Source organism: Chroicocephalus ridibundus, chromosome 1 (genome assembly GCF_963924245.1).
Source record: "Chroicocephalus ridibundus chromosome 1, bChrRid1.1, whole genome shotgun sequence".
NCBI lineage: Eukaryota > Metazoa > Chordata > Aves > Charadriiformes > Laridae > Chroicocephalus > Chroicocephalus ridibundus.
The window spans coordinates 58,767,405-58,909,415 of NC_086284.1; the positions used below are offsets into that span (position 1 = coordinate 58,767,405).

The 142,011-nt window shown below is 42.8% G+C and overlaps 4 protein-coding genes and 1 non-coding gene across 6 annotated transcripts in view; 2 read left to right on the forward strand and 3 right to left on the reverse strand.

Annotated features, from left to right (window-relative positions):
• GPC6 (glypican 6) overlaps positions 1-16,520 on the forward strand; it is a 777,821-nt gene extending 761,301 nt beyond the window's left edge. Inside the window, exons 8-10 of the mRNA XM_063336315.1 lie at positions 5,800-5,936; positions 14,509-14,684; positions 15,133-16,520. Coding sequence (XP_063192385.1) covers positions 5,800-5,936; positions 14,509-14,684; positions 15,133-15,335 — 516 coding nt within the window. The 3' untranslated portion in view covers positions 15,336-16,520. The remainder of the gene's footprint in view (positions 1-5,799; positions 5,937-14,508; positions 14,685-15,132) is intronic.
• Positions 16,521-39,951: 23,431 nt separating this feature from the next.
• Positions 39,952-59,222, reverse strand: DCT (dopachrome tautomerase). The gene is made up of 8 exons (XM_063345318.1): positions 58,922-59,222; positions 48,899-49,198; positions 47,328-47,428; positions 45,990-46,156; positions 44,078-44,257; positions 43,837-43,972; positions 42,343-42,544; positions 39,952-40,133 (listed from the first exon to the last, which is right to left on the reverse strand). The coding sequence occupies exons 1-8, from the start codon at positions 59,220-59,222 to the stop codon at positions 39,952-39,954; spliced, it is 1,569 nt and encodes a 522-aa protein (XP_063201388.1).
• Positions 59,223-72,500: 13,278 nt separating this feature from the next.
• Positions 72,501-72,573, reverse strand: TRNAF-GAA (transfer RNA phenylalanine (anticodon GAA)). Its single transcript has one exon. It is a non-coding gene; the product is annotated as a tRNA-Phe (tRNA).
• Positions 72,574-74,624: 2,051 nt separating this feature from the next.
• Positions 74,625-95,859, reverse strand: TGDS (TDP-glucose 4,6-dehydratase). 2 transcript variants are annotated; one of them, XM_063336331.1, is made up of 12 exons: positions 95,563-95,859; positions 93,475-93,541; positions 92,975-93,043; positions 90,255-90,345; positions 89,091-89,233; positions 87,395-87,493; positions 86,497-86,556; positions 82,903-82,946; positions 82,456-82,621; positions 81,839-81,897; positions 79,836-79,933; positions 74,625-79,428 (listed from the first exon to the last, which is right to left on the reverse strand). In XM_063336331.1, exons 1-12 carry the CDS (start codon positions 95,637-95,639, stop codon positions 79,328-79,330), a joined length of 1,074 nt encoding a protein of 357 aa, XP_063192401.1. In that variant the 5' UTR covers positions 95,640-95,859; the 3' UTR covers positions 74,625-79,327. The 2 variants fall into 2 exon arrangements, with proteins under 2 accessions (XP_063192401.1, XP_063192412.1); XM_063336342.1 differs by lacking the exon at positions 86,497-86,556.
• Positions 95,860-96,097: 238 nt separating this feature from the next.
• On the forward strand, positions 96,098-121,652 carry GPR180 (G protein-coupled receptor 180). Its single transcript, XM_063336354.1, has 9 exons — positions 96,098-96,273; positions 98,702-98,860; positions 103,268-103,462; positions 106,903-107,083; positions 107,289-107,338; positions 110,949-111,106; positions 117,554-117,745; positions 118,104-118,181; positions 119,873-121,652. The coding sequence occupies exons 1-9, from the start codon at positions 96,138-96,140 to the stop codon at positions 120,029-120,031; spliced, it is 1,308 nt and encodes a 435-aa protein (XP_063192424.1). The 5' UTR covers positions 96,098-96,137; the 3' UTR covers positions 120,032-121,652.
• The last annotated feature ends 20,359 nt before the right edge of the window (positions 121,653-142,011 follow it).

Consider the following 142,011-nt stretch of genomic DNA (forward strand, 5'->3'; position numbering starts at 1 on the left):
ATGTGCCTTAAAAAAACCTCTGAGAGAAAGAGCCTCTTTAGCTAAATTCAAACACCTGGCTGAGATAGAGGGAGCCCATTTCGGTTGCTTATACATAAGTACCTAGTGCCGTTGAGACATCTATATGAAGATGGCAGATGTAGTAAAGGACATACAGGAGACACATCATTCTCAAGGGGCAGCCCCTAAAGCTTAGGGGTCTGAGTTAACCACTTTTCATTAAACCCAGTTTACGAGGAAAACTGCGTGTCAATTAAAATACCCAGCTGTCCTATACTAACCTGCTTCTGACATGATTCTTGCCCGGACTGTGACCCCCATGTGTAGCAGAGAGATAAACACAACAACCGGTTAGAGACGGTTTATAATATGTGCTTGCTGACCCAGTCCTTTTAAACAAATTGTTGGCCATTAGTCTTAGAATGCTTTCAGATTAAATCCCTAATGGACAGAAATACTGATCGATGTATGAAAGTCCAGCGCAGTTTCCTGCTGGCACGGCATAACACAAATCAGGTCGCGATGACCTGTTCCTTCTTCCTACCTGGCCGTGCCCATGCCGAAGGACATGCTCTTCACCATCCCACACGCGGCTCAGGTGGTCAAGCGCCATATCCATAAATCTGTTACCAAGCTGCCTGTCATTACCCAAGCTCCGCATCATTTTTAATACAGACTGCAAGGGTGCTGGGCGCGTGTGGCTGGGTATGTTAGGCACGTCTAGGGGAAAGCAAGCAGCAGGCAGTGGAAAACTGTCTGGTTTTTCACCTGGAAATAACATGGCATGAAGAAGTGGCATTAGTTAAATGTTGCTTGTGAATTAAAGGGCAAAGGAGTACGTGACTAAAGAAACTACACAGACGTGAACATGGCTTGTGATGGCTACTTTCATGTCTGTTCTCTAAGACAAAACCCCAGGCCTCTTTCTACTCGCTGCCTATAGCTGTTCTGTTCGTGCAATGCATCAGGAGGATACGCTTTACATACCGTCCTTGAAATTACAGCACCTCATCACAAACATCCACTTGAAACACCTTCCACGAGGCTACGCCAGCCACGTACCGACCCCCCGTACGTCATCCAGAGTGGCATCCTGCTACACCAGAGAATCAACGTTCAGTGAGCAGCCAGAAACATGTGTACATTTTTCCAGGGCATAAAGGCTTAACTCCCAATGGGACTTTGCATTGAGGTGTTTCTGAGCGACCCCAGGGAGAAGGTATCGGCAGAAAGGCAAGCTGAGTATTCTGCTTGCATTTCAGAAGGAAAATCTTCCCAAATTGCAGAATAAACAAGAAAAAAAATGCAACGCAAAAACATCAGGAAAAAGAAAAGAAGGTTAATGAGAACCATTTCTTCTTAACACAAGCAAGATTCCACACTGTTATATTTAATTTATTGCCTTGAACCTGGGCCAATTTTGGATGCATTCCACCATCTTTGAACAGTATTTTAGCATCTTCTGATATTCCTCTATCTGCAGGAGCAGGGATTGTATTGGTGGGGGTGATAAATCTGGAAGAATTATGAGATGGACTTGGCAGGGGAGGAGGAGGAAAAAAGGGAATTTACTTTTTAAAAATTATTTTCGGGCCCCCACCTTTAAAATATGCTTTTTGGCCCCCGCTGCTTCTAAGTGCACATTATCCCCCTGCCAAAGGATTGCATTTCCATTGGAAATTAAACCAAAGTGGATTCCATGGGCAATTGGCTGCCCACTTCACAAGCAAGTGTCTTTCTGGGATCTTCCATGCCTCGTAAAATGCAGTCATCTCCCTTTTAGTTTTGCATGGCATTTTCAATGCTCTTTTGAGTTATCCTGGCGAGTCTTTCAATTTATCCAGATGTCCCGAATTAAAACAAGGAATGCTAAGGTCTGATTCCTGCTAAAATGATGGGCTTGCTTTTTAGCTCGCTTCATTACTTTGGAGTGCGAGGTGAGTAAAGACGACAGAAACATTGGTCAGCCTTATTTACCTGCTTATAACTGAGCCCATGCTGGTAGGATTGGAAATGAGCTCATGGATGCTGTTCCAAGTTCTGCTGAGGAATTGCATGACATACCTGACTGCCTCGGTCACATAGGAAATCAGTGGCAGAAGTAAGAAATGAACGGTATTTCTCAATGTAGGGCATGTCACTATACCATTTGCATAACCCTGGATGTGAATTTCTCCTTGGAAATGATGCAAATATTTAACTTTTCTCACCTACACAGTAATGCCTTTCTTCTGTTAGCAGTTATAGATGAAGGCCAGGCTATTTTAATATCCATTTCTATATGTCCCCCAATAAATTAAAAATGTAATGCTTTACGTGGCTCTTGCTATATCCTTTTCCTCATGAGAGAGAAAGTATTGCAATTCAAAACAAATTTAGTACCTTCAAAGCAACTGAAAAAAAAAGTAGTTCAATATAATATCAGGGCTACGTCAGGAAGATAGCTAGGGAAAGTCAGGCTCACTACAGCCACAGGGATCCATCTGTCTTAATCCGAATAAATCTCTGCTAGAGAAAGTGGAAAGGAAATATGTAAAATATCAGAATTGCATACGTCTCGTGTTTAAATGTTTCCACAGAAGTCTAACCGAGCTTGAAAGTTAATCTTTAATTCAAAGAATAGGAAATACCAAGGAATCATTTACAAGGCCACAGATCACTAGGGGGATACAGTAGTCTGACTTTGTAAATCACAAGCAAGCAATGTTAACTGAATCCTTAGTGGCTTTTATCTCATTTTCAAGGGACTGTACATCTGTTACATATTTTTTAAATGCTGGCAGTGATCAAAACGATGTAGAGAGGAACACACGTAACCATGGGGACTAATAAGAGGCTTTCTGCGGTCATGCTTGAAGAAATCCCAGAACTGAAGCCACCGAAACCCACAGGCAAAAGTTTTACATGCTATGGCAGGCGTTACATCAACTAATTCTATTCTCCATTTAAAGTTACATTAAAAGTACTCCAAAGTCGTTGCCTGCCTGAACGTTCGTCATGCAGAAGTGAACGTGCCCATCAGGCTACTCCCTGAAAGAGGAGGTGAATCAATGAGTGTTGGTAATTCCTCTTTCAAGGCCATCAGAAACCACGCTGAAGTTCCAGAAAGCCGGTTTCAGGCTGAGGTTCAAGGAACTTTTTAGGTAGAGGTGTGAACTCCACTGCCAAAACCTGAGAGGGTTAACAGAGGTCCAGTCACACAGCGGGAAAGAGCAAGACTTCTCAGGCTGAGTCCACAAGTTGTTTAAAGGTCGACGGTGAAATGATGTAATGGGGAGGGGGGGGATAGCTATGAAGGGAAATATCCGAGGGGAACAAAAAGTGTTAAAATGCACCTGAATTGGAGGCATCTAGAGAGGTCTGCAAATGGTAACCTTTCCCTAAGCTGTAGTCATTTTTGCTATTGCTGCTTTTCGTGAGTTATGTAAATGTCTCCCTCTCCCGCAGGCTCTAAAATGGGAATGACACCTCAGGGGGACGTCTGTGAGATTTAATTAGCTGTCATTTACCAACAATCTCTGGTGAAGTAAGACCATCTTACTTTACCAGGTGCACTTCTGAAATGCAAAAAAAAAAAAAAAAAACCTTTATTGTTAGGAAATTTAATGATCTTTTGTCTATTTACAGTACACACATAGAGTATGTAAACATCATTTAATATCTTCGGAAGTGATTGGGGAATGGGAGTTCTCATTTTGATATTCAGGGAGTATCTGGGGAGCGTGTGCCGCGTGAGAGCTGTGAGAACCTCTCTCCATTCTTTTGCTGACTTCTATGAAAATACAAGGTTTGTACTCCAAATTATAGCCCTTGCAAGGGCCAAGGGAGGAAATGCCTTTCTAATGGGTGTTGACCCATTTGTGGTTCAAAACAGAAGTCGGCAAGTCCTAGAGCAGCAGCTCTAATTTGATTACAGTGGAAATCTGAATATAATTCTAAACATCTGAGTTATGCATAGCTTAAAATAACTTCCAGATAACAATGAAGTTACTGCTCTGAAAACTAATTACTTGCCACTGATATCAATCAGATTGCTCGTGTAGTTATCCAGGCACAGGCAATAAATGAGAAAATCTGCCCCCTGGGCTCTCGTGTTCCCCAAGGTTATATGAACGGACCCTTCTCCCTACAAACTCTTTTTCCTATATTTTCTATGGGATTTCTCTATCTGATTTACTGCACTGTGGCCTAACAGGGGTTTACACACCTCTCATGAATGCTAGCCACTTTACCTGAGTTGCTCGTGGTGGTTCCCTGCACCAGTGGGGACCTTGGGATTTCTACTATGGTTCACCCAAAGACCCCGGTCCCATGGACCAAAGACATCATATAGGACAGGCATCCTGAGACCATCCCCACTGCTGCTGAAGGCTTGTCCATGGTCTGTAAACTGGAATTTAATTTTTGGCTTGACAGGGCTCCCCCGTTGAGACTTTAAAGGCTTGTGAATCCTGCTAGCATCTCACATGAAAACAGAGCAACCAGGGCTTGGCAAGGGGATGGGGAGGAGATTTATGAGGTGTCTGTCATGGCAAGAAACACCATCAACAACTCGTGCAGCCAAATACCATCCTACTTTTCTTTCTCACAGATGAAAATGCGGACGATGCTTCTGAAATAACATCCTTGGCTGTTTCTCTCTCCTGGCTTATAAAGTTACATTCCACAGAGTTTAAGCACTGCAAAGCAGCGTGGGCCATTTGCTCGGAGAGCTATCATGTCTTCAGAACAAAAGATAAAAGAGATAAATAGCCAAGTACAATATTGTACCTCAACAACCTAAAAGCCAATCTCAAAACTGAATGGAAGAGTGGAGAGCTTTTATTTCTTGGGTTTTAAAAGAATAAAGCTCAGCGATTTCCTCTGAAAGCTATTCAACAAGCTCCCCTAAATTCTATTACAACTTCAAGTGAAATGTATCTGTTTCCATAAGAACAACAGTGGCACCATTCATCCTTTGTAGTCCGTCCTTTGTTGTGTTTTCTATCTGTTCTTGTAGATTTTTCCACTTTAGTAAACCAAACGCAAAACAAGAACAGATAACATTTTAGCCAGAGCATTTATTTATTAAGCTGACGCTGGAAATTCAGTTTGTTCCTGCTTGCTGTCTGAATCATGCCAAATTAAGTTCTTCTTCAAGGAGTTTGTAACGTGAAGAAACTGCTTCGATGCTGTCCCAACATTTCTTGAACGTGAAGTCTGTATCCAGCTGCAGATATTTCTCTACACCTAGCAGCGAAGATGGATATAGTCTCTGCATGCGTGTGCATACACAGACTTCTCGCTGTTAGTGAGATCCAAATGTACTGCAATGTATTCAGCCTGTGTATCTTAAATCTGTTCAACATCAGCTCTGCGCTGCATGATTTTTTTAGAACCTGTGCATGTAGCTCTAAATATAATATTTATCCAAGGCATGACCAAGTTGGTGGGTGAGACATTTTATCTGGTGTTCACTGTTTAACTGAATTTACATTCAGCAGACTGTGAGGCACATTAATTCTTTGAAAGATGTATATTTAGAAAACCTTAGACAAATGGAGACTAGAAAGAGCAAGATGTAACATGCTTTTATTAATGTCTTGCCGGTGGAAAAAGGTGACTTTGATTATTTGTACTCTCCAAACCCAAATGCTGAGTGCCTTGCTCATAAATACAGGAATTTAAGTTTTAGCACCTTCAGCCCTTTTAACCTTCACCATCATCACCATTATGGAATTAAACAAGCTGTTATTTGACACGATAGTTGGCATGGCTGACATTTTTAACCTGTTTTCCCTCTCGCTGTCTCTTAATCAGGTAACAGACATTAAAGAAAAGCTAAAGCTCTCTAAAAAGTTCTGGTCAACATTACCCTACACAATCTGCAAGGATGAGCGAGTGACAGCCGGTCCGTCAATCGAGGAGGACTGCTGGAACGGCCACACCAAGGCCAGGTGAGGTGGACCCCTCTCCACCGCTCTCTGTCCAAATCCCCATCCCATCCCGAGGCAACCACAAAACAACCGTTCATACAAGTGAAACGGGAATGGGGACAACACATAATTTTCCACACGCAGCTTGCAGCCGAGGTTACGTGTTGTCAAGGTGCCATTAAAGCCGGAGCGTGAGCCAGGGTAAATGTGCACAGCGTGTCAGCGTGTGAACACAGAAAACGTTCGTTGGTTCAGCTCCAGAAGGGTAATTTATACCGAGATTTCAAAGAGCTCTTTAGCTCCATTTAGCATCCTTGTGTTGGGACTGACAGCTTGTGAAGCAATTGCACTCTCGGGATATCATACTGGGATGAAACAGAAATTGGAATTTCGGCTCTGTTTGCTATTGGCTGGCAAAGCTTAGGGCTATTTGCTGCGGGGAAAAAAAAAAAACAAAAAAAAACCAAAAAAAAAAACCCTGACAAATAGCCAGCAGAGAATAAATGTAACACTCCTACTTATCTTGTGTAGAAGGCTTGACCTTATGTTATTTCATCAGAGATACTGTGGTCATCTGCCCTTGTTTGTGATGAGTTTTCTGTGAGTTTTAATTTTGAAGTTTGCTTGGCTCTGGCTGTGGCAGGGCTGGAGCTGGCAGATGAGCAGGTGTCCCCAAAGGTCCCACTGTGGATTCATCAGCTGACAGAGGAGAGGATCTCATTATCCCTGCTGAGAAAGAGAGAGAGGGATTGGCTCAGGGTGCACACCTGGGGCAGTTGGGTTCCAGGTCTGTAGCAGTGGCTTGTGCTTTTTTGGGGACAGGAGGAGCTGAGAGGTTTGAGTGTCTGGTGAGTGCTGGAGAGCAGTGATACTCTCTGGTACTCAGGGATTGGAATCTTTATTTTCCTTTTACCTGATGATACAAATGAAGCCAGAATACAAAAATGAGCCAATAACACGTTAAAAAAAAGAAAAAAAAAAGGAAAAAAAAAAGAAAAAAAGGGAGGGGGGAAGTGAGACAAGCACATAAGATATAAAAACTCAGTGAAAATAAGACAACATAGGAAAAACCTGTTAAATGCCGTTTTGCATGGATGGATGGATGGATGGGCGGGCGGATGGACGGATGCATAGGTAGATTGCACCTACTCCAGCATCTAATAATTTTTATAAGAAGCACACTTTACAGGGGGAGGTTTTGCACTGAACCCACTCCCTTTTTCCTAGCCTTACTACATAATGCTCAAAAGAACTCATTTCACAGACGAGAGCAGAGGGCTGGTTGGGATGCTGCTAGTCCATTGAACCCAATTTGAGACACACGTGAACAAATCCGTCCAAAAGCGTAACTGCTCCGTTCCTAAACCCCAGATCCAGAGAAAGCCCCTGGGAACCCTGAGGAAGACAGCTAGGAGGAGTGTCTGGCTATTACAGGACTCATCACAGAGGAACAGTGCGAAGAGAGAAATAAAAATGTGTTTTTATCTTACCCTATTATATCTCTTCTTGTCGGTGGGCTTTCTAAGATATGACCCTGGGCCGGTGTGCTGCAGTGCTTAAATGGAGTTTCCAGGCCTCCCAGCTGGATGCTATACATCACATCAGGATGCATGCATTAATAAGAGATATATGCTACTCTTTCTACAAAAGAGCAGTCAAACCTGCTGATATCCCTCCTGGTTTCCATGACCAACGCGAATGTTTGTACCACGGCTGGCCAATACTCTTCAGCTCGCTTCTGCTCCTGTCCTGAAGGGTCTGGCACAACTTCCCCGTTTGTGGGGAGTTACGGAGATGCGTTTTACGCATGTAGTTTTTCACCCTCCTTTTGCAGTATTCATCTTATGAGAAGCCTGGTTATTTTCATGATGCCTTCTGAGATTAATGTTCAGGAGCCTTTGAGAAAAGCTATCATCTGCTGATAATCTCCTTGATTAATTTAACACAGGTATTTCACTGGATGTGGAATCACAGCTTCAAAGCGTCACCTGAAAATAATGGTTTCAGCCACTGCTCCTCTGTCCAGTTTCTATTTCATATCCATTCACAGAGGAAATGTACAGTCATAGTCTTAATAACAGAATGCAATAAATTCTTCAGGTGGAGAGAATAGTAATAAATCAGAAAGATACCATAGAATGCCATGGCCTGTATATGAAATAATATAGAAAATATTATTGAAAATAACTAGCTTTAGATGCAAGATCACCTCTTGGCTGGTGAACAAGGACGTTTACTGCAGCATAAAGAAAAAACATAAAAGTTTCCTTGGTCATACTGATTAGTATCTGATATCGAATGCTGGTTCAACAAGAACAAGGGTGGCAAAATCTGGCCAACATGCATATATCTATTTGTGTTCACTGTGTCACCCATCATAACACTCTTCACGGTGCTATATGAAGAGTTGCATTTTGAATTCCAGAGAACATGACAACAGTCCATTACAAAAAAAGGAAATTTAGCCACCTCCTGCTACCCTAGACATCAATACTAAAGACAATATGGTGTTGGCTACTGTTGGGAAAGGAGGTTGTTGCTGGTTTTTGATCAGATTTTGTGGTGGGATAAAGAATGAGAAACTTTGAATTGCCAGATAGATATTATGCCTCATGTTTCATTTTACACATCACTTTTCGATGCTGCTTTTACAGGGGAAAAAAAGTTACGAACCCGAGATCACAGAAAATGAGAGCTAGGCTTTCTCCTGAGAGAGGCATTACACCAAGGTCACTTGTGGCTATTACACTCCCCAGACATCACTTTGCTACCATGATTAATTTACAGCGACACCAGGTCGCCAAATGAAGGTCACCAATTCTCAAATAATCATGGGGTAATGGAGTCATCCATTTGGCGTTCTGGAAGGGTGCACTTGGCTTGCTGCTGATCCTGTACGAAGAATGGTTTTAATCAGGCCACATCAGGCAGAAACCAAGTGCTGCGGACATGGGAAAACATTTGTTAGGTGGATGAATCTCTTTTTTTGAAAAATCCACGTTAAAAAAGAAATAATAGCTACTTCAGACAAAGTGCCTTCTTTTAAGAGAGATGCCCAACAGAACTTCCCCATCATATCTGTATTCCCAAAAGAACGTGAACATAATTTTATGTTTAAAGAATTAATGCCTGCTGCCAGAGGCACAGAGACAGATTTTTTTAGAGATATTTAGGATCATTTATCCTATTTTAGGATCATTTATCCTATTTATCCTATTTTAGGAATACTTAGGAACATTAACACCACACTTTCAAAGTTTAGCTCCTTCCCTATATATGCAGATAAAGTGTTAAAAACAGCTTATAACCTCTTCACGAATAGATATTCTTCAGAAATTAAGGAATTTTCCCAAGAACGGTGGAATTCAGGCTTTAGGACTTAAACCAAACCCAAGTTATTAGCCCTTGAATAAGTGACCGTTACTGAAGTGAGAACAGTAACCAGCAAGGCTTGCAAGGAGAATGAGTTGAATGGCCTTTACCTGGAGGTAGGCAAAGATAACCGTTTAGCGCCACTAGCAAAATTGTGAATAAACCACTTCTCAGTAAGTGCAAAAACTGCCTATTCGTAATTGATGTCTCCAGTTTATTTTTTTCAGCTTCTTCCTTCCAACAAACTGTCAGGCGAGCCATTTTCTCCCTCTCCTTCTTGTCTCCTCAAGCTTTTCTCCAAGACGGAGAAAAAAAAAAAAAAAAAAAAAAACAACACCACACAACCTGAAAATATCCTGTGGGGATTACCTCCTGAGCAAACAGAATCAGACGAGGTGATCTGGTTAGCCAAACAAGCCAATTTTCCACTGCACTTATCTTTCTGGACCAGATGTGAGTGCCTACCCCCAGCCCAGCCGGAGAGAGCCTGTGCTGTATTTTGTACTCTGTTGCCTACAATTCTGTGCACCTGGAAAAACTCCGGTACTGCCTAGGTGGGATGCTCCGGCCGTACTGTAAGCAGCTGCTGCGGCAGCAAAATATGGAGGATGCTGCCCTTTAAGGCAGATGTCTTTTAAAAACCAGAAGATTCCTCCTTTCGTTTGTTGTTGCTTTTTTCATCACCACAGTCTTTATATAAATGACCTGAAAGCTTCATCGGTCATTTTTAAACTTGAAAAGGAAGTAGATACCCTGGAACATTAACTGAATATTAAAAAAAAAAAAAAAAAAACAGTGGTTTTAAATAGGCTTTGTGGCGCTTGGCTATGATGTGCCAAAACACAACTTTGTTGTGTCTGCTGAGACAAGCAAGAACTGTGGAAAGGCTAAGAGGAACAGAAAGCATTAATATTTTAGAAAACAATGTAAATTACACTAAAATCCTGACACAGCTGAGCAAGGAACAAACAGCAGAAAGCTAACAGTATTGTTCAGCTTCTCTATACTCAGAGGGCTAAGAAAGCTAATTTTTTTTTTTTATTTTTTTTTTTTTACCGGGAGAATGCAAAGAACAGACACTGATTCAGGTTGGCACCACTTCTTCTTTTCATTTATAATGGGCATACAGTTCTTGTAACGGCCAGGCGTACAAAGAGATCATTAACGTGAGCAGAAGCAGCAGCAAAGCCTAAAATTCGCAGGGGTGTCTCCACTTACAGCACTGCAGCGAAAGCAGCTGTGTTCAACAACTTTGCCTAGCCAGCAACAAATCTTCTGTCAAAAAGTGGTCCCAAGACATGGCTTCCTATTCGGTGTGATTTAACCCTATCCCTCGCCCTCCTTCCCCATCAAAATGCTTTTGTCAGAACATGTGCCGGGCTGCCTCTCAGAGGCTGTCACTCACGAAACACCTTGGGCTGCGTGTTCCCGTATCTGTACCAGTCCTTTCAAAAAGGGAAAACAATTCAAGGATATTTACATTCAGTATGGGCTTTTCTGCCTTTCTTTTCTCCCCCTGAGGAAGCAGGTGAACTGGTACAGTAATGAGGGCAGAATCCAGCTTCACATTCAGACATGTAAATTCATGCATTTAAACATAGATGCCTGCGGGTGAGACAACAAGGAGTCATTTGGGTTGCCCAAGCAAGAGTAGTGTCATTTGAGACTCTCCGGTACATCTGAGATGAGTATGACACAGGACAATACCTCCCACCTGAGGAGGACCAGACCCTGGGCAAGAACTGCTAGAGCATTTTAAAAATCACCAATGTCAAGGTGCCTGAAGAGAGCCCCAATATCTGGTCAGTGAGGCAGTTTTCAACTGCCTAAACGCTCTTATCTGCTGATACGTGAGATGGTCTGAATGGTCAAGGCATCTTCATGGAGCTGGCAAATAAGGCACTGGACCTATGGGATATTCAAACCTTACTGGAGGGGCAGCAGGACGCCAAGCAGCATATCCCTTGGTGGCTGAAGTGGCACTCAGGATTCAAGTCAGCTGCCTAAAGAAAGACACCTAATATAATTTTAGATGCCCCGGATGTACAAGATCTCCACCTCAAGCCTGTAGATATGATGCAGGACCTATGGGAAAGCCACACCTTTCAGGGCTAGTAACAAGAGGAGGAGGAATAACAGAGAGCATTCAAATGGCACCAGATGTCTATGTTTGTGCAACTAAATCCCAGCAGATGAAATCTAACAAACTAGTCATCTGGCCAGAGGCACGTGGGACTCCAACAGCTGTCCCTGCTCCATTGACGAATAAACTGGCTATTTTTGACTGGATCTTGTGTTGACTAGATCTGGCGAGAGCGGGACTCTGCTCATAGGCAGATACTCGCATTTAGACATACAAGTTTTGGCATCTGTATAAACCTAAAGATGAATCCTCAGCCTCTCTCATTCTTTTGCTTTTATGCCCTAACGCCAAGAGGCTCAGTCGCCTGGTTGGGTTATTCACCTAAACTTTAGGCAATCATAGGGTAATGAATTTCTTGTGACCCACATCCAGTCCGGCTCCCTTACACATCTAGGTGAGGTGCACTGGACTGTTCTCCTGAGAAGTTAACCCCTCCAGGCCAGGAGTGCTTTGGGGATCACCAGATCCTGAGGCAGGTACTGGGGGGGGGGGGTGGGGGTGGTGACAGATCGACTGAGTCACTTCCTATGACTGAATGGGCTGGCCCGTTTGCAGTTAGGTGGTCTTCAGAAGGACACCAGATCTATGCTGATCACAGCACAGAACATGAACCTCAATAAAAAGCACACACCAGAGCACTCTCTAACTGCTTTAAATCTCCAAACTAACTCATATTCTCTCCACATGAAAAGCTTACTAAGAAGTCAGTACATTCTTCTTTTATTATTGACGATAAGACAAGCTGAAATCAAACATAAATCAGTCAAAGAACGCCTGTGAACCGCCGTTCAGAGCTAGCCATAGCTTCTCATGGATGGCTTGCAATAAAGAGCAGCTAACCCTTCATAAACAAGGGAAGCAATCCACCACTCAGCGATTCCAAATCACTTCTAGCTGCTAACATCTATGGCCATTGTCATGGACAAGGTACCAGGCAAGATGGACATCCTCTCTGAGCCGGCAGGGCAATTCTTACAGTCTTACTTTTTTTAATCAACTGCACCTTGAAATCGCTGATTTACTTCTAGGCTGAGCAATTTATCTACAGCAGCCATTTCATTTGTAGAGACGTGTGACAGATGGAGGTGCTGTTCCTTTGCAGCCCAGAGCTTCCCTGCGTGCCAAGGTCTCCGTCCTGCTGCCTCCAGGCAGCTCTGCAGAATTATTTCCAACAGCTATCTTTGGTGATTCATAACGCTGCGGTCTGCGGTCCTCCGTACTAGGCGGGGTGGCTCTGAATTCTTACCGTAGTTAAGCCTGTACCACAGGAGTCTGGATGGGATCCCTACAGGATTGTTGTTTCTTGTTATGGCACTAGTGAAACAACAGGAGCCGCAGTTTGAGGCTGGGTATTTTGTGACAGTCATGTTTTGTTCTTATATGTTCACACTCCCCCAGGATTATTCTCATGTAAGCTTTCAAAGGCCACTGATGACAAATGAGTCTCTTCTTGCAAAGCGAGTACCTATTAGGATGAGACTAAACCCTTCCCTGGTGCAGCAAAGCAGTCATCATTTTGTGAACCTCCACAAGCAGTGCAAAACTTATTTTCCCTTAACCATAACTTCAGCAGAGAAAATCCTCTCTTCTCCCTTGCTTTTGAAGCAATTTTCACATTTATTTTGAAGGGATATATTTATTTCCCAGACCAATATGACCGTAACGCTGGCGCCAGCGCCAAATTTGAATATTGGTAGAGAATTGGGCTGTCACAAAGGAGAGTGAAGTGAAATACTCTTAAGCTGTATTTGGCACCAGGCATCACGAAAGTTTGCCGTTAGTAAGCTGGACGGTGCTGTCATTACTGGGTGAGCACTTACCCACGCGAGGAGTCCCACAAGCACCAGTAGGATAGCCTGGTACGCAAACTAATTGCAAAATAGATCATGCCGTGAATAAAGAACAGGAACGAAGGGTAGGTCTGCCCCAAATCCGTTGCAGCCTAAATGTGACACAAAGATAGTAGGTACATAAAGACAGATGAGGGAGAACGGGGAAGCGGTGATATGCTATTTTCTCAGGATACCATGCCAGCGCAGAGAAATAACGTCAGCCCTTTATCAGCCTAGCAGCTGTAAAATGCACAGATAATTTTTAACAGAGATTCAAAGCAGGAAAAAAGATAGCTTTGCAGATGCCTATCAGGAGAGTTTCATGAGGGCAAAGAGCAGGAGGGGACAAAGCGTGCATATTTAACAAAAGGTGATGAAGACTTGTACCGTGGGGTGATTGGAGGCACGGGCTGATTTTTGCAGGGGAGAGATACCTGCAAAAGCACGCTTGCTGCCTGTGAGCCGCCTAAGACTGCGTTTGCCAAGGTCAGAGAAGGAAATGCTGCAGTAATCAAGAAGTGATAAGCTAAGAGCCTGAATAAAAAATTCAGATGTGCGGATGGATAGGAAATGCCATACTTTGAACATGTTATGCGCAAAGCCAGTGGAAGATCTAAGTTGAGCCTGTTTGAAAGGAATCAAAGAGAATACCGGAGTCTGGTAAACTCACAATGCCGTTTATGGGCCTAGATGTCAGATAGGCTGGAGATGTTGTTCACGGTGGTCAAAAAAGGGATGCAAGGAAGAACTGGAGAAGAAAATTAATGAAGTGCTTCCTTTAAACAAGGAGAGCCATAATGCCCCAAGATAGCCACCTAAACTGTCTCAGAACAACAAATGTGCTATAAATAACAGAGGAGTTCATAACTTTTAAGGAAAAAGAAATAAAAACAGAAGAAGGCACTGTTAGATGCTTAATTTAGAGTGCAACCATTCAGTTGAGGATCTGACCATGCAGTGACTTACTGCTGACTGGTGAACCTCTTCACGTGCTGAGGAGTGTGTGGAGAGGGAGGAGGTTGCAGACCTTAAATCCTTTCTGCTCTCCATGCAGCTGAGCTACTAACAAAAAAGCCTTTATAGTCTGTAAAATTAAAAACCTTATTTTTAAAATCAGTTCACTGGTGCTGTTTAAGAACTGTGTAGTTGTTATCACTGTCAAATTACTTAACATGGCATTTACTGTCCAGTCTTTTATTTCTGAAATTCAGTGCATTTTAAACTAATCATTTATCCTGCTGTATAGATACTTGCCTGAGATAATGAACGATGGCTTGACCAACCAGATCAACAATCCAGAAGTAGACGTGGACATCACAAGGCCAGACACTTTCATTCGACAGCAAATCATGGCCTTACGTGTCATGACTAACAAGCTGAAGAATGCATATAACGGAAATGATGTCAACTTCCAGGATACAAGTAAGAAACCACTAACTGTCATTAAATAAGTATATTCTTGGAACACGTTTGTAAATTGGTTCCGTTGGAACGGCTCTCCTTGGGGTTTGTGCTCTGTGCTGCTGACAACATAAACAACAGTCTTTTTCTGTCCCATGAAATTCCTGTTATATATTTGTGTCTTTTGCTTCTCTTGCTTATCTTCATGTCATATGCATCAGGACACTGAGGGCTTTCCTTAATGCCAGCAGCCAGCACCTTTTTCAGAGAGGCATTTAAGCACCTAATTAAATCCATTGGAATGGCTTTCATTTGGATGCTGTACTGAATAAAAGTTAGCACCACCAACACCTTCCCATTCCCAAGGTGTTCATCCCCACCAGGGTGCCGGGTGGAACGGGAACAGAGAAAAGGGACGAGTGCTGTAACCCCTGGCTCTCATGTTGTTTCCTTCGCTCCCTTGTGCCAGGTGACGAAACCAGCGGCTCCGGCAGCGGAAGTGGCTGTACAGATGACATCTGTCCCACCGAGTTTGACTTCGTCACCACGGAAGCGCCACCGGTCGACTCTGACAGGAGGGAGGTGGAGGCTTCAGCCACGCAGCCTGGCCGGTCACTGCAGACGTTGCTCGTCGTCTTCATCAGTCTCGTACTGCAGAGACAGTGGAGATAATCCTGGATCTGGTCGGAGAAACTGTGTTTTAGCTACAGAAACAGCCAACTTGCTTCTTTTCTTATACTCTTGGACAATGGACCATGCCACAAACACTTGCAGTTTTCTATGAGAAGAGAGCAGTACTGCAACCTGCTTCCCTTTTTTGTTTTCCCAAAGAGTACCAGGTGCCAGACTGAACTGCTTTCTTTTTTCAGATATCTCTGAAGACGATATCCACTCTTGAGAGAATTCTTTCTCAAACCTTTATTACAGGAGACTTTCTGAGCTTCATTTCCTTTTATGCTGCAAAAGTAAAAGGATCTTACAGTGTGTGTTTTCCCTAACGAGAAAAAAAGAAAGGGGGGAGAAACGAAGAAAACAGTTTTCTTTCTGAATCAGGCCCGACTCGAGGCTGCTGCATTTCAACAGAATATCAACAAAACAAAAAAAAACACAAGAAAGGAACAACAAAAAAAAAACCTGCAACCGTTCTTCACTGACAGCCAGGTTTCCTTTAGGATGATTCAGGTCGTCAGAATGATCATTGCTATAGGGAGGAAGTCTGGATTTTTTTTTTTCCAACACAAAAGTATGTCTCAACGGTGAATGTCACGCACTCCATCTGCCAACCACATCAGATTGGTATGAACGTAGAGAAGCTGAAAAATAAGTTTATCTTTTAGTATGATAGTAACTCCACTAGCTTCAGAATATCATGTTACAATTGTTTAGGATTTAAATCTTAACGCCCAGTAAAAAATTGAGTAGTAGCACGATTTCACCTAGCTTCTTTTAGTATTTATCCATGTTTTACAATTGGCACAGATTTCCACTTAGCTCACCATCAGCCGTGGTGGTAGTGCTAAACAACGCTCCTGACAAATCTCCCCTCAAGGGTTCGGACAGAAAATAATCTCTTGTGATATAATCTCTTTCCTTTTGTCACTGTTCTGACATCTATTAGGACTTTCTGCTACTATGTTCATTATCCTACCAAGGCGGCAATTCTCTAACGGACTAACAGCGACCGGATCAATAGTATGTTTCACATATAACTACATCTTTCATATCAGTTAATTTCAGTATCACAAGGATTTCTTCTACAAAATTGCATAACAAACAAATATATAGTACTGACATGGAGATTTCTTTCACTTTTTTAGTCTTAGTATGATCATCTATTTTTATATATATAAATATATATAAATCACAGATTTTAACTTCTTAATTACAAGCTCAGGGTTGACACTTCTTTGTAAGAAAAAAAATGTTTGGTCAACCAGCTCTTCTTTTTTTGTGCTGCTCTGAAAAGTAACCCTTTAATGACTGGTGAGCACGAAAATCAAAGAAGAGAATTTTTTACATGTCCAGTTGTCCATTTCTTAACAGGTTCGCAGGGTGGGGGAGAAAACCTCTCTCATACGTGTGTATTTGTGGGGGGCATGTGAGTTTGTGTGACAGGCCTAGAGAAGGACACGGATGTTATTTGTGATGGCAGTTGTACTCTCAGATTCTTCAAGGATACATTGCTTTAATAATCATTGCCTAAATGACCATGGTCCTGGATAGACTTTCCCTAATTTGCATCTGGTCGTAAGACCCGAGGTGGAAGCTGTTTAAATCCTGGACAAAAGAGTGTCAACAATTAGACATCAAAACCTTCCCTCTTCCATCAGCCACAGACAAAGGGCTTCTGGGACAATTCTGCGTGGTGTTGAAATGATTGACCAGAAAATTATTTCCTGATTCTTTACGGTGACTCTGGAAATGGTACAGACAAATTGTGGAAGCACTGTAAAGCCAGCCAACTACATTACAATTTAACAGCAGAGCAGGTAGATCATACCCATTGCAATCCCTTTTTCTTGTCAAATTATAATTAGGTATCGATTTAGGCATGAAATTAAAGTAGAAAACACACAGCACGTTAGGATAAAGTATACTTAGGCACTTTTACCAAAAAGTACTTTCAAACTATCTATATAGTATGTCTAATAACAAAAGGCGTAGGTTTTGAGCCACTTGTATTCCATTCTTTTTTTTCCCATTTTTTTTGCGTACTTCGAAGGATAATGATCTATTCTGCTGGGCCCAGCCCAGTGTGCAGGAGTCGCTGGTCAGGTTTGCAGATCACGCGTCTTACACCAGCCGTGGCAGTGCTTCCTGCTGCTCTGATGGTTCACTCTAGAGAGGATCTCGCGATGTGGCATTTAATGCCTTCAGGAAATTAAACAGCACAGTTCGAGTCAATTCTCACAGGCTTTTTCGTTGGCCTCGGTACAGCAGCTACCAAGCAGAGGGCTTTTTATTTGAATTTTTTTCCCTGAATTTGCATATGCAAGAGCCCTTTAAAACCCTCCCCGGCCCACCTCTTTCTGCTGATATACACACCCTTTTTATGCTCCTCCTCCTCAGCAACCTTGTTTCAGAACAAGTTGAGTATCATTTTGATTTATCTCGTTATGCATTTATTCAGTGGTAACTGATACTATTTCCACCTAATTATTCTGGGTCTGAAAGCTTATTGGCAGTTAACAAAGTCCAAGCCCTCTGAGGCAGGTCCCCTCTTGTACCTGCTCCACAGTTCCAGTAAAGGAGCTGAGGGGCTCCTAGGGTCTTTGTGTTAGCCTCGGCCCACATTTAGATGATCTGATGACTGTTTTCAGCTGGTGCAGCCAAGCTGGGTGTCTGGGGTACTCTCAGCTATTCGTAGACCTCCGTGGACTCGTAGGCAAGGAGTAAGAGGGATGGCTAAGAACTAGGGGGTTTGCTGAAGGCTGTTCTCACTCGGGGAGCTTGCAGGAGGGACCCTGCTCTACTTGGACTGGGTCTTGCAAAATGATGGCGAAACAACGAACCAGACTAATCTTTGCCAAAGTATGATTGTCTTGCACGAGTTCTGCCAGAAATTTATGTCTTCCTTATTATTTCTCCCCTTATTTTCCTACTGTGCATGGTGATACCTTGTCAGGAGATGGAGATGCCTTTGCATGAGGTATTAGGCATACATTTCTTTAATAGTCCCTAAAGGTTGAATAGTCTCTTTATACACTGCATTTTTCTGAGATTAAGGGAGCTATTAAATCTACAGAGCAAATGAAATTGGGAATGAAGGAAAGGAAAGAAAGAGCATTTGTGTGCATAAATGCGAGAATCTACATAATTTACAATGCTTCTATTTGCACATCCTTTATGTCCAATAACTCTTCTTCTAAGGCAATTTTTTGGTGTGCCGCAATTTAAATATTTCTCTTTTGTTAGCAGCTGGTAAGGTAAGAAATTATAAAGAAGACAATTACCTGCTCAAGAAAGAGGACCTAAGTCCTAAGGAAAAAAATTCTTTGATTGTGTAAACCCTTTATGCTCAGCAATCCAGAAGTTCTTGCCATTTCATGTCCTTTTACAATGGAGGCTCTTAAAAAATTAGGTGCAATGAATAATATAACCAGTGCTGTAGACCCTTGTGAGGTTTTCCATTTTAATATTAATTAAATTCATTTTACTCTGTCCCCAAATTTTTAGCGTTCACTGTACTGCAGATTTTTCTAGTGATGACTCAGTGCATGCTACTGTAACTGCAGCGCAGATTACCTGAACCCTGGCTAAGTTTGGGCATTTAAAAAAAAAAAAGACAATCAGAAATAATTGAGAAGGGACGGTAGAGATTTCCTGCTGAAGAGGAAGAGCAGAGGAACATGTGCCTTGGGGTTCTGGTAAGGGCTGATCTATCCCAATTCCCTAAGGGGCATCGCAGAGCTCTGTCCACGGAAAGCTCCCAAAATGTGGGTCTCACTCATACAAATCACCCCAGTCCTGCATGATTTTTAGGAAGGACGACTGCGGCGGTGCATTCCCACAGCTGTGTGAACCAGTTTGAGCTGCTGCCTTGCAAAATGGCTGTGCGCTAGGGCCGTTCCTGGGAGGTGGACTGTCCGTGCAGTGTCTCGGCAGGCAGCAGTTGCCGTCAGTTTACTAACCAACCCTGAATCGTTATCAAATGTAACCGTACTTATTCAGCGAGACTTTTTTATTACTTCAATATGAAAAATAAATTACAGCACTGATGCAAGTTGTGGTTTTTGTTTTTAATTTCCTTCCAAAGATAATCCATTGAAATTGAATACAGAAAGGTATAGAATGATTCTACCAGGAAAATCAGGTTTCTGCAGATTTCATTATGGAAACAAATGGCTGGACAGACTTCAGTATTAAGAAGAAATCACCATTTCAAAGGCCACAAAGCTATATTTACTATATTTATTATAGTAAATATATTTACTGACTTTACCAATAAACCCGCTGGGTGGGAATGAATAGAGTTAACAGCAGTGGAACTTCACATAGAATTGCAAAAACCCTAATTTCAAAGGGAAATTCAACAGTCAAAGGCTAAGACTTATCTGTGAGGCTGAGAACATGTTGTCAAAACACAATAGACACAGCAATGCGTACTTCCAAGAAAATTAGGGCAGGTGATGACTGGACAGGGCAATGTTCCCATTATAGCTACTCACATGGACTGTGAGGATCACATTAATGTGTGCAATTATGACTCTCTTTTGATAAAACAATGATAAAGATCAGAGTACCATGGTAATAGGGTACATGAAAGATAAACAATCTGATAGTAACCATTTTCTCATCTGTTAAACAGCATAGGAGACATGATGGAGAACCAAGAACGTTGAAACTGATTTTAAAAGTACACTTCTATCACCTAGCAAGAGAGGCAGTCTCAAATTCATTCAGTCAGAACATTTTCCAGCAGCCTATTCTAATTAAGTCCTTTTTGCTAGAAGCTGTTCATATTGGATTTCTTTCTGACTCTCAATAAAACAGCAATGTTCTCCATAAAAGAGGTGACATTAGCATCCTCGCCTGTAAGTTTCCAAACTTTACTCTAAAGCAGTCGCAGTCTTTCTGCCTGGCTTCCCCACAGCCAAGGTCTCTGGACTATCCCAAAGTTGAAGAAAGTCGCATAGGTTTGTCCATAGTTTAAAAACTACACAGTTAAATCAAACCATTTCAAGAAAGCAGGTCAGTATTTCAATCAGCTCTCATTTCACCTTTATTTTTAATTATGTAGCATTGATACTTAACAACGTAACATGCATGAAAGGCTTTTGTCTCATGATGCACTGGAAAAAAAAATTTCTTCTTGCTTTTCTTCCTTTTTTCTGGCACCAGGAAACCTGTGAGGCTTAATAATTTAAGGACTAGGTAGCATCCAGTGGTGTAGTTTGCTTATTTAACTAATAACAGCTGTATAACCAAAAAAGAAGCTGTCTTTTTTCTTGAGAGGGATTAGGGAAAGAGGTACAGAATGGCAACTATTTATCTCACATATAATGGCATACCACCTGTCAGTATCTCTGAAGATATTTTAAAGCCAAACTTCCAGGGAAGACAAATCTACTTCCTCTAAAATAGAAATCAGTATGATTTTCTTCCTTGAAAAAAAGATACAAGGTGTGTGGCTTTCAGTGCCAGTTGTTGAGGAAGTTGGAAAGAAATTTACCTTCTGCAAAATAAGAGGCTAGCCGTTTAGACAGTTTTGCTGCTCTCGATTCCTGGGGCTGTTTTTTGTACCTCTCCAGGGCTCTGCCGAGCTCCCACGCAGATCACCTGAAACAAGGAGCATCCTGAACATGCAAGTTGTCCCTGCCGATGGTGGAGTTTGCTCTTCCAAGATGAGAGACAACTGAGGAATGAGGTGAGGGGAGCAGCCACTTCAGAGTGACTCTCGGCAGATATGTGAGCATGGGGGATTAACAGCAAACACACGTGGGGGACAGCCGCTGCTCTCACTGCTGCCCAGCTCTTCCTTTCAACCTACTGTCTGTGCATTTGCTGCATAATCCAATTATAACCACCCACTCGTGTACACAACAAAGACACAGACATTGTGTGTCAGTGGTGTTTCTGTGGTCCGCTGCAAGGTTTTTCTCTCACTTCTCAGATTCCAGGTACTCTGGCCAATTCTGTATCTTTCAGTGTGTGAGGAAGAACTCACTACCTAAAACAGACTTCTCTGTGTCAATAGTCCTTTTTCCTAAAAAATATACATTATTTAGGCATGAAAGTCCTCCACATCTCTCACAGAAATGACTTGATTCCACTATATATCTAGTGAGTTTTCTTCTCCAGCCTGAAGGGGTCACTCATGGGGACTTCGGAGAATGCCCAAACTCTAGTCATTCAGCCAAGGTTTCACAGAGGTCTCCCACATCCCACTAAATACCCCAAACACCAGGTTACAGGTGGGCTGTGCTCTTTCTCCACCGCTCCTTCTCACCCCAAAGTTTCATCCTGGGCCTGAAAAATCTTCCAAAATCAAAGTTTTGTCAAAGCTAGTGCATTCGGGGGGGGGGAATCATTTTTGGCAAATCCGTGTTTCCTGATCATACACTTTTCTAACTAAAGCTTTCTGTGTGGCTCTCCTCCTCCTGCACGCTACACATCCCATCTGTCTTTGAGTCTCCAGTGTCCCTCTGACCATTTTCTTCTCCAGGCTGAACTGCCTTTCCAGTCATTTTTAGCTCACCCGGTTTTCTGTCTCCCTTTCTCTGCGCATTTGATAGCACTCAATCCTTCTCTTTTCAGAGGATGTAGCAACAAAGAGATTTGGTCCACTTATTTTTTGTTTTTCTCCAGGTCTTATCAGACCCCACCTTCAGTTTTTATTCTCTATTCTAAACATGTTCTGATGGGTGTATGTTCTTGGTCACCTGAAAAAAAAATCCTGATGACTCTTTCTTTTAATCTAGGGCATTAATAGACCTCATTCTCATTATTGACTCATTCATTCAGTTGCAGAAAAATTCTGTTTCTTCCTTGTAAGTATAGTATACAGTTTGTGCTTTGTTATCATCTGCTGTGCTGATGAGCCAGCGAGGCCAATGGCAAAGAATTTGTGGATTTTCTATAGCAAGATTAACTGGACAGGTAACATCAGGAAACATTTCACACCAGTTCTATAATACACCATTTTAAGGTTTGGTGTTGGATTTTTTTTTTCCTTTTATTTTATTTTAACATTCTGGGCTTCGTTAGATTTACCTCCACATCGGCTATGTGTATATTACATTATATGCGTATAACATGATTACAGATGCACTCATTCAGTCTTTAGACAACACAGATTTATTTTGAGTAGTCCTTCAATCTTAATCTGCTTCTAAGAGCTATGGAGTGATGATCATCCTTAAAAATCTGCCCCAAGAGAAGTCAGAGGAGTTCAGATTTCAGCTTTATGCTATTAGTTGTGTTTGAGGCTGGAAGAATATTTTGTAAATAATTTGTGAATATGTGAGTGTACTCAAGGGGGGAGAAGGGAACACTCACATCTCCAAAATATTCTGAAGCTTCTTTTCAGCTTTTACCTAATCCAAACACAAATTTACAATTTGCGTTCAAGGACGTCAAACTACATAAATTGATGGACATTTATATACCGACTCCTCCTAGGTTACTTTGTTTCGTTGGTAAGCAACAACATTTAATTTCCAATAGCAATTTTATTACATTTAGCAAATTCAAAGAAAATGTGTTGTTTAAGTAGATCAGATGTCTTGATTTGGGTATCAATTGACATTTATACTTGCTTGTTAAACTTTTATGACTCCAGGCGTATGAACATTGCTTGAAAGCATGCAAATTGTTAGCTCTGGTTTTGATGCTGTAATTCTAGATTAGTATTTAACATAGCTAAATGTGAATTGATAGGGGCAATGTTTGAATGCAAGGCAAGTTTAGAATAAAATTGGTTTTAGACAGAGATAGGGTTGGGTTGAAAAAATCTCATTAAACCTGCCAGATCTGATTTTAATATTTCAGCCTAATCTGACACACAAAAAAAAAAAAAAACCCCTAGAGATCCTGTCCATAGATCATACTTGAAACTAAATGGTACAGCTTCATTTTGGGGAGAGTTCCCATCAAAATGAAAGTTAAAGAAAAATCCCAAATTCTCTGATCTCCAAATGCTACTTACAAAGACACAGTATTTAGTAGCATATAGCAGTGTGTGCGTATATATACGGCAGTGTAGCAAGGCAGAGTTTGAACTTTTAAGGAAAAGATTCTTTACGGCTTTGTAACTTCAGAGAAGTAATGTACCAAGGACAAATAGAAAAATGTATACAAACATTTTGATACGTTTGTGAAATAGGTTTCACAGAGCCCAATATTTTTTGTGTAAAATGCCTTAAATCACTTTCTGTAGGGCTAATGCAATTGAATTTGTTGCTGTATATAGCCTTTTATAATAATTACTTTGGATGCAACACTAGATTTTTCTTTCCACTACAATAATATACAGCCTTATGATTGCTAACTACAGTAGACAGACTATGAAAGCTCTGCTTTATTAGCTGTAAATGCACTTTTGGTCCACTTGTAGACTTAGAGCTTGGACGCAAGACGAGGTGACAGTGCCAAGAGCACTGAGGCCTTCTTGATGGGCAATCCCTACGTTCTCTCAGGCTTGAAATCCTTTCCCACCAACTTTTTTTGCCTCTCACCCCATCTGTCTTCATGAAAACCAGCTGTGTCTTAGGGCCTTGGGTCATCCCACCAAGCACTAGACGCTTCAGGGAGCACGTTGCTCAGCAGGGTTGTCTTTCTAGGTCTCTGCAGTTAGTCAAAAGAGACAGGCACCTCCATATGTGAGAAGGGGCTTACCCCTCTTCTCTGCACAGGCAGCCTGGGATGACAAGGCTTGTCATTTACGCACCTCGCTTAAGTGCCTGGAGGTAGATGCCACTGGTAAGACTTGGGGGATCCAGGCTTTGCCCAGACTCTCTCCTGTCCTTCTCCTTATCGGCACAGCGATGCCTCTTCTTCATGCCAGTGCTGGACTGAGGAGCCTGGAGAGGGATCCCACCTGGGGAAGCCATGGTATAAGGGCTTCGTTTCTGGGCCAAAACCAACCCTGATGTAACCAGACATACAACCAACGTGCATTCATTGTTCTGAATGCTGCCTAATGCTGTTATGTTTATGTCCTTCCTCATACAACATTTGAACCTGTCAACTCCCCTAGCTACAAACATGCAGCGTGACTGCCTTCAATGCACATATGCACAAAGGATGGAGCTCAAAGAGGTCTCTCCTGAAATCCCAGATGCCTTTGCAAGGCTGGTGAAAGCAGCGCAAAGGGCTCAAGCCCGCTCAGAGAGGTAGTGAGGAGCAAGGTGCACATCGCCAAAGGGCAGAAAGCAGATTAATACAGTGCCTCAAGAGTGAGAACTCCGGTAAAGATCCCCTTCATGTTTAATCATTAATGCACTTGGTTGATTGTCAGTCTCAGCACCTACCACATCAATGCAAGGAAAATACACGTTTTCTAAGAGCTCAGTAGAGAAAGCCGGGTTAATATACACAGGCTAAAGCTGACAAACCGCTAACACACCTCTTGCAAAACAGCCGGTTGTTGTGACAGAAATCAACTTTTTAAAAGCTGAAAACAATCAAGTGCAGCTTCTTCTGTATCCCCTGCCATCTCTTGGGAGTCCATAATGAGGAAATCCTTTTTTTCTCTCCCCAGATAACTTTTGCGGGGTTGGTACTCAAAACGTGGCAGAAACCAAAAGTCCTAGTTGTGAAGCACCCATTCAGTGCCCGATTTTCTAGGTCTCCTGCTCTTCTGCTTTGTTTTCCTTTTCACATTTCTGAGAATGGCACACTTAGATAGCGTATGTGAGCGTGCATCTCTCTCCTCGATACACATTTATTTAGACACATACACACATATATGTATCTATAAATACAGCCACAAGCCAGAAAATTTCAAGTGCATGTGCTATAAAAGAGTATTGGAAGGACTCCATTTACCACAATACTTGACACAGACCTTGAAAAGGAGAGTCCCAGACGTGGACTTCTGCTTTGGAGATGATTGTAGCTTGTGTCTCTACGAGTGTTGCTGCAATTTTCTGAAATGACTGTGGAAAAGAGTGAGTCTGCAGATATTATTTGGCAACATTTGCTGGCATTAGTAAGGAAAATGTCAAAGATGACAACTATCCAGATAAAAACAGCAACGTAGCTGGTATCTCGTTCACAGTATTTTGGGGCTTTACTGATAGGAATTTCATTATTTCTTGGTTTTTATTTGAACACAAAAAAAAACTTGCAAGAGCTCACTGAGCTTTTCAGAACCCCTACCTCCTTCCTTTCAGGCGACACTAATCTTTAAATGATGATTTTTCTATATTTATGAAAATGTGTTCTTCAAAAATGAATTGGGTAAAATACTGATGATCAAAACTGGGATCCTATTCGGTGTTTCTGTTAAAAATTAAATTCATAATCGGCAGAAAGTGGCTCTTACTTCCAATGGTATCATCTGACACCCCTCCCCCCTTAACTGAATTACGGATTTATAACCATACCGCCACTGTCCATCACCCAAGAATGACATGACACAACAATCCCCATTGGGTTACCCCCACAGCCACTGGGTCTTTTTCATCACATCTTTCCTTTCCACACACTTTACTCCACAAAGTTTTGATTAGTAGAAATGCATTCAGATTTCCCTGTGGATAAAAAGAAGGGAAGTGTTTGACATTTCCAAGGCAATCATCTCAGACGGTACTGTTTGGCCCATTGCTTTTTCCATTTCCCCTTGAGTCTTTACCAAGTCCAATGCACAACAGTTAATGTGGTTTTCACAAAGCAGTGATCAGTAATGTAAATACCATTTCTTCCCTCAAGACTTGTAACAAATTCTGTGTTTCTTAAGCTTGTTTCTTTCACAATTTGTCATGTCAAGGGTGTTAAAGATGATATTTGGAAATCACAGAACAGCTAAACCATAAACTGCTGTGTTCCTGTCCATTAGTAAGAAAAGTTTGACTGCAGGGATATTTTGTTGGAAGGGTTGCATTAACAGTCATTTACATATATATATATATATATATTCGTAGTGCTGCGCCTGCTTCTTTCACATACCTTAAAATTCCTGCCAGATAATGAATGACCTCCTATTAAACTCTTTTTTCGTAACGCATCTTCCTGAAATATAGGCATTAGAAGACCTTGCTGCTCAGCCAAGGCAATTTTGCCTGGTGCAATATTACGTTACTAGACAAAGGCATTTGAAGAAGGCTATACATTTTATTTTCTAAATCAATACTTTCTTTTGCTGCCTACTGAAAAATCCTTTTTTAGTGCTTACAACACACTTGAGAGTTAAGATAGGATTGTAATATTCAGTAACAGACTGAGACAATAACTAGCGTTCTTAAAGATTAATTTTATTTGCCCTGCCTTTTGCCTGCAAACGTTATCCACATAATGCTTTTCAGACAGATTGTACCTTGTTAGTTTCCCTGCTTCATAGTATACATATATTAATGAATACGTATTTTCATTGATGACAGTGTAAGGCAAGTTATTTCTCTCATAGTGTTATTCTACTGTTTATTCATGTGCATATTTTAAATTTGCCATGGCTTGTTGGAAAGTCTAATTGATTGTCACTGATTACTAGCCAAAGTTTTGCTTTTGTTAAGACACCATTACATAAAATTCTGATCATTACATGAAGGTTTAATTCTGATTATTAGATCTTAAGGATATTCTTTTCAAAATTGCAGCAAACTATTTATCGGTGAATCTCCACAAAAACACTGTGTTAAAAATGTTAGATAATACAATTTTGCCAGTTGTCTTTATAAAGAGAAATAAAGAGACTTTTCTCAGTTAAACAAGAAGATATATTGACCTTTATATTAATCTTGCCATGATTGGACTGGTAAAGCTTTAGAATATAGAATCCTCAATTAACTAATTCTGTGTGCAGAAAGAGCAATATCTCAGCTAACAAATATCAGAACACTTGTCAGGAAAGTCTTACTGATGCAACACACAGAGTCATATGCAGACCATCTACTATAGGTATCCAGTTGCAGCAGCTACTGTGGCATGCAATGTCAAGAAAGACAACGAGGGAGTCAAACTATCTGGCACCCAACGCCACAAGATCTTGACTGTCTACACTATCAACAGACAGAAATAGGGAAACATATTATTCTCTCCGCCTGCTGTAGATGCATATATTATATGTTGCTCCTACTTCTCTCCGTTGACAGTAGAGAGGGTCCTTAGTCTGGCATTACAGTATAATAAGCCATGTGAATGATTCATGACCATCTTCAGCTTAGAAACCATTATAGACATGCACAGTGCCATAGTAGGTGGCTCGCATACAGCCCGTTAATCCAAGTATTAAAGACAGGTGATCAGAAACAGTCATTTATGGTGAGGTAACCACTCCCAAGGTGTATGGATCAGGACTCCCCAATGTAACTTCTTTCAATCCAAAGTTGAAAAGTGTTAGAGCAGTCTGGACAATGTAATTTACGCTGTGCGAGGACTATGCAATGGAGGATCAGAAACGCCTTCCCCAGCCTCTCTGGTCTTCCTTCCACTGAAGCTAGTGAGAGTTTGCCATCGGCTCCAGTACCAGGAGAAGCATATCTAACAAGTTTGATACTAACCATTCAAATTTGCGTTTGTATCCTCGGTGTCTCTCTCTCAAACAACACTGACGACACTTACTTTACTAGTTCATAATTACAACAGTAATAAAGTGTGGGGCGATCTTTTACACTGTTGCTTAATATTCAGTACTGTATGTATATATATATACTTGACACCTCAGTGAAGACTTTGACATGCCTTATTCATTCTAGTTATTTTTATGGTATTGGTTTTGTTAGATTGCTTTACCATATAAAGAATAAAATTATAACTGCTCTGACTTAAAATTGTCCAATGCATTTTTATCCAAGATGTGTTAAAAAAATCTAAACCATGTTCATCAGTTCTTCTCATTCTCATCACCCTTCGCTCACACCATGAAGGCAATGTATATTGGTGGTTTGAAAACAGGGATTTGATATTCTCTGATGGACTACAATAAATATCTGAAGTAAGTACCTGCCTCGTGTCTTGTGGTTTCTTGGCTGTAAAATGAAAAGTGCTCTCTGCAGGCCAGCAATGTTAATCCCATGATTGTCAGCTACTGCAGAATCATGAGGTAAAATGAATCTTTAAAATAATTTATGAGGAGTTCATTCTACGGCATTCTTTTCCCAGCTATATTTATGTCAGGCACATTCCCCTAAAATCTGTCAGTGAAGCAAAGAACATTGTGGAAGTGTCAAAAGTCATGACATCTAAGGATGAAATTTCAGGCAGAAGTTATTTATTTATTCTCTTGCGAAAGATGAGAGCTTTCTCTGACTATATGTAAGACATTTTTTTTAAATTATACTCAATTGTTATTTTGACTTACTCGTTAGTTCTAAGTCAATCCGATTGGGAGCTAATTTAGAGTTAGCATTTTATTGCAATTGTAGAACGCCAAATTTTTTTACATAATACTGCCCATGATACAGGAGTCTTAACATGAAAATCAATCTTCTTTAAGAAATGTGGGATCTGGCAAATTAGAGGGATCTGTTTCTCCATCTTAATTTGACTTATTCTAATTCCTGCAGTGAAGTCTAAGATTTCATACTATGTTTTTAAACTGTCAATACAGCCTCCTTAAAATTCTTCTGTTGACTTGGTTCTAAGGTTAAGAGTTTTGTTCAGATGCCTACATATTGCTGTCTGGTGTCACTTGAAACATCTTAGGCTAACCAAGACATCTGCCCAGAGCCAGCAGACGTGACACAGGACCTGAAGAGGCCCTGCAGCCTTCCATATTGGCAGCTGGACATCCAGGTGGGATGGTCTCGAGAACCTCAAATGAAACTAAAGGCCTAAGTATAGGCAACAGACTCAATTTCCTAAATTTGGGTGAGCTGAATCCCACCCTAACCTGGTGCAAACCTAGATTTGGGCAAACTGAATCTCACTGTGAGGCAGGGTTTTGTTGTCTAAATAGAGGCATCATTGCCATTCTGGGTACTGCAGGGTTCGGTTCAGCTGTCCACTGGATCTCTTGGGTATCCTGTGTCCACATCTTCTAGTCCCACTCACTATGCCTTGGATTTTCTAGGATATCTCAAATGGCACTGCACACTTTTGTGGGGGTTGTTGAGTCATGGCTTGTGTTACAGAATCACAGAATCACAGAATGTTCGGGGTTGGAAGGGACCTCTGGAGATCATCCAGTCCAACCCCCCTGCCAGAGCAGGGTCACCTAGAGCAGGTTACACAGGAACACGTCCAGGTGGGTTTTGAATGTCTCCAGAGATGGAGACTCCACCACCTCTCTGGGCAGCCTGTTCCAGTGCTCTGCCACCCTCAGGGTAAAGAAGTTCCTCCTCATGTTTAGGTGGAACTTCCTATGCTCGAGTTTGTGCCTGTTACCTCTTGTCCTGTCACGGGGCACCACTGAAAAGAGCCTGGCCCCATCCTCCTGACACCCACCCTTTAAGTATTTATAAGTGTTGATAAGGTCCCCCCTGAGTCTTCTTTTTTTCCAGACTAAAAAGACCCAAGTCCCTCAGCCTTTCTTCATAAGAGAGGTGTTCCAGTCCCCTAATCATCTTGGTAGCCCTTTGCTGCACCCTCTCCAGCAGTTCCCTGTCCTATTGCATCTGAGATATCCGTGTGCAGCTGGCAAACACGCAGAGCAGCAAGCAGCCCATGCCTTTCTGGGGCAGGGGCTGGAGCCAACGCGTGGCACTGCAGAGCATCTCCAATGGCACTGTGTTACCCACCTCTGGGCACCCATGCTAGGTCTCTAAGACAGTTGAAGTCTGCTGCCTTCTGGGAGCGTCTGTCACTGAATTGAAAGAGAACAACTCATTTTAAAACAGTATTTGTGTTTCAAGCTACACAAGGGGGAAAAAACCAATTGCTTATCATAGAAGAACTTAGTGGAAGCATCAATTCAAAATTCTGCTACTTGCCCGAAGAGACGTTACCTGCAACGAGGCATAGAGTCTTCTGTGAATCATGGAAAATCTGACAATTAAGAACTCCTTTTAATTATTATGCTTTTCTCTGGCACCTACTACAAGGTTCTAGTAATTAATGGTGCCTTGCTTTAAATTCTGCTGGAACAGAATGAAAATGTGAATTGCTAGAGATTTGATTCAGTTAAGCGTCCAAAATCTAGCTGCCTATTCAAACACCGCTGAATCCCTTTAGTCTAGAAATACCATGATGACCATTTTCTCTGCCAGATTTCTGGTATTTGTTTCATGACTGCAGGAAACATTGCAAGCCTATTATGATTTTTTTGTCTCATCAGAATGCAAATAAAATTCAAGGAGAATGAAACGTGAGAAAGTATTTTAAAAAGTGAAAATACAACCAGCTAACTGTTTGAAAACAACAGATGCTTTTATTTGAATGACAAGTAAAGGTTCTGGTCTGTTCTTTTACATTTTAAAGATGTTATTTGAAAACCACCCTTACCACTGAAATTATATCGATATACTAAATTCTGGGGCTTTGCTAAATTTATTAGCACAGTCTTGTTTTAATACACTATCGAACGTTATATCATATTTGCATCTGTGAAATGCATATCCATTCACTTGAATGTTTGGGTAATATAGATGGCAAACATTAATAAATCCAATCGACTCTTGTCACTAATCCAGGAAAAGATGTGGCCCGAGAAAATGTTTTCCGATGCATTGCTAAGCTCAGACATACCAGAGAGTCATCAAATACAGATGCCAGGCCAATATAAAGAATGTGCAGGTGTCAAGTATTTGCGATATGATGTAAAAGCAAGAAAAAACTCCCCTGGGAATTGGGATCTGCATGAGGAATGATACTGTCTTATAAGCAGAGAGACGATGGCCCGTTTTTGTGCTGCTGCAGGTGATGGATGGTGCTCACTTGATCACCTTCGGTGAGATCAGCTTCAGCTGCCCAAGCCCAACCCACGGGAGGGAGCGCAGGGCTGGGCTCTGGGGACGGGGCGATGAGGGAGCATGAAAAATAGGAGGGGCTTGGAGAAGGGACTAGCCTACTGCAACAATCTAGCTTTGATGCTTGTAATTACCATAAATACATTATTTGATGAGACGGTGAGTAGGTGAGAGAGGGGAGAGGAAAACAGGAGAAGTCCAGGAGCCACAGGATAATAGAATTAAGAGGAGAAAATTGAGCCGAGTATTGGTAAAAATGTCCTTAAAGTGAAACAGATAAAGATGCCAAACATGACCTCCGATTCGGGCTTTTGGAATGAAGTTTCTCTTTCTTGGCTTTTTTTTTTTTTCTGGTTAATGGTTTTCTTCAGTTATGTATTTATTCAGTTTTAGCACAGACATTAATTAATGCAAATCAATCAATAAAATTTTGTAAATACAGAAACTTTTTACAAACTCTTCATTAGGCATTAAAAACATCCATCTGTAACCCTGGCTACACATAACCGAGTACATACAATACAAATAGTTAATAAATGTGAGACTTATTTGTGCTGCACATTTAATACCACTTCTTAAAAATACAGCTAGGTTTAAGCCTCATTCTACGTTCTCCCACTGTTACGAATATTAATAGGTAAGTTAGAGGAGGGTTAAATGGATACATTTGTAAAGCAAGGCAGAAAGAAAGAACCAAAAGGACAAGGCAAGCAATGTGGAAGAGAGGAGGGAGGCTGGAGAAGTCTCCAGAGGAAGCAGCAGAGATGAAATCTCTGGGCACCTCCCAGCAGAAAATACAGAGCTGGGTCAACCCTGCACTGCAATGGAAACACACTAGAAGTTCAAACAGGCTTTGCTTTTTTCTTTTTTTTTTTTTTCTTTTCACAAAACTGTTGTGAAGCTCGGAAAACTTTGTTTCCCAATGCAGTAATTTTCGCTGCATGTGCAGTTACAGCACCATGAAATATTGAAGTGCTTGGGGGACCCCTCCCTAAAACAATTTCAAAGATCCTTAACCATGCCAAAGCCACAACTGAACACTGAGGGCTTTCTATTCTAGAGCAAGCTGCTCCGCTACACGCTGCATGAAATAGGGAAGGAAAAAGTTCCACATTCCCCGGCTGCAAAATGAATTTACTGGAACTTGTCAGGCGAAGGCAATATTCCAAGCAGACATTTTTTTGTTCAATTGCTTTGCTCTGTAAAACCTGCTCTTACTTTACTTCTAAATTAAATAAATTGTGGCATATTAGAGAAAAACAGAGGGAGCAATTTTGTGCGGTGCTGCTAGAGATGTGCTTTCCAGGTAGTGACTACACTGCTATTGAATGACTGACGGCAACTAAGGCAAAAAGGAGCATGAGACAAGCTGTTGTGACGAGCTGACACAAATTCCTCTGCCTGAATAACACAATTAAGTATACATCAGAAAAACATGGCTAGGCAATCCCCAGACCAAGCTAAAAAATTCAGATACAGGCGAGACTGAACTGAAAAGTACCACTTTTTTTCCTCCCTTTCCAGTCTTAAGTAGAAATATACCTTTTTTTCTCTCTGTTTTTCCGTCCTAGCACAGCCACCGGGGTATACTTCTTTCTCACTAGCAGACAAACATAGTGTAAATGAACACTGCGCTCTGTCATCTCTCCGTATGTCATGTCCCCGATCAGATATAGAATCATAGAATCATAGAATCATAGAATATTTTTAGCTGGGGGGTTGCATTTAAAAACAACAAATTCTACAGTAGAAACAAATGCTTTCATTGTTTCTGCAAAATCACGAGACTTATCCTAAGATTATACATGGAAAGTGTTGGAGGGAAAAGAGAAGGAGGTAGGAAAGAGTGTACTTGGCCTGAATAAAAGGATGATTTTTCCTTCCGTTAAAAATCCAGCTTTTTCTTTTCTCAGGAAGGATTGTGCTTTGCCTTCACAAGTGGTATTTTTCAAAGCTCTGGGCTGAATTCTAAATCCATAGGGTTTGGCACACCGAGTAAGTTTGCACATCTGCAGAAGAAGAGGGCTTTCTACGTTTCATCGAAGCTCCCGTCTCCAGGCTCAGGGAGGAGATGCAGCCGCCGTGGGATGTGACACGAATCCGAACAGTCTTAGAGCTGCTCTAAATGAAGCCATTTGTTCGCATCCCTGCCAGACAGCTATCGCTAACGACGCAGCCAGTTGTTGACGCAGGTCCTAAGGACTGTCAGTAAACCAATGTGCACCTGCAAGGGCTGAGGGCAGCGGCTCTCCTCACCGCGCTCCGGCCGGGCACAGACAACCGGAGCAAGACAGAATGAAGCAGCTCTTTGGCAAGGTCTCCCCACCCTGAGCAGCTGCTGACCATGGTCAAGGGAGGTGATTCTTCCCCTCTACTCCACTCTGGTGAGACCCCACCTGGAGTACTGCGTCCAGTTCTGGAGTCCTCAGCACAAGGAGGACGTGGACCTCTTGGAGCGGGTCCAGAGGAGGGCCATGAAGATGATGAGAGGGCTGGAGCACGTCTCCTACGAGGACAGGCTGAGAGAGTTGGGGTTGTTCAGCCTGGAGAAGAGAAGGCTCCGGGGAGACCTTATAGCAGCCTTCCAGTACCTGAAGGGGGCCTACAGGAGAGATGGGGAGGGACTCTTTGTCAGGGAGTGGAGGGATAGGACGAGGACTAATGGTTTTAAACTGAAAGAGGGGAGATTCAGATTGGATATTAGGAAGAAATTCTTTACTGTGAGGGTGGTGAGGCACTGGAACAGGTTGCCCAGAGAAGAGAAGCTGTGGATGCCCCATCCCTGGAAGTGTTCAAGGCCAGGCTGGATGGGGCTTTGAGCAGCCTGGTCTAGTGGGAGGTGTCCCTGCCCATGGCAGGGAGTTGGAACTAGATGATCTTGAAGGTCCCTTCCAACCTGAACCATTCTATGATTCTGTGAGATGGTGCGATGTGGCAGCACGAAAGAAAAGTGGAAGAATTTGTTGATAAAAGCCAGGCTGGAGTTTGAAAGTCCCTGGTTAAAATAGAAAAGAAAAAACAGCGAAGGAGGTTTAGTAAGCACTTCAGGCAACCAGCCCAAAAGAAGCCAGTCATTAGCCTTACTCCTGACAGTAACAGCTTCTGAGCATTTAATGCATTTAGTAGCTTTTCATTTAACTCAAGCAGGGGAGGCAACTGTGAAACTGTTTCAGATATTTGAGCAATAACACCTCCACATAAAAATGAAACTGCTGAAAGATGTTTTCAACCAAAAGACACAAAAAAAAAAAAAAAAAGAATAAAGGCAAGTGAAACCTCAGGACACTTCCCTCTAAGGCAGAAATGAAAAAATCTGCTAAGAGACTGGTGGACCAAACCCTCAGAGATGGATGGCAGGGAAACAGGCCTGGAAGCAGCCTGGGACACAAGAGTGAAATCGCCAATTGCTGGAATCAGCAAGAGGGGACTTTGTGGCCACACCACTGAAAATTTAAGCACCTGTCTCCCAGGCATCAGTCCACATAATGCAATTCACCATATCCGAAACAGGTAGTTGAGCTCTCCGCTACATGGCCAAAGAAAATCAGGAACCACAGAAGGAGACCCACCAGAGGCAGAACCACAGTGCAGAAAAAGGAGCTTTTTAATCTAGTCTGTGAGAAAGCCTGGGGGCAGAGATAAGGATTGAAAAGACTTTATCTGAGCTGGAGAGCAAGTGACTGCCTCCTTTATTCAGGCACTTGGAAGTGCTGCGAAGGGCAATGGTTGGAGTCATCCCGTACTTTCTTTCCATCCTGCCTGTTGAAGTTGCTCCAGGGTTCGTGCGTTTATCAACAGGCCAGAGACAGCAAGGCAGTGAAGGGGGGAAAGGTGAGCAGAGAGGGTTCATCTGCTGTGGAAGAGACCTGACCGCTTATTCTCTCTCTACTGAATAGCTTGGTATGATCAGCGTTAGCTGTTCTGCAAGCTGACTCTCAAATCCAGGTCTCTCACTCTCATCATGACACTTACTAGCTTAGTTGCTGTCTGCAAATCCCATCTGTCTTTGCACATGGGCGCCCTCAGGACCCTTTGAAGGGGGAACACCTGGCAATGGTAACACCATCATGAGCGCAGACAGGATTGGTGAAGAAGATCAGGACAGGCAAAATGAACCTGACCTGCAGACTCTACAGTTAGGTGCATACCTGGAGCTTGCTTTTCATGTTTCATCCTCGGAGGGCACTCTGCTAGTATCAGAGGATCTACTGGATCTGTACAGTGCAATGGCTTATACATTGGCTTAATCGGAAACCCAGTGTAAAGGTAACTTTTGATGTCCATGGTCTTTCAGCCTTTAGGAGAGGAGGTGGATGCCCCCTCACAAGAAGAGAGAGCTGGTATGTAAAAAGATGGCCAGCACTGGTGCCATTTCTTCTGGCCACCCAGGTCATGGCAAGCCTACTTTTAGTGAAGAGCTCTGGATAATGAATCACAGAATCACAGAATGGTAGGGGTTGGACGGGACCTCTGGAGATCATCTAGTCCAACCCCCTGCCAGAGCAGGGTCACCTAGAGCAGGTTGCACAGGAACGCGTCCAGAAGGGTTTTGAATGTCTCCAGAGAAGGAGACTCCACCATATCTCCCCATAGCTGTGTCTTAGCTGCAGGATCATAGATGCAGCCTTGTTCATAACCTGACTTTCACCCGGCAGCTCTACGCAGGGCACTCAGCTGGCTGCATGCACTGCATAAAGGGCCAAAGCAGGTACTTGAGGAAACTAAGTTTTCTTCCTGGTTGCCATCAGCCTCCATACCAGGCTTTGCGAGTGTGCATCTTCACTACTAAATTTAGCTGATAGTCTTTGAATCTGCTTCTCTTCTTTCCCTTTTCTTCCCGTCACCAGCACAGGCACACAACATCTCTCCCAAAAGCAGTTAATAGAAGCAGAAGGTCAGTAATAGCGTTGCAACTTCCAATTTTACAATAATAGCCATGAAATGTAGTTGCTTTGCATTGCTTCTTTCCTAAATCAGGGGCAGAATCGGAACAGATTCTTTTTCAAGCATTCAGCCAAACAGCCAGCAATGAGTTTTAACGTAATTCAGAAAAGTGGTCCTGACTAATTCCTTCAGAGGATTTTCATGATAACCTTTTGCACAAAGGCATAGGCCGTGACTGACAGAGATGATGTGGCTGCCACCAGCTTACTACAGAGTCAAAAAATTAGGCACCTGACCCACTGGATGACTCAGAAAGAGGCGTTAGCTGCCCACGGATCCAGTACAGCCAATTGAGAGAGCAATTAGCTAGTGACTGGAGAGAATTAAACTCCTCAGAAAGATAATCCACACAAAAGCCCGCCGCACAGAGCTGGAAGCTGCATAGGTCTAGCTAACAAAAAGGCTGAGAAAGGGATGTTTTTGAACACTTCTCCCCCTCTGGAGCTTAAACATCTCATTTGCAGCTGCGTGTTACTTGCTCCTGTGTGATTCAGAGCTTTTCATGAGAAGAAAGCAGCAATTCAGCAGGAATTATTTTAAAGGGGAGGGATGGTGATGATTACACCCATCTCAGCTGGAAGTCATTCGGGAGTGCACCTCCCATCTGCCAGCAAAGTGTCTTGAGTAAAAAGCGACCACAAAGATGGATGTGCTGGTCCCTCAACCTTCCTCCCTGGGCTGGGTCACGGCTCAGTTATGAAAGTGAGAGGGAAAAAGTGATGGGCAGAGGTGGTCCGTGGGCATCCGCTGAGGTCACACTTTGCACTGATTTGTAGGACCAAAATCCCAGGGTGTCCTGGGCTCTGTGGAGATTGGGGATGGTGTGTTTTCAGCATTGTTTCCCTCAGTTTAGAAAGCTATGGAAGTCTTTCCTCCAGTCATGGGACAGAGAGTCCCCTTTCATCCCACCCCACCAGTAATCGCTTCAGTATAATTTATGCAACAAGACATGGCAGGTATTTACTAACACCTGTATAAACCAGCAACAAAAAAATGCCTTTTCTGTAGTATGGGGTGAATGGAACATTAAAACATGTAAAACCAACCTTTACACTCAGACTTGCTACAGGATTTCCTCCATCTGTTTTGTAATGTGCCGATGCTCAACCTTCTTTTTTTTTTAAGCATTTCATATAAAGTTTACCCGCACTTCTTCCTTTCACCGGGGATGCAACTTTCCTTGGTTGGCTAGACCGAGATTGTACTTTTTAAAAAGAGAAAACAGCTTTCTGGTGTCACCAGGTAATATTCCAGTAAGCCGCAAGAGGGCAGGTTGTGCTCTCTGTACAGCCAGATTTTTACAAGGAACTCTGAAGACCAGTCACAGTTTTAAAGCCGTAATTATTAAAGTAAGGCCAACGAGTGGAAAGAGTAAGGCACGGATCCTTGATCCTAGCACTTTTTATGTGCATAGGATCAACCTAATGCCCTCATTGCTTTTCTTCTGGAAAGGAAAATACCTCTGCACCCAATTTACAAGTGAGAACTGAGCAACTTTCTCATGTTTTACCCACCTGCTCTTAGGCAAAATCAGTTCTAACAGATTAGCTGCTGTGCTACATTTTTGATATTTCTCTCCTGTTTCTCTCCTTCCTCTCCCACTGCCACTGTCACTTGCCAATAACCAGGGCGGCTTGCAAAGCGAACACTTGGGACAGCAGGATCCAAAACTCCAAGGTGGTGAAGCTAGTTAGGCACAAACTATGACCCCAAGGAAAAATCTCACTCACCCTTGGAAATAGCAGCCCAGCCTGTCTCCTAAATTTTGGCATTCACATCACACCCAGGACAAAAAGGTGTCAATCGGCATCCAGCAGCATCTCTCTAAATCAGTATTTAGCACGAACTGGTACATGTTCTGGGTTGTTCAGCCTGAAGAAGAGAAGGCTCCAAGGAGACTTTATTGTGGCCTTTCAGCACTTAAAGGTCTTATAAGAAAGATGGGGATGAACTTTTTAGTAGGGCCTGTTGCAATAGGACAAGGGGTAACGGTTTTGAACTAAAACAGGGTAGATTTAGACTAGATATAAGGAAGAAATTTTTTACAATGAGGGTGGTGAAACACTGGCAAAGGTTGCCCAGAGGGGTGGTAGATGCCCCATCCCTGGAAACATTCACGGTCAGGTTGGACGGGGCTCTGAGCAACCTGGTCTAGTCGAAGATGTCCCTGCTCACTGCAGGAGGGGTTGGACTAGATGGCCTTTAAGCGTCCCTTCCAGCCCAAACCATTCTATGATTCTTTGTGAAGACTCAGTCTTGTAGTGCTAGAAAGTGGCTGACACCTCATCCCTGAGAAGGGCACGTGGATGCTTCAGACCTAGCTACAAATTGACACTGATCAGGATCCAACCGATGTGACACATGCCCGAGGCAGGTCTCCAGAGACCTCATTTGGTGTCCTCAGCACCAAGTAACACCACTCCCTACATGGTAAAATACCCCAAAAGGTATCCTGAATTGGGGGCTATGGTACTGGGCTGAGCAGATGCACAAAAAGTGCTCCAACCATTGACATCAGGAATGATGTCAGGCATGAACCAGGAATAAGCATGCTGGGATCCCCCAAAGGCACCACAGAACAGTAGAAAATGCAGCAGATTGTTGTCCACCTGATGCTATCTGAGCACGTGGTGAGAAAATCACAACTTTTCTTTGCCCCAAAAAGCCTGCATTTTTGAGGTTAGTTTTGTGAGTTACACATACTCAAAGCTAAGTATATGTGAAGACCTACTGAGATCATCTTTCTAGTCCACATGGCTAGTACTGAGCAGGCCTACAAGAAATACCATAAACCATTACTAACTGGAATTTTTTATTCAAGGCTACAAAAGCAGAGTTTTTCTAAGATTCAGGACCTTACAAAATGCAAAATCTGAACATTCCCCTAATGTAATATGTTAAGCACCAAAGCTGACACAATCTGTTCAGGACTTCATTTGTCATGTAAAAACCCTGTCTCAAGATAACATAGGAGAGACACCCAAATCTGGAGTCTAAGATGGGGTCTAGGGAGTGCCACATCCAAGCCTGATCCCCCACCTGCAGACCTGGGTAATGTGAGCTATCTTAGTCTTCTTACTTTGAGTCCTGGGTCACAGACTTTGGAAATTTAAATCTAGATCCATGAAACAGTGCGGCAGAGCCAAAACAGAAAAGGATGAGCACCATTTTCAACTACCGTCACAGGTCCCTAACACAGAGGTAAAACACAAGTGTATACCTAGCAGTCAGGGAACTCCTGCCCTTAAATTTTAGGAGACTTTGAGTTTGGAGGTTTACCTATTGCTAACATCAACTTGATTGGAAATAACGTATATGATGAAATAAACTATAACCATGGGGGTCCTACAGTATTTTGTCAAAGAGCATGAAACATTTTGAACCTTAAAAAAAAGACTATTTCATTCAGAATATTTATTGGTAATTGTAAAACAATATGTTATTCAAATATATATGTAAAGTTAATAACTTTCAGCACATCTTAGAGCTGCTAAATGAAATCAAAAGCACACTGGGGTGAAAAATTATCTCGGTTATTCAAGTTGTTTTTCTTCTACTTGGATTCTTAGCTGTCTTGATCTGAATCTACAGAGGATGTCTTACAAGTGTAACACACTCCAGATAACGTTTGGTAATGAGAAAAGGCTGGCCTGTCTTGGGCCTTGCACATACGTACCCAGAGACTTCATATATTACAATTCACAAGATAACGGGAAAACCTGAATGAGAACAATGTAGTTAGCTGCCGAAGGAGTGTGTGATAAACTCTCAGCTAAACTCTCAGTGAGGCAATCAAGGTCACTTCCTACAAGAATCAGCAAAGAAGCAAAGCAAGGGCACTAGGCCTCTTCCATGTACTTTTTGGGGCTGAAGCTCACATTCATCAGTGGTTCAAAACCTCTTCTCTGCCTTCGGTGCTGGAAAAGTACAAGCAGCAGAACGAGCATGGCCAGAGCTATAAGCGCCCCTCCGACTGTGGATCCAACCGTGACAGCCCACATTTGGGTTTCTTCAAGTGAACCTGGAAATACGGAATGCCTGAAGTGAGGACAGCACATACTTTAATTTCCCAAATCACATGGAAGAAAGAAAATATCCCACAGCCTGGTAATTATGATTACTTATGTGGCCTAGAGACCCACTGGCCACAGGGGCAGCTGGTAATGCACCGTGTAACCAACATGCATACCAGAGCCAGAGATGTTTCCTGCCACAGAAGCCTACAGCTGAATTTAACCTTCAACCTTTCATATAAATTTCAAGTGTTGAGAACAGGAAAGATTAACAGTTACAAGACAAAAAGATCATTCTCATATCTAATTCGGCCAAAATTTTGAATTATCTAAGCAATTCTTTCTATAATGACATTTCGGCATAGCTGTTTCAAACTATGTCGGTCAACAGAAAACCCTCAAATTCTCCAACAGACCACAAAGCAGCCCATTGTCAAACTTTTAACTGAAAACACTACTCAGTGTGGTTCTGCCGACCGGCTCCAGGTCTCATCTTCTGATTTTGAACTACTTTTGGGGAACCACTTCTGTCTTCTAAGATAATATTGCCCATTCTCATAATAACCCTGCTCCACTTGGCCGAATAACTTTATTTTCTGTTTTCATTATGCTTTCGGAAGCAAAAACCGCCTGCTGTCCTGTCCTGGAAAAGTGCTACATATACTGAGACGGCAATAACTACATTTGACTAAATATTCACAAAAAACCTCTCAAAAGGACTTCAAGTATTTAGAAGTTACTCAGACATATGGGCTTAATGAGACAGATGGCTCAAGGAGATGTCACACTGAATATAAAAGCGACTGAAAGTTGTGTGCCCCAATCCACAGTCGCCATCAACAAAAGAGTTGAGGGCAATCATGGCCAAGTTCAGTAAGGCCCCAAAATGAATTGTTTACTGCTTTACCATCTCTCAATAAGAGCCAGCAATATGTTACGTATGTTGATTTCTAATGCGGCTCCATGAAGTAGAATTAGCAACTTACATATTTAGATAAAAGGGAAGGGTTTGGATGTAAAAACTGTATTGTCTGAACACAGACCATGCAGACAGGGATAGATAGGCTGCTTCACAGTGAGCTAAATATTTAGGTGGGAGTTGAGAAGCAGCACAATCACAAGCTGCCTTTTTTCCTCCCTGGGTACCTCGTGCCCAAGGAGGAGCAGCATATCCAAAGCAGGAGTGGGGACGGTAGTCCAAGGGGAGGAAAAATTAAACTCCGTAAACGGGGAAGTTTAAATTCTCAGGGGAAATTCTGGGGACACCCCTGAGAAAAGCACCGCAGAGGCAGCTAGCGTGACTCCACAAGTCGGGGCTCCCCTGCACGACCGCAGCCTGAGGACAAGGGTTTCAATCTTTTGCAGTGTATAGACCTTTAAACAGTCTCCACAGATTAAAACCACCGATACATGGTAAGCATTTAAAACCACAGATACATGGTAAGCATTTAGAAGAAATTTCTGGCCACATAGGTTAGATAAGCACCTACTGCCTCTCAAAGGAATAGAGAGGGAGAGAAAGAAACTGCTTGGATTTAATCTTGGGGAAAGCATCTGAGGCCTGGTTTTCGTGCATTCCTTACACTTGTGCCTTTTACAAACATTTGTAACTCGTGTTGCAGATTTTGGATTTTGTACATTTTGCCTTCTTGTTTTTTGTCTTTGTCTGATTTGTGTCAAGGGTAATTTCAAACGAATATAGACAAACCTGTAGACAAACATATGGCACCTACGGGCACAGAAAATCTTCAAAATTGGGGTTTTATAATACAAAACACTCAGGTGCATCGCTCCAGTGTATCCAAAGATTAATGGAGTTCACCTCTAACGAGATTCACGGCACGGTACTATTCAGGGCTCTGTGCTCCCTGGCAGAGTGCCTGACCTCTGACAGGTTAAAGGATCCCGTAACAGGCACAAACAGCTCTGGGAGCAGGAGCCAAAATCAAAGACTCCTCAACCCCAAAGGAGCACGTCGTCGATGCCGGAGCCGCTCAAGTTGATGCATTTTGCAGCAGAGCAAACTAAGGGTGTGCACGCTTGTCATTACCACAGCTTACCCGGTGAGTTTTAACTACCTCCGCTACCGTATGGGATTGGTAGTCAGCAGGTGAATAGACCCAAGTGCTTTGTGAAAGGTGCCTTATTTTTCATGTCACTGAAAACATGAGCTCTCATCTCGTGGCCTGGAACAGCCTCTGCACCTCCGAGACGTACCTGGCAGGTCAATGGCGTAGGTGTAGCCGAGCTGCTCCGCGGTTTGGAAGAGCTCGTCGTTGGTCACAGGGGGGAAAAAAGGGACCATGTTATACAGTCTGTTGTGACCGATGGGGGCCAGCTCCTCTGGCCAGGCATTGTCAGGGGGGTTAAACCGCTTCATCCACTCGTCAAAGATGGCATCGGTAAAGGAGTGAAGAACCTGCAAATCCAGGCATAGGCACACACACCAACTAAAGCTCTTTCTGAAGTTTTCAAACACTTTTTAAAACACTTTAAAACACACTTAAAACAGTCTCGTCTAAGGTGGCAGCAGCTTTTGAGAGAGAAGAGGGTAATGTAATTTAGGTGGGATTTACACAATGGGAAACCAGGAAAGCTCATGAGAATGGAGTAAATTGATCTCCTGCATGGGATATTTTGCTGTATGTGTCCTTGTTGCCGCTTGTTCATAATAAGCTCTTTCTCCAGACAGTTTAATATCAGCTGGCAATGAATAGGGAGGTCCGTCCTCTCAGGTGAGGGCCCACTGAGCTCATTCAGGTGAATGTACCTCTCAAAAGTATTTTATTCTTCTCGTGTTTGAAGAGGTACAGAAAATTGTGGGAAATTTGATTCCTTCATGCTCATTTGATCCTCCACAGCTCTGGGGACCCATGAATTTGATCAGGTCTCGCCTAGTGAGGCTATAGGTCTATAAAGCACTAATACAGGAACATTGTTTCCCAGCTGAGTTCAGACAACTATTACAAATGTCTGGGGCAGTTCAAATTCGTTTCTGATGCCCCTATGTTTTTTAATTACCACCCTTGAAAAAAATTAGAAAATATTGCATGGAAAATAACCTTGCATTTAAAATTACAGCCTACTGAAATTAAGATTTCATTGTGTAAGAAAGGAATTCATGGAGGAATTCAAGAATTATTAAGAAAATAAGCTGGAGAACCACTATGTAAGTACTTGGGCTAACTTTTTCAACAAAAGATTGCAAACTTAAAATAAAGCTAAGAAATAAATTAATTGTGTTAGAATTCCTCTGTATAATCACTGTGGTTTACTCTAACAAAGGGGAAAAGAAATTGGCATGAATTTATTAGGAAAGATGTGTAAGCAGAGTCAATGGTTGGCTTTTTATTTGCACATTGCTTTTCGTGCTGCTCATTGCAATGCAGCATTCTACCAACGCACCAGTGAAATCACATTTCTGTTCCCCAAAAGACCGTGAAATTAGATGTGCTTCCTTTTAGCCTGTGAAGTTTTAAACAAAAGCAGCTCTTCTCCCTAGAAACTTATTTTATATTTCACAAATCACCCTGAGATTCCTTCCCTCTTTATTTGACCATTATGCAGGCGTGGCAATGTTCAAGAAAAGAGAAATCTCCTTTTCTATTTTAAGGACTTATTTTTAGGGAATTGACTTTACTTGTTTTGCCAGTCTCTGGTGAGCCAGCTTCTCTGAGCCACTGCCACCCAGACTGGGGGAAAAAGACATACCACAAAGATGGGATCATTGGCGGCTGCGTGAGGGAGAACGCTGGTCCCATTCAAGAAAGAGTGAGCCAGATTATGAAGGCTCAGCATCGGCGAGTTAAGGGCTCCGCCGGGTTTATCGAAGCCCTCCAGCGCATTCCTGTGGATGGGTAAAAGCAGCAACAAGTGAGCATATTGTGCCGACAAACACACGCGTAAAGAAAACCCATGACCCAGCGGGCTCTGGAGGAGCCAAAGGCCAAACCTGAAACTGAAACTGGAATTGCGGAAAAAGGGGGGGCTGTCGAACTCCTGCAGGGAAAGGCACCTCCTGACGTCCTCCGCAGTGGGCAGCTGCTCCCCGGAGCCCCCGGGCGGCCGCCGCCGCAGAGGCCCTTCGTCACTCCCATTGCACAAGGTGACCAGGCGGTTGTAGTCATCCAAGCTGAGTATGGAACAGAAAGAGGCACAAGTCAGAAGATGGCGATGACACCCCCGGCTTGTTGGCTTTTTCTCCCGTAGTATAAAAGAGGCCTCAGCTGGACATGGGAGAGAGCAGGGGTTAGGGACTGGCACCTCTTGGGGCATCTGGGTTCACCTCCCATGGCCTGGGAGCTGAAGTTATCGCAGGACTGCCTCTATGCCATGACATTCTGTGGCTCTGCGGCCTCTGTGGACCATCAGTCATTTGGACCAAGAGTCACCAGGCTCATCCTCCACAGAGAGAGGATGCTTTAGAAAAGGCAAACACAGCTTCCTTCACACCTATTCCCCTCCCGAGGGCTTTGCAAGAACAGTTTTTGCCAGACAATCTGAAAGAGTCTTTTGAATTTTGAATTGAAAAACTTTCAGTCCTGGGTAAGCACTAGGTTTTTAACTCTTAACAAAGAGGAAAATAAACAGGGAAGTCCCACTGCAGGGTGGGCTAAGAAAATGCAAGGAATGATGGAAAACAGGATTTCACTTCCTACCCCTCGTCCTCTATTGATTTCACTTTCCACTCCTCCAGGATGCACTACGTCCTCTTTTTCAGGGCCTGTAGGACATCCTGGTGTTGCAGGGTTTGCCTACTAGCTAAGGGAGAGCAAGTCGTTTATATCATGGAGAGAAAGAGCGAAGAAGGAGGAGAAAAACCGTGTAACACTTGTGGAAAAAATTCTGCGCTATTCAGTATAAAATGAGACTGCATTTTCAGAAACTCCTGAAGTAAACAAAAGCCCTTCTTTCTTTAACCTTGGCAAGGCAAAAGTTCAGTCACTTCAGTTTTCGAGAAAAAACAAAACCCTATTTATCTTGGAGAAAAAGTAGGGGCAAGATTTAAAGCCAACTGGTGCCTAAAGCTAGAATTTCAAGTAGTTCTTTAGGTAGCCAGAGAAAGAGACTCTTTTCAAAAACCCTGAGCGCTTGGTATCTCCATCTGACCGACTGCACACTACCTCGGAGCTGACAGAGGAATGTTTTATGAGAATTGTAACCATCAGCATCTTATGTCGTAGCGCCCCGATCCTGCACATCGGAGCCCTGCCCTCACCTCCATCAGTATATGCCTATAGAGAGCTGGCAGCAAGCTCCTGGCTGTCTCCGTGTTGCTTTCCATGTGAAATCTCAGTCACTTTGAAGTCAATCCCCAAACTGCACTAAATATATCAGGTATATAAAAATATATATTTATATAGAGATACATATATATTTTTTTATATTTATTTTATATATATATTTATACATATAAATTAAAGATATATATATATAAAGGTATATATATAAACTAAAGATCTCACCCAACACAAGGGAACAGATTTTTCAGCCTGTCTCTGGCTTTCTCTTTCTGCCACCAAAAACCAGTGTTCGTTACAGAGAACCAATACCAGGCATTTCTTCTTCAAAAAGATACTTGCCAATGTGCAAACTCTTCAGACTTTTGGCAGCCTCAAATTGGCTGAATCGACTAAAATCCTGTAGCAAAAGAATCATCTTAAAAAATACATTTCCCTAATACCAGGGGGGCAAGTTTACACAGCACCATCTACACACAAACCGATGGTGATTCCCAGTTTTAAAAAAGATGTCTTGGCTCTTTTCCTGCCGCTCACTCACACTGAGAGTGCAGCCCACGCTCTCAACACTGACTGAAAGCAAGGGTTGATCGGTAGGCGAGCTTGCCCTAGATATTCTCATACCTGTTGCAAACTATTTGCCACCGGGAGAATCTGGAGCTCGGGCTGATCATCCCCGGGTCATCTGGCCATGATGCTCCAAAGAGCTGGTCCGTGCAGACATCGCACTCGTTTCTACCCGTGGCGAAGTTCCAGTAGGGCAGCGCAAAGGAGTCGTTGCCCATCAGTCGCTGCAATGGACAGAAACGCGTTAGCAGGAGACCACCTTCAACGGCAAGAGAAAGAAAGGGACACCTGCAAGTTGTTTCACTGTGTATTCGCTGGATATTTCACTGGATATTCTGCTTTTCATTCTGCATTGCACCTACACGCTCTTCACAGAGCTGCTCCAACTCCTTTTTGGAAAAGATTGGGGGGTTAAGTCAGTCCTAGCAAAGACATTGTCACCAGTTACTCTACTGTTGGCTGTGCTGCTTCTGGCCATGTTAGGCTTTCTACCAACCCGGAGACCAGGCAGAGGCAGAGATGAATCGAGCCTTAAGCAACTAAGAATCTTTCTGAGTGATGTAAGTGGGTAACGGGTAAAATCGCGCATATTGTTTGTTTTGGCTCCAGAAAGGCTGGCCCTGGGGAAGGATCTGAACTTGCAGTAACAGAGGAATACAGCACATTTGCTCATGCTTGCTTGTAAGATACGATTTCATGCAAGCAAGATCCTGCAGCTATTTTGATAGCAACTGTTTTCATTGGAGATCTGCAAGGTTAAAATACAGTAACATTGCCAATGTAGCAGTAATGCAAATGGAAATGAGTCAATGCTTCGACAACTGACTGTCAGGCACATTAACATATATTTCGTTAAAAGATATATTGCTAAATATATGCATGTATTAAATGTATAGCATGGCACATTTAAAGGGGGTAATATTTAGAGTTGCTTTAATTAGCAGGGTACCTTCAATATCAGCAGACAACATCTATTACGAAGTTTTACGTGTAGGTGTTGCTTTGATTTTATTAATAAGTACTGTTAATTCACATCTTCTGTCCCCTGTTGGGGAGATGAAGAAAAAAGTCTCCATGATAACCTTCACATCATTGTTCACAGTGAGAAACTGTTCGGTCCTCGGTATCTTGAAAGCAGTAATTTCACTTTAAACAAAAAAAGATCAGTGAGCAAACGCTCCTGGGAGTTTGGGTAAGAATCTGTCCTACGAAATAGCTTACCCTCGGCTGGCTCAACAGAGTCAGGTAGCAAAAGAGAGAAGCTGCATGAGGAAAGGGAAAGGGAAAGGGAAAGGGAAAGGGAAAGGGAAAGGGAAAGGGAAAGGGAAAGGGAAAGGGAAAGGGAAAGGGAAAGGGAAAGGGAAAGGGAAAGGGAAAGGGAAAAAGCTCACCCACCTGCAGGTCTCTCTCCAGCAGCAGCAAATGGTACCTGTGCCAAGTAACAAAGGCAGGTCCTTGATGGGAGAAATCGATACCTGTGAAGGGGCGGCCGGGTCCTACAAAGAGAAGATAAAATAAGAGCTTAGGCACCAGATGAGGCTCAAGAGAAAGACAGCACCTTCTTCTATTGCCCAGAGGGGAGTTAAACAAAAACCTGCAGCTCTGCACCTTTGGAAAGAACGCACGCGTCAGAAGCTACAACACTCACATGGGGACAAGTGAAACTCCTCTGTGGATATTCACTTCAGTGCTTCTCAACACTTCACATTCCCCCAGAAGTTGGATATTGTGAAGATTTCCTATGCTTTTCGTGAATTTTGGTTTTAAGAAGCAGTCATCTTGTCTAAAATCTTAGCTCCTCGCTAATATGTATCAAATTATCTCATTCTTTTGCTCAGTGGCAGGACTTACACTGTGTATCTATCAAGATAACCTCAGTATTTTCCATAACTTGCCAACAGTAATTCAACATTTCCTTTGCCAATTTTCTTCAAATTGTGCTTGTTATTTCTTGTATTGTGCTCTTATTCTTACACATGAGAACACAGGCACTCAAAGGCTAGAGGCTTCAAACCACATATGGATATGTTTATCACTGAAGCAAGCTTTAACCCAGATAAGAATTTATTTATCACTGCAGCAGCGCTGAAGTTGCCTCTTTCCCTTTCCACGTGACCGCCCGGTCCCCTGAAGGACCTTTGCTCATGCTAGGACAGAGACTGCTTCCTTCAGCCCTGCAAAATGGAACCGTGTCAGAACACGAGACTGAAGAAAACCCACTGCAGGGTAGCAGACACCTTCTAGCAAGGAGGTAGATATGGGCTGTTCAGGTTGCACGTAGAATTGCTGGGTGGAAAAGCCATACTGCTGCCTCCTCCTGTGAGAGCTGGGCTTTGTGAAATGGGGCTGGCATGGGTACTTCCGTCTAGAAGAGCAAGAAGGACTAGGAATCCTGACTTGGGAGAAAGCATGGAGTTAGATACCCAAACTTCTAACATGGTCTGGTTTTAAAAGCCACCTGTGATTAGTCAGGCAAATCCCACCCTTAGTGACTTGCTGAAGGCCACAGAAAGTAGTAGCACCTGGTCCCCAACGTCTCTGCATGGTCGCTGCCTTCACCACTGCAGAGCCCCTTTCCCACTGCCGCTGCATCTACCTTGTCCTGTGGACTAGGAACATCTTTTTGAAGTCAGTCACTGCCTGACCACACTTCAGTTCACCCAACGGTGAAGCCTGTGACCCGTTCCCCTGTCAGACGGAAGGTGCACCAGAAGTGTGGTTGGTGTGCTCCAGCCACCACAGGGTGTTTGGTTGCAGGGACCAGACTGCAGCAAGTCTGACGGTCCTTTAACTGCGGGTGGCCACCGGCTTCTTACCACCATTTCACTCTACAGATCTGCTCCTACTGGGACTCGCTGCTCACTAAAGTAATGCAGCTGTGGTAAGCATACTTACCTTTGTTCAGCAATGACACTTTTCCCCCTTTCTTTTACCTGCAGAGCCCCTTGGATAAGAAAAGCACTAACCTAAGAGCGTGTCTCTGACCGAGTAGTAATGGAGCCAAACAAAGTAGTTATAAATACTGCAGTTGGCAATTTGCGGTTCCTCTCCAGTGGGACCAAGCAGACTCATCCAGTGCTGAGTTGCAATTACATAGTCTGGGTGAATGGTTGTCTTTGCACGGTCTAGAGCATCAAAGAACTGCGCTCTCTCCTCTGCCGTCAGGGAGTGGACATCCTTCCTGACAACTGGTGGCTTCTTCACGTTGCAGTCAGGGCCGGTCCAGCCAAACTTGCAGTCACCACAGTTATAGCCAGCAAAGTTTCCTGAATCAAGAGGGAAAGAGCAGTCATGACATTATGAATCAGGGAAAACTAACAATGAAATGCAAAAGATTCGTAGAATTGTCTAGGTTGGAAGGGACCTTTCAGCTCATGGAGTCTAACCATCAACCTAACACTGACAAAACCACCACTAAACCATGTCCCTCAGCACCACGTCTACCCATCTTTTAAATACCTCCAGGGATGATGATTCCACCACTTCCCTGGGCAGCCTGTTTCAATGCTTGATAACCCTTTTGGTGAATAATTTTTTCCTAATATCCAACCTAACCCCCCCGCCCCGGCGTAGCTTGAGGCCATTTCCTCTTGTCCTGTCACTTGCTATTTGGGAGAAGAGACCAATCCCCACCTCTCTACACCCTCCTTTCAGGTAGTTGTAGAGAGCGATAAGGTCTCCCCTCAGCCTCCTTTTCTCCAACCTAAACAACCCCAGCTCCTTCAGCCTCTCCTTATAAGACTTGTGCTCTAGACCCCTAACCAGTTTCAATGAATTAAGGATTAGCACTCTTTTTCCCCAGAGACACCAGTTCCTGGAAGGGACAGCATCTGAGCAGACTGGCAGCTTTGCCAGTTGCCTAACCAGAAGGTCGGATCACTTCCCACAGCCACAGAAGAGTCAAGAATCACACTCAGCCAGCTGGGGAGCTGAAGTGCTGGGTAATGGGTTTGGCACCGCAAGGTGCTCAGAGTTCTGCGGAGCCCTCAGGCACGTGAGGAGTCTCACCGAGGAGAGGGCCAAGCATTTCAGGTTAAGCACATGGTGAAGTGCTTTGCTCAATTGGCTCTCAAGTACTCCCAGACTTCCAGGATCAAACCCAAAAAAGGGTCAGCTCACGTGGGTCCTTAAGCACAGGAACAAATCCCCAACCAAAACAGTTCTCTTAAGGACAAAACTCAGGAAGGAACTAACGTCTGTTAACAGTATATCTGAGACCCAACACAATCCAGGACAAGCACCAGGGGTGTGGCAGGTCACGCTTTAAGCATAATTAAATAGTGCTGCAATAAGAGCTTGAGAAACACTGCAGTACCGTCATTCCCTGCTGGCATCCTTCCGAAGGCAAGTCATCGGGTTCCCTCCAGGCTATTAGCTCAGACCCCCTCGTGTGGTGGAAGAGCCCAGGAAAGCAGAGCTTGCTTTAAGCGTGGCCTCTCGCCACCGTGGCAGGCTGCCAGTTAGCAGCAGAAAGGTCCCCCTGCAGCTTGCTTTGCCTTTGCCAGGGGAGACGGGGAAGGGACCATTCCTGCAGCGGACATCTGCCTCCTGCCCACACGCAGGTGGGCTGCTGGCCTAGCAGGGATGCAGGACAAGCATTGCTGCCAGGGGAAGGAAGGAGTACTGGGGCAACCAGGGTTCCTCTGGGATCTGCACTCTTGGGACCCGTCACATGCTCCAGCCTGTACTGACCAGATGACAAATATCAGGAATATCTTGCCACATTGCCTAATTAGGCTGCATATATTGCACAAGTTTCAGTACACGGAACATGAACTTCTGGAAAGCAGATGTTGTCCCCTCACACCCAAAGGTACAATTCAGTCCTTTTCAAGAGAAGAGAGGCAAAGCAGGAATTAACCACAAAAAGATCTTTCAACAACCTTTTTTGAGATTGGTGGCCACACTTCAGTAATTCAAATGACCCATCTACTCACAGCGTAGGATAAGCGTCACTTTGAAATATAGCACTAACGGAACCAAAATTAGTGCAGGCCAGGTTTGTCTGGTCTTGGTATCAGAACAAGACTCCAACAGACATTTGCTGAGGCTCTGAAGGTGCCTATTTCTCTCTCTGGGGCCCTTTGACTATATGCAGCTCTTGAAGCCCAAGATCATTTTATGAGACAATACCCATATTTTAGGTATACTTTATGCGCCTCCTCAGGCTATGAAAAGAAATTTGCAAAAGCCTGAAATGTTGAGTCATCTTTGTAGGAAAAAATGCTCTTCTCCACTTCTATGGCATTTGAAGTCAGATAAACCAGTGACTCCTCACTCATTTCACCCTTTACAGGTGCTAATTATATCCAGTTGACGCTCTACAGGATTTTCTTCCTTAACTGCCTAATCTGTGAAGTAATCCAAGGGGTCTATTCTTTCCACCACTTCACCAGGCACTTTTCAATGGGATATGAGCTTTTACTGAGTAAGAAGGAGGACAGCAGTGAAGAAGAGACTGGCAAACAGGAGGAGCCAATTCCCAGGCAAAGTGGTATTTCCCACGGCAGTATTACTTCACTGCTGATTGCGTTGAACATTTTTGTAGCATCCTGTGGAATAAATACTAAATTGGCTAAAAAATACAAAAGTACAGCATTGTTCACACCTTAAGGAAAAGTATAAAATCAAGAGGCTTCTGAGGTAGAAAATAGCCGCAGCTGGCATGAAGGACACAACATCTGTGGTTCCCTGATAAGCTACATGAGGTACGGGACGGGATGCAATTATTCCGTGGCTTTACCTTATGATGTATAGCAGATACAGGAATGGGATGATACCATGAAACAGATAAGCTGCCAATTAGCTGCCCGCTAGATGCTCAGAGCCAACATTTTGTCAAATTTTGATGAAATGCTGTCCTTTGTGCGAACTTTGCTCATTATAATGTCATTATAATACCAAAACACACCTCCATCCCGAAGGCTACCCGCCTCCAAGGTGCGACCACTCCTTCTTGAGTCTGCGCCCTGAATTTCTCGTAAACTATACCTTTAATTGTGAAGCGAGAGAAATTTACACCAATCATGATAAAAGTATGTATGACTAAAGTCACTCAAACTCCACCTTGAAGATAACAAATAGTATAAAAATAGCCCGAGAGAGGGGGGATGCCCAGGGAAGACACCATCATAAAGAATTATATCACTGACTTCTGGGAGCAGTCAATGGGCTGAGCCTCTCTTCCCCCCATAGGGACGCCTTTGGGTAAGACTTAGATTATACCGAGTGCTTTCTCGGGAAACTTAGAGATTTCTCTAGAGACTCTCTTTTCTACATTTAGAGCCAGGCTGTATCGTTTATAACTTTGTCGTGCGTTTTGTATATGTAACAATACTTTCGTTTGCACGTGCTTTGCAGACAGTGTATTTATCACCTGCAATCCTAAGAACCTATATATCTGTTGTTTAAATAAACTGCACTTTTTTAAGTAGCGAGTCATTTTGGTTTCTCACTGAACGCGACCAAAGACTCGAGAGAGGCCATGCTAGTTCCTGAGCACGACTAGACTGAAGGTGCAGTCCACTATTAGTGTATCCAAATCGTAATAGTTTAATACACATTAAACGCGACTGGACTGATAGTGCTGAATTGGGCATCACTCAGGATTTAAACCTAGCCGCACCTAGCCTCCCACCTCGGTGAGGAGTGTTAGAACACAAGGGGGTTTATCTTCTGCCAAAACCGCTTTGCCCCTTTTCACGCAACACATCCTCAGGTCTATTTGGCAATGTTCTCTTGTCAGAAAAGCACACGACAACAACGCTTCATGAAATCGAAAGTTGCTTTTTGTCATTTTCTTTCAGTAGGCTCCATGCATCACCGGACTGTTGTTATGCAGCAGCTGAAATAGCGAGAAGCTGATGGAAGTCTGTGGGATTTCCCATATTGCAAACAGGAATGACTGCAGTACACAGACACAGGTTTACATCCCACCCAAACCACTTTTTCAGTGTTTGTTTCTAAAGCCAGGCCACTGGTCTGGAAATGATGCATTGCTCTTTTCAGAAAGTTCATTTACTGCCTTCTGGACTTCCCACATGATAGCACTGTGAAACGTATGTCCCAGTCTCTTACAACTTAACTTCAACATCTGCTACGCTGGTGATGGTGGACTGATGGTGGACTAGAGATGGTACAGCTCTAGGGGAGCTGGCAAAGTAATCTCATATTATCAGGATATAGCACACATTAGTAGACATTTTCAGTAAGACACTGAGACCCTTTCAATGGAGTCCAGGTGGCCAAGAAAGCCAATGGCATCCTGGCTTGTATTAGAAATAGTGTGACCAGCAGAAGTAGGGAGGTGACTGCCCCCCTGTACTCAACACTGGTGAGGCCACACCTTGAGTATTGTCTCCAGCTCTGGGCACCTCAATACGGGAGAGATATCGAGGTGCTGGAGCGAGTGCAGAGGAGGGCAACGGAGCTGGTGAAGGGCCTGCAGAATAAATCTTATAAGGAGCGATTGAAGGAGCTGGGACTGTTTAGTTTGAGGAAGAGGAGGCTGAGGGGAGACCTCATCACTCTCTACAGCTACTTGAAAGGACATTGTAGAGAGGTTGGTGCTGGTCTCTTCTCACAGGTAATTAGCGATAGAACAAGAGGGAATGGGTTCAAGCTGCAGCAGGGTAGGTTTAGGCTGGACATTAGGAACAAATTCTTCACAGAAAGAGTGGTCAGACACTGGAATAGGCTGCCCAGGGAGGCGGTGGAGTCACCATCCCTGGATGTGTTTAAGACTCGTTTAGATGTGGTGTTAGGGGATATGGTGTAAGGGAGAACTTTGTAGAGTGGAGTTGATGGTTGGACTCGATGATCCCAAGGGTCTTTTCCAACCTAAATGATTCTATGATTCTATGATTCTAATATCCTTTTGAACACAGGGACCACAGGAACATGCAAGGATTCATGCCTTTAGCATTTTTTTGCCTTTAGTGACTAATATGTAGCAACTCAGTGTACTACCTCTCTGAAGCTATGCCAGAGACAACAGAGATTATTGTCACCTCTTCTGGTTCCTAAAGAATATAGTGTGGGAGGTCATTCTGGAACACAGACGGGAGATCATGTCACAGATGGGGTCCAGATACTCCCTGCTTGTTCCATTACTTTCAGGTGCTCTATCCCAGTCAAGTTGGGTTAATCTGGCTATTTCTGTAGGCACTATGGCCATGCAGCCTCTCCCAGTGGGTCAGTCCATGGGCATGACACCGAGAAAAAGATACTTCTTATGACACGACACTTGGTATGTGTTAATACACATCACTGGTGTATGCCAACACCAGTTATCACATAGCACTGTAGTCTGCTTCTCAACCCCACTGGTTGCCTGAGTTCACAGACAGGGACTTTTCTACCTCTGAGCAGTCATAGCACATGGTTGGCCTTCAGACGTTGAGCATAACATGCGTTAATAAATCCACCAACGCAGAGTCTTGTCTTTGGTAAAAAGGAACCCATCCAACACTCACCATCTTCTGCCTTGCTTTATTACAAAATCTGAGCAGCTGCCATGCCTCTTCCTTCCACGGACACCAGCTTAATACACATTTTCTATTGGATGGGGAGAAAGGACTCCTTTTCAGACTTCTTTAGCCATTGCATTACAACAGGGGTTACATTAGATTTGAAACACCAGCATACTGCAGTACCCCAAGGGTAGGATCCAGATTGTCACCATGTGAGATAAATGGTTAGTTCTTCTGTCTCCTCTAGCTCTTCATTTGGATGTCCTGTTAGGCTGTAGGATGTGGAAGATCTGTACCTAGTACAGGCTTTAACGGGATCATCAAGGTAAGGTTATAATTCAGTATTATCCCACAGCTACATTGCCCTACAACAAGTAAATGAAGTCTATTTTATAACTACTTCAAAAGCTCATTTTTTTCCTAGTGGGAGGGCCATCATATCAACTACGTGGCTTAACTGGCAATTTGCTTACAGCTAAACAATAGAATTTAAACCCTCTGCCACCAGCTTGATTAAATATTGCACAGGAATGTGAAAAGATTTTTTTTTCCCTCAAAAAACTTCTATGGAAAAAAAATAATGTTCAGCACATGTCCACACGTCAACTGTAGAAAGTGGCAGGAAAAGAAATGAATGATAATTATGTTTAACTCCTCAGTGAACTCAAAGCACGTCATTGTTTAATCACTGTCACAATCTGTACTAGCAACCACATGACTGACTGCAGTGGTTTTTTCACAATAATCTGTACTGAGTTTTTAAAATGCTATGCCACTAGTACAGTTTTATCCTTTAGAACTCAAAATAGCATTTAGTTCATAAGTCTTCTAAAACAGTATTCTTCTAAACTAAATTTAACTATCCCACTGAAATACTGCTTTGTGGTGTAATTAGTTACAAGTGTCAGTTTTCAGGGTTAGACTAGTGCATCCAACATTTTGTCTAATGCAACACATGCACCTTATTGAAAAACAAATTACCACATTCCCCTTCACATAGTACTGCACGCTGTCAGGAACTGTCATCAGGTCACTTCAGTTTAAGAATTTATATAAATTGAATTAATATTAGGTGCACCCAAACCAATTGTAGAACGCATACAATAGATTGAAAACTGAAATTAGACAGGAACTAAAACCTCTTTGCTACCTCCCAGGTACATTCATAGAATCACAGAATGGTTTGGGTTGGAAGGGACCTTCAAGATCATCTAGTTCCAACCCCCTGCCATGGGCAGGGACACCTCCCACTAGACCAGGCTGCTCAAAGCCCCATCCAGCCTGGCCTTGAACACTTCCAGGGATGGGGCAGCCACAGCTTCCCTGAGCAACTTGTTCCAGTGCCTCACCACCCTCACAGGAAAGAATTTTTTCCTAATATCCAATCTAAATCTCCCCTCTTCCAGTTTAAAACCGTTACCCCTCATCCTATCATTACACTCCCTGACAAAGAGTCCCTCCCCATCTCTCCTGTAGGCCCCCTTCAGGTACTGGAAGGCTGCTAGAAGGTCTCCTTGGAGCCTTCTCTTCTCCAGGTTGAACAACCCCAGCTCTCTCAGCCTGTCCTCATAGCAGAGGTGCCCCAGCCCTCTGACCATCTTCGTGGCCCTCTGCTGGACCCATTCCAATAGGTCCATGTCCTTCTTGCGCTGAGGACTCCAGAGCTGGACACAGTGCTCCATAACCACATCTTTTTTCTAGAGATGATATTTTTGCTGCTGACAACACACTGAGTGAAACGCGCAGCAAGCAGCATCCTGACAACAGACTTACAATTGCTTTTTTGACCATAGCTCTTTGTACAAAATGTGGGAAGTAAAACTGGATCTTTCCGTCATACTAATCTTATTCTGTTATATTTGTCCCCGGTTAAAGAAAGACTAATGCATGCTACCTGCTAATGCCTAGAAATGGAAATGTTCTTTTTTAATTTTCCTTAGAAAATCAACATTAATATGAGAAAAAATATAAAAATAATCTGACCCCACAATAACCACTCATCAATATTTCTTTGTGTTTGGGATTTTCTTCTTTTCTTTTTTTTTCTTCTCCCAGAAATATTCAGCACCCAGACCTGGATGGAAATGGTTTTAAGATATTTTTCCTCAATTAACAGCTACAACAAATGGTCAAATTTTCAGAGTTCCTTTTATCCTTAGCTATTAAGTTTTAAGCAGAATGCTCACATGGATTAATTTATTGTGAGAACTTCAGAATCCCCGCCTTTGGAAAATCCTGGCCAGCTCCTCCAGGTTTCCTACAGTACAGCCATCAGCTATGTGACAGGTTTAAATGGCTCTGTCTATCCAAATATAATCAGCTACATGGCAGTTGGAGTTCCCATAGCTTATCATTTACACCATGTCTAAACTATAAATTAAACAGTGCCAAGATGGCACTGGAACATGACCGTTTATATTGTTAAAATGCTAGAAAGAGCCTCAGCATGGGTTGGAGTTTGCACGAGCCAGGAACCATTTCTAATAGGCAGTTTGCACACAACATTCATTTGGAAAGTAAGATACCTTAATAGTAGAGATGTGCGCTGTTCCACGTGCCTTTGAATGAGCACATTTAATTTATGTTCCCTACCATGGCTACCATAGCCCTGGATGCCTAACAAAGACCACACATCACATTACTTAGAACTCTGGTGAGCAGACAGCCAACCAGTGTATAAAACAGACTGAAAAAAAATACAACAAAATATTAATAGACACAGAGACACAATCACCAGCATTATAAAAGCGTCACATCTAATTCAAATCCCGTGCAGTTGTGAACTTCTTAGCCTTCTCCTAGAAATGCCTTTGCCTGCAGCACCAGAGTAGAGCCCAGGCAACCTTTCTGAAAATCATCCCTAAGGATGCCTTCCACCTTAAGGTTTTATCACTGGTATATTTAGATGATAAAGGAGAAAGAGGAATACAAGCGAAATAAACACACAGTGAGAGAAACCAGATTTAGAGGCGAGGAGAGAGGACAGCTCAGCAGAAGTGAGGCTGAACGACAGGACACTACATTCCAGTCACGTAACTTGGGACCCAGCCCTGCAAATATCAAATACCGGTGCTTACCTCTACTTGGACGAGCAAATGAACGTCTGCCTACGCAGACCATGTCTGTCTACACTGCTCTTCAACTTACTCCCAGGTTTTGATTAACCTAATTGCTCAGGCTGCGTAAATGTTGGTGTGGGCTCTTCTGACTCAGGGTCTGTGCCTGTGTGTGGTACCTGACTTTAGTTTTGGAGGTATGTAAGAACCTTTAACATGAAAAAACCCTTTAAAGTGTCTGGAAAAGTACTTCCACACAAGCATTTGAAATCTAGTCAAAGGAAGAGATAAAAACCAATTTATCCTCTAAAGTCTGTTATTATTTTGAGGACCTTCGGTAACTTAATAATTTAAGTCATCTGCCCCTACGTCTCTGCTTTCAGTTGATAAAAGCATTGCAAAACTTAACCTCATGGGGTGAAATTTTCTGTAGTGCTTCTTTCTCAGATTGATCTGGGCTTTTTTCATAGTGAGAGCCCGGATGTATTTTAGACAAAACAGTTCAGCTAGTTCTAAGAATCAGGTTGAAGGAAAACAGGCTATTCTCCCCATGTTAGAAAACTCAAATAACTTTATGTTTCCAACAAAAGACCCCAGGCTGCCTGTGAAACCTGCCCAGCAGGTGATTTCAGTGCTTGAGATGTGCCCTTTGCCTGACTGCTGGTTCCATCTCCTGCCAGCCCTGCCACCCAGCCTGGGCTGATGCTACGGTTCCTCCTCATTTTAACCCTGCTTCAACCAGGGCTGCTGATGAAGAAGAGTCCCGGCACCTTATCCTGTCCTGACCTCACCTTTCTATTCCCTCCCTCCTGCTGGTACTCGTGAACTGGTCTTATTAAAACCTGATCCTTTTGGCCAGGTGAGCCTTCAAGCACATCAGCTCCCTGACCTGTTTTGCTTCCAGCATGTGAACATGGAAGCCCATGTAAAAGCACGGGTGGGAAGGAGCGGCTGGAGATGGGGAGGAAAAGGGCAGGATGGCCTCTTCGGTGGTTGTACAGACCCACATTGGATCAGAGTGAGTTGTAGACTTAGTTAATGATCCTGGGAAAGACCGCAGCCAGGTATCTACCTGTTTTCAGTGCGCGGGGGTATATTGTGCTGCAAAATACTACTCCAAAAGGCATAAATCTCTGATCAATGCACACTGGTACAAGTTCACCGAGCCATGATTAGCAGTGACAGAGGTCTTGATGCAGCACTGAAACATCCAAAACTCTGTGGAGAAAGGTGATGGGTGGCTACAGGGTCAACTCCAGGGGGAGAGAAGAAAACCCAAAGTTTGCATGAGAGAGAACACTTTTTCAACTCTGTTGCTCTGAAAAAGTGCTGACAGTACCATGAACTTGCGTTTTTAGGAAACTGATAATATCTGAAGCCTTCTTGATGCCTTTCGCACCAGGAATGTTTCTGGCCTTCAGACCCATCTGTCCCCGTCTCCTCACCCCTGCACCCCTCTCACCTGTGCACCGGCAGCTCTGGTTGAAGAACTTGAGGGGCCACCGCTCCCGGTCATCCACATTTCGAAGGGTGTAGGGTCCACTCCAGGGCTGAGTGTCCACCTGCACCCCCTGACACTGTCCCCTGCCCTGCAGGGACCCGCAGACATTGCCTGGCTCCGTCCCCAAGGCGGGGCAGCAGCGCTTCAAGCGAAGGGCATCCACCGTCATGCAGGCACGGGGGAACTGTGCCTGCGCCCGAGGGGGCCAGCAGCAGCTCAGGTAGCCCAGCCCAGCCCAGAAAAGCCACCTCAGGGCGCCCATTACGGCTGGGTGGAGGTTCTGCCTCTCCGCTGGACCTGAGTGAGCGGAGCGGGGAGATCTCCGCCGTGGGACAGCCTGGCCTGGCCGCGGCTCCATGCCCCAGCCAACCAGGATAATCCCTCTCGCTACTGAGGATGCTGGTGTCGGGTGTTTGTTTAATCCCGGTCTCTAATTGCCTTGAATGCAGTTCAAAAGATGGGCGCTTTGGCTCTGCGGTGCCTGCCCGGCAGCCACGGCTTTGAGCAAGGTTTATATAGAGGTTGGGAGAAGCCCTCATTAGAGGGATTAGCACAGCAGAAATCCTCGTGTTTTGCACATGACATCAAGAGCAGAAAAGATGCCAGCGTGAGAGCAAGTTCTGCGGGCTCTGGCAGTCTGTCAGGAGGGTGAATGCCTCAGATTTATTTCTCCATGTCTTTCATGAGAAATTGATGGTCTTGTTTTAGCTGAGGTGGCTGGAGAAACAAGTTTATTCTTTTCATGAGAACCTTGTAAAGAGAGGATAAACAGAAGAGGAAAACCCTTCTCTTTTCAGTTCATTTGCTGCAAGATAACACTTGCCACTAAAACAGCGGCAGTAGAAAATGAACTGGAAGCACAAGAGGACAAAGGTGTGTCATTAACAGAAATTAATAAACTTGGTAGTAACAGCTTGGGATGGAGACTCCACCTGCTGACTGCGGAGCTCCAGTGCTTGCAGTGTAAACATCTGAGTGGCAAGTGGAGAAGGGCTCCCTTCTTAATAGCCTTTTCGCATGCAAAATAAATTATTTAATTGGTTTTAAAGGGTCCTTGTTTGCTCTCTAATTCTTTCCCCATCATTACACCAGAGGTTGTTTTGGGGGCGGTCGGGCTGCTAGGCTTTCAGTACTGTCACAGCTGAGCATTTATTACCCACCTGGCAGAAGACAGGCTGTAAGATCAATACGCGCACCAGGCATGCAGACAAGTGGTTTCGTTCAAGACACCGACAAAAATTACTTTAAAAAGCTGCTAGCACGCAGCAGTTCTTGCCCACAATGCAACCCCTATGTGCTAGAGGAATAAAATGAATAAATCAAATTAAAGTAGTGATAAGTCATGAGATGAGTCTGAAGCAATAGCTATTTGTTCAGCTCCACCATACTGAATAAAAACTGGCGACTCCCTCTGCTTCACTGAAAGCTTTCTCTACCTCCCCCCTCCGCACTAAAATTGTTTAGGCATGTTTGTAAGTACGTAGAATGAAAACAGCTGTGGTTATGTCTGTACTATTCAATATTTCCATGGATGTTCAGCCACACCATTCTGGCACAAGAAGTCTATTATCCGTGCAGCAAACTTACTGCCATCATGCAGCTAAGGAGTTCATCCGCACTGCAGATGCTGTCCTCAGCACTTTCAGGTTCTCCAATCTTTATATAAAAAATTTACTACTTGCCAGACAAACTAAAATATGATTCCACTTAATTTTTGGAAGTACAAAGCAAATTAGCAATACCACATAGGAGTTTCAACTCATCTCCCTTAGGGTTCAATTTACCTGGAACTGGCTTTTGCCTGGTGCTCTCAACACAACATGTGAAAAAGACAGAAAACAGGACTAGTTGCTGGAAAAATAGGCTGAAGAAGCTCGGGAGTTGTACACGGAGGCACTAACTCAAAACCACCTCCCCATACTACTCAGCACCTGAACACACCCCTCGGATGTGGGAAAGATCAGTCTTTGAATCGAAGTTAGACAATGTCCTGAACCAAAGTTACCAACATACCACCTGAGAGCAATTAAAGTGAACACACATTTATCAGCATCACCAAAAAAAAAAAAAAATCAAAAAACATGGATAGGATTCAGCTAGCTGATTAAACCCCTGAACTGAAGTGTCTGCACATAAAATACGTGTGCAAGCAGCCATTCTAATCAAAGCTGGCTCAGTTCAGACACCCGTAGGGAGGTGCCTGCTGCCATTTGAGAGCCTGTATGAGGCAGAAAGAGTAAGCGCAGAGAAAGGCGAGGGACTAAGGCAGGCAAGGCAAGGGAAGGCAACAAGTGCTTCTAATGTAGTACACAAGGAAGGAGAAATGTGTCATTTTCAGAGAAGTTAGGGTGTGGAGAAGAGGAATAGCAGAGAGATGATAGCATGGAGACTACTTAGTGAGCAGGGGAAAGAAAACTGTGAGTGGAAGAGCGGCACATCCATAGCTTTTCTTGTGATTACTTCCCCCCATCACAACTACATGATTTTACAGAATTGTGAGCATGCTACAGCATGCCGTGCTAGTATAGATGTAGCGCTAGCCTCTGGTCCTCCCTCATTCACCAATGCTTTAGGAATGCCCTCCCTAACTCACCAACACTTTAGGAGCACCCTCCCTGGCTGGGGAGGGAGCACCCGGACAGACAGAAAAAGGATGGACAGATCGCGCATCCTGGCATCACCGTGTCGGTGCCCGTTGCAGGCTTGCCGGCATCAGCAGCCACACACGGCTGCATGACACGCCGTGCGGAAGACACCGAGCAAAATGACAAAAAGACGGTTGTCTTTCAATTAGTCAGCGGGAAAACGGCAGGGACTGTCCGTTTCTCAGTGCTTCACTGTTGAGAAGGTTCTGCAGCCTCCCCGCAGCTATTGCACTTAAATAAAGGAGCCGTTGTTAGGGCTGCACGATATCAGCACTATACCAGTTTACAAAATAGCATGCTGAATGATTTTTTATTTACTACGAGGTTTCGCTACCTCTTGAAAAATGAGTAGCACTGTGTGTTGACACCGCTGCCCAGAACTGCTTGCCTGCAGCTATCAAGACTTTTCAGGCAGTGAATCTGAGCGCATGAGCGGTGGCCAAAGCCCCCTTGACCCAAACTGTGATCGCGCTACCATGTCCACAATTCTGAGCTATGGGGTCAGGCTACCACACCTGAAACTGTGTTGAATTTATTAGTTAAAGTATTTAGGCTTTACTCTGGAAGTAGAAGAACACAGCACTTCAGCTACTTTGTAGTATGGATTCATGCCCAGGTTCACCCCTAACATCAAACTTCCCAGCATATCATCAAAGGGTGGCAAATAAATACACCCATACAGATGCCAACGCATCTTCAGGATTAACACATTCACTTTTTTTTTTTTTGGCAAGAGACAGAATAAAGAAAAAGAATGCTCCAAGGAACAGGCAAAGAAATCACTAAACACAACTCACACAAGTAATGCAGAATTCCTGAGCAGTAAGTAGGCAGCGGGTTCACATTTGTTTTCTCAATGACAGTATTGTTTCACAGGCTCCTTCTACTCTACTCAAGCACAGATTAGCATCAAGCCAGAAAAGGACTTAGCCTTTGGAATTTTGGAAAGAATTTTGGCCAAAATACAACATTCTACATATAAATATATGTGGAAATCAATAGAAAGAATAAACCACATGATAATTCATAGCAGCAGCTGATAATTCTGGAGACAACAAGAAGAAAGGTAATTCTACAAGGAAAACTGCAAACAAGAAAAAGATCACGGTCCAAGTGGAAAGAAAAGAGACAGGATGAGGAACACCAAAGCATCTGCTCCACAGACAGAAGAATTTCCAAAACAAAACAAAAAAAACCCAAAACAAATCAAAACAAAACAAAGCAACCCCACCATATGATAGAATAGAATAGAAGCGACTAAGTTGGAAAGGACCTTTCAGATCATCGAGTACAACCATCAACCTAACTCTGACAAAAACCATCACTAAACCATGTCACTAAGCACTACTTCTACCTGTCTTTTAAACCTCCAGGGATGATGATTCCACCACTTCCCTGGGCAGCTTTTTCCAGTGTTTGATAACTCTTTCAGTGTAAATATTTTTCCTAATATCCAGTCTAAACCTCCCCTGGTGCAACCTGAGGCCGTTTCCTCTTGTCCTATCGCCTGTTACTTTGGAGAAGAGACTGACCCCCACCTCTCCACACCCTCCTTTCAGGTGATAAGAAGCAAACTCACACAGTCAAGTGAATCCATGGTATCTCAAGCTGAGCAGCCAAAACCGATGAGCACTTCTGGAAATTTTGGCCCTTGTGAATATTTTTCTTTCTTTGAAGAAAATAGTACATCTCTGATTCCTTGTTATGTCAAACCACCTTTACATTGGCTTAGGGGTATTTACATTGTCATAAACCTCACCTGAGAAAGAACAGACTCTACATCTGTCAAGCAAAATTTAGAGACTGGACAAAAAGGACTTAGCAAGAAACTCAAATTATATACCTTTGTACATTTTTCATTGCTCCAAAGATCACGTAACATAACTTTATCTTATGCATGACATGAAACTGGCCAGAATAAGAATGTTTTGAATGGAAATGAACCCATGCTAATCTTTACCCATAGCTTACATCAAATCCACCTTTCTGTTCCTATTTTAAGTGACAGATAAATATTTTGGCTACTGATTTTAACTGTTGTGGATTTACGTGCTCCAGATTTCATAGAGTAAGAAGCATGATCTAAGGTATGTTTTTCTAACACTGCGACCAAGAATGCATTACTTGAACACTTATGAAAAACTTTCATTGGAAAATGTGTGAAGCAAAGCTATTCATTATACAAGGTGGAAGTCGATTCAAGACTAAGATGCCCTCATTATGCATCTACCATGTATGCATCTGCCTAGGAGCTACGTGCATTTAAGTTCCCATTATGGCAAACAGACATCTTAATCGTTATAGTCGATGGAGCGTAAAGCATAACTCACACAGGAGAAACAGATCTCAAAGACATAAATTTCCTAGGAGATTCAGGAGACCTAGAATATGCTAGATGGCAAGTAGAAGAGAGAGCTGTTAAGTGCTCCAGTAGAAGTAAAGACTTCAGTTTGAGATTATACATTACTAGACAACAGAGACTACACAAGTAAGCCATCTGACTCCACAATGAGCCATTTTAAGTGACCTGACAAAATAAAAAGCTTGCACTTGAAAAAAAACTCCTCCTAAAAACTAAAAACAGCCACCAAACAGAAATCCATGGGAAGAAAGGCTTCCCTACATCTGTTGATCTTGTTTTCTATTTGACTCTCTGAGTTACCCAAGTGCAAGCAGATCTACACAAAATCTTGTAAGTCATTAGATGTGGGAAAAAAACAACTCAGCACTTGCAGAAGCAATCTCTTAGGCTTATGTCTCAAAGCAGTGCATCTCAGAAAAATCGTTTAATATTTCAAAATTTCCAATAAACTGCAATAAATTGTAATAAGGGTTGACCTAAGAAGAAGAGTAGTTGCCATTCTGTTGCCACATTTGTTCATTCACTACCCATGTAGGTTTCTTTATGTTTGCAAGATTAGCTTTCCTTTCTAGTAAGTGTGATGATAATTCTTCAAACTTTGGCATCATTTCACTTAGGCCTTTTGATTCCTATCTCTATGCTGGAATTTTCTTCCCTTTTACTTTGCTACTTACCTGCTCATCTCTGTTCTCTCCCACCCTCCTTAAAAGTAGACACCCTTGAATCTTTTCTCCCTTCTTTCTACTCCCATTCCATTCTGCTTTTTTCTTCTTACACGGGTTCTTATTCATTCATGTCTTCTCTCTTCCTTCCTCCAATGCAGACCACTGCCTTTTCAGCACCTTACCCTTTGTCTCTCTGTCCTGTGGCTGGGAGAATGAGGCCAAGGTTTGGGCATGCAGAGCAGCTCTGGAGATCTCGTGATCCATTCCTTGCACAAAATCCCTCTTCATATGAAGAGTCTCATCAGCTCCCGCCTTCTCACATTTACGTTATTTATCCAGTTCCTTTCTAATCTGTGGACTTCTTTTCCTGAAAACCAATTTACGTGTTACAACATAATCGCTTTGTTAGGATAGAAGAGCAGCTCAGAAATGAGTCATCTGGTCAGGTCTCTCAGAAAATACACGACTGCAGCCAGGAATTCAACCTGACTTAAAGACAGTTTCACAGTCTTGGGTGAGTTTCATTTCCTCGACAGCCGCAAGGCTGCTACGCTCGTACCCTATCAATCTGGACACTGGATTACTCGAGATTTCCTCGTGTCGCCAGTTCCACTCGTCGGTCTTTCTGTAGCTTTACCTGCAGGCTTCCTCGTGACAGAGAATGAAATTAATCTCATCTGATGTTAGACATCTATTGATTACAGATACCTACATTTAACTGGTTAGCCAGGGCTTCCTTTATAGGAACCTCTCTTAATGGAGAGAAATAGAGGTTTTTAGATTGCAATTCACTCGACCTGTTTTCTGTACCCACATTAGAAGGGGATGAATCGCATTGCACAAAGGCTTAACCTTCTCCATTTATTTATTGTAAGGGGAGCCTAGTGTTCAGTGGTACTCAATACACATGAGAGGTCTACATTTAGACAGATGAATCCCACCTGGATTCCTCACTGATTCTTCACTGGGCCTTGCGGTCCGGCTGAACTTACCTCCCACAAGTTTGGAGCTGACTGCAATGGGAAATCCCTATTACTTAAAGACATACACTTCCAAAGCTCCAAATCTGATGGCACTTTGCTTCTCACCTCTCCAAGGACACATGTTAGCTGAAGCATGTAATATATACAAATCATTTAGAAAGGTCCCAAAATCACACACTGCTTTAGTACAGCGGAGGCCTGTGTCAGCTCTGCTAGATCTTTCCACAGCCTTAAATAAACATCATTTAAAAATTGCTGACACATTTTTTACACTTTTAAGTCAGATATTGCCTTAGTATAGTTTTATTTATTTATGTCAGAGATAATGTATGAGCGCTTCCATTTCCTTTGCAAGATCTTTCTTCTGTCCTATTCCCTCACTTAACATGTCTGAGAAACCTCTTCAGAAATCATTAAGCAGTATCATCATTCATCTAATGAGACTCAGCACCATGTCACTTTATACCTAAACAAGCATACTTTCTCCAGTGTCTGTAATACGTAGGAACACAGATGAAAGCTTAAGCCACTTATAGCTTAGATAAATACAATGCTGAATGGCAGATGAAACCAGACTGTGTGAGCAACACCACTTATCTCAGCATCTTCAGTTGGCAAAAGATGCGTAAACCACGTCAAAGAGATCTACCATTCAAGAATCTTTCTATATCTGCCTCTCCACAACTGCTGTGGTGACCATCTGCCCAAAGGCTGTCCAAAGACAACTTTACCTCAAGAGTTATTCCACCAGCTTCTAGCCTGAGCTTATAGAATATAAGGTACAATTCATTTCAGGAATCCAGGCATACGGAAGGTAAGAGAGCTAAATCTCAGTTACCCTGTGGTTCTCCGAGAGTCTATGAAGGGAAAGAAGCACCTCCACAGGACAATACATCCCATTCTCAGATAGGCATTTTGGCAAGGTCAGATGGTCTCTCTCCGTCCTAATTTCTCTTTTTAAAGGAGGTGAGAGTGACGACTTCAAACTTAGACAGGCAGTGAACTTTTAAATGTCTAAAGTAAAGTGAGATGAATCCCACTCCAAATGGCTGCGGTGGGAGAGGACCTGATTGACGTAGAGCAGCTTCATGCTGGTTGACAAAAAGGCGAAGTGAGATGTAAGCTGGCTTAATATCCTAGCTTTGGCACATGTGGAGCTTTACAGTTGTTGTGCAAAATCTGTAAGGAGCCTGCAACCCAGCTCTCACACAGGCTGCCTTGTGGCTCATCATTCAGGACACGGCCAGGAAGGTGTGAGCCAAAGACATGGAAGACATGGAAGGGGTGGCTCACAGGCTCTTGTCTTGACAACTCAGCAATGCAGCAAATTGTCCCAATCACAGGGAAAGAAATACGAAGATGGAAATCCAGACCTGGCTCTGTACCACATTAAAAGAAAAAATCTGAAAGACAATACAAACACTGTATTTGAAATGGTATCAGAATTCTCTAAAGCCTTGACTTTACATTAGTCCTTCAAGAGCCAGCTCCAGAAGATGCCCTTCTCTCACAATTTTTATCCAAAATACTAAAGCTAATATTTATCCAAGCAGAAAATATAAAATGGAAGAAAAAGATATTCATCCCTCATGTCATGTGAGCTAAATCCCAAGAACGTTGTTGGGCAAAGTAACGAATGCTTCCCTTGCTTTAAGTAAGTAGATGTTTGTACATCCAAACAAAACATAATGTTTCCCCCGAGGTTCACTGAGGAATAAAGACAGCATTGATAACCATAGCAGGACGGAAGGTTAAGATTTCACTTAACGGCCAGAATTCTATCCTGTTAACTATACTATAAATTCTATTTTTCCACATTACTATGGAATATGAGTTCTACATGAACCGGATCAGAAAAAAGCCTCCTTACATGGGGTTCCTGAGCTGAACTCAAACAGGATAAAGCTCTCCTAACTTGCTCACGCACAGGGGAAAAAAAAAAAAGACTTGAATTTAGGGTGTTAGATTCTAGAAACGCATCATCAGCTGATTTTTTTTTTCTTTTTAAATGCTTTTCTTTCCCAGAAAGTTGAAAAACACAATTCTAGTTCTTCTACAGGACCAGAAACCAGATAGACAATAACCACGGTTTGTTATTAAAAATATACAAAAATCATAAAAACTAAACGCGAGTCCTGACTCATGTCTTCTAAATCCCTTGCATTGATCACACTGCGTAACTAAATGAGATTTACTGGATGTCTGTAAACAGCACAGGCAACAAAGTCAGAAATCTTTTAGTCAAGAGACAGAAACAAATCTTTTCTATCAAACCAACCCAATTTTCAATACAAAAAGAAGGAAATTTTACTGCATGTGAGTAACATTTACTCACTGCCGAGAGGCAGAGAAGACAGTAACAAATATCAGGTGCAGAAATTGGCCGCAGGGACAAGGAGGGGACTTTTTAAATCCAGTAGATGTGCAAGTCTGGGAAGATGGAGGAGGAGGACGTGCATCTCATCCAAGGAACACCTGAACTTAATAAAACCCTAAGGAAGGCTACGGAAAACACCATGCATAGCAATTTAGTCCCACCACTGTCATAAATACCAAATAGAGGTATTTCAAAGTAAAGCTTCTCCATCACTTGTCATGTTCTGTGGCTGTGAGTTGTTGAAGCTTGCAGCAGAGCTAGGGTGTGGGGTGCACCTCTCACCGAGCTGCTCCTTCTGCTGCAGTTTTCATTCACTTAAAAGAGCGACTCAGTAGCCAAGGATGGTCATGGAAAAAGCACATGAGCCAAATCAAATCCACCAGATTTTGAATATTTCAGTAAGGCTGAAACAACATTGTAAAAAGTGATTTTTGTCCTCTGTGAGGTATCGACTTCAGTCTTTGATGGTCATTTAAAAAAGCACATGTAACCACATCTGTAGGGGCAGGGAAGTTTCCCAGTTGCAGAGAAGGAGCCTTGTGACTGAAACGTAAAGACTTAGTTAGACATGAAAGTAGTCTGGATCTGCTTCCTAGCCGGGGGTTCATCTTGAGGGAACATGCTAACAGAAAAATAAATGGAAAAGATGTTTGCTGGCAAGAAGAAACCTAGAAAGCAGCAATGTTAACAAAAAGATGGTGTAAAGGAGATAAAGCTGAATGAAAAATGCCTGAATATTGTGTGACATAAAAGCAATAAAGCAACAACACTCGGGGTTATTTTCCCAGAACCTGCCAAATCCCATTAGAAACCTGCATCAAGCCTGCAAAATCAAACAGACAGCAGTTTAAAAAATACCAGAATTAAGGTTATCTCTTAATTTTATCCTCTTCTTCCACATAAGACCCAAGGCCTTATTCAGTGCGTGCTATCCAAATCCCATACCGAACACAAATTAGATTTTCTCCTCAGTGTCCCCATGGCGATCACCCGTAGTATTTCAGTGCTCCACAAAATTTCTGCTTAACGTCACAAAACCTCTGAGGAGGGAATTGCTGTTACAGAGAATATTATCCTTCATTTAAAAATAGAAATTACAGACACTACCACAGCATCCATGTGCCCGGGTATCCCAATTGAAAATCAGACACTTGGAGAGGGCAAGAGTGACCCTCACCTTTCCTGGCCCTCGGGGAACTCAGTGGCAGAGGGGACCCAACATCTGGTGCAGCACTGATGGGGTATGGCCAGACCCCTGCCTAAAAGCAGCCTTGGGGCCCCATGCTGGCCCCCTCAGCTGAGTGGCACTGGCTGGCCAGTGTCCGGAAAGAGCTGGCTGTCTTGGAAAGAGCTGGCTATCAGGGTGCTAGAGCACAAGCCAAGCAGACATTCAAGAGGTCCTGACGTCCAAGCTTGCTCCGTGACTCTCTTTTATTCAGCAGTATGGAAAAGGCCAAAAAGTAAACAGTCATTCTCTCTTTTGCCTCTTTGATTACAAGTCTGCAGGAAACTAATACCTTCCTAACTCATTCCCAAAGCACTGTTAAAGTCTTTGCTGAATCATTAAAAGGTTTTTGAAAAAAAAAAAAAAAGTATTTCTGATATCACATGCACAAAAGTACAGATTAGAGGTGACAAGTTATCTTCATTTTAACTTTTCCTTCTATCCCTGAGTACTCGAGTGTGCAGTATTAACATTCTTTCAAAAGCTTAAAAAATCTTTAAGAAAAATAGTAATATAAGCAGTTATACTGTCCCTTACCTGTCTTATTAGTAGGCGCCTAAGTAAGATTTCTCCTTTTTGTACTAATAGGATATTCATCAGCAGTGAGTGCTGATGCAATTCAGCAGCAATGCTTGATGTGATGCTGTGATTAAAAAAGACCAGCGATACCTTTTCATTAATAGATGAAAGATGCTGAATAGAGGCAAGGAGCTGACTTACTGCTGAGTTTTGCACGTGTGACATCAATACTGAGAGACCTTTTTTCTGTGCGTTGTTCTGGTGTCAGTGTATTTAAAAGGTTACCAAAAATTACCTGAAAGCAGGACAAAGTGTCTTTAAATGAGAGACTCAAAGGCTTTGATTTCTTTGATTTATCAAAACAAAGCTGGGTGTTGACTTTACTGCTTCATGATGACTAATGCCAGGTACTGAGAAGATCTTCCATCTAACAAAGAAAAGCTTTAACAGAAATAATAGCTAGAATATAACAGAGGGCAGATCCAAACTAAAGGAATATATTTGGAACAGTTGCAACAAATTACCAAGAGAACAAGTGAATTTTATGCTTCTTCATGTCTTCAAACAGAAACCAGAACCCCTTCTTAAAAATATGCTTCAGAAAAATCCAAGTGATTTTTCCCAACTTTAAAGTTAAGTAAGAATCAGGGGTAAATATATAAGTGGTAAAGGCTAAATAACATTAATTACCAGATTTTCTGGCCTTGAAGTTATTCCTTAGCCTTTCTGTGAACCAGAAGTAGTTTCAGCTATCTGTTGACAGCAGAGGAACTGTGAGGTCCCAGAATCTTGCCAGATTTTGGCAAGAAGCAATCTCTAATCTTTCTGCCTCCGTCTCTGTCCTCCCAAAAGCGTCTCTCTGTCCCTGTCCCTACCGTTCCTTACCATCCCACTCCTCTCTAGCATCCCTAATCTATAGTGGGAGGCAGTGGAGGGCAGAGAGGGGACTGGGAATGAAACTTTTTGCTTTCAGTTCTTCCATCCTAAGTAAAAAGCTTAAACTTAGAAGAGCTATAAACGGAAAAAAGGAAAAAAGGAAAAAAGGAAAAAAATAAAAAAGGAAAAAAGGAAAGGGTTGGAGCACCTCTGCTATGAGGACAGGCTGAGAGAGTTGGGGTTGTTCAGCCTGGAGAAGAGAAGGCTCCGGGGAGGCCTTATAGCGGCCTTCCAGAACTTAAAGGGGGCCTACAGGAGAGATGGGGAGGGACTCTTTATCAGGGAGTGTAGAGATAGGATGAGGGGTAACGGTTCTAAAATGAAAGAGGGGAGATTTAGGTTAGACATTAGGAAGAAATTCTTTCCTGTGAGGGTGGTGAGGCGCTGGAACAGGTTGCCCAGGGAAGTTGTGGCTGCCCCATCCCTGGAAGTGTTCAAGGCCAGGCTGGATGGGGCTTTGAGCAGCCTGGTCTAGTGGGAGGTGTCCCTGCCCATGGCAGGGGGTTGGAACTAGATGACCTTCAAGGTCCCTTCCAACTCTCACCATTCTATGACTCTGATTCTATGAAACTGGAAGGCAAACCCTCCCAGACACTGCATTTCCAGTTGCCAGGGAGGACACAGGCCCATGGAGTGTTGGGTAGACGTGAGCTGCGGAGCATTTCTGTGATTTCGTGGCTTGCTTTGCAGCGTGTCCTCCCCTCTTCTGCGGCACAAAGCACTGGGAGGAGAGGACGGGGAGGCTCAACAGCTCATTCCTCCTCCACCTCCTTCCCAAACCGCCTCTGCGTGGGTTTTTCACACATGACACACACACAGGCACACCAAAGGTTGCCACTTTGTCGAGCTGCTATAGATTGTTTGTACAGGGGGCTCTGCAGAGCGGTACCTGCCCATCCCTGCCGTCGCCTGGCAAGCGTCAACGCGCACACTTAACAGAGGTAAAATGGCATCAGAATCACAGAATGGTCAGGGTCGGAAGGGACCTTCAGAGATCATGCAGTCCAACCCCCCTGCCAAAGCAGGGTCACCCAGAGCAGGTTGCACAGGAACGTGTCCAGGTGGGTTTTGAATGTCTCCAGAGACAGAGACTCCACCACCTCTCTGGGCAGCCTGTTCCAGTGCTCTGCCACCCTCAGGGTAAAGAAGTTCCTCCTCAGGTTGAGATGGAATTTCCTGTGTTCCAGTTTGTGCCTGTTGCCCCTCGTCCTGTCGCCAGGCTCCACTGAGAAGAGCCTGACCCCATCCTCCTGACACCCACCCTTTAGATATTGATAAGCGTTGATGGGATCCGCTCTGTCTTCTCTTCTCCAGGCTGAACAGACCCAGGTCCCTTGGCCTTTCCTCGTAAGAGAGGGGCTCCAGGCCCTTCATCATCTTCATAGCCCTCTGCTGGACTCTCTCCGGTATCATTCACTGATTTCCACCTATGGAAAAACAGCTTTTTTTAAAATTTAAAAAAAAAAAAGCCAACTGAGGAAGGCAATAGGGATTCTCAGGCCCCGCAGCCGAAATCCCCGGCAGGGCGGCGCGGGTGGGCCCCGCCACCGAGAGCGCTGCTACCAGCACAAATGACATTGGTACGACGTGACGTAGAACGGCGACACACAATGTGTCGTGAGCGACACGACACTGTGGCTACCAGCCCAACAGAACAGCTGCCCCGGCCGGGAGCCTGGGGACCCGCTCCGGTGCCGGGAACGGCCGTTCCGGATCGGGCGGGAACAGATCGGGCCGGGGCGGGGTTTGAACGCTCCCAGAGCCCGTGGGGCGGCGACATCAGGGGCAGCCGCCCGCCACCTCGCGAGAAAATGAAAGAAAAGGCTTCTGCCGAAACCCGGGATCGAACCAGGGACCTTTAGATCTTCAGTCTAACGCTCTCCCAACTGAGCTATTTCGGCTGCTGTTTGGCCCCCGTCTCAAGGGGTAATACTAAGGGATTTTTCTCCACCCATCACCTGGGCGATATTTGTGGGGCATGATTTAAATAAGGCAGATGTTCTTCGTCCGACATTGCCGGATACCGCCAACGCCGCAAACGAGTTGATGACGGGTCTTTGCAAATAAAATTATGCCTTAAGGCAAAGACAAATGCTGCAATAACACAAAGCTATATGCATACGCCTATGCACACTACATAACCTGCATGCATTTAGTACCAGGATAAAGGTGTTTTGGCTGTGGCTCCCTGGATTATTTCAGGGGTAACAGGAACTCGAAGATACTGTGGGATTCAAGAGTGTTAAATTGGCAGTATTTTTGCTTCAGTTTTCAGAGACTTCATTTTGAAGTCCGGCAAATTCCATACCGAGCTGACGGAGCATGAGTAAACACAAATAGAAAGGGCACCTCCATCCTCATCCTCCATCCCCCTTCCACAGGGAAACGTTGTAACTCTGCATAAATCACAAAGCCGGTCAAAGCACAGTTACAAGAAAAATAGTTTATTCTCACAAACTTTCGGTTAGGCCTTTATTTCAACAGGCGACTGTTACCACGCTCTTGTGGCTGCAGCTTGAAGGCAGCGGATGTACCCCAGAGCACACATTACATCAGCACACGTGGCACTGCTGCTGGACACTCACGTCTCAAATTTGTTGTTTATTTGCACATCCCACAGCTCTAGAAAAAGCTACCTGCGAGACCATCCCCTATTCACACTCCCAGAAATGGCGCTTTGCAAGATTGTCCGCTGCTTCCCCCTCCAGTTAGTCAAAAAAAGACAAATCAACCTCTCCCTCTTCCACAGTAGTAGAGGAGTTTAACAAATCCCTCCTTTTTTGAGGGTGGAAGAAGCAGCCTTTTCCCAAACTGTCCCTATGAATAGTTGGTGACACACATCCGCTATTTTCTCTTACTTTCAAATAGCGTATATTTTTTCCTCAAGTTCTCCCACTTAGAATCACAGAATGGTTTGGGTTGGAAGGGACCGTCAAGATCACCTAGTTCCAACCCCCTGCCATGGGCAGGGACACCTCCCACTAGACCAGGCTGCTCAAAGCCCCATCCAGCCTGGCCTTGAACACTTCCAGGGATGGGGCAGCCACAGCTTCTCTGGGCAACCTGTGCCAGTGTCTCACCACCCTCACAGTAAAGAATTTCTTCCTAATGTCTAACCTAAATCTCCCCTCTTTCATTTTAGAACCGTTACCCCTCATCCTATCTCTACACTCCCTGATAAAGAGTCCCTCCCCATCTCTCCTGTAGGCCCCCTTTAGGTACTGGAAGGGCGCTATAAGGTCTCCCCGGAGCCTTCTCTTCTCCAGGCTGAACAACCCCAGCTCTCTCAGCCTGTCCTCATAGCAGAGGTGCTCCAGCCCTCTCATCATGTTCGTGGCTCCCCTCTTGGTCTTCTTATGGAAGTTTTCTGTGAGCAACCACCCTTCTTCAGGAGCTGCAAATTGAAGACGAGGCACAAGATGTACTTTCAGAAGTTGAAATGCTGAGGACAAGGCCAGCAGTTACTCAGTGACTGAAAACAAAAACTCTTTAACAAAAAATTTCAGTTAGGGAGAGGTTAAAAAAAAAAACAAACCCACACACCGTAAAAATGTGTGCTAACAACATACTGATATAAAATCTCATATTCTCATGATTTTCCGTTGCCACTGGCAATGATTGTTTTGCTGAGAAATGGTGAATGTAATCACTTAATGAGCGTGTCTCCTACTGATGCAGCTAACATAATCTTGTGATTTTTGGTGCAGATAAACTCCAAACGTGCAATGACATATGTCAAAGTCAAAATACTATTGACTGTAGAGTTTTCATACGTTACCACAAAAATCAGGGCTACTCTGGACCAACAGGCTATTCTAATTTTTACTATTTTTAGAAACCTTTGTTTTGTCAGGTGAAATGGAAATAAAAGTAATGCAAAACAAAATGAAACAGAAACAAAAGAAAAGGACAACTCATTCTCAGATATAGTACTTTTAATAAAACAGCCCCTTTTTCCTCCAACAAAATTTGGGGTTTTTTACAAAAGTTGCTCTTACTGAAAAGTAGACACATATTAGCATTTCATAGCTATGTAAAGAGTGAAAGAACACAGTTTTAGCAAAATGGAGCATTCCAAGTCCACACGAAGCCATTCCCAACTTTCTCCTAATGGGAAACCAAATTTGTGCTATTTTGTACCCCTCCACAACCAAGATTGGAGAGGGGAAAAAAAAAACAAAAACAAAAACCAAACAAACAAAAAAAAAAAACCCTACATTTTTTTTCTCCCATAATCTCCTCCTAGATCAAGTGAGGGACAGGGTGGAGGACAAAGAAAAACTATTTCATAGTCCATCATATTGCGACAACGTAAACCAGCCTCAACCACAGCCAGCACCCCTTAATGCCAAGCAGCATGGAAAGGTAAGCAGGTTGCCAAGGCGTGGAATTTGGATACTGAGGCGAAGTCTCTGTGCTCAAAGAGCAATTAAGACTGGCTTTGCTATCTCTTGTGCAACCCAGGGGAGTGAAGGCTTGTCTGACTATCACAGGATACATAAATAATGGGGTAGTCTTGGGGAGCCAGGACAGCCCTGCTTTTCGTCAACAAAGACAGTAAAATCAAGATAACAGAGGCTTTGTGTAGTTTTTTGTTTCCTGGAGAGGCCACCATGCCTGATAATTGACCTTTGCCTCATTACCTGTGAAATGCATATTAAAGTTGACACCCCTGTATAGGCTAATGAAGATTTTAGAGAGCACGCTAAACATATATGACTATAGCACTCATTTCTCCAGCCAAATCATACTACACGTCACCTAGAGGAGGGAAACCTCATAATTTTGAGGATAAAAGGGTGGAGAGAATGACTGTTAAACTGGGAGAGAAGAAACTTGATACGCAACGGACCAGTCGACGGGCTGCGCTCTCTTCCTCCACCCCAGGCAGGGACGCCTTTCTGCATACGCGCTGCGCCTTTCACCCTCTACTGAATGTTACCCCAGCTTCTTGTACTACCAGTATTTTTGCTAGCAATATTAACCTTAATTAATTAGCGCTATCGTAGTTAGCGAATTTATAAACTGCAATCTCGAATCTGTTTCTGTCGCTCTCGATAAAATAACTGATTTCCATTATTTGTGAATCTGATTCAGTGAAAGTCCTTTGGTGGGACTCTGACAGACAAATACCGGAACTGTTATTATTTTTGCTAGCCTAGTTTCGATTATTTGTGAATCTAACTCAGGGAAAGTCCTTTGCTGGGACTCTGATTATTAATTAGTGAAAGTCCTGGAACTCTGACAGACAAATATCAAAACTACAGTCCTTTTAAATGTGACACAAGGTCAAACCAGAGAAACCCTTGGAGAAGGCAAGGACTATCTCCACCACACAAGCTGGGACCAACACACACACAAAGGCCCCATGGGCTACAACTTGCAGGGCAGGCGGGCTGCCCACAGCCCTGCTTCAGCACTTCCCCATCTTCCAAATTCTTGCTGCTGGCAAGTGACGTGCTGAAGGGCAGGCATGGTACACCCCGATAACGGGGTAGCAATGTTGGTTTTCCCCAATGCGCATGGGATTTCAGGAGCTGATTCCTGAATATCTGAGCCAACCCATAATGGTAACCCCCAAAAGAGATGCAGACCTGGCAGCTATCCACAAGTAATTTCCCAAGTGTGAGCCAGATAGAAACCCTTCACCGAAGGCCAGCTCTTCTTTAGAAAGCTTTAGCAATTTAAGCTACAGCCACATTTCCTCCATTTATTTTCTTATTTTTATTTTCTTTCTCAATTTGTTCTGTGACACAAGCCTTGAGAAAAGCAGACTGAAAGATTGCTGCATTCACAGTGTTTTACATTACTACCTTTGCCTCCCGCGGAAAGGCTTCTTCGTATCTTCCATGTAAAAACAGAGAGAAATAAAAACCTGACAGCATCACACTTATCCACATTAACAGTTCACTACTTGATCCTCTGTCCTTTTCTTTCTACAGAAGCCAGAAGGTTAATGGCAAAATAAGATGTTTAACAATAAAAAGACTTCTCCCTGTGAAAGGAATGCTCCCACCAGAGCACTCACCTGCCAAGGCAGCCTGATATACAGCAAAGTAGCTCAGAGCAAAAGCCTCCTAGATTATTTTAAAAAAAAAAAATATATACTTATATATTTTAAAAATATGCATGTACGTATTTATTTTTATGTATACATAAATAAAAGTGGGAACACTGAGCCAAAAATCTCAAACACTCAGAAGGATTAAATCAAGAACATTTAAATAAACTACAACAGCTTCCACTAAAAATTAACAAATCCGTTTGAAAAATCCACTCCCGGTAATATCCCTTGTTTGGATAGTCACATGAATGTCAAAACTTGCATCTTCAGCATCTAAACATTCAAAACAACTTTCAAAAGATCTAATCAATAATCCAGTCACACACTACTGCTTTCTTCTGTGTAGTTCTGAGCTGAAACAGTACCACAAGTTAATTGATTTTTAATGTTCCAAAAACACTGTACCTATTTGTAAAGTTTAAAATAATAATTTAGTGATCCATACTCTCTTTTCCTAAAGACATATCACATAATCAGTATTCCAGCATAAGCAGTTGTGAAAGGCAGGTACTTTCATGCAGCTCACCCACAGCAGCTGCCACAGTAAGCAGAAACACAGCTAAAACAGATCTTTGCAGTACTTCAGCTATTTCTGGTATTGACTTTTGTAAACACAAAACAGTAAGACAGAGAAGTAACTCTGCATATTATAAGGAAGCTGTATCTCAAGAAAACATAAAAATTAAGAAAATATTTTAATATTACCAGCAATGTGTGTTTGACAATGAAATGTAAGTGATTGATCGGTAGAAGCTTAACCTTAAGTATCTGGTAAGCCAAGTATTCTAAGAGACTAGTACACATTAAGTCCTGTAACTTCTGTCCTTCACAAATTAGTTTTGACGACCCAACTATCAGAAACCCCAAAAATTCAAGTACAACGCAATTCTAGTATAGTATTACTATCCCGCTTCATCACAGAAAGCTCACTTTCAGTAACACATTCCTAGGCTTTAGAACACATGCGTGGTGCTAACTTAAGCTGAGATGCTTACTCTTTAGCCGCCTTTTAAGACAACTCCCACCAACCGAGCGTGGCATTTTATCGTCAGCACCATGCAGCACACAAGAGGTGTGATGACGTTGGGAGCACTGTGGGTCCAAAGGCAGCCTAGAGGTAGTGCCGTCTGGGTCAGTACTATGAAGCTTTACATTCAGTTACTACCAAAACTTTAGCAGGGGGCAAAGCTAAAGCAAACGCTCGAAACTCCATTCTTCCTGCCCTTAGGGTGATGAGGAAAGGGCTTCTGCACGTACTTGTGTTTTGAGGGTTAACTCCCAATTTCTGGCAGACCTTAGAAGTCACAGCAATTTCCACATACGTGCAAATACGCATCCTAGTCCTATGCTCCTGCAGCTCTACCCAGGGGCAAGAGAAGGGTCTAGGACTGTGCCATGTACAGAAGCTAAAGTGATAAAACTAAGGTGAACCTTCCCTTCAATGTCTGCCACCTCAAAGCCAAAACTGTGACGATAATTTTTTCAGAATACAGGAAAAACTAAGAAATACTACAAAAACCTGCACCATCTACATTTCCAGCATGCTTACTTAATCAAGAGAAACCAGTGACACCATAACTTTTATTACTAAATCAACTTTGAAAAAGATTCATTGATGTATTTCTAGAAATGAAGTTTCCTCCCAAACTTTAGATTAAAACTCAGATATTGTTTCATCTTTAAAATGTTTGTCACAAAAAAAATAAAAAATTGTGAAACGCTGCATTGAATGAAGCCTGCCAAATCACAATTCTCAGGAGAAGTGTTTAAATTTTTTCTCCATAAATAGCCTTCATATCACAGGAAATAACATAACTGGAATGTTAACCCTGTTACAGTATTTCAAGTTTGTTACAATTACAGTTAAGAAAAGGAAATTAACATGTAAAAGAGAGTAATACAGTAAAAAGATGACAGTTAAAACAGAGCAACTTTTAAGAAAATGCCTCTAGAAATCTTAGCAAGAACACCTGCTACTTCTTGATGCTTTTCCCCCCACCCCTCCCTTAAAAAGGGCATTTAAAGTTATAGAGTAGGTAACAGTTCAGTAATCAGTCATCTGCAGAAGGTAATACTGCACCAACAGAGAAAAGGACTGAAATGTATGGGTGCCATATCTAGCTTTTTATCAACTGATTTATACTTTCCAGAAAATACAGCATTTTTCCCCTTAATTAAAAATAAAACACAACCCTTTAGAGTGACAAAAATAATATATTACACTGTAAAAACAAACTAATACAGAACTAAAACAAACTTCACTGAAAGGCCCAAAAGCTGTAATCACAATTATTATTAAGGCAGATTTGACTTGTTACACTAATTTATAGCATTATAAATATTCTTCACCCTGTACAGTTCTTTAAAAATCAACACCTAGTGAGAATATAGTATTGCACCAAAGGCTGAAATGAACAGTTTCAACTTCTAAAGTGCCAAAACCCTTCCAAAGTTGTGCCGTACTGTAGCTCTGTATTCATCATGATTCATGTACCCTGAATACATGAAGAGTTCAGTGTGGCCACTTGATTGCAGGCTTCGGAGAAACGACTGCGTGAGGTAGAGTAAACTCCTTCAGGTTCTCTGCCACCCTACGGACCACTGAGCTGTGCAAATGGCTCTGTCACAGGAAAGGGCTCCAAAGCTTTCTCAGAGTTTTTCCAGTTGTGAAAGTTTTCTTTGTACCATTCAACTAGGATGAAGAGAATGCTGATGAGTCAAGTTGACCAGAGATAACAGGGAAATGCAAATATTCCACAGATATCATAAGACTAACAACAGGCAAATGGTTCTTGATGCAAAATTTTAATCTGTAATATTAGAAAAGTCTAGTTCAGATTTTATAAATTCTTTATGCAACACTTATTCTAGCATTAAAAAGTAATTCATTCTAGTACCTGATGCTACTTTATTGTGATTAACCTTTTATTTTTTTTAATCAGGTAAATTCAGTACTTAAAAAGCAGACAATTTCATGTAAAATTAAAAGCGTTACATTCATTCTCTTTAGCCTCTCATTAACTAACCTATATACCCATTCCCCTCTTTCCCTCTTCCTATCACTTCTAAATCAATTAGTGTAAAAGCCATCAGTCCTACTTGTTTTCTTTATTCCTTCTTTCCAAGGCACTTTCGGTCTCCATCCCAAGTTGTGCATTTTTTCTGAATTCATTGGGTATCTCAGGTCATTGGTAGGTCTGAAGAAGTATGAAATGCACACAGAAAACAATTTGATTAGAACTTTTTCATTAATTAGAGATGCAGTACTTCACATTGTCTTCAAACCAACATTAGGCATGCTTCAATTTTGAAAATTCCCATCAACATGAACAGATTATATTGCCTTCAAAAAACTACATGGCAGTTGAGTGCAGCTACAACACCACAATTCAGTTTGTACAGTCAACTACTTGGAATTGACTGGAATAAATATGAATTAGTATCTTATTGGCACAAAAATGAATGCAAAACTCAAATCACTGCCAATGCAATTGTGCAAATCAGCACATTTGCAACTCTTTAAACAGTCACTACGCAAGCCAGTGTTTCCTAATATCAGCATTCACATTTTTCATCCTGAAAGCCCGCAACTTTTCACATACTTCAGATTTGAAATACATAGACTTCCGAAGCATTGTCACTACAGCGCCTCATTAGCTACACAGACTTAGTAATACTGAATATTAGAATCCCAGGCTGCACGATTCAACACAGGAAGAGATTCCCTACATTTAAGCATGGCACAAATTTTCACTTCCACAATCTGGCAGTTAGGTAGTCTAGTCCAGCATTCCTGCATTACTGGCGCTAGCAATATTGAATAGTTAAGCTACACGTGCAGATGGAAACCAGATACTTATCACCGTTACTAAAACATGCTAATCTCAAGCAGGAGCAGAACTAATTTTTCTATGGCAAGTAACCCTCATGACCTTAAGTCACTCATTATAAAATTAAATTATCATTAGTTACGTATCTTAAGAATCTTTTATGACTTCAACATTCCTTGAAACATGTACTCCTATGTGGTTAGTTTTCCCAAGCCCGTTTATGTTTAAACATTAGCAAACAGGGCCCAACACACATGAAGAAACATCTCAATCTGAATTACACTGAGACCTACTGAACACTCACATCATGTGAGCCAAAGGCAATTTGTTCAAAGTCCTGCGACACACTCAGATAGGATTCTGAAGAACACTTCCTTTTAAAAAACAAGAATTACTACAATTAAAGACACTTCAGTTGCCATGATAACAATCCAAATGTGAACAGAAAGTGAGAATTCTAAAGGCCATAGTAATACTTAACTGCTATCAGCAGATACGTCATTTCTAATCACTCTGGAGAAAGAGAGTGATATCTAAAGTAAGCAGAGACTCATTGTTGCTGCAGAAAGAAATGAAGATAAAAGAAAAGAGCCAAACCAAACCTGAAATTAACAACGGAAACACACAGCAAAAGCATATTTATAAAAGCTATCCATTTTTGCCACTGCTCTAACTTTGGCACCTCAGAGTTTTGTATCTACTTTTGAGATAGCAGTTTCAGCTTAAGATAGGAATCTAAAATTAACTACACTCTGTAGGTGCATATTTCTGCCTGTAGAGAGTGGGTCTTGCCTGTAAAGCACATCTAAGTGTGAACTAGTCACATTAACATCAAAATACTAAAGCTAAATGAGACACCATGGGATTCATCTCACTCCAGTGATGCTGAATACAAAGTACTGAATAAACTATCTAAACCACCCTTAAACTATGTAAAGCCTGTCCTCTTCGCAGAGCAGACTTCAGTAGTGAGAAGTCTACAGAAAGTTTGAAGACAGATTAGCATTACACGTTCCCCTTCAAGACATATACTCTGACCTAAAGATCCAAATAATAAACGGAAATCCTGTTTTTATATACAGTGTTCTATACAGATCGTAGATGTCAAATCCACTAGAAAAAAAAAAAAATTAAGAAAGCAAAACAGCACTTACTCCCCTCAAAAGTTTTCCCTCCTGCAGAGCAGAAACACTTTCACGAAAAGCTATTTGGCAGGAGTCCCAGAAACCTCCAGGAGAAAACTATCCTGAATGTGCTTTGTTGTTTTCTTACCTGTCTTTGACATAATCCATCCAGTGCTCCATTTCAGATTCCGAACTGGTCTTCTTTATCTGTCAAGAAGAGAAACAAAAGTCACCCCCACACATCTTGCACTGTCTTATCATACACTTAAAACCAGAATTTTTGTTTGACAAGAGTTAAGTCCATTAAAAAAAAACAAACACACACAAACAGAAATGCTCTTTCCTCTCAACTGAGTTCTCGAACTACTGAAATTATCAAAATTGTCTAGAATAATTCCAATACTTGTTGTTCATCTAAGCACTGCCTAACCATTCATAACCAAATTGTTAGATTTTAATAGCGCCACATTGTCAGACCAAAACTGAAACAGACAGCATGAAAACACCCTACCAAATGGTATTTAATCATTATGCCAGTTATGTGCCAGTCGGGATAAATGATGCAGCAGTGCAAAGCATGATAGCCCGTACTGCAAACTTACACAGCACAGCTGCCACAGGAAGGGTAGCACATCGTTCTGCTACAATTATCTTCCAAGACCCATCACAAGCCTAGAAGCTCTCTCAGAGCTACAAAAGGTTTATAGTGGAACTGCTCATACGTGCAAAGATTGGTAAAGAAAAGCATCGTAACTGTTTACTCACCAAATGGATTAACTCTTTAGCAAGCTGGGCAATGGACATCTCAAAGTTAGTTCCAATGTTATATATTTCACCTGGCTTTCCCTCCTTCAGGACAGTAAGGAATGCTTCTACCACATCAGCTGCGTAAAGGAAATTCCTTCTTTGAAGTCCAGAACCATGAATACAGCTTAAAACCAGGAAAAGGCAAGAAAGTTTTGTGTTAATCCTCAAGTAGAAGCATTCAATTTATTAGACTGTGTTTTAAGCAGTTTTGCCGTTAGCTGGTACCTGAAGGTACCTTAAGTAGCTGACATGCAACCAATCCTTTAGTTTAAGGAAATCCTATTATTAAAATAAGCAATTCATAACTCAGTTATGAAATTATGATTTTGCAAACTATACCACGTATTTATAACTGTAATTACAATTTTGTAACAAATACCACAAACAAAAAAGCAAACTACATACCATTTTCTGTTCTGTTGCAACAAAGATATAAACTTTGGAATAACCTAAGGAATTGAACAAAGAAAAAAAAAAAAAAAACACATTACTCCGCTATTTTAGAAGCTGTTATTCTGCAAAGAACGTGGTGCTTCACCAGTAAGTACCATTAAGTATTTTAATAAGACCTCTAAATACTTTTAAGTTTTCTTGTGTCTAATCAAAGAAACTGCAAGGATTTGGGGTGGGGGTGGGGGGTTAAGCCTAGATGTCTCTATTGTGTTGTAAAGCTTATCTTTCTGGTCAACCATTACAAATCAGTAGTTACAAGCCACTAGCTTGCAGCGTAAAGATTTACAGTATTATGTTATCTACAAGCTTAGATCCATTCATAATGTCCCAGAAACTTCAGAACAGTTGGCCCTGCTATTAAAGTTTTTAAACTGAAACCATTTGAAAGCTGTTCCAATCCTTTGAGTTTTGTTAACTTACTTCTCTAAACATAGGAACAAACATACTAGGTAAAACGAAAGATCCATATAGCCTAGTACTGTGTTCTTAGCAGTAAGTAAAAGTGAATACTTGAGGAAGAATATAGATAAGCTGAAAGCAAGTAATAGTGATACATCCCCCTGAATACACTCCCAACATCATGCAACCTGTAGCCAGATATTTCCCAAGCCACAGATCGATGAAAAACATATTTTTAAAAACCCTTGTTTATCCACCTGCAATAATGTAGGAAATACAAATTTATTTGGAAAAAAAAAAAAAAACACATAAAAATCAATTCAAATTAAGAAATACCTCACTAGAACTACAAAATATAGCTGCATTTCACACCAACTCCGAACTCCAAAGAGTACATACGATTATCACTGTCATTCCATCAGTGTATTTCCATTCACTAGCATAGCAGATCTTGGTATTGCTTACAAAGGCAACTCCCTCTCACTTACAACCATTTTAAATAGTTGCCCCGCAAGGTATGTGTGAATACACGCAAAGAATAAGTCACTTTGTGCTATTTCTCACCATATATCTGATTGTTATAGCTTTATCTTACCTATTTTCCGTAGAGGTTGGAACTTCTCTTTCTATACCAGACATATTGCTCTCTCAGTTTACTGTTTGAAATGTTTACCTTAGTTATTAAACATTCCTAATTACACACATGACATGTGAGTTAGTATAATTTGTAGGGGAACCCTGCCAAACATAGGGAAGTTAAACATCCTTTGAAAACTAAAAAAATTAAAAAACAAAGGTATTGTAATAAAATTCATGTAAATAAATAGAAATCTCTAACTGATGCTTTACTGACAACCAAAAAATACATGTTCATTGTGTTGATGGTGAGACATGTTAGTATGAGATCAAAATATATAACCACAGGTATGTGTGGACAAATATACTTGCAAGATAATGCTTTTTTCAAAAGTCAGTCCATTCTTATAAAAGTAACATCACTACAACCCTAAATTATGGTATACTGAACCTAAGAGTAAAGCACTGGAGCGAAGAGGAGCCCAAGACAGCTGGTTAGTATTCAAGGATCACCTCCTCCAGGCTCAGGAGTGGTGCATCCCAAGAATGAAGAAGTCAGGCAAAAGTGCCAGGAGGCCTGCGTGGATTAACAAAGAGCTCCTGGACAAGCTCAAGAGCAAAAAGGAGGCCTACAGAGGGTGGAAGCAAGGACGGGTTGACTGGGTGGAATACAGAGAAACTGTCCGAGTGACCAGGAACCAGATTAGGCAAGCTAAAACCCAGATAGAATTAAATCTGTCTAGGGGCATCAAGGATAACAAGAAAACCTTCTCTAAGTACATCAGGGGTAAAGGCAAGACTAGGGAAGATGTGGGCCCTCTCAGGAAGGAGACAGGAGACCTGGTCACCCAGGATATGGAGAAGGCTGAGGTGCTGAATGACTTTTTTGCCTCAGTCTTCACCAGCAAGGACTCCAACCTCACCACCCAAGTTGCAGGATGCAAAGGCAGGGTCTATGAGAATGAAGAACGACCCACTGTAGGAGATGATCAGGTTCGGGACCATCTGAGGAACCTGATGGTGTGTAAGTCCATGGGACTGGATGAAATCCATCCACAGGTCCTGAGGGAGCTGGCAGATGAAGCCACCAAGCCGCTTTCCATTATATTTGAAAAGTCGTGGTGGTCTGGTAAAGGTCCCGCTGATTGGAAAAGGGGAAACATAACCCCCATTTTCAAAAAGGGAAAAAGGGATGACCCAGGGAGCTACAGGCCGGTCAGTCTCACCTCTGTGCCTGGCAAGATCATGGAGCAGATCCTCCTGGAAACTCTGGTAAGGCACATGATAAATAAGAGGTGACTGGTGACAGCCAACATGGCTTCACCAAAGGCAAATCATATTGTGCCTGACAAACTTGGTGGCCTTCTATGAGGTTGCCACAGCATTGGTAGATAAGGGGAGAGCAACTGACATCATCTACCTGGACTTATGCAAAGCGTGTGACACTGTCCCACACGACATCCTGGTCTCTAAATTGGAAAAGCATGGATTTGATGGATGGACCACTCGGTGGATGGCTAGACAGCCACACTCAAAGGGTTGCAGTCAATGTCTCATTGTCCACATGGAAACTGGTGATGAGTGGCATTCCTCAGGGGTCAGTACTGCGACCAGTGTTGTTTAACATCTTTGTTGGTGACATGGACAGTGGAATTGAGTGCACCCTCAGCAAATTTGCTGACGACAACAAGCTGTGTGGCACGGTCGACACGCTGGAGGGAAGGGATGCCATCCAGAGGGACATGGACAGGCTTGAGAGGTGGGCCTGGGTGAACCTCATGAAGTTCAACCAGGCCAAGTGCAAGGCCCTGCACCTGGGTCATGGCAATCCCAGGCACAAATACAGGTTGGGCAGAGAATGGCTTGAGAGCAGCCCTGCTGAGGAGGACTCGGGAGTGCTGGTGGACAAGAAGCTCAACATGAGCAGGCAATGAGGACTTGCAGCCCAGAAAGCCAACCGCATCCTGGGCTGCATCAAAAGAAGTGTGGCCAGCAGGTCGAGGGAGGGGATTCTGCCCCCCTACTCCACTCTGGTGACACTTCACCTGGAGTACTGCGTCCAGCTCTGGAGTCCTCAGCACAAGAAGGACATGGACCTGTCGGAACAGGTCCAGTAGAGGGCCACAAAGATGGTCAGAGGGCTGGAGCACCTCTCCTATGAGGACAGGCTGAGAGAGTTGGGGTTGTTCAGCCTGGAGAAGAGAGGGCTCCAGGGAGACCTTATAGTGGCTTTCCAGTACCTAAAGGGGGCCTACAGGAAGGATGGGGAGGGACTCTTTATCAGGGAGTGGAGTGATAGGACACGGGGTAATGGCCTCAAGTTGAGAGAGGGTAGATTTAGATTGGATATCAGGAAGGAATTCTTTACTGTAAGGGTAGTGAGGCACTGGAACAGGTTGCCCGGGGAAGTTGTCAATGCCCCATCCCTGGAGGTGTTCAAGGCCAGGCTGGATGAGGTTTTGAGCAGCCTGGTCTAGTGGGAGGTGTCCCTGCCCATGGCAGGGGGTTGGAACTAGATGATCTTGACAGTCCCTTCCAACCCAAATCATTCTGTGATTCTGTTTAGCTTACTTTTTCTGGATACTGGTGTGGTCCATAAACGTTACTGCTCCTTGTGATAACAACTGGGAACTGAAAAGCATTAAATATGCACATGATTAAATAAGAAAATACATACCAGTAAAAGCTGTAGGCTTCTTGCTCATCAATAAATAATAAATTGACACACCCACAGCGCTTATCCAAAAATCTGCAAGCCCTTACAAACATTAATGAATTAAGCTATCCCTACTTCTGTCAAATAGGCAAGGGCCTCCATCCTCCTCCGTCTGTTAGAAGCACAAGTGACAAATGTTTGTAATCTCTCAGTCTTGCTATGGAACCACAATAGGACCTTACATACATATATCTGGTCAACTGAAGACTGGCTTATTACTTATTCCAAGAAAACGTTTCAGACATTAACATCTTATTCAAGTCAGCTTTACATCAAAAACAACATTGCAGAAGACCATGTGAAGAAGAAAAGACTAAAGTATTCAAAATTTTAAATATTTTGCTTAAACAAATCTGAGTAATAGGGTGGTTTTTTCCTTTCTTTTTTTTTTCTTTCACTATAAGCCTAGTGCTAATACAATTTGAACTTCTCTATAAACAGATTTCCTTCAAGCTTAACACTTCTTTTAAGTTGCTAATGTTCTCTTTGACCATTTTATCAAAGAACATTTTTAGACATTACAGTTCAGATTTGAGACAATTTTAAAACATCTGACCTTTCCCCGCTACCTTGCGGTGTATCTCCACCAATTAAGGGGTGGACATCCTCTGACACATCGAAACTACAAGACTAGCAATCAGGAAAGAGGTATCACTGTGTGGACTAGTACTGATTTTTCTTTTATACTCTTAGATACATAATACAGACACTCAAGTATGAGCTTCAGAGTTTTTGAAGCTTGCATCAACTTACTTGGTACCTTTCCCAATAAGACTGGACAAAACACTCTGCAGCTGCTTTAGAGGAGGCATAGGGATTTGTTGGACGTTTTGGTGAGGATTCATCAAACTCCTAAAATTAAAAGAAAAATTTGCATTACTCAATTTCTTTTGCCCAGAGAAGTCACAAAAGCTGCAGTTGCAACCGAAATAAAAATCCCTAAATATCCAAGCACACCAGTCTGAGACAGTCACCCTTCCACTTACAGCAGAAGACCAGTAACGAAAGACTGATTTTGTACTTCTAGCAGAGTACCTCACAGTAGCAGGTCCTTAGAGTATCTTGTAAAATAATCACTGTTCCCATAGGGAGGTTCAATCCTTTTCAGGCTCATATTGCCTCAGAGTGCCATTGCACCAGAGCTAGCAAATTAACCTTTCAGTCCTAAATAACAGGAGTCCATTCTCCCTTTCCCACAAACATTATTTCTATAAGAAAAGTAGATTTCAAAATAAAGCCCTCCAAAGCAAGGCTTCAACAATTCTGACCTGTTCCAGAACAGGTAGCTTCATGGCTACCATGCCGCTTCTATCTACTTCTTGCTTGGGGAAGGGAGGGGTAGGGGGAGATGCAATAATGAACCAAAGAAAGGAGGACTCTACATTGCCTGAGGTGGAATCCATAACAATCACGTGATTGTTATATTCATAATATAACACATGATTAAAAGTCTCGCTGTTCTTGTCTGACCTTTGCCTCTGAAACTAATTGACTCCGATTTACTTTTTGACCTTCCTCCTCCCCCTTCCCCCCGCTCCCCCCCCCAAAAACTCTTCAAGAACTACTATGATTCACAAAGAGAACAAAAAACAGATGAAATCAAAGTGCTCTTTTCAAGGCCCAGAGGCAGAAAAAGTTCACTTGAAGTTGTCTCAGCCAAAAAACACTGATTTGCAGGAGAACATCCTTGGATATCATAAAAGGCTACAAGTTGAAGTTCTGTTGAAGGAACTGAGGAAGACATTGCAACAAGAAGAAAGTGTACCTGATTTTTCTGAAATACAGTAGTATTTTCATGGATTATGGCACAAGACTCCTTGGTCGTTATTTACGCCTTTTAGAAAGACGGGCATGCATGCTTTGTCTTTTTACTGAGCTAAATTACAATTCCTGAATTAAGGTCAGGCATAAATCGGCAAGAATCGAAAAGATTTCCATAGAACAATAAGAAACATCTGCATATTTCTTCCAGTAATACAGGAATACTGTTCAAATTGTTGGTACTTACAGTTCTGTTAGTATTTTATCTAGAGTATAACACAGTTCCCTGCCTGTCAAGTTCATAGTCAAGGCAGGGCAGGAAAAAATTTAAAAAATAAAATAAAAGAACAACATACTGTGCACAATACTGAAGCCTCAAAAATGCTCCAAAGCAAAATTTATATAATACATTCCTTTGATACTATCTCTGAGGAGTATTCACATGTCATGAATGTATATAGGTAATATACATTCAATATAAAACATACTACAGAAAAAAAAGATTCAGGACAATTTTGATACTTAGCATTCTAAAAACAACCAGTGCTTGTTTACAAGTTCCAGTATTATCAGAAATAGCTCAAAAGTCATACATTTACAGAGGCCAAGGAAAGTTAGACTGATCTTTTTTTTTTCACTATTAAAAGCAACTAAAGCTAGAAAAACCCTAATGCACTTTCAAACTCACCTCATCGGTGCTACCTCCATATACTTCATCTGTACTAACATAGACAAACTTCTCCACATTGGCTTCATGCGCAGCAGCAACCAGCACATTCGTGCCATAAACGTTCACATAGGTGAATTCCAGGGCATGCCAAAATGAAAGATCTATATTAAAAAAAAAAAATCAAACAATTCTGATTAAATTTAGGCTTCCTATTGAACTGTAACATTAGAGGCTGCAATACAGACCGGGACTTTATCACCAGTTCATTGATTGTCAGATTGCAAGGTCATTATTAAATGAAGACACTTTCTACACTTACTTGAAGACAAAACCCTTGCTCTCAACAGGAGGCTGGAATTGGGAGCAAAAGCTTGTTGGCTATGGACGGTTCCATTTGAAATAGCATTATCTAACTTTACTTAAGTGGCAGCATAACTACTTCCTCCCTGCATAGGAAGGGACAAGCTCAGTAAGAAAAGTATCATTCAAAGACAGTTGTAAGATACAGTATTATATACTGTTAATTAACCAGCACCTGTTTTAATTCTTAGAATTGTTCCACTGACATAATGACCTTGTGCATGCCAAATCTGACAATTTTGAGAAGTATTTTCCTGGAGAATTCTGTGAGGATTTCTTCTCATAATGAAAGGAGTATGGTAGAGATAGTCCTCATTAAAAGTGTTAGTGAAGAGTGGTAGTCTGAAATAGGTACTTTTAAATGTAATTCATTCTCTCTTTTTAGAATCCAGGCAGGATTCTGAAGGGAGCTATGCCTAATCCTTCAGCTTACACACTGTGTTTTTTCCTGCAAGTCTGGAGCCAATCAAGTAAAAACTTAAGACGATGTACAAATTCTTTTTCCGTTGTCTTCATGACTCCACCAGTACACTGTCAGTTACCTGTGTGTCTAGATGGAATTTAGAACTGTGATGCAAAACAAAATAAAAAGGGCATTACCATTTATGCGCAATGAAAATAAACAACAGTCAGACAAAATACTTTTTAAATTAAGGCTATGAACCCCTTTAAGTTAAAAAGGCCACCAGACATTGAATCATGTAGTGTGTAGAGACAAACTGTATCCTTGTTGTATACAAAGGGAAAAGACAAAAATATCAGTATATATTTCAAACGAATATATTAATGGAAAACAATACCAAAACATGCAACAATGCTCACCTACATGTGTTTGGGCTGCAAAATGAAGGACTATATCTATTTTCTCAGTTTCAAAGAGCTGCTTTATAAAATCAGGTTCACAAATATCTCCCTAAACAGAAAAAAAAAATCATTAACAAATTATTTTCGATAGAAAATATCAAAAGCTTTCATTTGTACCAAGTGCCACATAACAAACCATTACAAAGGAAGCACGGGATACAAACAGCTCTGCCAACTGAGCTTTGGGCAACTTATGTCTAAAATAAGACCAGATATAAAACTTTCACATATTCTGAGCAACAGCCTCAACGAAATTTATATTACCATTTAACATTAGAAGCAGCATCGCCCCCAAAATATACACAACAGAAGTACACTGCACAGGTTGCTGAGGTTGAAATGACAAGTTCCCACAACAAATAAAGTTACTGGAGTCTGGCTAACGGACAGTGACACCTAGTGGCATCATAAAAGGTGACGTGGATTTCCACTTCTGTTAAAATAGATTGTTGAATGTCTTGCAAGGATTTTGGGTTTTGTTGTTTGTTCTGCTAATTTATTTTTTTTTAATTGATATATTTAGAAAATAGTCAGGTATCAACACACTAGCCATGCTTTAGTTTGACACAGAAGCAACAGCAGCTTTTAAAAGTAAATGCAAACTGAGAAAGAGCTTTTGATATTTATCTGTTGGCTCAACTTAAAATAGTACCTGAGAAGAATGGGTGTCTTTTGTATGTTCAATAACAAGGCAATTAACTAAAAATAGTTCAAATGCACCTATGTTTTAAGAAGTTCCCAAGCAACAATTCTGAACAACTGTCTCAAGAAGTACTATAAGTCAGAAACAGGAGGAAGATGAACTGATTTTCCTATTTCTCATCCCTGAATACAACTGAAACACTCCAGTAAATACACTCATACATTATTTTGAACTAAATGGTTACGATTACTGACTTTTTTTTAAAACTGAAATTCAAACTTGATACATCTGTGCTGAGCAACAACAGAAACTGTGATAAATCTACACCTTTCACACAGCCCCTTATTCTCTAAATATTCTCTAAATTCTCTAAACTTCTACTTCTCTACCTTCCGAAACAGGCTTCTTTTCTACAGCACCACTAGAGCTTTTACCCCTCCATCTCTCTCCTAAGGCCAGTAATAGTGTTACAATTCTAACGGTAAGGCCTGTCCATCACAGAGTAATTTTTCCCATGCTTTTTTTTCATATCAGTGTAAACTGCTTGACTGCATACCAGCTGCATATAAGCTCTGATCAACCTTCTTTCAAAAAAGAAAAAAAAAACCAAACCAAAAAACACACAACACAAAACCCCCACAAAACAAAAGGAAAAACAACCAACAACTGAGAAGTTGGAATGAATTATACTCGTGTAAATTCTGTGGCAACATGTTCCTACTCTAGTTCAGAAGCAGTATAGCTACGTCATTCCTTGTTACTATTCCCTGAGAGATCTAGCTGTTTGCAGGATGCCTTCTGGAACTCCATGCTACCCCCAGCAATTAAATGTTAATATATATCCAGGTAACAAGGCTTTTCTACAGCTTTCATACGTTTCATATCACATACTGGAAACTGTTGAAAACATTAGGAAGAATAACCAAGAACTCAGTTTGGGCATGCTGGAACTGCCTATATATGCTTAGTAGACATCCCCTTCGCCCTCATGCAACTTTTATCCCAATAGTTCAGGGAGAATCACTTACTAATATAAAGAGACAGGTTCACAAAAATGTAAATACCCATGGGGGTCACCAAACAAGTGAGGACAAGTTCAATTCCCAACCTTGCCTAAATCTAAGAGGTATATTTAACTTACATCTACTACCTCTGACAAAATTGCCCCAAAGTTGCCACTTCAGAAAATTAAACTATATGCATTTCTCTGATGTCCTGCAATCTCAGACAACCCAGCTAGAGAGACCACCATCAGTACTGACTTTTATAGAGGGGAAGAACCTCAGCATAAAACCCTAGCAGCCAATGTTTATCTGAACAATAAATCAAAATCCTTCTCCTATCTGAAGATAAAACTGTGGAACCAGTAAAATAATTTAACTGGCAAACTTTTAAAAAGAAGTGGCATACCTTGAATGTTCCCGTGAGACCCTGTTCCAAAACAACTATGAACTACACAGCATCAACAGCAGCAAAGGCAAGAATGTAGCCTGATGCCTAGTGCTAACAGAACGAGTGTGTTGCATACCACAGAATATGACAAGTGACAGTGTTTAAAGGTGCAAAATCTAAGACAGCATTAGAGAAGCAGGGAGGATCCAAATCTGAGTCCGTCTTGTCCATAGCACCTATCAAAAGTGAAACAATCATCCCTAAAACCACTCATCTCCATAATCAGGCTTTTACCAATTCTGTACCTCTATTATACAATAAAATATATCAGCTTTCAAAAGACTAATTCATATAAGAGACAGAAGATACCTCATATTCTCATAGACTTCTACAGATGAAATATGAAGTCTATTAAGAAGGTAAATAGATGAAGTGAATGCTGTTATGCCCACCTGATTGTCACATTACATACAGGGACTCATCCTTGACAATGAATTAGTAGTAATTTCAACTTTACCATAAATGAAAGCAGTGGATTCTAGTTTGGGGAGCTCTGCAGACCACATTACCTTGATATGGAGGCATTTAAAAAAAAAAAATATCAGTAAAAAGTCAACTTTCCTAGAAGAGAAGGCTATATCACCTGGATAAACTTGTAGTTTTCCTTCTCAGAGACAGTTTCAAGATTCTTCAAGCTTGCACAGTAGTCGAGCTAAAGAAAAATACCCACACAGTATGATTAAATGGGCTTCATGAAAGTAAATAAGCTAACTCAGATCAAACTTGATCACTAGAAAGTTTGAGAACAACATAAAAACTTCTTTCAAAAGAAAAGATATTTTGCAAGCAGATATGATGAAGCTTTAAAAAACAGAAAACTCTGAAAGGTAACTGCAAAAATTCTTAAACAGAAGTTTAGGACTTCAAAAGCTTACTCCTGTTTTATTTTTTTTGGCAAATAATTATCTGTGGTGGGCACATGAACAGAAGTGGATTTTTTTTTTTTTTACATAGGTACAAATGGACAGTCAAGCAAAAAATTAATAAATAACACTAATCCATATAAATTTCAACATGCTATGGACTGCATTAAAAATAATTTAAAACAGTTTTCCATATCAAGAAAGAATACGTGCTACTTACCTTATCTAGATTTATAATCAGATAGTTTGGATAGTTTTTCACGAGAGAGACAACTACATGTGAAGCACTGCAGGATAGAAGAAAAACATATTTTACAATTAGACAGTTAGCTTTAAGGTAACAAAGAGATGATAAATTACAAGTAAGTTCATCAATATCAAAATACTTCGGGAAAAGAGCGGGCTGTACTCAAGACAGGCAAAAGAGGAATTCACAGATATATTTTATGATATGTCAATGTTATTCTATTGATAATACCCATAACTGCATAGTTCAGGAACTACAAATCAGATTAAAAGTTCATGCTACAACAAAAGAAAGCAGCATTGCTCACAGACACCTAAAAAGAAAAAAAAACACAAACTGTTATACGTTCCATTCAATTGCCATTCTAAAATAAAATTCTAAAAAAAAAAAAAACTCTTAAGTTTATACATTAGGTATTAGGAAGTACTAAACAGTAAACTCTCCTAACCCACAATACTGACTGAGAGTCAACTCAACTCTCCAACACTGCTGTTAGGTGTAACAAGAAATGACAGCCTGACTACCAGGTGGCATTTCTCTTTGGTACAGTCTTGTGTACAAGAAGCTCACCCTGAGAGATCAGGTTTAGCAGGGCTTATTCACATAGAATGGTTTAGGCTGGAAGGGACCTTACAGATCATCTAGTTCCAACCCCCCTGCCATAGGAAGGGACACCTCCCACTAGACCAGGCTGCTCAAAACCTCATCCAGCCTGGCCTTGAACACTTCCAGGGATGGGGAATCCACAACTTCCCTGGGCAACTTGTTCCAGTGTCTCACCACCCTCAGAGTGAAGTATTTCTTCCTAATGTCCAATCTAAATCTACCCTCTTCCAGTTTGAAGCCACTACCCCTGGTCCTATCACTACATGCCCTTGTAAAAAGTCCCTCTCCAGCTTTCTTGTGGGCCCCCTTCAGATACTAAAAGGCCGCTATAAGGTCTCCTCGGAGCCTTCTTTTCTCCAGGCTGAACAACCCCAACTCTCTCAGCCTCTCTTCATAGGACAGGTGCTCCAGCCCTCTGATCACCTTCATGGCCCTCCTCTGGACTTGCTCTAACAGGTCCATGTCTTGTACTGAGGGGCCCAGAGCTGCATGCAGTACTCCAGGTGAGGTCTCACCAGAGTGGAGTAGAGGGGCAGAATCACCTCCCTCAACCCCCTGGCCACGCTGCTTTTGATGCAGCCCAGGATACAGTTGGCTTTCTGGGTTGCAAGCACACATTGCTGGCTCACGTTGAGCTTCTTGTGCACCAGCACCCCCCAGTCCTTCTCCTGCTTCCAATCTATTCTCCACCCTCCCTGTATTTGTGCCTGGGATTGCCCCAACCCACACGCGGGACCTTGCACTTGGCCTGGTTGAACTTCATGAGGTTGCCAAAGGCCCGCCTGTCAAGCCTGTCCAGGTCCCTCTGGATGGTATCTCTCCCCTCCAGCACGTTGACTGCACCACACAGCTTGGTGTGATCGGCAAACATGCTGAGGGTTCACTCAATCCCACTGTCTTCAGCCCCCCACAAGCTGAGGGGTACACGCAGAAATCTAGTTCTCTCACAGCTTCAGACTCAGCACGCTGACAGCCTCAAACTTAAGATGGACCTCAACTTCCTCTGCTTCGAGGAAAGCCCAGAGCACTGGGGAGTGGAGGTGAGAAACAGGAGCTGGCTCAGAGCACAGCCACCCCCTACCCCATCCCGGCTGAGGCTGAGCACCGTCAGCGCTGGACGGCCCCCCCTTGACCGAGCACCTTCTGACTGGCCGTGGGCAGAGGGCAGCAGGGCACCAGCCCCGCTGGCTCCCCAGCACTCACCACCTCAAAGTCCACCACACGGCAGAGCCACAGGCAGCCGCCAAGGCGAACCCGGTCCTACAGAAACGGCTGCGCCCACCACAGCCTGCCCCTGAGGGAACGCGGCCCGAGCCAACTCGGAACAGGACCAAGGGACAGCCACCCCCCCGCCCCCCGGCCTGCTCCCCACGCCCCCAGGAAGGAGGCCAGCGGCCCCCACCCAGCCTGGCGGTGAGACGAGGCCGGGCTCGGGTCTCCGCAGCCGCCACTCACATGAACCCCGCGCCGCCTGTCACCAGCAGCCGCTTCTCGAAGACCGGCAGCTCCGCAGAACCCGGCGGATCCGACATCGTCCGCGCTTTACGGCGGCGGGGGGGGAAAAGGAAGGGGGAACGACACCTCACCGCAGCGCATGCGCAACACGGGACAGAAGCTGTAGTTCGGCAGCCTCACCGGCAAGAGCCGACGTGAAAAAAACGCCTTCCCCGCTCCTCGAGCGCCCGAACAACAGAGCTCGCCGCCTCTGAAGCGAGCGGCGCAGGCACGCCGTGTGAAGAGGCCAAGGCTTTACCCTCCGCTATCCATCAACGGCGACGGCCGCCTTTTACGACGCTGGGTGTCTCAACTTACGGCCGAACCCAGTAACGGACACGTCGCCGCGCTGGGGAGGCGCGGTGGCGGGGGGGGCGCTGCCTCGCGCGCGGCTCCTATTGGTTCTCTTCCCCCCCACCGCCCTCCCGCGCCCGCTTGTAACCTGGGGGGGTCACGTGGTCACGGGAGCCGTTGCGGTACGGGCGGGGGGGGGCGGGCGGCGGTTAACGGCGGTCGCCGGCGGCGGGGTGCGGAGGATGAGGTGGCGGTTGCTGTGGCTGCTCTGCGCCGCTGGCTGGGGGGGCGCCGGCGGCAAGACGCTGCGGGGCGGCTTCGGCAGCGCCGCCGCCCGGCTGGAGCCCTGGCGGCCCGTGGCGCGGTTCCAGTTCCACGGTGGGTGCCCGAGGGGAAAGGGAAAGGCCGCGCCGGCCGGCCCGCTCCGCCGTTAGGGCGCCTCAGAGCAGCGCGGGGGTGAGGGGAGCGAGCCGTTAGGGCGGCCTGAGGGGAGCAGCGGGGGCAGCCCGGCAGCTCTTCTGCCCCCGCTGGGGACGTGCGACAAGTCTGATCCTCTGTGGGTGAGGAGCTGGGGTGGGCGGTGGGAAGCTCGTCCAGAAACGGGACCCTGCCGGAGCGAGGCGGGGGTGAAGCACGGCGGTGGGAAGAGGAGCTGGTAACGGCATGAAGAGCGTCGGAATTTGTCGGAGAGCGGCAGAGCGCTGTTGTGGGCTCTCGGCGCTGTGCCTCCCTTCGTGTCCCACTGCCTGACGTGGCGGGGGTGTCTGGGACAGCAGAGGCGTCTTAACTCTCACCCGCATCTCTCCTTCCCTCCTGGAACTCCACCGAATGAGAACGATGGTTAACATTGCACCTGTCTGTTTCACATCACTGGGTGTTTTCAGTGTCACCGTGCATCAGAGTGTAAATTCTCACCTTATTATTCTCAATGGCTTTTCTTTCCTGTGTTATTAACTCCTTGTTAGTAATAATTCCTGAACTGTTAGTTAAGAGGCCTAGCAATGAGGTGGAATCCTATTAGAGTGCCCACTGCAGAAATACAGGTTGGAAATGACTCTCTCTGCTACAGAAGTTTTACTTTGCAAAAAGAGTTATATGCAAGCATGGTGAATGCCATATACAACAAGGCTGTGCTGGTCAGCATGCTTTTCCTGTAAGCTCAGCATTTCAGTAGCTTAGGCTATTTTTTTTCTGAGTTAGCTTCATGGCGGAAGAGTTCTGCGGAATGCTTTGAAAGACAACCATGAAGATAAGGCTTGCGCAGGGCATCCTCCCAGACTGGAGGAGTAGTGTGAGAGGAAAACAAAAATGTTTGCAAGAAAAAAAATAAATCTAATGGGATGAAGGAAAATGTGACATAAGAAGAGTTGGAATGTGACCTTCCAGTGCTGAATGAGAGATGATAGATAGGGTGGGGATAGCTTGGGGAGTGACTTGAAAGCAGTTAATTATCACTGTCCTAGAAGATAATTGTAGAAGTGATCTAAATAGATATAAAGGAAAAAAAAATGCACTGATTAAATCTGAGAAAAGAACATTAAGATTCAAGATGAGTGGTTTAGGGGTTCCGATATGATTTATTCTATAAGTTATTGCATATTTCCTTAGAAGTAGTCATCTTTCTACATGTATACCCACAAGGATATGTATTTTGGGTCTTAGTGAAGCTATATGGGCTTTTTTTAGAACCTTCTGTTAATTTTTCAAAATGTTGTATTAGCAACTTAGGTAAACTGTAGTCCATATAATATTTTACAGATCAGAAGATCACCTTTTTTGAGGTTTTATTGCAGGACTGCTGTCTGGCAGCTATCTCTGAGCAGGAAAACCTTCCTGGCAAAGCGTTATTTGAAGCTGGTAGTAGTGTGTTGACTCACATCCAGCTGGTGCCTAGGTTAGGTGGGAAAGAAAATTGCTCTGACAGTTTAAAAAACACACAAAGCTTGCTAAAATTTGGATGAATTTGTACTTTTGCAGTACTCACTGATTTTTCTTTTGTGTTAAATCCTGTCTTTTAGTTACTTTAAAGAAGTCTATGGCAATATATAATGAAAGAATTTATCAAAATAAGTTTGAGGATTGTAGAATTTCCCAGACAAGATAAATTGTGTCAAATGAGCTGGTTCTAAAATGACTAAAATATTTCTCTATGTCAATAGACAGCCTATAGGTAGACTGACACATTAAAGAACACTTTTGAAGTTTGTTTTTCTTTGTATCAACTTGACAATTGTCATCTATAACTAAGTATTTTGGCTCTTACCAGTCTACAACATGAATGTCAGTTTACATAAGTTCTGGTATTAGACCCAAGAGCTACCCTATGATGCTCCTAAGTGTGCTACAAAGATTATATAATGCTAGATTGTATAATACTAGACTTGGAACCAGCTATTAAGACTGATTGAGACACTGTCTTTACTGGAACTTGAAAAAATAAAATTTGGAGTGGTAGGAAGGAACAACAGACTATCTGGAAGCCTGTTTAAAAAAAAGAAAAAAGAGGAGGAAGGAAGGCTGTTTGTAGTAGGGAAGGTTAGTGTTAACATTGGGGTTATGGTAGAGGTCTGTTTAGGTACCATCATAGAGAATCCTGCATGCAGTGTTGTGTTAGTAAGTTGCATATGACTTTTCATAAAGATGAAAGAGTGTAAAGAGTTTTATGGAAAGTAGTGGTAAAGGTTTAAGAAATAAACTGAAGCTTTAGTGCTGCTACTTACAAAAAAAAAAAATCTATGCCATGCTAGCTTTTTGTTTGTAACTGACATCAAGGCAGAGTAGTTGATTTTATTTTTTAAATATCAAGGTGACCATGCTGTTCTGTGTGTCAGAATCAAGAACGTAGCGGTAGCTGTGACAAAAGAAGCTAGACTTCACCTGTTCCAAGCACAGGAATGGCAGAAGCTGCAGAACAGTATCGAAGATCACAGCTGTACAGAGAAGTTCTCTAAAGCTCAACTGACAAGTGAGTTGCTACTTTTTTTTTTCCTTACAAATTAAGTTATCTGTGTATTTAGAACCCTGCTAAGTTATCTGTATATTTAGAATATTTATTTCAGTGAATTTGGACTTTGCATCAATTTAAGTAAAAGCAGGACTTTGGCCTTCTGTAATTAAAAATGATTACAAGGAAATGTAATTGCTTTGTTTGCATTGCTTCAGAAGACTTTGTGAGTTATGATTTAGTATACTGCTGGAAAATGATCAATCCTTGACAAATAATGACTTTAATGCAAACAGCCAAACTTTATGACTAGTTCTAGTCTCGTGCTCTCACTTGTAGACACCTCAGAAAGGATACGTGTTTGGCTGAAGTCTTCATTTACTCATTCAGTACAGAGATTTTCTTTAACTTTGCTTGGAGTAAAAATCTCTTTTTTTCTTTTTTTTTTTTTAGCTCAAACTTTTCCATAGAAAAATATGTTAAGTATGTGAAAGAATTTACAAAGAATACCATAGTAAGATGAAACTGAAGAAATTAGAAAATGTAAATGTTTGAGACAGTCAAATGTGTAGTTTGAATGTGACTTTTACTGCAGTGGAATGAAAAAAATTAGAGGCAAACTGATGCAGCCTGCTGCAGTTACCTCTAAACTTCTGAAGTGAATGCTTGTAGGGTGGGAGTATGTAGACAAAGTACACAGTAAAAGGGTAATTTTGTACCTGAAAACCTTTTTTCTCTGTTCTTTTTTTCTTCTTTTTTTTTGTCTTTCACAACCTCATAATCATTAGCTTTCCCATGGATCTGTAAGGTCATCTGCAAAAATTAGAATCATAGAATTGTTAGGGTTGGAAGGGACCTTAAAGGTCATCTAGTTCCAACCCCTTGCCATGGGCAGGGACATCTCCCATTAGATCAGGTTGCTCAGAGCCCCCTCCAGCCTGGCCTTAAAAACTTCCAGGGATGGGGCTTCCACCACCTCTCTGGGCAACCTGTTCCAGTGTCTCACCACCCTCATGGTGAAGAACTTCTTCCTAACGTCCAGTTTGAATCGTCCCATCTCTAGTTTTAATCCATTCCCTCTAGTCCTACCATTACCGGATATCCTAAAAAGTCCCTCACCAGCTTTCTTGTAGGCCCCCTTAAGGTACTGGTAGGCCACTATAAGATCTCCTTGGAGCCTTCTTTTCTCCAGGCTGAACAACCCCAACTCTCTCAGTCTGTCCTCATAGGAGGGGTGCTCCAGCCCTCTGATCATCCTTTTGGCCCTTCTCTGGACACGTTCCAGCATGTCCATATCTCTCTTGTAGTAGGGTCTCCAGAATTGGATGCAGTACTCCAGGTGGGGTCTCACGAGAGTGGAGTAGAGGGGGAGAATCACCTCCCTCCACCTGCTGGCCATGCTTCTCCTGATGCAGCCCAGGATGCAATTGTCTTTCTGGGCTGCTAGTGCACACTGACAGCTCATGTTGAGCCTCTCGTCTACCAGGACCCCCAAGTCCTTTTCTTCAGCGCTGCTCTCAAGCCAGTCACTGCCCAGCCTATATCGGTGCTTGGGATTGTCCTGACCCAGATGGAGGACCATGCACTTGGTCTTGTTGAACTTCATGAGGTTAGCATGGGCCCACCTCTCCAGCCTGTCGAGGTCCCCCTGGATGGCATCCCTTCCCTCCATCGTGTCAGCCACCCCACACAGCTTGGGGTCATTGGCAAACTTGCTGAGGGTGCACTCTATGCCACTGTACATGTCGCTGACAAAGATGTTAAACAAGGCTGGTCCCGGTACTGATCCTTGAGGGACTCCATTTGTCACTGGCCTCCACTTGGATATGGACCCATTGACAGCCACTCCTTGGGTGCGGCCGTCAAGCCAGTTCTTTATCCACTGAATTGTCAGTCCATCAAAGCCATATTTTATTAGCTTGGAGACCAGGATGTCATGTGGGACAGTGTCAAAGGCTTTGCTCAGGTCCAGGTAATCTGGGTTATGCTGCTTTATTTATCATTTAAAGTTCTTTCACCTTTTGATTTTGTAATTTGGTATTCCTCACTGAATCTCCCATTCAAATGTTTTTAATATTTGAGCTGATAATTATACCGGTATAGAATATACAGGTTAACTTGTTGTCTTGTTTATGGAGGAAGATTTCTCATTCCTTAGGAGACTCCTGTTCTCCAATTCCATGGAAATGACATTTTTCTAAGACAAGAAAACAAAAATGTAAAATATTTTCATTGTCATGATAGCACAAACCTGTCACGCATTGATGTATGAAACATGTTAGAAAATTTTTAATACAGTATCAAAGATGAGCTAATCAGGATAAAGCTTAACTCGAGTATCCATATAAATTTAAAAGAACAGTAAAACACTGAAACATTCAATTACGTAACTGGAAGACAAACATACTGAAATAATAATTTTTGCACCATTTATTGATCGTAATATTATAAAGCCTACTTAAAGCATAAATTTTCCTTTAAGAAATTAAATTAAGATGAGAGACTTTGTTCAAATATATCTTAAGTGAATACAGCTTCTTTTTAAAATAAATTTCTGTGTAGACAGAATCCCTAGAGTAACAAATTGATTTCCTGGAACATTGTCATAATGAAATCTTATACAGATGTCACTTCTAAGGATGTAGTTCCCTTACACTTGATCTGAGCTGAACATGCAGTGCTGCAGAAATGACTAGCAGTTGGTCCGTCACTCCTGTCTGTCCCAGCACTGTACTTGCTGTTTTCTACTGTGTTTAGGAATCGTATGACTACAGGGTGAGTTGGATCTGTTTGCTGATCTTGGGCAAAATCAATTACATTTCTATTTTATCTTACTTCCTTTCTTGTGAGTTAGCTTGTAGATTTGATGGAAAACTGATGAAACACACTTTGTGTGATCCTTAGTCTTGGTGCAAATGACACTGTATCAGAACTCAGCTGAGAGTTGCGATGGAGAGTCAAGCCACCCCTGTCAGCTGCAGTTTGTTTTTCGTTTGATTAAGCACCATATGAAATCCTAGACGTGTGTTTTAAAAATCTTGGGGTTTTTTTTAAGGGAGCTGTTTCATTTTGTATATTTGATTGATAAGATACGTAGCTCCAGAGCGGAATGCACACTTAACATTAGCTGCACAAGACAAATTGCCTGTGTTAGAGCACTTTTCTGGTTCATGTGTTGTCCGAATTTGTACTTCATGAAAATTGCTGCAAAGATGCATGTCGTATATTTCTTCCTGGATCCTAATGTTGATCAGTTCATGCCTTTGGAGAACAGAAAATAACTTCTTTAAGTTGAGATGAGTTTATTTAAATTACATAAATGTTTTTCACAGGTAGACTTCAAGTTAGAAATCAGTTCTAAATTTTGTCTGCAAAATATTTAGGGATAATGAGCTTGCTAAGGATTTAATATGTATGTTTGCAGCTTTTTCATTTAGAAAGGCCTTTGCATAAAACCCAGAAATACCTTGTTTTGTAGGTTATTTTTTTTTATGAATTTTTTGTCTTTCCTCATCCTTAACCATTGTCATCTTAAACTATTAAGGTGAATTAATCTACAGTCCAGTCATTATATTGTTATTTCTTCTACAGATGCCATCTACAGATGGCTTCCATTTATGGTTGAGCTGATTAGCACTCTAGTTCAGTCATCAGTGTAACAGTACTTAGAATTCTTGCAGTTTCACCCAAAACGTGTAGAGCCACAGCAAATGTTTATTTTGGAGAGATTGTGCTTGGTTAACAGTTATGTTTAGGAAAAATAGTGGTAAGATCAGTGAGCAGAAGAAATATCAGTCTCTTACATAGTTGATTTTAAACGTAATCTGATTTGAAATATGCAGTTTCATTGGATGATGGTCTAAGCCCATAGCTGTCAATTGAAATTCAGTCTATTACAGTTTGGGGAAGGTGTAATGAAATATGCTAAATTGTACCTTCAAAGTATGAATACTGTTTACCAAGCTCGCATGTGGCTGTTTGGTACTCTAAATATCTTTGAAAATAGAGTGGAATAAATTTCACAAAGGTATTTTTCATACTGCAGAAGTATCTGTTGGCTAATACAGAATAGCTAGTTCTGTCAATACTGTATTAGAGGATGGAAATGTGCTAAGCATGGGAGACACAGTTTGCAGTTGCTGGCTTCTATCAGAAGGGAGCCCTCCCAGCAAACCTAAAAGCTGAGAGGTGGAATGTGCGACATATCCTCACTAACCCTTGCCTGCACCTATTTGAAACAAAAGATCAAGTTGGAAGTCTGGTCTCTGATGTTATGGCTGGCTTTCAAACCAAAGACTGCTTTGTACTGTATGTAGTTTATAACCTGTATATGATGTGGATTTAAATTTTATCTTCATTCAAAGATGACTTGTCTAAAAACAAACTAATCAAGTACTTAACCATGTTTGTGTTTGTTTTCTTCCAAAGTGACTGTGAACCACACAGAGCAAAATCTGACAGTCTCACAGATTCCTTATCCGGAAACATGGTATGTGTTTTATGTAGACAAGTTTACCTGCGAGGAGAATTATTCTGAATCCGAGGATATTCAGTTTGAAATGGTCTTACTAAACCCAGATGCAGAAGGGAATCCATTAGATCACTTTAGCGCAGGGGAATCTGGTAAGATTTTTTTTCTTAAAATTGGATTTGTAAGTTAAGGCTCTGATCACCCAAACAAATCTGTACTTGCTATGCTTGGAAAAGTACGGGGAATAGATAGCAGAGTCTCTTATATTTCATATTCTACTTTTTCACGGAGAGTAAACTTTAATTCATTTTCTGGCATTACTGAAAAATCCTTCCCTTTCTCTAGACTGATTTTCCAAAACTTGCCTAACTGGAAGTATAGATGCATAAGGAAAGTTAGTGTTAATATCTTTGCTGATAGGTATTTTCCCCATGTTGAAATTGTAAGCTTCCACTTGAATGTGAATTTAATCTCTGATTTTAATGAATTCATAAAGTTCCTTAGCTGTGAAAAGCTTGGTTCTGTGGAACAGGAGTACATGCATGATAAAACATTTTGCCAGTACAATTTTAGTTCAACGTTTAGGTCTTTCTTAAGTACCTTAGTTGTAGACCACAGATTAGATATTTGTTAGTCCTAATTTTATTTTATTTAAGAAATGCAATTTTAAATCTTTAAACATGCAAAGAAAAACTTCTAGAAATGATTCAAGACAGTCGCTAAAGAAGCGCCCAGGTAAAATTGTATGCTTTGGACAATCCAAACCAACCTAATGTATGCTTCATTGCAGTGCTTAGCTTCCCTGCTCTGGGAGGCCTCATCAGCGTATCACTGACGTAGGGAAGAGCCCAATAGGCTTAGTCTGCCTTCATACACAGATTTAACCTACCTGCCTACCCAGAGTGAGCCTAATCACTGTGCTCGGAATCATATGCCATGCTGTCATTCTTGGTCTCAAGAAGTTATAGAGGGAACAAGGCCAGCTGCCTTTTTGAAGGGAAGAAAATATTCACTGAAATATTTACCAGATGTAAGAAAGTAGCACTGTTAATCATCCATTTTTCAAGGCTTATCAGTTGACTTACCTGTCTCTTCAACTTCTTAACTTCGCTTTTTAGTCTGCAAACTTGATTGTCAGTTTTTATTTGGTGAATTTTGTATCCAGAGGTGAATTCTAGGTTAACTTATTTTTATTCTCAAAAAGCAGTAGTAGCATTCTTTTGCTAAATCAAGGGGCAAAGCAACTACAAGACATCATGTGGCCCTTAAAAGTGGTGTACAGACCTCCTAGAGAGGCATCTCAGCTCTATATTTCTTTTGTAGGAAGACTTTGAGCACTTTGAAGCAGAACTCTGAACAGCTTGCGTGTTGAGTATGGAGGTGTGTAAATGTGTTGGATGCATATATTTAGATCTAATAAGAAACAGGGTGAGCTGCACATGCCATGTCTTCTACAGTTGCACAGGAATACCTCTGTTCATTCAGATTTAAAACTTGCATCACTGCCATGAATCCTGAAGTTACATGCTGGTGTCTACTTTCAATGAACTGAAGATGATTTCATATCTCTCTAGCTCTTTTTTTTTTTCTTTTTTTTTTTAAATACATCTTTAGGGAACAATGCTTGTCGTTTTTCCATAGAGGCGTGCATAGAACATTAGGGTATCAGAGAGAAGATCCAGCTTCATTCCTTGGTTTTCTCTTTGAGGTGACTACAAGCTATGTAGTTGCAAATGGTTCTGGTTAGGTCATCCTTCACTTTAGTTACTAAAGTTGTGGCCTGACACAGGAGATCTCAAAATTAAATTAACTATAAGGAAAGTACAGGAAAGAACTTGACACTCTAACCTTGTGATTAAGATGTTTGCCTTGAGAGGGGAGGAGGCCTGGCTTCTGATCCCTGGCAAGTAATCTCTTATCACTTTATGTGGTAGGATTTTTTTTACATAAGACATAATACCAGTAGAATCTGGGATTTCTAAAGGCAGCTGACCAGGTAGACAGCATTTTGAAGATCTTTGAAGTTAGGTATTTCAAATTAAGGTACTTATGTTTTATTTTCTCTGTTAACTCTAGGTTACTTGAAAATCAGGAAACTTTAAAAAGACAGGTTGAAAGTTACTCTGATTTTTGTAGTTATATTTCAGTGCAAATTTCTCTTCAGTCCTCTTGGTCTCAAGCCAATCATCCACAATCTGTCTTGTTGGAAGGAGCTTTCTATCCTAAATGTTTAGTGTTTATTAAAAGCTAGTTCATTTTCCTGAAGAGTTTTCCATGTGTATCCATTCATCATGGTGAGAAATAACTTACCTATGGAATCCTTGCCAACTTCGGTGGGTGTCTTTTGAAGCGGAAAGATAAAGAGTGAAAGAAAGAGTAAGAGATTGATCTAAAATGCATATTCTTGTCATTCACAAATCATGCTTTTGTATAGGTATACAAGAGAAGCAGAGTGGACCTGAAGTTTTTGTTTTATGAGTCTTTATTACCTTATGCTCTTTCTCGCATTTCACTGTATGTACGTCCAAAGTGATTAATTTTAGCCATAGAAGTTACTGTATTAGGAACTGTTCAGAATGCATCCAGTTCAAACGTTTTTCAACTTAGATACTGAAATGTGTATAATTGCTCTGTTTTTAATCTTTGGTTGGAGCTGTTTGGAAGTTTTTAGCAGAGTTGTTTCGCTGCTGGAGTCAAAACTTTGCTCAGAATCTGATTCTGTGGGCACCACTTGCTTTCAAGGAAGGCTGGAGAAGGAAAACATAAGTTTTCTGTGAGAAACGTCTGTTTACCCACTTTTGCTTATAGCTTGCTGGCTTCGACCCTTTGGGTGCTCATAAGATGGGTTCCAAAGCTTCTGGACAATAGAAAAGATTTCCAGGACCAGGTCTTTAGGAAAGCATTTTACCAGACTACTGCCAGACTGAAAATTAGAGCAATTCTGTTTTGTAAATAGTATCAGAAACTCTGGGCATTTTTTCAGATTGGTGCAAAAAAAATCCACTCTATGAACTTAGTATTGTTCTTTGTGCTGTTTTTCTTTATAAAGTTTTCTGTCTTGCTTGACTGTGGTTCTTGGTTTAACGGCTTTGTGTGGAGGAACAGTGACACCCAGTGGTGAAACAGGTTCAACAGAAGTCTGTGCTAGGTTTCTCTCCTCTCAGATTGTGCCTTTAAAAATTGAAGCAAAAAAAAGAGCTAAAAATGAGTTCTTTAATAAATGTTTCTGACTGATCAAATTGGTACAATTATATTCTGTTTATCATGAAACTGTATGCCACTTTATACTATTTCAGTAATTGCTACAAAGCTTTGTGTATTTGAACAGAATCTCTCCTACGCTCAGAAATGGTATCATTGAATAAAAAATATTTTGTCAGATCAAATAATAATCAGCTCTCTGAAAGAATTCACTGAGTTTCTTGAATAAAATAGGCTACAACTTACTAATTTTATCTGTACTACCACTTTTGGGTGACAGGTACTAAGTATTTCCTAGTGCTTATAAAAAAACCATATTTTGTTTTAGTTATTTACTGCTGGTAGCAACGCTTCTTTATAAAAAACTAAGCTGTATTTCTTTTTTTCACAGGATTACATGAATTCTTTTTCCTGCTTGTCCTAGCGTACTTCGTAACTGCTTGCATATATGCACAGTCCTTATGGCAAACTATTAAGAAGCGTGGACCTATGCATACTGTATTAAAGGTGTTGACAATTGCATTACTGTTGCAGGCTGGTTCAGCTTTTGCCAACTACCTGCATTTCTCAAGGTATCTTTGCTTATTTTTGCTTTCAGTCTTAAGACTTGAAGAACATTGTGTTATAAAGATCGGTATGTGATCTTTTCTGTGTTGATTATGACAAAACATAGGATTGACTTTTTAGAACCACATCATTGCCTAAATGTACATTTAGAGAAAACACACATCTAAGACTCACTCACTTAAAAATACCATCTTTTTATTCTTTTATCAGTTATTCTAAAGATGGAATAGGAGCACCTTTTATGGGAAGTCTGGCAGAATGTGAGTATGCTTGTCTACTGTTTCTTACGTATCACTATACATGAATCTGTAGAATAGATTAGCAAGTGCTTTTGTTGGACTGTATTATGAATTTCAACCATACCATTGGATTTTTGAATATAAAATAGTAAAAGTTGCTCTTCTGAAAAACAGATTTTATTCTGGATGTTTACAATAACTGCATTTGAAGTTATACAATTGTGATACTGTTTTGGATTTTTTAAAGGATTTTCTTGTCTGAAGATTCCTTCGTACAAACACTTAAATACATGCCTGTCACATGAATAAATGTTTCAGTACATTGAAGAGTTTTGCAGAGTTTGCATGATTTAGAGTAGCAAAGCTTTTTAGGAAGCTTAACATTTTATGGAGTGTGTCATTTCACTAGCAAATTTAACATTGATTATAATTAAACAGTTATGTGTTACAGCAGGTGATATGATTAGAATGATGCAAAAAAAAATGCTTATGTAAAGAATTGATGTTAACAAAGCATTTTTCTCCACTCTAAACAGATATTCTGAGTTCTTACTGGAACTGAATTTCTTTAAAATCCCTTCCCAAAATGCCCTGATTTACTCTTGCTGGATTCTTCAGGGTTACATGTTGTTGGGTGTTTTTTTTTTTTTCCTGTAGTTTATATTTGAAGCACTGGGGTGTTCTTTCTAAGCAAATATATTGCCTTTTGATTGGCTTGATGAAGCACCCCAAAGAATGATACTGTGGCAGTGAAATAGCATTGGAGAGTAACAGCCTATATAAAAAAAATATTTCCCATCCTAGAGTTCATTTAGAAGCTTGCAGTTGGAATTAACAGCCTCTTGATGGCACTTGGCACCACAGTAATTGCCTCTTGTTTTAACCATTTGAGCTAGCAGCTCCTTGCAGCCTCTCCAGCAACTGTATTATTAAACTTTCCATCTCATCTCCTGAAGTGAAATTAAATAGACAATATGGAGGTAGTCATAACTCCTTCCCTATAAAAAAACCCCAGTGTTAACTACCCAGCCAGAACTTCAGAGAGAATTCCTGCTTATTAGATTTTTTTTTTTGTATATTTATTGTAGCAAAGAGTCGACTTTTATTTGCTTAAAGCAAAGTTTATTAAGAATAATAAAGTAGTATTTTTTAATCAATAACTGAATTTAAGAAATTCAGCTCAGAGTTTTCCTTTCTACTGTTTTTAAGGTTTGTGGTTCCCAAAACAATAAAAGAGCACAAGTAATAGAAATGTGGAAAGCTTCAGTGTCAGTTAGAATTCTGAAGAATGGCTGATAGCAATTAGTATAGTTTGAAGATGGAATGTGCTACCATTTTACCTATATCAGAACAGAAATCCAAGCTAAAAGTAAATGGTAAAATTTCTGTTGACTGCCATGGGGCCAGAATTTCTTTCTAGAAACCTGTTCAGATACTATCCCACACAATTATTCTTTTCCCACCACCATTTAGCCTTTACCGTGAATAAAGACCTGACCCTCGGTATAATTTTTCGCCTAAGTTAATTGCATGAATCACACAAATCTGTGATGCTTCACTCAAAAGTATCACAAATAGTGATCTTTTTACCTTTTGGTAAAATCAGAATTTGAAAAGTCAAATAATATTACTATGGCTGTTGAACAGCCATAAAATTTTTTAATTGTGATGAAATCAGACAAATATAGTATCAGCTCAGTAGCATGTGACTTTACGCTGACCCTGGATGTTGTGGGATTATTGTAATTTTAGAAATTTCTCTCAACCTCCTTACTTTCTGGCACGGTATATGAGATGTCAAAGATTAAAGCTGGTACTGAAGTTTTGTCTTATGCCATTTTGTCGCGGAACCCACTTGAATTGTTGCCACACTGAAGCAGAGCAATATCTATATCCAGGATGTGATTGAGAGGTGATGTCTGGCTAAAAGTTATAGGGCAAGCTATCTTAAGGAGTGACAGAAAATAAAATGTTCTCTAGAACATACAGATTTGTTCAGTCATTTCTCTAGCTTGCAGTTGTGATACTGGTTTGGCGTGCCTTAGGTTCGTGTAACAGTTTTTTCTAGTAAGTACTGTGTCTCCACAGCTAGCACTGTAAAATAATTCCAAGGTCATTTTGCCCAAAATCAGTGCCAGTTCATTTTATTACAGAATAAGGAAGTTTGTGTTTACTAAAAGCTCTTGGCATTTCTTAAACAGCCAAGGTGTCTGAATACATTTAGAAGCATTTAAGCATATAAACTGTGAGAATACCAATATATCCCAGGAATAACATGTTGAAGTCTGGTTTATATCCATATTTTGCTAATATTACTGAGTGTCAGGGAAATATTATAGCTGATCTTCATTTGACATGCTTCCCTTGCGTGCATATTGATCTCTGTACGGTGGCAACGTTTTCTGTGCCAATATTTTTAGTAAACGTGGAAGTGCATTTATTTTTTGTAATACAGTCCAGTTGTATAAAACTAAAAGTTTGCTTTTGTGACACAGAAATATTTTTCTTGTACCTGATAGTGTAAGTGAAAATTACAAATAAAGAACAGGTTTAATTGAACTAAAAGATTAATCAAGTGAAAAAGAAAGTATTGTTGCGTGTAGTGCCCGATCTCTAGTTTCTGAACTAAATTTGCAATTTACATAATATACGAATCAATCTTTCTTGTACATCTCTTGTACGTACAATGAGCCAGTTTACTCTCAAATCCAAACACTAAATTAAAAATTGCTTTATAAATTTCAGTCAAAAACTTACCATGTCTAAAGCTAGCAATCACCCAGAAATAAATCTTCAGTTCTTTCTCCTGTCAGTAGTACTTCAGCAAGGCTAACAAGTAAAGGCTTTAATATATTCCAGCTTGAAGTTTTCTTTATTCAGATACAGCTTCAAACACACGTTTGAGATGCTGATTAAGAATGTTACCTTTATGGAGTACGTGTTAATTGTTCCCAAACAGAGGAAAAAAATGGACATAGTAAAATGAGACAAAGGTAGTTTGCATTTAATAAAATGAAATACAGACAAGTTTTTGCTCCAGATGAAGTTCGTGTTAGGGTTATTAATTATATTTTCCCCTTTAAGTATCTGAGAGTGGAATTTGTCCTAAATATTTGTGCTTTCTGTTGCAAGCTACTGCATCCTTAAGACAAAGTGCAGTTAATTTAAAGTACAATGCAACTATCTGCTTTTTGAACAAAAGTTTGTCAGAGCAAAGAAAGGAGTTCATTTCATCGTGTTTCATATTTGCAGTGTGATTAACATATATATGATTTTAGTTCTTTAGCATTTGTAAATCTATTTATGCAGACAGGCTCCTGAGCCCAGACTTCTTTGACACAAGAGTGGGATTTGGAAGGATGTGGCGCTGTGCCCGTGTTGTTGCAGAACTGCAGCATAACTACAGGAAAGCTGATAGTGATCTGTTTGGTCACTGGAAACTACCCAAAATATCCAGATTTTGTGGCAAAGCAGCCTCAGCTAGTCAAACTGTCATCAAAATTATGACTAAAGGTGATACAAAGGTGTGAATGTCCATCCTTCATTTGTGGGTATATAGAAATATATATTTTTGCTTTAGAAAAAACTATTTTTATTGTGACTCTACTTCTTTTTCTTTTATTTTCAATAGTGTGTGACATAATCTCACAGATACAAATGTTGTATTTATTGTTGAGTCTGTGTATGGGTTGGACGATAGGCAGAATGAAGAAATCTCAGGGCAGACCTCTTCAGTGGGATTCCACTCCAACATCTACTGGCATTGCTGTAGTAGTTGTTGTTACACAGGTTTGTATTTTATATTCATTCTTATACTGAAATATACAGCTGCTATTAAGTATGACAGAACCATGAACCAACTAATTTCAATATTTTATGAGGGAGGGAGTATCAAGACTGGAAAAAAAACCCACAGCATAATGTGCACCTAGTATGTCTAATAGGTAACAACACCTTCTCTTTACTTTAACAATTTAAGTTGTAGCTCCACAGTATGTTTTTGTTCAGCAGTAAAACCACTTAAGAAGTTCCCACAGTTTTCCAAACTCCTGGTTGTGCCAATTGTTCGTAGCATTATACTGTAAACCAGATCAGTGGAATGATCTAGATTGGGGGTGGGGGTGGGGGGGAGAGAGATTTCAGCACAGTCATTTTACTGATCTGATTTATAATGTGGTACTATAAATAGTTGTAAACACTACAACTGAGGGGTTGTGAACTACATTGTGGGGGGTGACAACAAGCAGCATGAGAGGAAAGACAAGAAAAACCGCTGTGAGAAATTCTTTCTGTCGCCAAAAAAAATTTAAATCCTCAGTGTGCTCCTCTTAAAACCACTCAAATAGGATATCTAATGGTCTTTTCAATCAATATAAGGGAATTCTTGAAAGGTTCATGTGCAGGATTGGTCTTGCAAATATACAAATGGTCTGACACATAATTTCATTCAAATATTTTCCATTAGTATAAATTAGAAAGTCAAGTAAACCCATACCTTAAAAGTAAATTGTAATGGAGATCATCCAACCCTGGCGGTGCCTTTTGTAAACAAATTTTTTTAAATCGCAACATAAAGACAAGAGAGTCTGAAAGCCATTGAGAAAGAAGAACAGGGAGAAACTGGAGACAGTAATGAGGAAGAGATTATAGTGAAAATTTTGTGCCATTTGAGTAGTATCTGTAATTAGTGCTGCTTCCAAACTAAATAAGTGGACTGCTAAAACATTAAGAGTAGCTGGGAGCTGACATTTCTTGCTAATTAAGAATATAAACCAAAGGCTATTAAGGTCAATGGGACTGTTGAAATTTAAAGACAGGTTCATTCCACCTTACTTTGACACCCATCTAGAACCAGAAATTTTACATGCTGGTAGTAAAGACAACTTCTAAAAGTATTTAATTTTATTCATACCTTTCCACTTGTACATACATATGGGTGTGTTAATACTCTGTCACTTGAGACTGGAAAGTTGTTTGTTTGTTTCCTTTTTACTATAAGTAGAAAGGACACTCAGTATCATCAGCTTCTTTTTTTCCTTTTTTTGGTTGTTACTTGTGGTAAAAATTGGGCCAGGTACCATACATATCTGCTGCTTCCTCCCGTACTGGTCCATTACATATTTGTGTTGGCTCTTTGAGCGCCACTGAGGCATTGACACAAAGTTGGCCGTCTTACTTTTCACCATGAAGGCACAATTCTACCACATCTCTCCTCCTGGTACCATTGGGAATGTCAGGTTTGGCAGCAGTCTTATAGGAACAGAATATGGGTATCAGAGTATGTCATTGCCTGGGTGGTCTCAGGGTCCCCATCTCAGGGTCTGCTGTCTCCAGAAAAAGTTCCCTGACACCAAGAGTATCCTTGTCCCTTCTGGAGAAGATGGTTTTCATCTCGTGGTTCAGTACATAGGAGATACACCTTCTGCCATGTTTCTTCTTCTTAATACAGAATGCGGATGTTGAGCTCAGGGGAGCAGGATCCAGAATGCATCTTTTCTATCAAAGGTTCTTCATTCTCTGCATTAGTCTGTTGTTCACTGGTCTGTCTAGATTGATGTGGATCTTAGACCTGCAGTAATAGGGCAATTAATGAGCATTTTTAATGATTAAAAACCTAGAATAACTTCCTTTCTGTCCTGCTCTTTCCCAGAGATTCTTACGGGAGAGCTAGTTTCCTCCCATGCCATAGATTGGATGGAGTTACGTGGATAATTAGAGATGTTCTGAGAACTTGGTGTGAAGGGTGCGGGAGACCACATGCATTACCCTAATGCCCTAACGCAGCAGATGAAGATAGAACCATGCTAGTTTTATTGACGTTCTACATTTCCTGTCCTCCCCTCATCTTCAGGGAAGTCAAGCAAGTGGACGGTCTGGGAAAACATGTTGTTCTTCAACGTAACTGCAGTTTTGACTGGCAAACTGTCTGACCCTGTTTGCCTGCTACTAGTTCAAATTACTCAGCAAATTTTCAGGGGTTTTTCTCCTCTTTGTACTGATGCTGTGGATTCTTTCTTTTTGTTCTTTCAGAAACAGCAGCGATTTCCCAGGCTTTGTTTACAGGTTACCATCAGTGTAGGGTGGATACAACCTCCTAGTCAGCAAATCTTTTGTGGTCTTTGCGGCTGCAAAGAGGTAGCATCTCAAAGGAGGGACAAGTCTGCCATTCGGCATCTCCGTTTGCCTTAACTTGTTCTCTATTTCAGCCTCAGAACAAAAGATTCCCAGGCCACTCTCCATTCATTAAAGATTACACTCTCTGCTGCTGACACACAAACCTTGTTCAAAACTTTCTTGATGGCAGGCCTTTCCCATCACATAGACCTGAGGAGTTTCAGCTTTCAGGGCTGATCAGAGTGGAAGCAACGATTCTAGAAAGATAGCTGACCACTGTGAATGTGACCAAAATGACATAGAATCTTACTGCATTAGACATCATGCTTCACAGGGGTAGGTACGCCCCAAAGGTGTGCTCAGAATCAGCTATACCTCTGACCTTGGATCTAAAACCATTTTTTACTGTACTGGCATTGCATGATATCAGATATCCAAGTACTATATACGGTTATAAACAGCTAGTTAATCCACTTTGCCTTGCTGCTACTTTTAATTTCCCTTTTGCTTCCCCCTTCCCCTTGCCTCTCAGAAATGAGAACCTGCATTTACTGGAGACTGATATGTTATCTTGGCTTGCCATAAAGTCAGTGTTGGCAAAGCGAAGGGGAGGATGGGTTCTACCATAATTGTTCCCTCATGTGAAAAAATAAGAGTGTCTGGTTCATTATATGGATGTGGAGGTTCAGCTTGTATATCTGGAACATCAGGACGATGTCCGTGGCAAACATTCTTCTAGCATTTGAAGAGGAAGGCCGGTACTGGACAGTGGTTCATGTCCAGTACAGCTGCAGTCTCCTTCTCTGGAGATATTCAAAACCTGCCTGGATGCATTCCTGTCCAGCCTGCTCTAGGTGAACCTGCTTTGGCAGCGGGGTTGAACTAGATGATCATCAGAGGTTCCTTCCAACCTTTACCATTCTGTGGTTCCACTGTGAACCAAGATAGGTCGGAAGCATGTGCAGATGAAGTCAGGCATTTTGAGCAGTGTGTTATGTAAACAAGGAGGTGGTCATTCTTCTTTACTTCAGAAAGAAGGAATATAGCTAGTGTGAATCAGCTCTTCAGCTACCTAGCTCATCCAGCTCTTTTGTCTACAGCCTAAGCAGAGTTGTTCTGGATAACAATTAGAATTTCCCCACATTTTCTTCTCAGAGCTCATAGTTCTGCACACTGTCAACAAGAAAAATGTCTCTGATACCCATTTCAGCAGGTTGGTGTCTGGATGTTTTTTCAGCTTGTTCCTGATATTGCCGCTAGGTGAGCTGATATGTGCCTTTCTGTAGTCAAGGTGAGGAACTTCAGGGTTTATTGACCTTAATTTCTCAGGCATAGCCAGCCAAAAAGATCTTGTCTTCAAGATCATGCTTGTCTATGAAAGCTCTTCCTTCATTGAGAACAGATTGCCTAATCCATAGTAACCTAGAAACTCTCCATGGCACAGATTTCTCTTTTATAGGATCCTGCTTTTCTCTGGTGAGTGAGAACAGTTCCGGCTCGTAGTAAGACCAACGACACACGTTCACCCTGTCCAAGCTTCCAGTGTGTTGCACTGACGGTTCCATCTCTGCCTCTAATGCCTCTGCCTTCTGCTTATTTTGTAATAATCTAATGAAACTGAAGGAAGATGAACTTCTGTGATCTTACATTGCTGTCACTACACACAGTCTTTGATCAACTGATTCCTGTGTTGTTTACACTCTTTAAAGGGCTGGTCCAGAGCATACCCTGCTGTCAGACGCTGTTTTCCCATAGGGATTTGGACTTTGTTCTCATGATTCCTTTATTCCAGCTCTTTGTCATCTTCTCATGAAAGTGGCTTCCTTCACTGCTGTTGCTATTGTTGTAGGTTAAAGGAAAATCCAAACCCTTATGAGCTCTGTTTTTTTAAGTTTAAGCCATCCCTGGGATCTACCTAAAGTTTCTTGGTAAAACAGTATCACAGTTCCATCTCCATCAGCCTATATTTCTTCCCCCCAGACATATGCTTTAGTCAGGAAGATTCTATACATAGGGGGTGGTTGGTTTTTTTTATTTTCTCAGACAGTGTATGTCCAGTCCAGGGAAGTTACACCTGGGAGTAGCCAAGGTATTTAAATATCACAAGGGAAAATGCTGTGTACAAGACTGTGGTGATTCTGTAACTGGTAGAAGCCTTGTTTGTTGCCTGAGCATGTTCTACCTGGACTGAAATAACTTCTGTGATAGGAATTCATCAATTTCATGCCAAAACTAGTGCTGTAGACACAACTTTATCAAACATTGTGTGGTATCTCAGGGTTTCAGGAGCCATTTAGTCTTATTTCAGTCTTACTCCTTGACAGAGTTCTCAGTCAAGTAATTTGATCATTTGAAGATGTTTGCTTGAAGTTATTCAGAGTGTTATGGTGGGAACATTGAAGCCTGATGGTCAGATTGTTTACGAGTAATCAGTGGTGTTCAAGATGTTCATCCTTCATGTCTGTCCCTCTCCCATCCTTCCATTTTCCACCCAGGTAGTTGAGGAGTGGCTGAAACGACAGCAGTCATGCTTGCCATGTCATTGCCTCGGTAAGGGAGGGGAAAAGCGTATGAGTACTCTCTGAGGATATTCTAAGTAAAAATTATCCTGTCCTGACTGATGAGACTCAAGGACAGCCACCTTTGGAAGGGACAGGTGGATTGCACTCTTTTTTTTTTTTTTTTTTTTTTTAAAAAGTTAATGTCAGTAAGCTTTTTGTCTTTATGTAGTTAGTGTAGTGAGCCTTTGAATGTGTTCAGAAAGGAATCTGACTAATTTAGGTTTCTAAATTGAGGCATACAGTGTCTGCTTCTGAAGGCCTTCAGAGCTACATCACTCACATAAATCAAATTTGCCTACCTTTCTTCAGAAAGCCTGCTTCATTAGGCATCTGAAACGTAAGTGCAAGTTAGATTCATGCAGTAGGTGGACTGGATTCCAGTGTATATTAAGTTCTTAAAATGCCATTCAGCTGCTACAAGATGCTGGGAGAGTCTAAACTTTATGGGTATTCTAATTTATAACGTTAACATTCCCAAAGTCTTAAAAAGGTATTCTTCAGCAAGACCCATTTTTTATGCAACATGTAGACGTCTGCCTTGTACCCAACTAAGATTCAGAAACTAGGCACTTCTTTAATCTGTTTTTCCTTAGAGAATCTATCAATATTCTTTCTCACAGTGCTCCTACAAAATTGGATTCTGCAGCAGATGTGTACAGTGCTGAGATTTAAGGAGGATTGCTATCTTCATGCAGTTATCTGTTGGCTAGAGCGTTTGTCCAGATGTTGGGACGGCATTTAGAACCTGTGATGCTCCCTTTCCAAGACCCTAGGAGGTTTCTGAGACGGTTGCTTGCAGAGTCAGGCTCGCTCGCAGTTTCTGACCTAGCTGGTGTTGAATTCTTTTCTCCACAATGGCACAGCTTCAATAGAAGGGGTGGAGAGTGGCCCACCCAAGAACAGCCTATAGCCTGGCAGTTGGGGCACTCTCCAAGGAGGTGGGAGATGCGAGTTGGATATCCTTTAGGCAAAGACGGGAATTGTGGGAGATCCAAGTTCAACCTGGGTGAATGCTTGAGCCTTTAGGCTATTGTATAAAAGGGGCAGCAGCACCACCCTCTTACTTCCCCATCTTTGAAAAGAAAAGTGAATCCTGTTAGGATTTTGAAAGAAAAGGCGTAGTCGCCTGCCTTTGAAACAAGCTTTACAGGTTGTGGATCCCAAGTGGAAGGAGACACCTCCCTGTAGCTCTATGGAATCATTTCAGTGGGCTTCCTGCTTAGTAGGCCGACTGTTTAACTAGATGATTATTTTGGATCTTATGTTAAGGTGCCACATTCCTTCTATCCAAATTAGAGGAAACTTTAACTTGTAAAACTTTCTAAAAGTTATAGAGCGCAAGAAGTGAGACTCTGCTCCTGCCAGTTACGCTTGGAGTAATAGGTGGTGACAAAAAGCAGCTCGGGTTCGGGTTTTTTTGTGTAACATGGCAGTCTCCAGCAAGCAGAGCGGAGCATGACCAGTTGTGCGGATAATGTAATCTGTGATGGGAAGATTAATTGAGGTTTAGTGTAACCTTGTTTACTCTAAATGTACTTTGCTGTTTGTGTTCTTTCTCCAGAGCTTTTTGTTAATTTGGGAACAGTTTGAAGATACAAATCACCACAGCTACCATTCACACCATGGTTTAGCAAGCGGACTGCTTATTGGCCTCAGAGTTTGCCTAGCTTTGTCACTGGCTGCTGGTCTTTACCAGATCATCACGGTGGAGAGAAGCACGCTGAAAAGGGAGTTCTATATCACCTTTGCCAAAGTATGGGTTACATCAGGGAAACTGATCCCTTCTGCTGTAAATATAATTGTGGCGTGCAGTTGACTGAAGCACTAAACTCTCTTCCTCCATAAGAAAGTTAATGTTTAACTGTCTGATTTGATTAAATTGCACCCTGTCATCATACTCTGAGTAGTCATTTTAATTTGACAAGGAGTATAGAGCTTTTTTTAAACAGAAATCCCACCTTTCATTGTGTGGTTTTCGTTCTGTTGATTGAAAATTAAACAATGGGCTCATAAAATAGAGAGAAATGTAAATGCAGTTCCTCTAACTGTCATCTCTTTCTTCTAAGCTGGCATGTAGTCATTTTATAACTTATACTCATCTTCTCTTTTAGGCCTGCATTCTCTGGTTTTTGTGCCACCCATGTCTTGCAACCATTGCTATATTATTCAGAGAATATCAAAGAGAAAAGGTATGTACAGGCAAGATAAAAGAGATGGAATTTGAATAGTAGTTGTTCTTCATATTCAGTGTTTGTTAGCAAACTCATGCTCTTAGGCTGTTAATCTTATGACCCCAAAGCAACTTGAAAAGTCTTAGTCACACAGCTCTCATTGATGCTAATGTGAGTCATATTTTACAAAGGCATACAGGGCTTGAATCATCTAAGGGTAATCATTTCTAGGTTAAGGGAGGGATAGGGGGAGATTGTAAAGTCAAAGGAAAATGTGGAGGGGGTGTTTTGTTTTATTGTTTGCTCGTTTGCTTTTTAATTAAAACCACCTTGGGGATTCATTTAACAAAGCTAGTAGAAAGATAAACCAGTGGATTTTTTTTTGTTGTTGTTGTTTGCTTTTCAGTTTTCGTCCTTTAAAAGCTTTATGTGGTTAAATAGGTCAGGGAACCTGTAGCTGAACTGTACTTTTTAGATTAAGAAATATTTCTAAATATGTATTTTGGTTTGTAAGCTCTAAATAGTTAAAAACAAAGGTGGACTCACTGGGTTTCTCGGTTGCTTAAACATATTGGGAACTAGAGAACTAGTGTGTGGAGCCTGCCATGTTCAGATAAAGTGCACTACTGTGCTCAGGTGATTGACTACCTCATTCCAGGGTAGAGTTTGCTTCTTTTCTTTATGGTTATAACCATCTGTGCATTTCTATGCAAATATTTTCAGAAATTGAGCTTTTATTTGTGTAGAGGCTATGTAAGGGAAAGAAAAAGGTTCCACTAAAAATACATAGTAAATGAAATACTGCATTTGATTATTTAAAAAAAAAATCTAGGGAGAAAAAAAAAGACTCCTCTAGAGCTACTAATGAAGTGACGAGACTTTGTTGTTGTTGCTTGATGAAAACGTCATCAGGGCAGGAGGACAATCTCTAGCAGTAGGATCAGTAAAGGAAATTTTTGCAATATTTTGAGATTTCGAGCTTACTGAAGGGAGAGTACAGTTGCTGTGCTCTTACATTTGAGGAAGCTTAACCATCGTGTGCAGCTGCAGTTCTGACATGATAATTTAGCTGTTTCCTTATTTAAATACACTTCAATACAATGAAGAAACGTATGATCAATAAATACCATAGTTCTTTAAGAAAAGCATGTATTTTAAAAGACCCTTTGTACATAAACTTAGACTTTCGTTTTCTTGGAAACAGTGGTTACCATTATGCATTTGATAAATACTGCCTTACACAACTTTTACAGATGAAGAGACTTGCACTGCAAAGAGGTCTGGCTAAATGAGACTGATAAATCACTATCCTCACAGCTCCATGATTGTGCTAGTGCAAAGTGTTTCCAAGCTTCTTTTTTTTCCACTCTGTTTGTTGTAAGAATAGAATATCTAAACATCACCTCTGCTTGTGAAACTGCATGGGTGGTGAATTGCAAGCCTGAAATTCCCCAGAACAGAGACTGCCAGAAGGGTTCTTTGACTTGCCCAGGGCTATCTACTGATTTAAAAACACCCAGGTGTGAGAGTCTGAATCCTGGACTAGAGATTCATGTTCAAATCTTCTGTAACTGCAGCATGTTAAAAGGTTTGAAGTTAAACCTCAAGCACTTACACAGTATGCTGATAGAAATTTATTGTGGTTTGTTTGGTGATTTTATTTATTTTTTTTTTTTACTTTTTCCTTTTCTCTCTTTTTTTGTCTCTAGATTATTACCATAGGCGTTATCCTCTGTCAGTGCATCTCCATGGTTATCCTCTACAGACTCTTTCTATCTCATAGTCTATATTGGGAAGTATCTTCACTGTCATCAGTGACATTGCCACTAACAGTATCCTCTGGACATAAAAATCGACATCACTTCTGAGATGTTTAGGAAGAATAAATTATGTAATGAATGTGCAATAATGACTTAAATATACAGGTATTTTTGTCACAGGTATGTGATACGTTGGTTTCACTGTAAAACTGAATGATAATATCAGAGCACTTCACAGACCTTTGGTCTGACAAACTCCCTAGATTAATCTGTTAAAAGCATTGTGGGGTGGAAAAATCCATAATTTGAATAATTTTATAATTATTCTGTATGTCTGGCATGTGGTGCTGAGCTGTATCACAGGAAAGTACAACGAATCTTTTCTCTCCCATTCGCAGACACAAAAAAATGTCCTTACTTTGTATCAATACTAGGTTTGAAGGTCTTATAAAATGCAGTTCTTAAAACATCTACAAGCTCAAACAAGTCTGAAATAGGCCAGTTGTGAAATTGGTGTGATGCGTAACGTTGAATACAAGTTCTTTTATTTTCATGCTTTAGAGAAAATGCATTTTATGTGTAAGTATAAAAGAAGGGGAAATAAAAGAAGAGTCCTCTAGAAAACACATGTAAAATGTTCACAGCTGACTGAGAGAAACTTTCCTTTATTATTACTGTAAAAGAAAAGCCTTTTTTGCAACTAATATTCATACTGGTTAAAATTCTAATGGGAATGAAAATAGGGTTTATATCTGCCTTTTTTTTTTTTTAAATGTAACAAAATTTCATCCAGTAATGAAGGTCTAAACAGTATTTGAGGCTTAGAATACATAGCAACATAAAGGTAATTAAAACAGCAGGCTTGCATTTTTTAAAGAAAAAAAAAAAGGCAAAGAAAATGGAATGGGTGATGTGGTACTAGAATTTTAATCCTGATATAATTCATTTCTGTTACATTGAGGATTCAATCATAATTAAGCCATATACACAGATTAAATTAACAGAAGCATTTCAAATAAATGTTGGTTTCAGTCATCAACTACCCATGAATTCCTGCCCAAGGATACTTAATCAGGATTAAATTTTCTATGAATAATTGAAAAACAAAATACTCACTGGATTTGTTATAATCCATGTTGGCACTGGGTTCTAAGTAGTTGCCATCTTCCATCCATTGTAATAAAGCCATACTACTTTGTGATGCCCTAGCATTCAGAAAGCCAGTGTAAATATATACTTTGTTGAAGTGCCTATTTATTGAGTGTGATTAAATCATGCTGACATTTTTTTTCATTCATAATAACAACATAACCTATTGCCATTGTGACTGAAATAGTTCTTTTTGGATTTAGTTTAGTGTTTGTCAAATTTTAGGCTTCCTTTCATATGTGTGTGTTTCTCCACAACATGGATTCTGTTTTCTAGTGAATGAACGTGTGTTTCTTCTTAACAGTGTGTATTTAATTATGTCTCCATGAAAATACGAAGACACTGGGGTTCTAGCTTTAAAATAGCCCTGACTTTTCTCTTCCTGTTTGCCTCAGTTGTGAGCATAGTTGAAACATAAGTCTATTACATTTTAGTTTAGAGGCAAAACTAGACATTTGCCTTTCACTAAGGCAAAATGGCAACATGACAAAGTTGCTCATTAAATCATCTCCTTTCTTATTGTTTGTAATTCAGATCAAGAATGGCAGGTTGAGGCTGGAAAAGATGAGATATTATGATTTCACACAATCTTCAGAATGATTAAAAGATTAATTATTACATTCCTCTGATAACCACACAAAAATATTATTGGTTAAAACTTCAGTCTTTATTTCCCTGCTTATCTCTGTACTTTTCATCTTCTCAAGAAAAAAGCATCCTGTTTTTGATAAGTCTCCAATAATGCAGTAGAAGAGTTCTATCAGTCCTCATGTACAAGACACAAAATTCACACGTAAAATAGAATTTTCTGGTAGACGCAAGAACTACTTTACAGTTTATGATCCATCATGATAAAAGTTTTAATCTATGCAGAAATACCTGTATGTGACTTTCAGAAGAGGCACTCTATTTGTTTTCTTCTCCAGAAGTATTTTCTGAATTCCTGTAGTCCTTCTGACTTCAGTCGGCCAGTATTAAGGTAAACGGTATCTTAATTTCACCTTATAAATGTACCCTACGACAATTCATAAAATTAATTCATAGTTAATCTGAGTATGAATATGAAGCATAAGATGTCGTCTCTTAATCTTTTCCGGTTTGCCCCATAAATCAACAGGTAACTCTATCCTCCCTAAGTTTGGCATTGAATCCAACAATTTGAAAATAAAATCTTTAATTTGCTGTTAATGTAACTGTAGCCATTAAGTATCACTTTCTCATGGTAAGCGGTACAAAGGACATGTGTTTCTGCCCAGGACTATTAGTATCTCCCATAACCAACACTCAGCAATTTTTTTGTTACTAAATCACCAATGCATACTGTAACAGTAGGTCAGTATGACTGCAGTAATATTCAAGACGTCAGTTAATTTGGTACAGGATATCTTTGGGGAGAGTCTTCAAGTATGACTAATTTGCAAAGCTTCATACTTAACCTGTACTCTAGCTTGAAGCTTACTGCCTCTGGATCATGCCTGAAGAGTGGTTTGAGTATGGGAAAGCCTATCTCCGCCTCCTAACTTACATCTTCTGAGAGACCAGCTGATAAGACCTTGCTTTTTTCATGCTTGTTCACACAGTAAACCCATTTTATCAATCTGGTTTCATAACCTCATCTTGAAAGAGTAGCTTCCAGCCTTCTTTCAGTTGTCTTCAATCAGTGCATCCTCACTGGAAAACTTCTTTTACTAAAACGTGCTTTCTGTCACAAAAGAAAAAAGGAAGTTTTCTGTTACAAACTGGGGCTGTTGCATAGGTCTGAGGAACCCATAATGCACCCTACGTTGGCTATGCATGAGGTGACCGCAGCAGACAGGAGCACTCCTTCGGTAGGTGCGCCCGTAGCCCCCATGTGTGAGTGGTGCGGGTTTGTGCCCGCTGAAAGCTGCCACCTCCCCGGGGAATTCTTGGGGAGAGCTACGGCAGCTCCCGGCCGCTGTGAGGGGCTGAGGCATGTTCCTCCAGAGGCAGCGCTGCCACTGTTGGCCATGGTGACCAGCACTGTTCAGTTGAGGTCAACCGATGACATCTCGCTTGAGAGATTCTGTTTTAAATAAAGCTCTAGTTACAGCGTATACTCATTCTATTACCCACACCTTTCGGTGCTCGGAAAAGATACGTGTATATTGACTCGACTGCAAACTGAAATCCATTTCTGTGTGTGAGAGGGCATCTCCTTGGTAGCTGTCACCTTTTCTACTGGCACACACGCCAGTTTGTGTCAATTATGATTTGTCGGGAGGGGGGAGGGGGGGGGATTGCAGTTGTGGAGAAATAAAGGTGAGATCACCCACTGGGTCTACGAGACCCCCCCCAAGCTGTGAGGAGGGATCATTTTGCGTTGCTCCTGATCAGCGAGGGGGAGGCTGGAGCAGTTCTAGGGCTGGTCACGAGTCCCCGAAGCTCTTCGCTCCCCTTCTGTGTAGAATGTGTTTATTGTACATTTATTTAAAGTGCTTCAGGTAGGAAAACGAATATTTACAATTAAATATATGTAAATGCAAGTGGAAAGGCTTGATTGGAAAAATATCAAGTTTCTAATACATATTACTATACTAAGACCTCCCACACGAGACAAACATATAGTCAGATCTAATGAATATTCCTTTCTGGTTCCTGTGCCAATGGAGAGCCATGGAAGTATCAAAATCTTTTTGTTTGCATCTCGATCCTCTGCAGAACTGGAAGAATATTTTATTTGATTTGGCTCTAGTTTAATCCGTGCGATGTTATGCCTCTAGTTGATACAATAAATGTTTATTTGGCTGGCCAAAGCTGATGTTACCCTGTACCTTTTAACTCTTTTTTTGTGTGACTATGCACTGTACAAAGAGCAGGTGATCCTTGCAAATGTCAAACATTAAAAGAGAAAGTATTAAGCTGTTTTTCAAAGGATTGTTCTTTTCTAAGCACGCTGATGCAACTAGACGGTAATTTTTCCAGGAACAGCAAGTTCCGATTCCAGTTTTTCTTAAACCATTATTTTCTGCAAATTTTTTTCCCGTCTTGCGAATTCCATCTCACCCCCCCCCCACGCTCTGGCTCTGCCCTCCCTTCTCCCCCTCTCTCACACGTGTGATTTTGAGTGTAATGGGTGTCATTTCTCTCGCTATCTCTCCATCTGTTCCCACGATCAACGCTCACAGTCCAGCCCCTACTTTGCATCTAGTATGCCTATTCCCTTTATCCTTGGTCTGGTTTGATTTCACGCTTTTCCTGTCTCTCCTTTGCCCTCTCTACCGTGTCTTTAGTCTCCCGAGCCATCAGAGACCTGGCGGTGTGGGTTGACATCGCAGCTAACTGCTAGTAGCCAAAAAAAAAAGCGTCCCTGTTCCCCTGGCCGCATGCTGCTCTTGACACTGGCTGTCACCTGGCAGTTTAAGTGAGGTGGAGTTGAGGAGTTAAACTGGTAGAAAACTCAGCCTTTAGCAGCAGCAGAAAAAAGGGAAAACAAATTAGTTCTCGGTGGTTTGAGCTCACCGAACCAGGTCGTCAGGATTTGATGGGTACCGGTGGCACTGCCGGGGACAGGGTGGAAAAGGCACATTGAAGAGGGGCAAGATCCCCTTTAGAAGGGCAGCTGCAAGGTCAGTCAAGTCCTTTGCAAACTATCAGCCATCTCTCCCTCCCCCACGTCTTCTGCGGCATTTTGAGTGGTAAGGACTGGCCCAACCCATCCTTTAACGGCTCGCTTCCAACAGTAGCATCAGGGTGGGTTTTTTTCCAGCGAAAGGAAAACCGTTCAACTGCTTTAAAGTATTTGAAAATGAAGAGGTGGTGCCTTTGGGGCCTTACAAAAGGGGCTGGGAGGCGTCAACGAGCAGACCCCCGTTTGAGGAAGGAGTTTTGAGGGGGAGAAAAGACAAGCGCCATGAAAGCCATGACTGCAGCGCGTGCCAGCTTTTTCAAGAGAGGGCAGCGCTGTGGGAGGACACCGGCATGGCCACACGGCTCTTCACAAGGTCTGCCCATGGGCAGGGAGAGACTTGATCCGAGCAACTGCAACCCAAAGAGCGAAGGTTTCCCATGGCGGCTACTCTGGAAGGCTACTCTTATCTTGTCAGTCTGCTGGGATGTGTGACTTGGTGAGGCCGTGGTGGGACGGCGAGGATCTGTCTCGCCTGGTGGTCAAGCGCTGACGAGTTTGCCCAGGCTGGCGAGCGAGTTTGGCTTTTAATGCTGCAGCAGCGACAACCCCCCCCCCCCCCAAAAAAAAAAAATCGATTCATGGAGACTGCAAATGAGCAATTTCAGAAATCTCTCCTTTTTTGGTACAGCAGTTAGAGCCGAAAGACTGTACGTGTGCCTTGTTAGAGCAGGTGGTTTTTTTGCCTGGTTTCTGACCCTTTGAGCCTCTTTTAAAACGATGGCATTATTTTCAAATCAAATTTTACAAAACGAACATTGGAATTGTTACGAAGAGATCAAAATTTACATAAGACTTCTGTTTAACCTATTACCTATGAAAATTTACTTCAGGCTGAAACTTGTTTTGCAAAGTTTACAACATACGAAACAAATGGTTTGTAAAATTTCCTTACTTATGAGTACCTTAAATTGTGTTTTCTAAAAGGGAAAAAAAAAAAAAAATAAACGTTGGAACCTTCCCAGTTTAATTTGCATTTTGGCTCTGATGTAACTCAAAATAGATTAGATTAAAAAAGGAAATTTGGCAAGTGATTACTCAATTACATGATTTTACTGCTTTGGTATTTTGAAAATAAAAATGAACAGATCTGTTTTACTTTGAAAAGTGCCTGGTGCACGTGTGCTGTAACCACTTTTCAGAAACCATATGGAAGGTTCCCTACGCTGCATATGGCGATGCTACCCGGGGCTCAGATACCTGTTCCTGCGACAGACTACACGGGATCCGGCCGGGTCAGGGATTTTGACATATACCTGCAGATCACACCGTATCGAAGTGATGCAGGGTGATGAGTTCGGTGTGTAAAACACGGGCAGTTCACAGTGAGGGGGCTGCGTTGCTCCTTTTGCGTAGAAAAGAACTAAAATTGCTGGGAGGTAATGCCGGGCCAGGAAGTTAAGAGGAATTTGGGGAAGGGATACAATTTATGTAGCCTCTATATCATGCAAGATACAAAGGTGAGCAGTATCAGCACATGCTTTTAAAATATTTCATCATCCAGAGCTATGGATATTTGGTCTTCTCTGTGCCTTCCTCGTTACCCTTGAATCCCATGAGTCACATCTCCAGCGCTTCCCTGGTAGCTGCTCAGCTCTAGCCTTCGTGCCAAGGGGAGGAAGCCTCTGCTGACTCCTGGGAGACAAAGCAAGTGGTGACAAACTCCCTAGAGTAACTTAGCATTGACCCTCCATGTGGTGAGGGATGAGGTAGTGCTATGCCTTAAACTGAGAACCATCGGGGCCATCTGTTATTTCCACCACGCTGGTTCCATAAGGAAAGTGGTAGGAGGGGAGGGAACATCTGTCCCTCTGTCACTGATACGTCCCCTTGGAGTGCCTGGGGCTGTATTTGTGGCTTTCAGGTGTCCAGTAAGTGCAGCAGTTTTGCAAATGTATGTTCGTGACCATGACCTGGAACAGGCTGCCCAGAGAGGTGGTGGAGTCTCCTCTGGAGATGTTCAAAAGCCACTTGGATGCGTTCCTGTGCAACCTGCTTTAGGTGACCCTGCTCTGGCAGGGAGGTTGGACTAGGTGATCCCTAGAAGTCCCTTCCAACCCTGACCATTCTGTGATTCTGTGATCTGGTCATGCACCTGTCCTTCTCTGTAGAGCCACTTTGGGTCTTGAGAGTTCCTCCACACACGTGTGTGCAGCTGTCCCTTCAGTGCAAAGTGCCACGATCTGCAGCTGTTCCTCCAGCCCAAAGCCAGCTTGTGTGATGGTGAATTGGATCAAAATAACAGCAACTTCAAACAACAGAAATCTTAGTGCCATCCCTGCCCTGGCCAACTGTAGCTCTTCCAGTAGGTTTTAGTGGGGATTAAGACTCTCAGAACACTAATCTTGGTGTACTAATGATGGTGCAGACCCAGAGTCCTGATGCATGAAGAGCAGAATATGCCAGGAAGTTGTTAGAAATTAATAAATGCCTTTTTGACACAGTGGCATGGCACAGAGGTGGTGGATGGCAGGATTTCACTTGACTATCAAGCTTGTGGAGCTTCATCAAACTGGACCTGTCTGAAGAGGGGCCACTGCCCGGATGTCCCTCACACGTCTCTTGTTGCAGAGGGGCAAGAGTACTGCTGTCACAGCAGGGACTATCCCACTGTTTTAAGGGTTAACGTTGCACATGAGACTTGGTTGCCCTCTGTACATCTTGGTTTCATGCTGCTACCTCTCACAAGGTTTTGGCTACTACATGCCTGTCAGTTGGCAGACCTGTTTCTGAGAAGTCTGTGAGATCAACCTTTGCTGTCCAAAATAAAGCTCTTCTCAAGATGGTCTTAATTTCTCTCGTGCCTTTATTTTTCTCCTATTTAAATGTGAAGGGATGGCCTTCAGGAATCTCCACTGCCATGCCGTTGTCACTGATGTCATCGGCACATGAGGATCATTGCTGCTTCTCCTCAAGAAGAACTGAATACATTTGATTTTTCCTTCCTTTGTGGGGACAAGGGACGAGCTCAGGCCCTGCTCTCCATCCCTCCAAGGCAGCAAGTGGTGCTGGCACTCTGTCAGTGGCCCGAGTCACCCCGTGACTGACAAAGGGAGAAAGCACGAAGCCTTTATTGGACGACAGGAGAGGAGCTGAGAGCTGCCATCAGCCCGATGTATTTCTGCAAGGGGGGAACTGCTGTGCACTTACCAGAAGAGCTGACCACCTTCAAAGAAAAAAAAAGGAGAGTTTTCCACCACTGAGTTTGCGATGTGTAGACTGTGAGTTTCGATTTCTTATCTCTGAGGTCTGTTACCAGAGACCAAAACGTGCAGCGGTGTGTATATACGGATGGCGCCGTTGCAAGTGACTTTGTCGCGTCATGCGACAACATGTTTCTTTGTTGGGGGGGAGCAGCAAGTCTAGGGCTTCTCTTCTGGAGATGAAAATAGGATGATAGGACTGGAGTGGGGAGGAAAAATCACTTCCTGGGCACCATATCCTGCTGGAATCGTTGCAATTCATGTATTATTCAAAGCCTAGATTTTGCAGCTAAGTCTTGAATTAACCTTGAAGTTATCTGAAAAGTCTCTTCTTCCCTATGGAGCGTGCGGTTATCCCAAGCCAGTGCCCTCACTACTTACACCCCTCACCCCCCAAGTCGTGGCTGTTGCATGTGCCAGAGGAAGGAACCGCCACGCACCGTCTTCAGAGGCGGTTTTGGGAATTGCTTCGGGTCAACTCCGTGAAGTTGGATGGCGACAGCGAGCACCTTCACACCCCTCCTCGGCGTTTGGGGCGACAGCCGCAGGTCTCTCCCTGGGGGCCGCCGGCCCACGCTTCCTTTCCATGGGCTGGGGAAGGAGAAAGAGGAGGAGGGGGACACCTCGCCGAGACACCTCGGGGGCCGGGGCCGCTCCGGTTTCCCGTGTCCGGGCGTCGCCGCCGCCGCCGGGGGGAGCCCTTGGGCCGCTCCGCACCGCCCCAGGGGACCGGCTGCGGGCTGTCCCGGGCGGGGGGACGGGTTCCCCGGACAGAGAGGTGCCGGCAGGACCCGGACCCCTCTCCCCCCGTTCACCGCCTCAGAAGGAGCGACCCTTCCCGGTACGGGCAGGGCAGGGCGGGCGGGGAGCGAGCGCGACCTCCCGGCCTCCCTACCCACCTGCCGGGGCGGGAGAAGTGGGGGGGACACGCACAGGAGGGACATTTCCCTTCGCGTCGCTTAGCGAGGCGAAAAGGGAGAGGGTCGGAAGAGGCCAAAGCCCCGTCGCGGCTCCTCCGGCAGCAGCCATGGGAGGGGGACGAGCCGCCGAAGGAAGGAACGGCGGCGGCGGCGCCGGGGCGGCGTGTGCGGGGCTGGGGGCACGGCCCGGACGGGAGGGCAGCCCCCCCTCCACCCCTGCGGGTGCCTTGGCCTCTACCGTGGGATTTGGGTGATTTATTGGGTTTTGGGGTTGTTTTGCTTTTTTTTTCCCCAGCCTGCCATTGTTTTACTCCACCTGCCCCGCTATTTCACACGCTCGGGGGAACCCGGAGCGCGGCGGATTCCGCGTCCCGGCGAATGGGACTAGGGAGAGGAAGGGAGACGGAGAAGTTTAGGAAGAAAAGTGTGAAATACCAAAATAAAAAAAAAAAGAATAAAACCACCAAACCCAAAAACCCAACCCACGAGTCTTTAGAAAAATCCTGAATGTCTGAACGTGCGTGTGTGTGTGTGTGTATGTGTTTTCCTTCCTGCCAAAGCAGGATGTCAAATACTGTCCTTTCCCCCTCTTTTTTAACGCAGGCTAAAAGGAAAATTCTTCACAGAATCTTAAAGAACTTTTTGACACAACAGCTGCAAAATCTATTTTCTAAACAAAGATTTATACATATTTATATGAGCTTAATCCAGATTTTTTTTTAATAAATCATTCTCAGAACTGCAGAGGTAAACTATATGTAAATACCTCAAGTAATAGGCTTGTAGTGCAAATCACATCATTTTATCTTCAATTTTGCATTCGTTTTTCTGGCTTAAAGGTGCATCAGAGATATGCATTTTAGCATATTCAGAACACGGGGCGTGAAATTAAATGTTTGACAGAGTGAGAAAAATATACAGACTTTGGAGATGCCTTAAAAATAGTAATTTATGCAGATCTAGAGGAGTGAAATCATTTGCAATGGAGTGACCCTCTCTCCAGGAATTTTTTGCTCAGTGTTCTTCTCTAATCTCCTGCTGTATCTTCATTTTTCATTGAACTAGCCAGTTTTCTGCGAAGCAGTCTTGTAGATAAGGGAAGTGCTAAAAGAAGAAGAAAGAAGAAGCTCAGTGGGTCCGTTTCCATTGCACTTTTACCCAAGGCAATGGGCAGAATTTAACGGATTCCTTCCAACATATGTTTTTGCCAGATAAGTAAACAGTGTGTGTCGGAAATGAAAAAGCATTTGCAATTTAATGACATTACAGCTCTCAGCTTAGGCTGGCGTGCTGCGAGGCGAAAAGCAGAAAGAGAGAGGAGAGTAGAAAGAGAAAAAGAACAAAGTTCATCTTCCCTTTTGTGCATTTTTATCAAGGAAAATATTACTTCTTTCCCCCTCTTGTTCTCTTTTCTTTTTCTCTTTGCTTTTTTGTCTCACTCATTTACATTTTTTTCTTTTCTCTCCTTTTCTCTCCTCTGTTCACTTTTACCTTTTTCTTCCACTGCCACCGACTCCTTTCCTTTCACCATCCCCCCCGCTCCCATTGTGTCACCTTATTCATCTATTTGGCCCATTCAGTTTTTTACCTATAAGGAGCTGTTTATCCAACAATGTATCTTTTTTTCTTTTTTTCTTTTTTTTTTTTTTTTTTTTTTTTTTTTTTTTGCCGTGTTGTACTCCCGGCGCTAGAGCTCACAGTCAACAGGATTGTTGGAGGGATTATAACGTTTCATTTCAAAGCGCGACAAATCTCCTCGCCTCCCCTCCGTCCCCGCTCGCCCCAGCCTCGCCGGTCCCTCGCCCAGGCGCGGCACCCCCGGGGGCCGCCACCGTCCCATCGTGTCTCCTGTGTGTCCCCCCCGACCCCACACGGGGCCACCCCGCTCCGCTCCGAGCAGGGGGACACGCTCCCCCCGGGGCGGGGGCAGGGGGTGGCCGGGCCGGGCCGCCCTCTTCTCCCGCCGTCGGATGCGCCTTCATCTCGTCCTTGTGTCCCCCTCCCATCGTTTCCCCTGTCACTGGGTGTCGAGGAGAGCGCGGCAAAGTCAGGGGGTTCCCACCCGCGGGTCGCCCTGGAGGTGGGGTGTAATTGAAAAACATCTCCAGGCAGTGGCGAGTCCCGTCGTACAGGCACATGTCTGAAAAGATGTTTAAAGAAAAAAAAATTAAAAAAAGTACTTGTCTGAAGACCCGAGCATGGGTGGTTGTTGTTGTTTGTTGGGTTTTTTTGGTTGTGGGGTTTTTTTTGGTTTGGGGTTTTTTTTTCTTTTTCTTTTTACCATGAAATTACATCTTCCACATCTCCCAGATCCGGTACTTGGTAAGTAAAAAGGGAAATCTGTTTGGACATAAGGAGGTAAAGTAGCTAGAGGTGGTAATTTAATCAACCAAGGATATATTTCAATGTTTTTTCTGGTCTTCTAGGCATTAGCACTTTAAATTCATTATGTCTGTTTGACAGATATATGCAGCCTTAAGGATCTAAAAATGAAATCCAAGAAGTATAGCCTGCTAGAGGACATATATTGAAGTTAAGAGATTAAAACGGTCTAACCATTGCAAACAGAATGGAACATCTCGCATTTCTCATTCCTTATAAGCATGACTATTTTGCAGATGTTAAATACGGTCTGCTCTAATTATGAACGAGGGGAGGGGGGGGACCCGCTCAAGAGCCCAGGCTTTCTAACTTTTCCATTGATGAAGTGGATATTAGAAAGACAATATTAGCTCCTGCGCCGTCTCGGGCTGGGGAAGTTTTACATGGGGGATTTTCTCTATCAATAATTTAATAAGGAGGGTGCAGCAGCAGCAGCCTCTCCTACATGCTTTAAAGACTCAAGAATCGTGCACGAATTTCCTATAAGGCAAATAACAAAAGAGCCAAATGAGAAGAGCGGGTCTTTTTTTCCATCTAACTGGGACACTGAGGACTCTGTGTCATTACAGTAATTTAGCAATGTTAATGATCTGTAATATTAATACATCATACTCGAAAATGGGGAAGAGTTGTCATAATTAAACGCATTAGAGCCACAATTAAAAAGTCATCTGAGCAGTTGTAAAGATACCAGCGACGATAAGGGCTGTTCATTACACTGCGAACCTCTCCGCCCGTGGAAGTCCTTCCCTGGCAGGGTGGCTCTCGCCAGCCCTGGCCCCGCCGCAGACGTGGCGGCAGCAGCAACGGCAGCAGCACACCAAGGCAGCGGCGGGCACACGCTGCGAAGCCTTATCAGCCCATCGCCCTTATCAGCCCATCGCCCTTATCAGCCCATCACTGCTATCAGCCCATCACTGCTATCAGCCCATCGCCAGCTGCTCTGCAGCGCTTCCCACGGGGACGGGGATGGGGATGGGGGACGCGGGGCGGGGGGGGAGCTGTATCAGCGACCCCTTTGGCCGGTCTCCTCTAGTTTTTAAGGGGGGCAGGGGGGAACAAAAGGACAATCTGGCTCCGGACACGCGTGTCCGCGCAGGCGGGTCGTCTTTTCCGATCAGTTCTCCGCCCGCACCGAAACGCACCTTTCGGTATTCTTCCCCACCGCAGGGCCGGTGCAAACGCGTGAGCATCAACCCCGCCGCGGGTTGCCCCCCACCCGGCGGCTGATAGCCCCCGCCGTCCCCTCCTCGCCCGACAAGGACACGCAGGGCCCTGGTCAGAGCCGGGCGGACCCGCGGCACACGGGCAGCGGCCATCGGGGCAGCTCCTGGACAGGCCTTTGCCCCACCGAGCTTCCCATCCCCGGGGGTGGCTGGTGCTCAGCCCCTCCATCCCGGCACCCCCGGCATCTTCCCTGTGTGGCTGGACTGGGGGGGTGAATCCCTGAGCCATTGGACTGAGTCCCCAAGCAGCGAGGCTCAGTCCTCCACCTGTGGGACTGAGTCCCCAAGCCGTGGGGCTGAGCCTTTCATGCTCTGCCATGGCCAGCTGGCTTCCCAAGAAGCCAACGTGCCCCCGGTAGCATTTCTGTGAAACCACGTGGACACCTGGGTTTGAAGCGCAAGCAGACACGGTCTGGTAGTGCAAGATGCGGGGCCTTGGTCCTCAAGTTACCTGATGCTGCCAACCACCCCGTGGGGGCAACAGCCCCACGCATTTCCTGGTGAAACTCATGAAAAGCTCATCCCTAGCCTGGTTCTGTCAAAATGATCCAGCTGTAAAACAACCCATCACAAAAAAAAAAAAATCCAAGGTCAACTAGATGACTGCTGGGTGTTTCTTCTTCCATCCCTGGCAGATCTTTCAGCCCATGGACACGCATGGTGATTTTCAGGCTGGATTCCTAATGGAGAAAAGGTTGCATTACCAGGCAGTGTGGTCCCCTTCTGAAAACTGCTTATCTCTTTGGCCAAATTCAGGCAAATCTGGCTGAGGGAAGATGGTCTGCAGCCTTTTATTGTGGAAATGGGTGGCTGGGTATAGGAAGAAAAACCTAGTCTGGTGATTCCAGAGGGAAAGACTCCAACACAAGCTCAAGCATATGATTCAGACATAGAGATGATGAGCATCCCAACCATCCCAAGGAAAAGTTTCAGACATATCTTGAACGTAAATCCAAAAATGAGGCCTATTTCCAGCCATAACCCACAACTCCATGCAAATATAGGCTTGCTTAGCCTGGAACTGCTTGGGGAGCTACAACACACGGACATTGCCACCTATATGGGGTCCCGAGAGGAGCACTGAGCATTTCAACGGCTTATATTTTTCCCGCTCCTGTTGATGTCAACGATTGTGATTGCTAAAAATAATAGCAGTGCAAATAACATAGTAAGAAGTAATAAGAAGTAATGATAAATAAATGGATAAGAGTAAAGTATATGGAGTAAAAGTAACACAATTTGCTCAGTCTTCAGAGATGATATTTAGGTAATGTCAATGCTTTTGTATTATGTTTTATATTGCTGTTGTATTCAAACATACCCTAGAAATATCCCTGACATTAATATCCTAGCAGGATATTGCTATTTACACCAATATTTTAATGAAAATAATTTAGATACTATTCACACATAGAAGTTCAACTTTCATATATGGTGCGTGTGTGTTACATCGGAGGTCCCTGCCTTCCATGGGAATGTTGCTCCTTTGAATAACAGCATGACGACGAGAGCTCACTACTCTATTTTGCTGTGGAGAGAGCCTTCATTTGGATTTCTTAAAATCTACAGGTAGAAAATGGATATATCCTGCAGAACCACCAAGGTGGAAGATGTGATAAACCAGGGGGACCAGGTAAAATGACAATGTCAAAGTGATGGAGTGTTTGCTTATGTGGTGTGGATTTCTTAAAGGGCTGAAGGGAGCCTCCCCTTCCCCTCCAGCATCCATCAACGCCTTACATATTCCCAAATTACGTGATAGGATCACAGCTGCATGACTATATGGCCTCCCATTCAGATCAGGTCCATCAGAAGAATCTCATGCACTGTGAGCGTTCTGTCTCACTGCTTTCTTGAGTTTGCCTAAAGCCCATGCTCCATCCCAGCATTTGTATCCAAACAGATGGATGCAAAATAACCTTGGACTTGAGCTGATACTTAGGTCCATGATCAGAATTCCTTGAAACCACTCAAAATAATCTTGACTTAAGTCAGGAAGCAGCTGTTACCTGTTACCCTTGGAAATGGGAATGGACTTTTGAAGGATAGGTCAACCAAGATGATTATGGGACTGGAGAACCTCCTTTATGAGGAAAGGCTGAAAGAGCTGGGACTCTTCAGCCTGGAGAAGAGAAGGTTGAGGGGGGACCTGATTAATATTTACAAGTATCTAAAGGGTGGGTTTAAGGAGGACGGAGCCAGGCTCTTTTCAATGGTTCCCAGTGACAGGACAAGGGGCAATGGGCACAAGCTAGAACATAGGAAGTTCCGTTCAAATACACGGAAAAACGTCTTTACGGTGAGGGTGACAGAGCCCTGGAACAGGCTGCCCAGGGAGGTTGTGGAGTCCCCTTCTCTGGAGATTTTCAAGACCCGCCTGGATGCAGCCCTGAGGGATGTGCTTTAGGCAAACCTGCTCTAGCAGGGGAGTTGGACTAGATGATCTCTAGAGGTCCCTTCCAACTCTGAAGATTCCGTGATTCCGTGATTCCGTGACTTCTCATGGTCTGCAGCAAACATTGCACTTCAGAACCTCATTTGTGGTCCACTGGTCCAAACCTGCTAGAAGCATGTTTCATACTGTATCTTCATACAGAAGGTGAATGTTTGCCCCACAGAGCTTATGTGGTGTCCTGGGGAAGAGTTGCCCCCAGTGTGAAATCCTAGAAGATATCTATGGTGGACCTTCCCTGGAATTCATCCCTAAAAACACTGATCTGAACCCAGGCTCCCTCTAAATGGTCTTTATGAGCTTCCCCACTGCCTGCTGCAGGGCTGGTATTCGGAGGCCAAGTTCTAGGGTGATGTCTTGGGGACCATAGTCCTGGACCAGTTTGGGTGTTGGAAATGTCTTACATCCTCATGTTCTGGGAGGTTACACAGATGCCTGGTGACAGTGCCTTGTAGAAGACCCATGAAAGAACAGTGGTTACCTCATCAAGCATAAGATGCAAGGTGTGCATTTTATTTGGAAACGTTACATTTTGGTATTCTAAAAGGAATTTATTTCTCTAAAAATATCCAGGCTGTAGAAAAACATTTTTTAATGAAATAAAAGGTATATAAACGTATATATAAAATGAATTGTGTGCATGCGGGAGTGTATGTTTGTTTTAAGTCTTGGCAAACGAAAACTGTGCTCTTCAGCCAGCTCTGCTGTGCCTGCAGCCTGAGACGCATTCCTGGGACTGGAGCGTGAGCAAACCCAGTGTGTGATGCAAGACAACAGATAATCCAACGTGCAAACAGGATGAGGAAAGGGTAGAATCATCACTCATATCAGAAGAAGTAGCCATCCAGCCCACCAACTGCCTCAATTTTGTTGAGCGTTTTGATGGTGCAATTGGAGAGGTCAACTTTAAAGAGAGATTAGGAGGAGTACGCTATACAACTCACCTCATAGGAAGCTCCTTACACACAGAACTGGGCAAAGCTGGAGATGCTTCAGAGGGAAGCTGAATCAATGGACCATGAAGATGGTATTAAAAGCACAAGAAAGGCAGAAACACATATAGCAACACTGTAGTTAAGAAATAAGATGGGGTAAGACAGGCAGTTGTCGATGCCAGCACAACAGTTGTGTTGAAACTGTTGAAAGCTGTGTGGAGGAAAGGGGCGCAGAGGAGGAAAGCATGTCAGGAGGTGGTCACCTGGGTGAAGGAGAACCATGCACTCTTCTAAAAGGGAAGACGGACAAATGATATTTGTCAAAGGAATTTACATTAAGCTAAATTATGTAAGACTTGACCGGGATTTGCTTTGAAGGACAGTAAGGGAAGGTCAAGGCTCAGAGATGCTGGTAGGACTATTTGGCAAGGGAGGAGAGTGGAAGAAAATACTTGAAGCCTGAGAAACTACAGTCTCACTCTGAGCTATGCTGAATTAATGCTGGAATGTTAAAAACTGTGAAGATAAGACATTTTGAAAACAACTACAAAGATGGAACCTGAGCAAAAAGGTATATTCTGTGCTGCCACAGTGAGGGTGATAAATGAAGCCATCTTCTTCTCTGGAGTCAACAGGGAAGGGAGGGGTAAGGGAAAGAGGCAAGTCTTTGGGACTTGGCTAAAAGACAGTGTGAGTTGCCACATTCCTGAGGTGGAAGAAATAAATCTGGAAAAGACGGTCTCAAAAAAAAAAAAAAACCAACCAAAAAGAAACCTGAAAGAAATGATTGCTGAAGAGTGTGGCTGCAGGTGTCAGAGGCAGCTGAGAGTTTGAGGAGGATGAAAACAAGCCATGGGCCAGAACTTGAAAGAGCTGGATGGAGAACCTTGAGAGAGTGAGCACAGGTGGCATTACCAAAGGAGGAGGTTAGTTGGAATATCTTCTGCCGTCAACAGGAGGTGTTTAGCGAGGTGGGATATTGGTTCGTCTTGCAGCTGCAACTAACATTAGTTTGCTACTAGATGTTCAGCTCTGTCGGAGCTTTGTGGTGTGCTCCCAGGTGACAGGCGTATTTGTCAGAAGCATTATAATACCTGGCTAAGGCGGACTTGCTCTGAGGTTATCATTATTTCTCCACAGCTGATCATAAATAAATATTTTAGTACGTGACTTAACTCCCCTCCTTTCAATTTATGGAAAGGTAGCACAAGAGAGAATTAACGTTTTAAGTGTGGCTTTCGGAGACTGACAAAAACTTCATCATTCATATGGCAGCAATACCTACAAAACCTTTGCCTCATAAAGAGTAGCCTTTCCCTAAAACCTCGCAATCTCATACCTGAATCCTTCAAAAGTGAGAGATCTTTTTCTTCTTTACAAGCTAGAGGTAAAATATTCTGCTCATTTAGAGGGAACTTGCCTTGGGTACATCTTATTTGATGTAATAAAAATTGCTATTGAGGATTTCAGAGCAAATAAATCAGAAAAAAACCCCACCTGTAAATACGTCTTCAGCAATTGCTGATTAGTAATCTTTAAATAACGTGTCCTAGTCGGTCATCCGGGAGCTAAGTTTGTCATTAGCTCGTGTCAGAAAAAGGACATTCTCAAGAATACTTATGAGATGTAAATGAAAAACTAAATTTTCATGTAATCCGCTATCCTCTTCAACTTTTCACTTTATTAAGCAGAAAGGAACTTTTACATGAACTTAAAAAAATGTTCCTATAAGTGATCCAGGTGCAACTTCAAGAGGGAGCATGTTTTCATCAGGATTTATGACTCTCTGAAGAGTTTGGAGCCCAGAAACTAATTAATTAATTGCAAAACATCAACAACAACAAAAAAAATGTTGGGTAAAAGCCTGGTCCTAGTGAAACCCATGGTAGAGATGTCGTTCTCCTTAGCACAGTCTGGATTTTCCCCGGTGTCTTTTATCTGTGACCAATATAAACCTGACGCTGTTGCTTTCTGATTACTTTTACATTTGGGACTTTTTCTATTAGAATTGCCGAGATTATGTTCGAAATATCCATATTAATATTGCTGATTTAAAATAAAATAATCTGGGCGTGACAATATGGTTTGATTTGCGCAGATATGTATGAATGGACATTGTTTATACAAAATGTTTTGGTAAATATTGGCCAGCAATACTGGTTCCTGGGCTATTTGAATGCTGCCTTGCTAATTGTTAAATTTAGCTGACGAGATGCAAGAGCAAGTATTATTTATCCTGTATGCAGAATATTCAGGCCATAAAAACAAATTTCAAACATACCTTTATTCTTCAGTAATTACAGTAACAAGGTCAAGAAAGGCTGGTCAAGAACCGACCACAGCCCAACCACCATCCGGACTTGGGCAATTACAGCAGGTTTTAATGAAATGTCATTGCCGAGTGACACCCGAGAACATGCATTCCAGAAATTGGCTCAGCAGTACACAAAAATCAGGGGCCGAAACTGGCAATGGAGTCCCACGGGGGTGACCATGAAGATGCACAAACCACGCTGGATGCCCACGCTGGATGCCCACGCTGGGGTTTGCAAAGGAGGCTTCCAAGAAAAAGATGTGTCTGCTGTCCACCTCCTGTAGTTGTCCCTGGGCTGTAACTAGGCATCTTTTTGAAGCTGAGCATCAGAGCCTGAAATCACTTGCCTCACCCAGATCTGAGGTTTCCACCGGAGCTCTGCATGCTGAACAGCGTCTGCCCTTAAACCTAGAAGTATCTAATACGAGATATTTAAGTAAAGCACCCGCGGAGCAGAATTCCAGGGCACCCCTCCAACCTCTCTAAGCTTTTCCATCTCCTGTCTCTAGGGTTCTCACCCTCCAGCCCACAGAGTGCCCCGGCGAGAGCAGACCCCTTACCTCCACCTCCCCATGGCCAGGTAGGTCCGACCAGGAGCAGGAGGCGGAAATCCTTCCTAGGAGACGCACGGCCGGGAGCTGGAGACCCATCTCCTGGGCGAGAGGTGCTCTGCCAGGCAGGAGCAAAGGCGGGGGAGCACACGGGCTACGGGGTAAGCCTCGGGGTCTCCCGATTTGGGGTCCCAGGTGCCTGGGGGCAGGCGAGAGGCTGTCGGTGCGGGGGTCGGGTCTGGGGGGAGCCGCAGCAGGTCCAAGTAACCGCGATCAGGCTGCCGTAGCGGGGTTTTCCTGACCCGTTCCCCCCGGTTTTAGGTTGCCACGTTGACTTTAGCTATTAAAATCAATCGTCAACAGGTCCCGAGGGGGAGCGAGCCCACAGGTGTGTGTCCTCCCTTCCAGGGCTGGGGGTTTTTGGTTTTGGGTTTGTTTTGGGTGGGGTTTTTTTGGGTTTGTTTTTTTTTTTTTTTTTCTGAGAAAATAAATCAAACCCATCCTGGTTACAGCCCCCGAAGGAGAAGGGGTCCGTCTGTTCCAGCTCAGGGCAGCGCGGCACTCCTGGTGGGAAGTGGGAGGGGGTCAGCACCCCGGCACGACACGGCGCCGGGAAGGAGGGACGCCCGGGGACTCTGAGCGGTCCCCACAGCGGGTGGTGGAGCGATGCGAAGCCCCACGGATCTCTGTTCTCGGCTTTCCCCGATGCCTCCCGTATTCCCGGGTCCGCACCGTCTGTCCCCGGGGTGCCCTTCGCGGGGCCGGGGCTGGCACGGAGGCACCGGGGACACACGGGAGGGGGCAAACATGGGGGAAACAGGGGGACGCGCCGGGGCGCTGGCATAGCATCGGGCCAGGGAGGAGCCGGGGAAGGCTCGGGCAGGGGTCGGGGGGGAGGCTGCCAGCCCCGACCGGGCTGGGGACCGGCCCGCAGCCGCCCCGCCGGGCTGCCCGGAGAAAGGCAGGCAGAGGGGGATGCCCCCGGCCCTGCCGTGCCGCGGGGCTATTTCACCTGCTCCCGAGCGAACGGTGCCGGGAACCGCGGCGAGGAGCGGCGGGCAGGTCCCCCAGCCCCGGCGGGGAGGGCAGCCGGCGGCCGCGGGTGGGCCCGCCTCCCCCGCTCCGGGACGCCCACCCGGGGCACGGGTGGGATGCGGAAGGGTATGTAGCCCAGCCCAACCCCGCTGCTCGCCCCAGCCGGTGGATCGCGTGGGATTTCCTCGGCAGGTGTGGATGGGGTGGTGGGGTGATGGGGATGGGGACGGGGACTTCGCCTAACGTGAGCCAGCTGGCGGGTGTCTGCGCCTCGTCATGCTGAAATGTTTGAACATAAGAAGAAACAGGATCGGCGCTACCGATTAACTCCCGAAGTATGTTGAAAATGCGGTGTCACTTGTCTTAAGAAGGGCTTGGTTTTGTCTGCGGTGCTAATTGATTTCTGTTCAGGCTGATCCCTCTTAAAACATGAACAGATTTAATGGTTCTTACTCCCGAGCGCTATGCTATGGAGATAATTTGGGTTATTAAGACGCATTAATAAACAGTTAATAGACACCCTTTTTTTTTTTTTTTTTTTTTTTTTTTTTTCCCAGAGAGGTAAGCTCTTCTGCAGTCCGAAATAAATGAGCAGCCTCTACCGAAGCTCTCCCGCACTCGGGATCAGCATTTACTGCCCACGCGTGTCACAAATACGCTACATCTAGGGAAGCGGAGGTGGCTTCTCCCGTAGAGCCCAGGGAAGTCCTTCTCCAGCGTCTCACGGGAGTAAGACGGACTGCAGCATCTAAACAAAGGAGCGGTGACTAATTCGGTCTCTGACTCCGGCGATGAGAAAATAGCTCCCAACGAGAGCAGCGAGCCCGGCTTCAGCCCCTGAGCAAAAGAGGGCGAGTCAAATTCCTCGAGTCAAAGTCTGGGCTGTGCTAGAAAGCCGCCTGGCTCTGCTAAGGCCAGGAGGATGAATTCATATTGTAAGGAACCTGAATGAGAGCCGGGTTAGATAACTTGTCATTTCCCTGGCTCCAGCCTCCGCTCCCGCCCCCTTCCCCACCAAAAAAAAAAAAAAAAAAGAAAAAAAAAAAAGGGGGCTTATAAGAATTTGCTCTGGCCTTCCTTTACTTTCTATCTGGTACGTCTCATATTTCATTTCTGGCAGCCAAAGAAATCTTAATAAAAAGAACGTGTAGAAGCATTTCCAGGGGAATAATTTGATCAGGAATCATTGCCGGTTTTGGAATTAGTCCTAAAACTTATTAAAAGTTGAACAATCCCAGCACATATTCTTCTCTTCCCGGGATCCTTTTTCTGCGTTAATAGCTTTCCCCCCCTCCCCCGCGCCTCTTTCCCCTGCTGCTCCGCGTGGATACCATCGATAGGAGTGTGCGAGTGGGGGTGTTTTACCCACCCCGAGCTGTTTGATGGTCCTTAGCAGGCTGCTGCTGCCATTTTGCCCCATCGGCAGCAGCCACCGGGCTCCTTCCCCTTTTATCTCGTTATCGCGGGCTCCCAACGCTCCTGCGAGCAGGTGGGAACCGCCGCTCCCGGCGGGGAAGCGGCCCCCGTCCCGCGGCTGGGCCGGCTGGCCCCCGCCGCAGGCACACCCGCCCTCCCCCGGCGAAGAGCGAGGGCCGGCGGGCTACCAGCGCCGGGGCCGCCCTCGCCCCCGACGGCTTCGGCCCGGCCTCGCTCCCCGACGGGACCCCCCCGACACCGGCCGGTGCCCGGCGGGAGGAGGGCGCCGGAGAGGGGCTGCCCTGCGCCTGTCCCCCCCCTCAACCCCGGTGTCCTTCCCGGGGGGCAGTCCAGCTGTCGGGGCAGGAGCACGGGGCTGCGTGTTTTACCAACGCCTTCAGGATCTCAAAGTTTCAGCCGTAAATGGCTAATTACTTTTTGGTGGGGTTGGGGGGGGGGGGGGGGGGGAGAAAAGGGAAATGCTGGATTGGAATTGACATTCCAGCAATATATTTCCGTGAGAAGAGTTTTAAGATGTCCTCTGTAATTTCCCATAAGAAATCTGGTTATACTGGTTGATTTCAATAGGAGAATTCTCTGCCTGGAGGCATAGGATGAGTAATATGCCGTATGTTTCATACTCCCTTGCTAATATGATAATAAATGCATTCAAAAAAAGCAACGAGGTGTTTACAATTAGTACCTTCACTTCTCCGGCTTGCCTAAATTTCACAGTATCGGGAATCGGAACGGGTTATCTTAGAGGGATGGAGGAGCTGCGGGGAGAGGAGCAGACCCCCGACCCCCCCTCCCTCAAGCCCCGGCCCCTCTTTGCGAGCGGGAGGCGATGACCGACAAC

What these genes read in the sequence shown, in the direction of transcription:
- DCT (XM_063345318.1), bottom strand. Translation starts at nt 59,222, where the DNA reads ATGGGCGCCCTGAGGTGGCTTTTCTGGGCTGGGCTGGGCTACCTGAGC. An exon ending in TGCTGGAGAGAGACCTGCAG is followed by an intron (nt 46,157 to 47,327) that starts GTGGGTGAGCTT and finishes TGTCCATTGCAG; the next exon opens with CGACTGATGGGCAACGACTC. An exon ending in TGGCAAATAGTTTGCAACAG is followed by an intron (nt 44,258 to 45,989) that starts GTATGAGAATAT and finishes TTCCATACTCAG; the next exon opens with CTTGGATGACTACAACCGCC.
- TGDS (XM_063336331.1), bottom strand. Translation starts at nt 95,639, where the DNA reads ATGTCGGATCCGCCGGGTTCTGCGGAGCTGCCGGTCTTCGAGAAGCGG. An exon ending in TGCAGCCCAAACACATGTAG is followed by an intron (nt 89,234 to 90,254) that starts GTGAGCATTGTT and finishes TTTTTAATATAG; the next exon opens with ATCTTTCATTTTGGCATGCC. An exon ending in ATGGATTATGTCAAAGACAG is followed by an intron (nt 79,934 to 81,838) that starts GTAAGAAAACAA and finishes ATACTTCTTCAG; the next exon opens with ACCTACCAATGACCTGAGAT.
- GPR180 (XM_063336354.1), top strand. Translation starts at nt 96,138, where the DNA reads ATGAGGTGGCGGTTGCTGTGGCTGCTCTGCGCCGCTGGCTGGGGGGGC. An exon ending in GGCGCGGTTCCAGTTCCACG is followed by an intron (nt 96,274 to 98,701) that starts GTGGGTGCCCGA and finishes TTAAATATCAAG; the next exon opens with GTGACCATGCTGTTCTGTGT. An exon ending in GAGAATATCAAAGAGAAAAG is followed by an intron (nt 118,182 to 119,872) that starts GTATGTACAGGC and finishes TTTTGTCTCTAG; the next exon opens with ATTATTACCATAGGCGTTAT.